At 55.2% G+C, this 135,207-nt stretch overlaps 9 protein-coding genes across 13 annotated transcripts; 8 read left to right on the plus strand and 1 right to left on the minus strand.

Moving 5' to 3' along the window:
• Window positions 1–17,813: 17,813 nt before the first annotated feature.
• Window positions 17,814–33,213, plus strand: TACC1 (transforming acidic coiled-coil containing protein 1). 3 transcript variants are annotated; one of them, XM_061349689.1, is made up of 14 exons: window positions 17,814–17,983; window positions 18,558–18,655; window positions 22,479–23,376; window positions 25,029–25,064; window positions 27,163–27,223; window positions 27,613–27,805; window positions 28,898–28,944; window positions 30,578–30,703; window positions 30,801–30,877; window positions 31,112–31,155; window positions 31,253–31,413; window positions 31,502–31,608; window positions 32,055–32,175; window positions 32,951–33,213. In XM_061349689.1, the coding sequence occupies exons 1-14, from the start codon at window positions 17,847–17,849 to the stop codon at window positions 33,017–33,019; spliced, it is 2,175 nt and encodes a 724-aa protein (XP_061205673.1). In that variant the 5' UTR covers window positions 17,814–17,846; the 3' UTR covers window positions 33,020–33,213. The 3 variants fall into 3 exon arrangements, with proteins under 3 accessions (XP_061205673.1, XP_061205674.1, XP_061205675.1); XM_061349690.1 differs by lacking the exon at window positions 25,029–25,064 and having other exon boundaries at window positions 17,816–17,983; XM_061349691.1 differs by lacking the exons at window positions 18,558–18,655; window positions 22,479–23,376; window positions 25,029–25,064 and having other exon boundaries at window positions 17,820–17,983.
• Window positions 33,214–41,146: 7,933 nt separating this feature from the next.
• Window positions 41,147–52,509, plus strand: PLEKHA2 (pleckstrin homology domain containing A2). Of its 2 annotated transcripts, none has more exons than XM_061349699.1 (12): window positions 41,147–41,168; window positions 43,985–44,148; window positions 44,485–44,541; window positions 45,156–45,204; window positions 45,779–45,876; window positions 47,161–47,307; window positions 49,036–49,182; window positions 49,667–49,735; window positions 49,813–49,883; window positions 50,099–50,162; window positions 50,781–50,858; window positions 51,214–52,509. In XM_061349699.1, exons 2-12 carry the CDS (start codon window positions 44,008–44,010, stop codon window positions 51,529–51,531), a joined length of 1,239 nt encoding a protein of 412 aa, XP_061205683.1. In that variant the 5' UTR covers window positions 41,147–41,168; window positions 43,985–44,007; the 3' UTR covers window positions 51,532–52,509. The 2 variants fall into 2 exon arrangements, with proteins under 2 accessions (XP_061205683.1, XP_061205682.1); XM_061349698.1 differs by lacking the exon at window positions 41,147–41,168 and adding an exon at window positions 41,837–41,899.
• A 2,662-nt stretch (window positions 52,510–55,171) lies between these two features.
• TM2D2 (TM2 domain containing 2) lies at window positions 55,172–56,351 on the minus strand. Its single transcript, XM_061349713.1, has 4 exons — window positions 56,121–56,351; window positions 55,937–56,024; window positions 55,749–55,864; window positions 55,172–55,612 (listed from the first exon to the last, which is right to left on the minus strand). Exons 1-4 carry the CDS (start codon window positions 56,312–56,314, stop codon window positions 55,399–55,401), a joined length of 612 nt encoding a protein of 203 aa, XP_061205697.1. The 5' UTR covers window positions 56,315–56,351; the 3' UTR covers window positions 55,172–55,398.
• Window positions 56,352–58,853: 2,502 nt separating this feature from the next.
• Window positions 58,854–79,306, plus strand: ADAM9 (ADAM metallopeptidase domain 9). 2 transcript variants are annotated; one of them, XM_061349694.1, is made up of 22 exons: window positions 58,854–58,980; window positions 65,272–65,369; window positions 66,224–66,288; window positions 67,533–67,611; window positions 67,715–67,791; window positions 68,253–68,442; window positions 69,211–69,276; window positions 69,908–69,979; window positions 70,294–70,463; window positions 71,323–71,404; window positions 71,706–71,839; window positions 72,035–72,206; window positions 72,316–72,408; window positions 72,570–72,765; window positions 73,251–73,356; window positions 74,012–74,195; window positions 74,770–74,850; window positions 75,658–75,763; window positions 76,876–77,008; window positions 77,457–77,562; window positions 77,691–77,818; window positions 78,503–79,306. In XM_061349694.1, the coding sequence occupies exons 1-22, from the start codon at window positions 58,869–58,871 to the stop codon at window positions 78,615–78,617; spliced, it is 2,565 nt and encodes an 854-aa protein (XP_061205678.1). In that variant the 5' UTR covers window positions 58,854–58,868; the 3' UTR covers window positions 78,618–79,306. The 2 variants fall into 2 exon arrangements, with proteins under 2 accessions (XP_061205678.1, XP_061205677.1); XM_061349693.1 differs by lacking the exons at window positions 77,457–77,562; window positions 77,691–77,818; window positions 78,503–79,306 and having other exon boundaries at window positions 75,658–75,773; window positions 76,876–77,005.
• Window positions 79,307–80,120: 814 nt separating this feature from the next.
• Window positions 80,121–86,420, plus strand: LOC133210346 (disintegrin and metalloproteinase domain-containing protein 2-like). The gene is made up of 19 exons (XM_061349628.1): window positions 80,121–80,312; window positions 80,507–80,574; window positions 80,672–80,750; window positions 80,861–80,937; window positions 81,116–81,350; window positions 81,611–81,718; window positions 81,953–82,024; window positions 82,196–82,362; window positions 82,628–82,709; window positions 82,846–82,982; window positions 83,080–83,266; window positions 83,397–83,486; window positions 83,720–83,918; window positions 84,480–84,588; window positions 84,859–85,042; window positions 85,131–85,211; window positions 85,563–85,680; window positions 85,760–85,913; window positions 86,294–86,420. Exons 1-19 carry the CDS (start codon window positions 80,121–80,123, stop codon window positions 86,418–86,420), a joined length of 2,466 nt encoding a protein of 821 aa, XP_061205612.1.
• Window positions 86,421–86,513: 93 nt separating this feature from the next.
• LOC133210379 (disintegrin and metalloproteinase domain-containing protein 32-like) lies at window positions 86,514–94,853 on the plus strand. The gene is made up of 20 exons (XM_061349695.1): window positions 86,514–86,541; window positions 87,261–87,325; window positions 87,746–87,807; window positions 87,976–88,054; window positions 88,389–88,465; window positions 88,748–88,940; window positions 89,431–89,481; window positions 89,674–89,745; window positions 90,507–90,673; window positions 90,841–90,922; window positions 91,056–91,192; window positions 91,410–91,590; window positions 91,777–91,866; window positions 92,264–92,462; window positions 92,713–92,821; window positions 93,203–93,386; window positions 93,607–93,687; window positions 94,100–94,208; window positions 94,310–94,457; window positions 94,681–94,853. The coding sequence occupies exons 1-19, from the start codon at window positions 86,514–86,516 to the stop codon at window positions 94,417–94,419; spliced, it is 2,076 nt and encodes a 691-aa protein (XP_061205679.1). The 3' UTR covers window positions 94,420–94,457; window positions 94,681–94,853.
• LOC133210347 (disintegrin and metalloproteinase domain-containing protein 32-like) lies at window positions 94,628–101,246 on the plus strand. Its single transcript, XM_061349629.1, has 19 exons — window positions 94,628–94,966; window positions 95,090–95,151; window positions 95,295–95,364; window positions 95,782–95,858; window positions 95,948–96,125; window positions 96,674–96,739; window positions 96,822–96,893; window positions 97,032–97,198; window positions 97,290–97,371; window positions 97,563–97,699; window positions 97,870–98,050; window positions 98,472–98,561; window positions 98,701–98,899; window positions 99,256–99,361; window positions 99,626–99,809; window positions 100,050–100,124; window positions 100,354–100,462; window positions 100,616–100,760; window positions 101,054–101,246. Exons 1-19 carry the CDS (start codon window positions 94,628–94,630, stop codon window positions 101,145–101,147), a joined length of 2,433 nt encoding a protein of 810 aa, XP_061205613.1. The 3' UTR covers window positions 101,148–101,246.
• Window positions 101,247–102,799: 1,553 nt separating this feature from the next.
• Window positions 102,800–108,711, plus strand: IDO2 (indoleamine 2,3-dioxygenase 2). Its single transcript, XM_061349718.1, has 10 exons — window positions 102,800–103,078; window positions 103,616–103,711; window positions 104,379–104,498; window positions 104,639–104,757; window positions 104,992–105,006; window positions 105,432–105,531; window positions 105,698–105,815; window positions 106,243–106,294; window positions 107,435–107,583; window positions 108,089–108,711. The coding sequence occupies exons 1-10, from the start codon at window positions 102,980–102,982 to the stop codon at window positions 108,457–108,459; spliced, it is 1,239 nt and encodes a 412-aa protein (XP_061205702.1). The 5' UTR covers window positions 102,800–102,979; the 3' UTR covers window positions 108,460–108,711.
• A 14,231-nt stretch (window positions 108,712–122,942) lies between these two features.
• TCIM (transcriptional and immune response regulator) lies at window positions 122,943–124,017 on the plus strand. Its single transcript, XM_061349717.1, has one exon. It carries the CDS (start codon window positions 123,012–123,014, stop codon window positions 123,330–123,332), a length of 321 nt encoding a protein of 106 aa, XP_061205701.1. The 5' UTR covers window positions 122,943–123,011; the 3' UTR covers window positions 123,333–124,017.
• The last annotated feature ends 11,190 nt before the right edge of the window (window positions 124,018–135,207 follow it).

The raw sequence follows: 135,207 nt of genomic DNA on the forward strand, positions 1-135,207 counted from the left end.
TGGTTCCCTGCAGCTGCGGGGGCTCTCCTGGAATTCCTACATTCTTACACCTCTCCCTGCCTTTATCTCTTGCAATCTTAATGGAGCAGATGATGTGTGAAGGGCCATAAGGCAGAATGGCTCTGGCTGGATTTGCAGCCAGTTTAATCAGCCACCTGAGCCCCATTCCTCCTTTTGGCACCGGACTCCCACTTTAATTAATCATCTCGTTTTATATAGAGGGAGAACACGCTCTCTGCCTTTGCCCTGCCCGCTCCATGGAGCTCCGGGCTCTGCTCCAGCTCCTGGCTCCTGCTTTCCTGCTGGAAATAGACCTTGTGGAAGCGATTTGCTGCAGTCAGCAAAAGGGAGGGACCTTGCCAGGAGTAAAAAGGCCAGATAGGGGCCTCCCCTATAGGGAAGAATGGCGTTGGAGAGGGTTCGCTCAGGCTCCCGTAGACCTTTGCGGGGGAGAGGGGAGGAATTACACGGAATATCGGGAGTGAGCAGAGAGAGAAAGGCAAGGCCTGCATAAAGATGATTATAAAACCATAACCCGCTCCATATGTGAGCGCCTGAACAGGCTCACACTGATGGGTCTGCCACAGGCAGCAGTGCAGGAGCAGGACACGCTGCTCCCCATCACACCGAGCCACTGGTACCCAAGCACAGCACCGAGGGTCCATGCCCCCCGCCTGGCCCCCGCCTTCCAGCTCCATGGAAAAGATGGGATTTTGGGAGTAAAGCAGGGAGGAGAAGCAGGAGGAAGGCTGCGGCGTGGACCGGTGGCCATGGCTTGCACAAGTCACCCACCCTTACGCCATTGACTCCCTCCATGGCACTGGGAACGCAGGGGGGATGTGGAGCAGCAGGAAGCGATGGGAGCCCCTGCATCACCTGCTAACGAGCCCTTGGCATGCAAGGGGCAATTATTTCAGCCATAAAAGTCTAAAATCAGTTCTTTTATTGAGCTGGCCTGTAACTGGATCCAGCAAACAGAAACGCGCCTGTTCCTGCAGCCCTCCTACCCCTCCAGCCTTCCCAAGCTGCCTTTGCTCCCCCTGGGAGCCCTTTGGGATCCCTGGCCCCTCCAAGTGCGTTGCCTGCAGTGGGGCTGGGATGCCTCAATCCTCTGAGCAGAGCTGGTTGGGTTTTCAGGTGCCTTTTGGGGTCAGATCCTGTGCCAGGCCTTCCAGCAATGGATATTCTGTTGTAATCCATCATTTCTCCATGGTTTCCACAAGGCACTTGTTATTTCTGGGTTCCATGTCCATTTATCTCCCCTTCTCTGCTGCTTCCCATCTCCCTGCAAGGTAAGGAACAAGGCCCTGCCTCACCTCGAGTGGTACCCAGAGATGCTCTGAGGAGATAGAACTTGGTGATGCTGGGCTGGGATGCTTGTCCCTCTGCAGAGATGCTTCCCAATGCGACTCTGCTGCTCCAGAGGCAGCAGGAGTGGAAGTGCCCAGTGGTAACCCCCCTTTCCCACAGGAAAAGCACTGGGTTTCCAGCTCTTCTCATGGTTTATTATTGCCTGGTAGAGCCCCAGGCCTGCTGCCTTTGCCAAATTGCTCGTAAAGCAGTGATTGAGGAATAACTAATGCTGAAACTATTCCATAGCAGAAAGGACCAAGTGTTCCTGCCCTGCCAGAAACACACCGTGGTGACTGCGCTCCTGAGACCTGGTGAGCTATAGGAAGCACAGGATGGGTAATTCAATGGAAAGGAATCCCATTCCCAGTGGGAAAGGTGCTGAGGGCTGCGGGGCTTTGGGTTGGGAGAGTGTTTAAACCCAACTGGGGTTCAGCTCCTGGAAGCGTCTTGGAGAAGACCCCACTGGCAGCACTGTGTGCAGTGATGGTGTCCTCAACCCATGAGGACATGGAGCTGGTGGAGCAAGTGCAGAGGAGGCCATGAGGATGCTCAGGGGCTGGAGCAGGTTCTGAATGGAGCCAGGGTGAAAACACTGGGGCTCAGAGCAGCTTCCAGTGTCTGAAGGGGGCTACAGGGATGCTGGAGAGGGGCTCTTCATCAAGGACTGTAGGGATAGGACAAGGAATGATGGATTCAGACTGAAACAGGGGAGGTTCAGGTTGGAGATAAGGGAGAAGCTCTTTATGTGAGGGTGCTGAGGCGCTGGCACAGAGAAGTGAATGCCCCATCCCTGGCAGTGTTCAAGACCAAGTTGGATGGGGTTTGGAACAACCTGCTCTAGTGGAAGGTGCCCCTGCCCATGCAGGGGTTGGAACTGGATGACCCCAAGGTCCTTTCCAACCCAAACCATTCCATGATTCTATGCGTCCCCATGGGGCTACCCAGCATGGAGCTGGTGGCTGTCAGAGGCTGAACCAAATCCCCACCGCTGAGCTCAGCCCCATCCCTCTTCCCAACGAGGAGCCAGCATCACACAGTGCCCTTCCCGGGATGGGCTGCGCACCCATCCGGATGCTCCTGGTGCTCCATGGGCTGGGGGAGGCGGGTTTCGGGTTCTCCTCTCTGCGGTGCCGTATCTCCTTGAAGCGTGACAGCTGTGATTGCTTCCAGATGTGCTCCTCCTCCCTCCAGCCGGCCGGGGGGATGTGGTGAGCTCGGCGATGGAAACCAAAACCCGCACCAGATGTGCCGTGTCAGCCCCAGCAACGCGCACATCTGGCCCCAAGGCGCTTGGCACCGCCGCAGCTAAAGGCTGGTATTCCCTCAGTGCATCCCAACCGGGCTCATGGCGCTTCCCATGGGATCCTACAGCCCGTGGGCACCAGAGAGTGTTTTGGGGGACCGGTGCCCCATGTTTGCCAACCGCTCCTTAACTCCATGGAGGGCAATGGGATAGAGCAGTGTCCCAATGGGGACACAGGGAAGGACTCGTGATGTCACCGGTGATGTCAGGAAGGACTGGGATTGGTGACATCATGGGATAAATAGGGAAGGAGGAGGGACCTCTGCCTGCACACGAGGCTCTTGGAAGGCAGCAGGGATTAGGGAAGAGCAGTGGGGAAACCATAAGCTCAGTGCTCACCCAAGGGAGGATGCTCGGAGGTGAGGGATGCTGCGCACCAGGCTCTGCCTTTCCCTGTGGAATACCCATTGGAGACGGAGCCCAGCGTGCTCCCTGCAGCTCCTTGGCCTCCTGCACCTGTATCCTGCACAATCCAACCCTCTCCCAGCTCAGGTCCCTGCTTTTACCTTGGAGCCTGCTTCTTACCTCACACCCAGCACTTATAACAATTACCCCATGTACCTCCTTCACAGAGGACTTGGGAGAAGCGATTAATCTCAGTAACAGGCTTTGAAGAGAAGAAGTGCTGTCTAAGCACTGCGCTCTTATCCTTTTGATGGGGTTAGCTGTGTTGGAATATGAGCAGGCACATTTGGAGTAAATTAATAGAGAGTTTAATGACATCCAAAAGTGAAGGGAGATGAAGCATTTGAAAGGAGTTTAGAGCTTTATGGGGAGGGAACAGCAATGCAAAGGGCATGTTTTCTTCATCAAGCCTGCTCTTCGGGCTCCAGCATGACTAAGTCTTTGTACCTTTACCAGGGAGCATCCGTTCACAATGGGTCAGCCCCTGTTCCCTTGTCCCTTATGGCAGATCCCAGTCAATGCCCTCATGCACAGCCTCCTCCAGGCAGGATGGAGCAGAGCATCCTAAGGAGCAGGATCTCCCCCTCTGCACACCCCATCAGTGATGATGGTCCCCAATTAAAGCCCCCCTGTCCATAGAGCTGGGATGGGAAGGTCAAGGTGGCTGCAGGGCAGCTATTTAAATCTCAGCCTCCCTATAGGTGATGCAGAAGGATCATTAAGATGCAGCAGGTGCCTTGGACCGTTTTGCTCTGCAATCTAAATGGTCCTAAAGCACTGCAGAGATAATGCATTTTCCTGCTGGTGTATTTATGACAGTCAAGATAGGAGCACTTGGCCCAGCTCCCAGCATGAGCGGCCGATGCTCTGCCCCCCAGAGATGGTGGTTTTCGTGTTGTTTTTATCCTTTCATCCTGATTAATACCCTTGTGGTGGCTGGAGTGTGAAGAGCTCTTCACCTACCACCAGCAGGACCTAAAGCTGAGGTGATGGACCCATTACAGGTAGTGTTACATATACAGGGAGAAGTGATGGAGCGGGGAGCAGAGGTGCCTCCATCCCCTCAATGCCTCCCCAGGGGAAGTCTAACACCCAGGATTTGCAGGGCAAGAGGGGCAGAGGAGCTGGGATGCTGCTGGGATGCTGCGGGGATGCTGCGGGGATGCTGCGGGGATGCTGCTGGGATGCTGCGGGGATGCTGCTGGGATGCTGCTGGGATGCTGCTGGGATGCTGCTGGGATGCTCCTGATGTCAGCCCCAGCGCACCAGCATCAGCAATCCTCCTCCAGGCCTCAGCACAGGGCTAAATCAACCTCACATGCTTAGAGAGTGACCACATTAGCTTCTGCGATGGTGCTAATTGCTCTGAGTTAATTGGCAATCAGGTACCTGCAGGCTATAAAAGCCCTCAGTGAAGACACAAAGCCAGAAGGCTCTGAGGAGGGTGGGAATGGGGTTTTGTGTGGTTGCTTTTCTGCTCTTCTTTGCCCTGTTGGGGAAATGGGAAGGCAAAGAGGGGTTCTAAGGACTTAACGTGACCCCAGCTGCAACCAGGCAAGTGAGTAGCGAGGAGGAATGCTGCCATAGTGAGCTTAAGGGATGCTGGCTGCAGGCAGGACACGATATTGCTTCCTGGAGAGCAGAGCCAGCTCCCAGCGGTGGGGTTAAGAGGAAGCAGCCTCAGGAGGAGCCATAGGGATGTGAGTGATTGGTGATGGCTCCGGTAGCTGCTGGGGAAAGGTCCTGCTCCCGGCTCAGCCTTTCATGAAGGATGCTCGGGAGCAGGAGGAGCTGCATCTCCTGCAGTGTGGATGTGACTGGGTGGGGATGGGGGAACTGGGGGGCTGTGATTGCGGCTGGTGCTCCTAACCATGGCTGTAAGGGGTGCGTTTGGGGTCACCACCTCTATGAGGCTCGTGCATCCTCCAAGGTGGTGGCAGAAGCAGCTTTTGTGTGCCTTGTGCCAGCAAAGGGCAGCCTTTGAGGTGGTTTCCCAGCAGGCAGTGAATGGAGCTGGATGTGTTTGTGCTGTACGTGGTGGCAGGAGCCCCTCGGGAGCTGGTTTGCTGCTCCCCCACACATCCAGGACCTGCAGCACCGTGTTCCCTTGGCTCTGTGTCACCGTTGGCACCCTGACACGGTGATGGATGCTGCTGGGGGCACGTATGTGTGCAGCGCACATCACTTTTTCCAGTGCCTCAGCATCTCCAGCCAGAGGAACTGGGATGCTTTCCAAAGCGGCCAAGCTGTCTGCAGCAGAGCTCCATGCTGTGCCCAAGGGCCCTGTGATGCCTGCTTGTGGGACAGGTCCTTAAAATCCAAGTGGGAATACATAAAAGGCACATGAGCCTTTGTATATCTGTCTATAAACAGAGATGTGCCTGTGTGTGTGTCTCTGTTACATCCCTATCATGGCTTTTGCAGCAGAGACATCTGTCTCTGCTTGGGCTGGATCACTACCATGTTCCACACTGCTCCTGCCCTGATGTTAGCAGCACGTCCTCTCCCACCCCAGCCCTGGCTCTGGTGCAGCTTCCTCTGGCTTTGGGAGTGCTTGGACCTGGCTCCCAGTGCCAGGGACGTGGAAACGCATCCCTGCCTGCGCGGCTGCTTCGCCTTCGCATGGATGCAAACTCGGTTCCTGGTTTTCCAGCTTCACAGGGATGTTAATGGCTTAATCCAAAAGGGGATCTGGATCCGCTGGGATACAGGCTCTGCTGGAGCCTTGCCTTGGGCTCCAATGTGCTTCAGGGCAGCGGTTGGAGAACAGAGACACAACTGCAGCCAGAATGCACTGTCCTGCCCTTTCCATGGGGCTGACGTGTTGCGTTACAGACCTGCAGTGATTCCCTCATTCCAAGCCGTGACTGCGCAATCAAGCTCTCCAGTGCAATAACTCCAACCCCTTTCTTGAGTCCTGTATTAAATAGAGTGCATTTACAGAGTATATGAATTCCAGATCCAGCCCGGGACTCCAGGGATGCATATTCCTCTCCTGGAACTTGTATATCCGGCCTGAGGATGAAACCCCCCCCCAAAGCCCTGAGCATAACAAGCATTGCTTGTGTTTTTTCTGTCTCCATCACATCGGGCATGTACTATGTGCTCTAGTTGATAAACAGCATCTGGTTGGAGTCAGGTAAGGACCTCTCTGGGGAGGAGGTTTGTGGTCAGCTGCCAGCCTTTCTCTCCCTCCTTAATGTGCTTTTGCAGATGGATGTAAACTGCAGCCAGTGGAGGGTCTGCATTCGGGTAGCACTGGGGATGGAGGGGAAAAGCTCATTGCAGCCTCCATCCTGTCGTGGCATCCACTTCCAGCTTGATGCAAGGCACACACTGAGCCCCTTTGTCCCCTTACACCGAGTTCAAGGTGAGGATGCGGGGACACCGCAAAGCCCGGTCCAGGGGGGAGGTGGTACCCAGGATGCTGTGCCCATGGAGCAGGAAGGCCCCGAGCATCCGCAGCGCTTTCGAGGAACAGTGTGCTGGTCCATTGGTTTTTGTTGGAGACTGGGAAGTCCTTCCTCATGGGAAGTCCTGCTGCCAGGCTCTGCAGCACTGCCCCGCTTTATCCTCCTTACAAGCCTGAAGGAGGAGGAGGAAATTCTTGTGTATAAATGGAAACACCCCCTTTCTGCCAAGCCATCAACTCTGCTTCCTATGGAAACCCTGCCTCGACTCCTGCACTGCACTTCCAAGTTTATTCCTATGCCCACATTTGGCAAAGCATTGGAGCCCGAGCACTGCATCCTGCGTGAGCTCAACCCCATCCCCATGCGAGGGTGTCTCAAACACACACAGACCCGTGCTCCAACCAGCACCATCACCATCACCATCACCCCCCCTCCGGGCTGGATTTGCTCCTTTCTGTTTTGGTCCTTGCCAAGTCCTCCTTTGCTGTAATGAGTTTTGCACAGCGAGCCTGGGAGCCGAGTGGTGCTTTCAAGGCTCTAGGAGAGCCGGGGAAAACCAATTTAATTAGCTCAAGTGAGCCAAAGTTACTTAAGCGATTTGTAATGAGTTCCAGGCTCTCCCACACCAAAGGGGTTGCAGCCGAGGACAGAAACTTCCTGAGCCTGGTTGATGGGGATGGGGCTCTTGGTGCCGCATCCGATGAACACTTGTGCAGGGGCATTGGGGGGGTGCTGCATCCCTGATGACAGGGCTGTGTTTCTGGGTGTGGATTCCCCTCTGTGACCCACAAGCGCTGTGCAAACACAGCAGTTTCTTGTTTGGGGGTGCGTTGTTTCCCTCTGCTCTCTGTCCCGCAGCGAGGGAATGGATCGGGAGCAATGGTTAAGGTCTGCCCTCTCCATCAGCTTTTGGCTGTGTGTATTGGTGTTGTTAAAGCTCTGACCAAACCACTGTTTTCCCTCTTTCCCTGCTTGCTGGGAACGCTGTGTGGGTGTGGAAATCTGTGTGCTGCTTGCTTTTGCAGGCAGGCAGACAGCACGGATGTATCCTGGTGTCACTGCTGCGGGATGCTCCTGTATCCCAGTCCTCTTCCTGCTTTGGAGCTAGGATCCCTTGAGCCTCACTGCGATGGCTCAGCCCAGCTGATGCCCTGAGGATATGGCAGGTAGGCTGCAGCGTGTCCCACACGTGCTGCATTCACTCTGTGACATCCGGCCCAGGCAAAACCACCACAAGACCAGATGCTGTTCCTGGGGTTTTCCTTCATCTCCCATCCCATTCCTGGGGCTGCTGCCTGCTCTTCACATGGCAGCCAAGGGGATGAGCTGAATCCCATTCCCTGTGCTGGGCTCTGCATGGATCAAAATGCCTTTCTTCCAAGGGAAGGGCAGGGATGCGTTCCCCATCCCCAGTGACCGGGCTGAGACTGCGGCAGCACAGGGCAAGTGCCTGGTGGGGACTGGCAGCCCCCGGAGCAGCCGTTGGGATTGCTCCCATCTGCGGGATGGGGATACTGGCATGAAGAGCACCGCAGCTGCTGGCCAGCATGGCAGCAACTCTTTGCTGGCACATGGTCCCCATAGCTCACTCTCCGGTGAAGCATCTCCAGCTGTTTGGCTGCAATGGGGAAAACAACAGCCCCTGGCTCTGCCATCGGGACAAAGCCCTGGAAAACAGGGAAAAGAGGTGGGAAACAGGGGTGCTTCCTCACTGGGCCGCTCTTTGGAGCAATCCCAACCACCCTGGCGACCTTTCCTTGGGGAAGGAGCCAAAGCAACCTCTGCGGAGCGCTCCTGCGGGCAGCTGCAGCCCTGCGGCTGCTCCATGTCTTTGCCTCTTCCTGAACACCGGCTTTAGGGACATATTTGGCCTCCCTGCAGAAACCACCGGTAACGTGGCCAACGGCAGCAGCGGGTTTGTGTCCCTGGCGCCGCTCGGGAAGGATGGAGAGGGGCCAGGCAGCGCGTTCCGCACCGGGGAGATGCCAGCCCTGCTCTGGGCATGGGCAGCCTGAAGCCTCCTTGAGCTCCTGCTCGTTGCTTTTCCATCTGCAGTGAGCCTGTGGTGCTGCAGCATCGGTTGGGATCTCTGTGCTGGAGCCTGCCTATAGCCCTTGTGGGACATGCAGTGCCCAGGCCCCTGCATCCTCCCTGCAAGCCCATCCATGCTTGGATCCAGACACCCACCCAAAGGCCACGTTCCTGCATAGGGAAGGCTGGAAGGGAGCCGAGCTGAAACCCACACAAAAATCAACGTAATTACCAGGGAATAAAGATCCCATTATTCCCTCCGCCCCGAGGCAAGAAAAAGCAATTCCTCTCCTTTCCTTCCGAAACTCAAACTGAGGTTTATAGGGAAGGTGTGCCTGGCACAGGAGCAAGGGTGAAGCAGCCAGCACGGAGCCAGGAGGGGATGGGGATGGGGATGCGGTACCCACCCTGATTCCAGCCCCCTGGCACTGCTACAACTCAACTGCACACCTTGGGGGGAAGGTGGCACCAGGATGAAGCTCCTTTGGCTCCAGGTATTGCTGATTACACCCTAACCTGCACAGACAGCTCAGGGACCTCATTGCACTGTCTATGATGCGCCAAAGGCACTGCAGTGGTCCCCAAAGTCGGGTGCCTCCGGGGTGCCCCATAGATCATCTTTGTGGCCTTGCTTTTAAGTGATGCTTGTCCCATAGATGCCCACGGCAAGGGGTTGGAACTGGATGACCTTTAGGTCCTTTCCAACCCAAACCGTTCTATGTGAAAGCTCCCATTCTAAGCAAGCCCAGCCTGCAGATAAGTGGTAACCCACGGGGCAAGCACCCACTTGGGGTGACAGCAACCATCAAGTGGGCAAAACCAGTGCTTTGGGAGGGGGAAAACCCATCTGAAACTGCAGTTTTCTGGCAGCACAACAACTGCATCTGAACCAAGCTGTTTCAAGCAGGCGCCGGGAGCCAAAGGCAGCTGTAATTTGAACGCGGAGCATGGCACATTCCTCAGAAATGGATCATAAAGTTCTGCTAAAACCCAGGCACGGCCAGAGTAAAACAAATATTTTTGCTTCCAGAGCAGGGAAAGGTCTGGCCAAGGCTCCACTTGGAATATTTTTAGCAGGTGATTCATCCAAGAGAGGGGAAAAATCCACCCAGGGCAGCTGAAGCCAGCAATGGCTCTTTGTCTCAGCAGGGCCATCGCATCCAAGCGTGTTGGGAGCTGCCTATGGGGAAGGTCCCCCCCTTTGATCCCCCAGGACCTGCTGCCTATGGGGCACCTTGCTCCTGGATGGAGCCCGTTGCTCCTGGATGCTTTGAGGATGCGGTTGTCACCAGTGGTGGTACCCATCGGTCCGGCAATGGCACATGGTGGTACCACCGGTGGTACCCATCAGTTTGCCAAGGCTCCATCCAATGGGGATGTGCTGGTAATGGGTTCCTTCCTCCCGGAGCAGGAGATGGGATGGGCAAGGACAGAGGAGCCTTTTGAGGCAGGAGCTGTGGTTTTGGATAGGATCCCTTGCCCGGGTTCCGCTCACCGCATTGCTGTGCTCTGGGGATGGAAAACAAACCCTTTGGCCTTTCCTATGCTCGGCTCCAGCAGCAGATGTTTCCCTTTCCCTCCCCTCCTCTCTCCTTAGCTTGCTGTGGTCTGGATGTGTGGGCACCCTCTCCTTGTGCATGCCCTCCTTTGTGCCTGGGAGCAGGAATTGGGGGAAATACAGGCAAAAAAAAAGGGATTTCTCCACAGCCCGGTGCCTCTATTCTTCATTCTATGCAATACAGGTCAGGATGTGAAGCCTATGGGAGCTGTGCATCCCTGCACGGCTGCAGGTCACAGCTCTGGCCCTGTGTCCCTTGCTGGGGGTGCTGGATGATGCTGTGGCTGCACAAGGAGCTCTTCCTGCTGGCCCAGTGAGCATCAGGCGATGAGACTGTGGACCACGGTTCCATGGGGCATCCAAAGGGTGTTGTTGGAGCTGATGGTTATCCTCTGCCTTTGGGCTTCTCCAGTGCTTGGAATGAGCTGCTTGTGATGCACAAGGCACCTGCTCCCAGCTATAGAAGTGGATTAGCTGCGTTGCATCTGGAGCCCATCCAGGCAGCATCCCATTTGGCACGCAGAACCCCCGGAGGGGAGCAAAGGGACAAGACACGGAGTTAAAAGGAAGGTCTGGAAGCTGTGATCCTCTCTAGGTGGAGACCCAGGGAGCTCTGAGCAGCCCCAGATGCGGCGCTGTCTCCAGGGCCAGGAGCCTGCCCCTCGCCCGGCCCCTCTCCATGCCTTCCCATTGTTCTTTGTATTGGAGCCTGGACCCAGCATGCTCCCAGCTGGCTGGGCTTCCAGCCTGGATACAAACTCCAGAGCAACAGATACTAACTCATTGTATTCCGAGTGCTGGAAGGGCTCCATGGGCCAATGTGAATTGAGTGCTCACGGACTAAATAGGAAAAGACCCCTCCTGTAAGGAGGAGCATCCAGGATGCACAGCACTGAAGGTGCTGCCTCTAACCCTGCCCTGGGAACCTGCATCCAAGCCCATCCCTCTGTGCTCCAGGGATATCCCCTGGGACCGGTGTGCTCCTGATGTCCCAGAGGATCCTGCTGCCTTCAGTGCTCACCCAGCTCCGTGCCAGGGCAGGCAGCTGGGCACAGCTTGGTAGCAGCATCTCCTGCTCTCAGTGCAACAAGGAGCAGCCGCTTCCCTTCTCTGGTGTCCACAGATATCCCAAAGCAAGAGTTCCTGGAAAATCTGATTCCCCTGCTCGGGATCTGCCATCACCCAGCCCCACGGTGTGAGCTTTATTATGCTCCGAATCCCAATTATTCAGGTGCTCGTGCAGCAATCTCTGCCCTGAATGATGCAATGAGGGAACTGGAGCCAAGCCGAGGCTACATTTGGGCAATGGCTATAAATCTGGTTTTATTATAAGCTCCCTGGTCAGCGTGCCACTCGCTCCTCACTGCTCCGGCTTTGACACCCTCCATGACCCTTCCAGCTCCGTGCAAGGCCGGGTGCTTGGGACCAGCTCTTGGAAAACAACTGGCAAAGTCCTGGCTGTACTGGGGGCTCGGGTTTCTTACTGGTTTTCAATGCCTGGAGTTGCAACACATGGAATTGAAGGTGGGACATTGAAATGCACTGGGGTTGGAGCACCTTGGTGAAGAGCCAAGGATGGAGAGCAGCACGAACCAAGGGTCCTCTGCCTGCAGCCCTGCGTGGTGCTGGGCACCAGGGACCGGTCTTGCCCATGGCAGCAATTCTGCTCCAGGGCTCTTGGACCTGAACACAAGCAGCATCCTTGGGGAGGGCAGATAAGCAAGGAGCGGATGGGAGAGGACGGCACAAGGCTGCGCCGTGCGCAGGGGATGCAGCGAGGGTCGGTTCCGCTGCCGCCTCGCAGGGCAGATCAAGGGCCAGCTTTCTGCTGACGAGGTGAAGGAGCAGAACGGCAACAACAGGAAGTGTGTGCGGAGAAAGAGCAAGTGGGGAGATGGGAGCGTGGGGCTGGACGGGGGCCAGCGATGGGACAAGCGGGGAGTGCTGCTGCCCTCTGCCGAAGCGAGCCCAGCGCGGGTCCTACACCGATAGGATGCTCCGGGCATCCAAGCAGTGGAACCTCTGCTCCTTGGGCAAGGAACCCATGCTCTGTGCTGGCTAGAAAGGGTACTTGGACAAAGAGCACCCCAGAGAAGTGATGGGGGCTCCTGGACTGTCACCCCCGTCCTGCCCGTGTGTCCTTCTCCTTCCCAATCGCTGCCCTCCTCCTCCTTTCGCAGCGATGGGGATGCAGGAGCTGGGTTTATTCCCTCTGTGCGGGTCCTGCAGGTGCCAGGGCACGGATCAGACCCTGGCTAAAGGAGCGGGACTTGTTTAGGAGGGGAAGTTCCCCTTCTGAGCACTTTTCTCCTCCCTTTGGGTAGCAACTCCCCTGCCTGATGCTTTCAGAGGATGAAATGGCCGCGGCGCAGGGCTCCATCCCGCTCCTTGTGCTCCCTCTGCAGGAGCCGAACTGGGTGATCTTGAGCTCCTTTCCAACCCAAACCGTTCCGTGGTTCTCTGGGGAGCTCGGTGGCTCCGTCCATCCCTGTCCTCACGTCTTGCACGGGGGAAAGCAGCCTCCTCGGGCACATCCATTGCCCCAGCTCACTGCTCCCTATCTCCTCTCCCTCTGTAAGCTCAGAGCTTCCCTTTCCCCCCTCCCCTTCAGAGGCCAGGCTGCCAAATTCCAGCCAAGAGCACATTTTTCCAGCATGACACCAGTGGGGCCCCGGCAGGACGGGATTCAGGCGCTCCCCCCTTAACAGCTCCGGTACCGGCATCGCGGGTGCGTGGATGCTCGCCCCGCTCCCTCAACCCCATCGGTTCCTCTTTCTGCCCATGGAAGTGCTGCCAAACACCACAAACCCTCCTCCGTGCTCTGGGACACCGGCCACGGCCCTCCCCACGCTGCCCAGCCCCTTCCTTCCTCCCTGCTTGCTCCTTGTGCGGGCAGTTGCGCAAGCGGCTTTCCAAGGAGCCACCGGGAAAGGTAGCGGAGATTGAGGGAGCCCGGGGCAAGTCTGCGTCGGCAAAGGTAGGAAGGAGAAGGGAGCTGAGGGTTGGGATGCTGAGCCTGCACCAGGCGGGAGGTGCTGTGTTGGAAAGGGAGCTCCCAAAGCACGCCCCAAGCCTGTTTAGGGAGGAGGCGTTTATCCCATGCGCAGGGCTCGGTTGGGGCATCGCCACAGCTCAAGCGCCCCTACCAGGATCCTTCATCCACCAAAGCTCCACCTAACGAATCCAATAATCCCGCCTCCCTCATGCATATTCATTGTGCGGAAGGAGCCGGGTTCCCTGCGCCTGCGCCCGAATGTGCTGAGCAAGCAATGTCTTGCGTGCGGGGTCTCGGAGGGTTGTTTGGGGGAGAATACCCCAACAGAGGAGGACATTGAGGACAGTCCTGCTTTATCTTGCCAACCTCTTGACCTCCTCGGTCTAAGGATGCTCTCTTCCTCCTCCTCCTCCTCTGGGGCACTTTGGCCTTGGTTCAGTCCCTGAAAACAAGGCGGTTCTAAACCTCGACAGATATTTACATCGTTTCTTATGGGTTAGATTTTGACCTTCGTGCTGTAAATCAACATCATCCCCCCCTTTGAGACTTGTTTTAATGAACCCTACCTTTTCATAACCTATGATTCGGTTCCAACATTGAAGAATCACACAAACACGATAACTACTACGACTAACAACTTCTTGACCCATACCCCTTTCAGATCACTTCTTCCTGTTCAATAGTCTGTAAAACAATCGTGTTCAGGTTCTGTTTTCCCCGGTATGAGCTGGATTGAAAGCGTTTGTAAGGATTAATTCTATAGCATCTTGTTCTAGCAGCACCACTTGGTGCTTCATCATCCTGCTGGGGGACACCGGTGTCCTGCGTGTGGTACCTTTGCTACCATCTTCTGTCCCCAGATCAGTCTTCAGGCCCCTTGCATAAGGAGAACAGGAGGCAAACCATCCTTTTCTAATTGGATCCCACCTTTTGGGCCAGAACTCCTAAAGCAACCTGTTGCCTTTCATGCATAAAAGGTCCAAAAGGCTCATCCAAGTGAGCAAGTCCCGAAGCTGGCGCTGGCATTAAAACGTGTTGTAACTGCGAGGGAGCCGTTCGACATCCTGAAGCCCATCCCAATGAATCCTCCTTCCCTTTGCCCGCCTCATTCCCGGGTATAGCGCTGAAGTCTGGAATTAACGATCCACAAGCGACACCACCCGGCCGTTCCTAGAAGAGCTCAAGTCTGGCTTTGGCTCTGGGAGCTGCCAAATCGTGTTTCAGTGCTTAAACTCCATTGTCCTTGAGTAATCCCGAGTCCCAAATGAGTTTCCCCAGGCTTGGCGTGTCCAGGGAATGTCCTGGGATGCTGTTGGGCCTGGGAGATGCTTTGGGATGCTGCCGTGCCCACAAGGTGCTTTGGGATGCTGTCCCAGGTACATGGATGCAGAGCTGCTATCCCTGGATACAGAGCCATTATCCCTGGATACAGAGCCATTATCCCTAGATACAGAACCATTATCCCTGGATACAGAGTTGCTATCCCTAGATACAGAACCATTATCCCTGGATGCAGAGCTGATATCCCTACCTACAGAACTATTACCCCTGTATGCAGAGCTCCTATCCCTACGTACAGAACTATTACCCCTGGATGCAGAGCTCCTATCCCTAGGTACAGAACTATTACCTCTGGATGCAGAGCTCCTATCCCAGCTATAGAACTATTACCCCTGCATGCAGAGTTGATATCCCTACGTACAGAACTATTACCCCTGGATGCAGAGCTCCTACCCCTGGATGCAGCTGGCTTCCTGCAAGGATCAGCATAAGAAGTGTGAGGAGGATTTTGCATCCTTTTGCAGCCTCCATGATAACCATGAGCTGTTCCAGCTCCAGATCCTTTGGGGCTCCACTTGCTTGCCTGGAGGCAGAGCGCTGCTGCATTCCCCTTCCCTGGAAAGCCATCATCCAGCGATGCTGCACTGCCTGCTCCTGGCTCTCCTTCCCAGAGCAATGTGGTGGCCCTTGGCCATCACCCAGGCCGGTGATCCACAGGGAAAGGGCTGCAGGAACCCCAACAATCCCTTCTTGGGGCATCTCCCCTTGTGCTTCAGGGCTGATGGAGGATGTCACTTAGGTAACCCATGGTATTTGCTTAAACAGAGGCAAAGCCAGGACACATAGTGACTAAGCAAGACTTGCCCATGGTTAGAGCCTCCCAGGGCTGAGGACCACTGTGCTGCCACAGCAGCATCTCCTGTATCCATGGATTGGCCTTTGCATGGATCCCAATGGGAGAGACTGGGTGCTGGGACAGGGTGGTGAGAGGCAGTACATCAATACTTAGGCTGTACTTTGGTAACTTAGGAAGTAGATTGGTAGCTTGGGCTGTACATCAATATTTAGGCTGTACATTGGTAACTTAGGATGAGCATTGGTACCTTAGACTTTACGTTGATATTAGGCTGTACACTGGTAGCTTGGGCTGTACACTGGTAATTAATTTGGGCTGTTCATCAATATTTAGGCTGTACATTGATACTCAGGCTGTACATGGTAACTTCGGCTGTACATTGGTAATTCGGGCTGTACACTGGTAATTTGGGCTGTACATCAATATTTAGGCTGTATATCGATATTTAGGCTGTACATTGGTAACTTGGGCTATACATTGGTAAGGGGCTATACATTGGTAATTTGGGCTGTACATTGGTAATTCAGGCTGTACACTGGTAATTTGGGCTGTACATTGGTGATTTGGGCTGTACATTGGTAATTTGGGCTGTACCTTGATAACTTGGGCTGTACATTGGTAATTCAGGCTGTACATTGATAACTTGAGCTGTACCTTGGTAATTCAGGCTGTACATTGATAACCTGGGCTGTACATTGGTAACTTGGGCTGTACCTTGGTAATTCAGGCTGTACATCATTGCCTACCCCTGAGCCCCCCAGGCTGGGGCAGGAGGTGACCCCAAAGCTGCAGCTCACCCCATGCATGGGAACCGCTGCAGGTCTCAATGTGAGCAGCTCAGGGTCCTCTCTGTGTCTGCTGGCTGTGCTGGGCAGCACTTGGCAGCCAGTGCCAGCGGTGCCACTGATGCAGTGAGGTTATCTGCTCATGCCTGCTGTGCTGGTGCCAAGCTGGAAAACAGCACTGGAGGCATTTCCTTAATTGCTCATCAAGTGGAAGCAGGATCTGCCTTTGAGTTCCTCCTGTATCTTCCCACCCCAGCGCCCTGCAGGGCAGGAGCTCTGCTGCCGCCGCTGTGTGCTTCAATCCTGCTGATCCCGTTCCTGCTGCCGCTCAATCCCATTCCTGCAGGCATCAGCCGCTGCTCCAGCCAGTTTCCGCGGGCGGGAGGGATTTGGGCTCCCGTTCCTGGTGGGAATGGGGAGCGGGAGCGGATGCTGCAGTGTGCGGAGCTGCCCTTATGTAAAATTCATCTGCAGAAAGCAGCTCTGCAGATGGCAGGAAGCCGCTGCTCATTTCTGCTCGCAGCAGATGGAGGCGGCAGGATGCGGAGCTTCTGCTTTTGCTTCAGCCTCTGGGGTTCCCCTTTGCCCCCTCTTGCGCAGCATCCTCAGCAGCCGAGGGGTGACTGGGGAGGTGGTGGTGCCTTTGCAAGCGTTGTGTAAGGGGACAAGGGCTCTTCTTTGGCAGAAGGGCAGCGAGAGGGTGCAGCAATGACGCACGTGTTTAATAAGGACACCAACAGATGGAAGCTCGCAGGAAAGGCTCCCTGTAGGGGATGAGGAATGAGCCCTTTGAAGCATCTGCTGGAGGCTGGTGCTGGAGGTGGCCGGACCAGCTGGACGGGTCCGGTTTGACCCTCAGGCCTCTCTGCCCATGCGAATGCATTCCTGGGCTGGGAGCTGGTGGATGATTCACTAGGAAGCGGTCTGAGCCTGCCATGGGAGTACACGGGGCGGTTACCGACGGCCAACAGCGCCTCTGCACAACGGGACAGGCTGGTTTGGCAGCACAGCAGCCATGGGATGAGGTGGGAGGGCTGCGGGGAGCTGCAGCTCCGTTGCCAAAGCCCTGGACATTCCTTTGGATGCATCAGGAACGTTCTGCTGCGCTCTGTGGGAGATAACGAATGTGGGAGCCGTCCTTAAGGGGAAGATTCCCATGGGAGGCCCTCAGGGGTGTTCGTTCCTGCAGGGAACGCCGATAGTTAAATACAGAAAGAAACCTGCATCAGCCAGGGCTGCCGAGGCCGGCATTTCCTTGGAAAATGGAAGGAAGGGGCAGGTGTTTCCCTGAATCCTAGGGAAGGATCCGCTGCGCCCGGCTCGGCCCCCTCGGGGGGCCACTGGCACATCCCGAATGGAAGGAATCTGTGCTAGAGCACAGGTGCAGCCCCATAAACGTGGGATAAATCGGGGCCGATCCGGTTTCACAGCCCCCTGTCCTCTTGGTGGTGGTGCTGTGTGTGTGTGTGGGGGGGGGGTGTTCCTTCACCGCTGCGGAGGGGGTGGGGTTGGGGCTGGTGATGGGCAGGGCGTGCGCTTATTTTGGGGCAGAAAGAGGTGAATTTGGGCGTTTGCGTGGGGAGGGAAGGGAGGAGAAGGAGGAGGAGCTGCTCCTCAACACCCACCCGCGGTGGGGGTGCCCGCATCCTGCCCCGCATCCCCTTCGCTGGGCGCTGCTGCTGCGGAGGGGGGGGGGTTCCCCCCCGTCCGGTCCCTCCCGCCGGGCGGTGCCGGGGGGCGGCCTCTCCTTCTCCCTCCCCGCAGCCCGGGGGAGGCGCTGGGGGCGGTGCGGCCGCAGCGAGCCCGGCGGGGAGCGGAGAGGAGCGGAGCGGGGCTGGGCTGGGAGCGGGGGCTCGGAGCGGGCCGATGGCGTTCAGCGCCTGGCAGATCCTCTCGCCGGTGCAGTGGGCCCGCTGGACCTGGTCCGCGGTGCGGGGCGGGGGCAGCCCCGACGGGGAGGAAGAGGAGGAAGAGGAGGAGGAGGACCCGGCCCTCGGCTTCAGGCAAGTGACCCGCGGCCACGCGTGGTGTCGGGGCTGCGACCGCGCCCGTATCCATTCCCCCCCCCTCCCCGCTGCCTGCTCGCTGCCCGCTCGCTGCCTGGCACCAGCTCCGCTGCCCGATGGGGGGGCCTGGGGGGATCGGGATGGGGGGGGGACGACGACACCGGAGGGGAACCGGTCGCTGCTGCCGCGGGTTGATGCTGTGTGGGGGGGCACAACCGAGGACCGCCCCTCCATGGGGGAGATGCTGAGCGTGCAGCTGTATCCTTGTGGCCCGCGGTGGATGCCCAAGGGGAAGGCCTGATGGAAGGAGTCGTGGATGCTCGGCCGAGAGCAGGGTTGGGGGCACACACGGAGTGTATGTGGGGGGGGCACTCACGATGTCGTTTCACCTGCTCTCCCTTTTCCGTTTGCCAGCGTGTGCCGCTGGACATGGACGGAGCGGCTGCCGCAGGATGCCCGCGGCCGGTCGGCCGGGAGCTGGCCCTGCCCGGCGGCGCGGGCAGCGAGGAGGATTGCGGAGCTAAGCCTTGCAAGCGGTAATTCCTCCCTCTTTTCCCCCCCTCCTCGGCAGCTCGGACTCCAAAGATAGTTTTGAGACCCCTGAAGCAGGAACGCCGACCAGCGCGCTGCCAAAGGAGCCGCCGCTGGAGCCCGAGGCCGGCACCCGAGGTAAGGAGCCGTCATCGCCTTCTGCTTTTGGGCTCCGGATGAATAGAGCCGGGTGGGGGCAAGCAGAAGTGGCTTGTTCTGAATAATGCCTGCCACGCTGTGGTTGAGGGCTTGCGTGGCTCAGATGCCACTCGGCAAAGGGCTGTGCTCTCATTCCCCTGCAGTGAGCATCCTTTGCTGATGTTAAAGGTGCTGCTGAGCCCTGTTTGTGGAGGAACTGTGCTTTTTGCTGCTGGGAGCACAGGGGTCCTCGGTGCTGTTGGTGGTTTGTCCCTGTGGCTTGTACCATTGTGGCTCCCTGTTTATCCTTGGCCTTTTGGGGACCAGCTCACTCCCACCATCACACCTTCTCCCACGGGGGAATTGTGGTTGGGGTCTGTGTGAGCTCAAATGGGACCAGGAGCCAAGTGCTGCGTGGCCTTGGCAGTAACAGGGTGCTGTGGGCTGCCACCTCCTGCGCTGTTGTTCTGCTGTTGGGATGGATCTGGGTGCCTGTGGAAAGCACGGGTCTGTTTTCCTTGAGAGGCAGCACTGGGTCCATGCTTCCCATAGGCACAGCTCTTGGAATCATCCTTGTAAGAAGGGATGATAGAGGCATTTTTACCTCGAGGGATAATGTCTGGGGAGGGGAAAAGGGGAGATAAAGGCTTTCCTGGCAGGTCTGAGGATCATTCCTGCCTTAGGGAAGCACATTGCTTGGTTTGTGCCTGTATCCTGGGATGAGCAGTTCCATGATGCCAGCCCGGCACAGAGCATGGGAGCCAGCACACAAAGGTCGCAGTGTTAGGGGCTGATCTCTGGCACAAGCTGTTTATCTGGGGTGGCTGATGGAGAGCAGGCTGTTGGAAACAGCAGGGCCCCAGCACCCAGCTCCATCCCTTCCCTGCATCTCCTCAGTGTCTGGAATAGAGGGAAGGGATCACCCAGGTGTGGGTGTGCGCTTGGGGTGCTGAATCCATCGGTGCAGCCCTCACCTTGGCAGCGCAGCTCTGCAGCAGCGTGCGCCCTTCGCCTGGCTGCAGATCAGGAGCAGTGGTGATGGGGAGGTGATCCCATGAAATGGCTGCATGTCAGGAATGCACCAGCTGATGGGGAATCGCTGCTGCAGGAGGAGCAGCAGGCACACGGGCGGATGCAGCATCTCCTTGCTCAGCCAGGCTGGGGAACAGGCACTGCAGCCTCAGCCTTGCTTGGGAATAGGCTATAGGGGTAGGGAATGGGTGAGACAGGAGCTGTGACACAGGGGATGGATGCTCTGTGTGCAGCTGATGGCTGCATTAACCCTGCTCTGAAGGACAGCCTGTCAGGCTCCGTGCCGCTTCAGAACCCATTGGTGGAGCCGTTCAGTGCCATCCTTGCTGAGCTTCTCTCAGGCCATCTCCCAGAGCAAGGCATCCTCTGTGCAAGGAAACAAGCAGAGGCAGCCAACATGGACCTATTGGTGCTGGTGGGCTGCTCCTGCTGTTACCCTGATGCAGGGCACGTGCTTTCCGTTGCGTTAGCAGCAGCATCGCTCTGCCAGGATGCTCGTTCTAACAGAATAGGTTTAAAAATAGACCAACGGCCTCAAACAAAGCGGAAAGGCAACAGGGGAACGGAGCCGTTGGCTACGTCAGCCCCGGCTGAAAGCACCGGCCTCATATCCTGTGCTCTGGAGAGCAGAGGGGGTGTTCTCACTGCCTTTGGCATTGAGGGCAGTGCGGGAGCGGTGCTGCTTCGCTCGGGTGCTGGATGTGGGATGAGAAGGGCACTGCTGCAGCCAAGTTGCTCTGTTTCATGCGAGGGAAGCTGCTGGGTTGGTCCGTGCTTGTGTTTCAATGCAGCCTAAGGAGGACGGGCCCAAGCATTAAAATGCACAGCACAAAGTGCCCATTACAGCGGTGCCAGCCTGTCCTGCGTGTGTGTTTGTGCTTGGAGAGGATAAATCCCTGTTTTCAATGTGTAATATCCCCTGGCTGGACCAGGAGCCTGTTTGTACTCCATGCACAGCCACTACAAGTGCTGTTTGCAGGGATCTTCCATTGGATCTGTGTTTGGGATGGATGCAGCACTGAGCCTTGCTGCTGTGCTCTTCTTCCTTATCTCCAACCTGACCCTCCCCTGTTTCAATTTGAACCCATCACCCCTTGTCCCATCGCTACCATCCCTGATGAAGGTCCCTCTCTAGCATCCTTATACCCCCCTTCAGACACTGGAAGCCCCATCACCTTTGGGCTGCTTCACAGGGGGGTTTGTCCTGCTCTCCTTGAGAACACATAAAGGGATTTATATGGGTTTCATGGGTATCTCCCCCTGATAAGGGGAGAAAACCCCACTGAGCCTGCAGGAGGGATGCTCCTCCTTTACCCACACCCTCTGTGTCCCAGTCCATCCCAGTCCCTCCGCTCTGGGATGCAGGTCGGAAGGAGGGGATGAGCTGAGCTATCCCGGGTGCAGAACACGCATGGGTTGCTCCGCTGGGAAAAGCAATGATTCCCATGGTGGCTCTGAGCACCCCAGCGCTCCTGCTCTCCCTGCCCTGCAGCCATCCCAGCCGGGAGAGGTGGTTTGCGTGCCGCCTGCTTGTTATTCCAGCAGCAAGGACTCCCTGCTCGGGTTGGGAACCGGGATGGGGCTCACGTCTGTGAGAACAGCGGCTGCAGAGCCGGCCGGTGGGAATGGGAAACGCATTCAAAAGGTGCCTTTTGGCCCTCCCTTTGAAGTCTGCTCCCTCCTCAGCGCTGGCTCCGTTCAAACCACCCCAGCTCCAAGTTGGGATCTGTTTAAGGACGTTCTCCCCGTTCCCAGGCGCTGCCTCGGACCGTCTCCTGGCTGCACTCCCAGTACACATCCATTGGGTTGTGTTTACTGGTGCGTTTCCTGGGGCAGCAAAGCGATGGCTGCTTGGAAAGAGCCTTTTTGGAGGTGGAGGGAGGGTTTCCTGCACCCACACAGCCCCTCATGGTTCATTTGCATGGCTTTTAGCATCCTGGAGACCAATTATGCCACCCGCAAGCCGTCAGCTGAGTCAGGGCTCTTGGCTCCCTGTCCTGGGTTAGCCCTGATTCACTTTTCCTTCTGCCAGCCTCCCTCACCAGTGAACGTGAGCTGGGTGTGAATGCCCCATCATAGGAACAGGGATGTGCTGGGGGAGCTTGTGAGCATCCCGCATCCAAAGCTCCTGCGCATCGATGCGCTCCATGGCTGCAGCAGTGCAATGGGACAGGTTTCCCCAGCACAAGCCCTGCTGCTGTTCCCAGTAAGAGCCTATGTGTTCCCTGATGGTGCTGAGCATCACAGCATCCCCTCCTGCCTTATCCCAGGAGCCCCTGGTTGAGATGGAGGAGAGGAGGTGACAGCAGCACCGAGGTCCTGGCTCTAGGTGCTTTGTGGGTGTAGCTTTCAGGATACCCCCGTAGATAAGGAGCTTCCCCATCCCTTTGACAGCAAAGAACAGATGAAGCAGTAAAAGGATTTAGGGGCAGGGATTGGAGTAGCAGGGATTAAGTCATGGATCAGGATTCGTGATTAAGGATCTCTGACAGCCCTGCTGAGCCTTGATGCTCTGCAGCAACAGGCTGTGGGGGAGAGCATCAGCTGCATGCGGGTGCTGTGTCTGAGCCCCCCGCCCCTATTTACAGGGGACCCCCCCATTTACAGGCTATCTTTTCACCACGGTCTCCAGGGCTTCAAATCTTACTGCAAGTGCTTGATGCCAGGGCTGCACAGGTCAGGAATCCCCCCCCAATTATAACCCTGGAGCACATAAGGAGGGGAGAAAACCCCTTCTGGAAATGGGGTGTGCAGCAGGCAGGGGTTTAACTGCCTCCTTTTGTCTTTGCAGAGCCAAGTGGCCATGGTGACCTGCTGGTAGGGGAGGCCCATGGGGACAGCTCGCCAGGGAAGCATCCCAAAGATGAGGCTCAAGCGGAGATAGCAGCCCCTAAATCCAGTTTGGATGCGAAAGGGGAAAATGACCCCGAAGATGCATCCCTGAGGCAGCCTCAGGCCCACATCCAGCCCCAAGGAGCACCGGGCAGTGGGGCCGACCAAGAACGGGTCATGCTGGGAGAGGATGCGGCGGATGCCAGCATGGGGATGATGGAGCCGAAGGGGGATGCTCTGGTCCAGGATGGGAAAGGGATAACAGAAGGATCCATAGAGGAGACCCTGGGGATGCACGATGGGAGTGTGGACCCCACTGTAGCATCGGCCCCACACTGCCCCCCCCACCCCAGCACTGGGGAGCAGGGGGGGGACCAGGAGCACAAAGAGCAGCTCCCAAAGCCTGAGGTTGATGCGATGGAGGGAGGAGAGAGCCCGGAGACGAGGAGAGCAGCGCCCAGGAGGGGCAGCAGGATCCCGGCCAGCAAAGTGACACCGAAGAGGCACCGAGAGCCCCCCAAGAAACCAGTTGAGGATGCAGAGAGGGGCCCCATGGATCTGCCCCCCCCTGGCTCCCCCAGGCTGGGTCCTGCACCCCGGATAGGCGCCTTGGGTGGCAGCTCAGCGCTGCAGGACTTGCCGGCTCTCCCCAAAGGGTCCTACCAGTTTGACCCCAATCACTTCGAGGCAATGGATCCGTTTAAGCCCACCAAGACCCTCGGCAGCTCCACCAGCGACTCCTGCCCTGCTGCTGACAACAGCCTCAATGAGATCCTGGAGTCTCAGGTGCTGGAGGTGCAGGATGAGCCCGGCAGAGGCAGCGGCTCCCCCAAGAAGCCCAAGTCCCGCCTGATAACGTGAGTGATGGAGCGGGCAGCAGCGGCCCCTCCGTTCCCTTGCGGGCAGAGCAGTGGTGGTGGTGGTGATGCTGATGATGCCCTCGTGGTTTCTAAGTGAGCCTGAAACACCGATGTGCACCTCGGGTTCGGCTGCCCTGCTTTTATCCACCCCTTGTCCCAGCTCCTGCATCCCTGTTGGCATCCTGGAGCATCAGGAGCGGATGGGAGGAGAGGGACGGGGGTCCTGGAGTGGTGCTGGGGTCCCACGTAGAATGGGGAGGGCTGGATCAGGACCCGCTTTGCAGGATCACCCCTTTGGAAAACCCTCAGGGCTCCGGCTCATGGAGCTGGTGTGGGCAGAGCAGAGGCTTTATCAAGCACAGATAAGGGTTTGGGGGCCTGTTGAAGCTTGTCTGATGGGTCAGATGCTGCTGGGACGTGGTGCGAGCTGCCCCTGGGTTGCTCTTTGCTAAGCAGGGGAAGGGGATAGTGGTGAAGAGGCAGATCTGTTGCTTCCATCACATCTGCACAGGCAGGAGGGAGCTGCTTGTGCCTTGCTGAGCTATTTCAGTGCCTTTTTAGCTCCTATTTAAACCCCGCTGTGGAGATGGTGATGTTGCATGGTGCCTCCTGGGAATGCAGGCAGTTCCTGCTGGGAATGCTCCTCTGGAGCAGGTTTCATGGCCAAACCTTCCCATTTCCTTGCTGTTTCACCCGTGGCATCACCAATGTCCTCCAAGCCGTGTGTGGGCAGTGCCTGATGCTGGGGATGGGAGCTGCTGAGCCAGGCTTGGCTCTACCTGCCCAGGCAATTTTGGGTCCTTCCTCTATAACTTGGGGTTGTGGGATTGGAACCGCTTGAAAGCAAAAGGGCTCAAAAGGGGGGGAATTTTGGGAGCGTGGAGCTGGCAGCAAAACCAACGCACCATTGCCCTGCTGATGGGCAGACGGGAGCAGGGTTATACAGGGAGCACAGACAAGAGCCAGCAGGTAAACCTAAGGGTGTGTTGGGTGCTCTGCTCATAGGAACGCTTTGCAGGGAGGGGATGTTCCCCTGTGTGACCGAGCTGGGGCTGTTCAGCAGGGAGAAGTGAGGAGCTTCCAGTGTGTGAAGGGGGCTACAAGGATGCTGGAGAGGGGCTCTTCATTAGGGGCTGTAGAGATGGGACAAGGGGTGATGGGTTCAGACTGAAACAGGGGGAGTTCAGGTTGGAGATAAGGGAAGTTCTTTATGTGAGGGTGCTGAGGCGCTGGCACAGGGTGCCCATAGAAGTGAATGCCCCATCCCTGGCAGTGCTCAAGGCCACGTTGGGTGCCATGGTTTAGTGTGAGATGTCCCTGCCCATGGCAGGGGGTTGGAACTGGACGATCTTAAAGTCCTTTCCAACCCAAACCATTCCATGATTCCATAAGTCCTCAGGGTCCCTCTCCTGGGAGCAGCATGGGCTGCTCCATTCACTCACCTCCCTGTCAGTGGGATGCATGGTGGAATGGCACCATCAATCTCACATCCGTGAATAGGAGATGCCCAACCAGAGCATCCTTTATCCACGTGTTCCTCCCCAAAAGGCAGAGCTGGGCCCAGCGAGAGTTAATACCCAGGTCTTTTCACACGCTCTTCTTCTCTCCATCTGTCTGTCTGTCTCCCTGTCCATGCTTTGGTGCATCAGGACCACTGAACAAGTGAAATTTCTCTGTTTTCTGTTGTAAGTACTCTCTTCTCTATTGCTTTCCTCTTCTCCTTGGCTGGTTTTTGTCCTCTTTCTCTGGGTGGGTGCTGGCCCCACACGTCTCCACGGCATGCAGGCTCCTTGTGCCCTTTGTCTCATGCTCTGCGCTCTCTGGTCCATGGCCTGCAGCTCTCGGGGTGGCTCGGCCCGGTGAGGTGAGGATGCTGTGCTTGCTCCCGCAGCATGCGGCCCGCAATGCCTTCAGAGGGTTCAAGCCCTCAAACCCAGTGCGTTGGCTAACGGAGGGGAGCAGCTCTGTGTGCAAGTCCTGAAGGTGAGGGCATCTCCTACCCCTTCCCAAAGACACCTCTATAGAGGGGTAGGGGAAAGCATCATCCAGGAGGTGATGGAGTCAGTGCCCGTCTCCTCTGATTGATTGAGGAGATGGTCCCAAAGGAGCTTTGAGACACTGAGATGGTCCCAAAGGAGCTTTGAGACATTGAGATGGTCCCAAAGGAGCTTTGAGACATTGAGATGGTCCCAAAGGAGCTTTGGGACATTGAGATGGTCCCAAAGGAGCTTTGGGACATTGAGATGGTCCCAAAGGAGCTTTGCCCTCACAGCCAGCTCCAAACAGGGCTCCCATGAGCTCTTTGGTGCCTGCCAGAGCCGATTTGCTCATGGCTCTCCATCAGAGCATCCTTACTGTGAACAAGGCTGGGATGGAGCTGGGCTCTACATGGGCTGGAAAGTGAACCCCAGTGCAACCCCCAGTACCCATTCTGTGCCCCCAGGGCTTGCAGCTCCCATCCCATAGGATGGGCACACAGCAGGGTCCTGCCTCACCCCCATGGGTGATGCTCAGCGTTGTCAGTCATCCCCTCCCAGGCCCTCTGGGCTCTGCTGTGGTGCAAGGGAGAATGCTGGGCTCAGCTCCCATCTTCTGTCATCATCCCAATGCCCTTCTTGTGTGCTCAGTGCTGCTGCCATATGCACGACCAGCATTGGAGCCGGGCTCCAGCGCTGACATCTGTGTCTTGGCCAAGACCCCATCTGCCTTTCCACTGGCTCACAGTGGGTGTCTGTGTCACCACGGGCCCTGCAGCACGATGGGGCTGCCTGTGCCCCAGGCATTGCAGGGCATCAGCCTGGGCTCCCTGCTCCCCGTTGCCCCCGTCCCCTTGAATTCCAGTTATCTCAGTGCTGGGGAGGGGGGTCATTTGGCGCACGTGTGTGATGGGATGGGGAGCGATGGGTGGGGGAGATGCTTTATAGCAAGGAATGGCTCAATGCAATCCTGGCAGAGATCCCTCCTCAGGTACCCGCAGTGGGATGCTACATGAGCTGTGTCCAGCTTGGCCAGTATCTCCCTTCTGGGGGTTTGGATATGGGAGATAATGGACATGGAGTGAGAGGGCGGTGAGATGCAGGGTTGCTCATGCTGGGACCATCCCTGTGCTGCCCCCGGCTGATTCAGGATGCTGATGCCCGGTGTGTCGGGATGTGGCTGTGCTGCACTCCTGCACTGATGGACTCTGCAATGGCACGCCTTGAGGAACATGGGATGAACAGCCAGGGAGAGCTTCCTCACTGAAGAGCATCCAGCCACCCAAGATCAGCCTGAGCTCAGCCTTCACCTATCTGCAAGGCTCTTTTCCCTTTGCATGTGGTGGAGGAAGCATCCGAGTTGCCCTGCAAGCAAAGCAGAGCTCAAACCAGCAATCCAGCCGTGTGGGTCCAACTTGCACATGGAGATATCCCAGGCAAACCTGCAGGGAATGAGCATGAGACAGCCTGGAGAAGCTTCCATCCCGCAGGAGATCCGTGTGCCCTTTGCGATGCATCGAGGATGCAGAGAGGGGCATCTCAGTGGCAATGGCCTCTCGCGTTGTCAGCATCTCTGCTGCTTCCCTTCAGCAGGAATAAACTGCTCAGACACAAACCCCGTTGCTCTGTAGTCCTGTCTTTTGTTCACTTGCTCCTCTGCCCGCCCCAGAGCTTGCTCTGCCTCCGTGTCCCACTGGGGAGTGCGGTGCTGCCGGGTGCGAACGCTGCTGCTGGGGCTGCTTCCCCCCTGCTCTGCTCTCACTCGCGGCCCCTGCCGATGCCTGAGCTGCTGCTTCTCTCCCTGCAGGAGCGGCTGCAAGGTGAAGCCATACGAGGCACAGCCCCTGGTCCTGGATGCTGGCGCTCAGGTAGGGGGGGATCCCACCAGGGATGCTCGGCTGGGGGCATGGGGAGAGGTGGGGGTCAGGATGGGGTGTCCCTGGATGCAGTCAATGCGAGAGCATCTTCCCTATGGGAAGGGTGGGAGGAGGGTGCTGCTTGGTGCTCAGCCCTGTCCCTGGCCAGGCATGGTCCCTGTGGTTCATTCAGGTCCATGTGCATGTGGTATCATCCCTGTCCCCATCATCTCTGCAGCTGGGTTAATGGGGTTTGTGTGTTCATTGCTTCTGCCCCCAAACCCCACTGAGGAGCTGCTGGGTTGCACTTGGTGGTGGATGCGAAGCTTCCCATGCAACCCGGCTGCCTGATCCCCATGGATTAGCTCAGTCCTGCTTAACGGCGTGCCTTGACCCTGCAGGATGAAGGAGCGCCGATCCCAGTAATCCCAGATATCGCCAATCGGGATGGACGAGCCACTGATGAGGAGAAGCTGGCCTGCACCACTGCACAGAAACCTGGCCTGGAGAAGAAGGCTGAGCCTGAAGATGACCTGGAGTACTTTGAGTGCTCCAATGTCCCCGTGCCGGCCGGGAAGCACAGCACGGAGCCAGGTAAGGAGCATCCCTGTATCCTCTGGGATGTGCTGTGCATGGAGCTCTGGCCATGAATTGAGGCAGCTTCTATTCACAGTGCCAGGGCTCAAGGCCCTATAATGAAACCTCTGTTGCTTACGGCACGATTTCCATCATGGAAAACCAATGTCATGGACTTGTGTTTGCTTGGATGCTGTGAGTACAGAGCATCCCCATGGTGCTGTGGTGGTTACAGGGTGCCCTGCTCGAAGCTGAGCTCCCAGCCCTCAGTATCCCAGCACCAGGTCAGTGACTGATGGAGATCTCAGCATCACTGCAGACCCCTGCTGATGCTCCTGCTGGCCCTTTGCTGTCAGTCTCCTATGGGATTAGCCTTGCTGACCAACCCATTACAGCAGAATCAGACCCAGGCGTTAGAACAGGACATTTAATCAATAGCAAAGCTAAAGGTGCAAGAGGAGGAATCACTGCAGGGGGGTTCTGCAGCTCTGCCCTGTGCCCATTCATCATTGCCCCTGGATGCTGTCCAGGCTGCAGGTTCTGGGGAGGGGAAATGAGCCCTTTGGCTCCAAATTGGGGGGGAAAAGCAGGAAATCAGCGCTGTTTCCTCCTTCCCTTTATGCTTTTCTCTGCCTGGCCAGTGCTGGCTGCAGCTGAGGTCCATAAATCACCTCCTGCTCTATGCCAGAGGGCAGGTTGCAGACAGGAGGGGTTTATCTCCTCTCTGATGCTGTTAAGAATAGCTGGGGCCATGTGGCAGCTCCTTTGGGCCCCGTTGGTGCGGGCTGAGGCTTGTGCTATGCGGAGCGGCCCAAGCAGCTGGGCTTCACAGCAGGGATGCATCCCACGGCGTTCCCATGCAGCTCCAATGCTGCTCTGGGCACCACAGGGCTGAGCTGCCACCAGGGGGAAGTGTTGGCTTCCACTGCAGGGTTTGAGGCTGGCAGGGTGCGGGATGCATCCAGGCTGCAAGGGCACAAGCATGGGGCAAAGAAGCCTTTTGGGAAGGGATGCTCGGAGGATGCCGATGCCCTTCTGCATCCCAGCGAATCCAGATGTGCAGCAGGGTCTTGGTCACAAGGGGTTAAAACCTTGTGTTTCCTTCTTTAGGCTTTGAAAAGGAGATCTCCAAGCAGGTGGAAAAGGACATCTTCCCTGTGAGTGCCTCTTGCTTCCTCTTTGCTCCCTATGGGGAGGCTTGGGGCTGCGGGAGGGTGACCCCATTGTGCCTACGTTGTGCCACCCAAACCTCTCTGAACTGGGTTTCTTTGGGAGATAAAGGCCATGCAAAGCCCACACAAGGGCTTGGTAAAGCCAGGGGTGATGTCCCACAGGATGGCTCCCTCCAGATGGGCACTGCGGGAGGGAGATGCTGGGAATGATGGGGATCCAGGGCTGCACCATGGATGCTCAGCAAGAGCACCCACTCTATGTGGAGTGGCTGCAGGACAGGGAGAGGGAAGAGGAGGTCCCAAGGAAGGGATGAGCTGCAGGACATGGGCTGTGCATCACATTGAGGTGTTCATGAGCATTATAAGGGGCACCCCCAATGCACCCCAAAGGAGCCATTGGGTGACCCCAAGACCCTCAGCTGCAGGGAACCCTGTGCCAGCTCATCCAACCCTGGGCAAAGCTGCTCGGGTGCAAGCAGATGACGATGAGATTACCAACATCAGCAAAACGAGCTCCTCTGAGACAGATTGACCCACGCTAAGCCCCACAAGGACAACGTGAACCCAGTGCTTGGGGCTGGGCAGGCTCTGAGCCGCCAGCATCCCAGAGCCGCTGTATGGGGCTCCCATGGGATGGGTTTGGGGCTCTTGGGTGATGCTGCCTGGACCCAAACGTGCTTGAGCCCGAGCTGCAGTGAAGGAGGAGGGGAGGGAGGGAAGTGCTTTAGTGCTCTGGTTTCCAAAACAGAGCCGAGGCACGGAGCCTGCTCCAAAGCTCTTCTCTATTTATGGCCTGGCAGCCGGTTCCCAAGGAGATGCCTGCATGGGGCTGTCATTTAGAGGGATACAAGGAGGAACAGGCGGTGGTGGCAGCCCTTGCTTGGGAGGAATGCTGTTCTGGAGGCTGCAGCACCCCCCGAGGGAAGGGATGGGGCAGCATCCAGGCGGGATTCAGCCTCGCAGCGCTGAGCTCGTCCCTAGTTTGGTCCCCTGGTGCGGAGGAGCTGGGGAGCAGTGAGGAATGGGGGTGCAACCACCTCAGATCATGTAAAAGCACCTATAATAGGAACAGGGGGGTGATGGGGCTCTGTGTGAGCATCTCCCAGGCTGGGGCACAGTGGGATGAGCGGGGCCGCCCATTGGGAAGGGCTCAGGTGGAGCCGTGCTCTGCAGGGAAGTGATGCCTGTTCCCCCCTTGTGCATTTGGGGTGATCAATGAGGCCCTGCTGCTGCTGGCAGCAGTTTGAGTGCATCAGCTGCACCCACGTCTCCATCTGATGGAGGTGATGGAGAAGGGGGACCTGGTCCCTTGCCTGTGGCTCCCATTTAAACCAATCATGGGGAAAGTGAAGGGATGTCCGATGTGAGCACAGCTCTGCTTCTGAAATGGGCCCTTCCTGGGTCTCTCCTTTGGGATGATGCTTCCCTGGGTGTCCTATGGCACAGCCCCAGCTCCCAGCAGGAGACTGGGCATCAAGTGTAATAAATCCCCATATGGGCTCTGAGCTGTTGGTGTGTGCAGGATGTTCAACGCCTGCATAGAGGTTGGTGCATTGGGGAGAGCATCCCAAAAGGGAGCTGAAACCCCTGCAGCATCCCGAATGGCTGCTCCCCGCAGGGCAATCCCGGGCTGTGCTCCATGGACAAGCCCCCCTCAGCCATCACCAGGAGCGAGAGTCCCTTGGACAGCATCTGCCTCAGTGAATGCGAGAAGACGGCCGTGCTCACGCTCATCCGAGAGGAGGTAACGTGGGGACCGGGGCGGTGCACCCCTCGAGCATCGCAGCACAGGGAATCCACCCAGAACCCATCCCAAGGCTCCTGTGTCTGCTGCAACCTAGATAATCACCAAGGAGATCGAGGCAAGCGAGTGGAAGAAGAAGTATGAGGAGAGCCGCCAGGAAGTGCTGGAGATGCGGTAGGACCCTTCCCATTGGGAGGCGATGGGATTCCTCAGGGTGGGATGCGGTAGGAGATGCGTTTGTGCTGCATTGAGCTGCTGGGTTCTCAGTCCCAGGCTCAGAATCCCATTCACTGCCATGGGCATCACCAGGGCCTTGCTTGGGCTGTGTTTGCGGTGTGGGGAAGGGGCAGCAGGGCTGTAGGTGCGTGCCTGCCTCTTCCCTGCGTTATCCTTCTCCCTTCCTCCTAGGAAAATCGTGGCTGAGTACGAGAAGACCATTGCCCAGATGATAGGTAAGGTGCCATCCCCTGGCGGGGTGCATGGAGCCATGAGGGAGCTGCCATCCCCACTCAGTCCCTGTGTCCCCTTGCTGCTTGTTCTCCATCCCAGAGGACGAGCAGAGGACGAACATGACCTCCCAGAAGAACCTGCAGCAGCTCACCATGGAAAAGGAGCAGGCGCTGGCAGACCTGAACTCGGTGGAGAGGTCCCTATCGGATCTCTTTAGGAGATACGAGAACCTAAAGGGCGTCCTGGAAGGCTTCAAGAAGGTCCTTACCTTGCTTCCCCCTTTCTCCCTGCTCTCAGAGGTCCCATGGCATTGCCCTCACTTTGTCCCCTGCGTTTTCCCCTTCCCAGAATGAAGAAGCTCTGAAGAAGTGTGCTCAAGATTATTTAACCCGGGTCAAGCAGGAGGAGCAGCGGTACCAGGCCCTCAAAGTCCATGCGGAGGAGAAGCTGGACAAGTAAGGGCATGCGTGGGGTTGATGGGTGCTCAGAGACCCCATAGGGCAGTGTCTCCATGGTTGGAGCTTACTGATGTGGAAAGCTGCCTTTTACAACCTCAGGCTCGAGTGGCTTTAAATGGTTGTGAGTGAAGCCAGCATGAATCCCTCAATGGATTCTCCAGTCTCTGCTTAGGTTTCCTAATGGAGAAACTGAGGTTTATGGTCTACTTACAGCCACTTAACCAGTTCCTGTGCTCCAGGAGGGCTCGTGTGTGTGTTGTGCTGGACACACAGCATCCCTGAGTGAAGTGGGTGAGGACCTGGTTGAGCTTCACCCCACAGAGCTTGCAGGAGCAGAATTAACCCCAGTCCACGCAGGTTTTCCATATGGGGCACGCAGGAGCCGGGCTCTGTGATGCTTTGTCCCAGTGACCATTGTCCCCTTGTGTCCAAACCCATCATAGAGCCAACGAGGAGATCGCCCAAGTGCGTGCCAAGGCCAAGGCAGAGAGCACAGCCCTGCACGCGGGGCTGCGCAAGGAGCAGATGAAGGTTGAGTCCTTGGAGAGAGCCCTGCAGCAGAAGGTAACACCAGGTTCCCTTTGCTGCCCTGAGCATCCTCTTGGTGCTGCAGGCATCCTTTGGGTTTTGGGCCTAGAGAGTGCTCTGTGGGTCTGGGTTTTGGGGGTATTTCTTCACTTGCTTGCTTGGTTCATGTCTTGGGGTTGGGTTTGGTTGTTGAGATGTACAGCTGCATCCTCTCCATGGAGGGCATTGAGCTCTGCATGGGTGTAAGCACGGCTATGGGCAGTGCTGGGGTTGCCAGTTCAGATTGGGTTCGGTTGTTGAGATGTACAACTGCATCCTCTCCATGGAGGGCATTGAGCTCTGCATGGGTGTAAGCACGGCTATGGGCAGTGCTGGGGTTGCCAGTTCAGATTGGGTTCGGTTGTTGAGATGTACAACTGCATCCTCTCCATGGAGGGCATTGAGCTCTGCATGGGTGCAAGCATGGCTATGGGCAGTGCTGGGGTTGCCAGTTCAGATTGGGTTCGGTTGTTAAGATGTACAACTGCATCCTGTCCATGGAGGGCATTGAGGTCTGCATGGGTGTAAGCACGGCTATGGGCAGTGCTGGGGTTACCAGTTCAGGTTGACTCCAGTTTGGCTGTTAGAGCCACCAGCACACCCATGGACAGCATCAGGATGCGTTTGGGGTGAGGATGGGTGCGCTCCGGGTCCCCACAGCCCATGGATGCTGCACAGAGGAGGTTGGGCAGGAGCATCACCTATACCCATAGGGGGGTTATCTCCCATCCATGCCACCACGGGGGCTCTTCATGATCCATTTTCCTTCCAGAACCAGGAGATCGAGGAGCTGACCAAGATCTGCGACGAGCTGATAGCGAAGCTGGGCAAGACGGACTGAGCCCCACCACCCATCGCCCAGCACTTGGCCGCTTTCCTCCTCACGTGCAGCACTTTGCCTTACCCCAGGCCCCCGGCACAGAGCACAGCATCCTGCTGCCTGCTCCCTGCATCCCAGGGCTCCGGGACCGCGATCCCTGCAGTCAGGCTGCGTGTCCCTCTGCGCTGATGCCACCTCTCCACTGGGAGGTGGGACACCCCCCCCCCCCCTCAACCCCAGGCTCTGTCTCCTTTGTCTGGGTCTGGTTGTGCCCCTACACACTCTTGTCACTTACTGTCCCCTCCTGCTCCAGGTTGACCCCATGAGGCCCTGCCATGGGATGTGGGTGATGCCGATGCTGGAGCCGCTGGTCCTTGCACTAGGGAAGGGACCATGCACATGGGTGGGGAGAGGCAGCAAAGGGGAGCCTTTAGGTTTTGGGGCCACCAGTGTGATCCTTTGGCCAAAGCAGCCTCCTATGAGGTCGATTGGTTTTGGGAGAGGTGTTGGGGTTCAGGGGACTGGTCCCAGTCTCTGGTCCATGGGTGGAAGGCAGCACAGAGCATCCTCATCCCTGGCTGTGCCAATGGAACCCAATGTCTCTGCATTCGTGCACTTTATTAGCATTTATGAGCACTGAGGCTCTCTGCTCACTTCTTCCAGCAGGCACGGTCCTGTCACCATCTCCTTCCCTTGGGAGCACCGATACGGCTGCTTCACCTGCAGTAACCTGAGTCCCCTCAAAGCAGAGCCCTGCCAAAGGGAGGGCAGGAGGCTCCTGCACTGGGGGTGTTTGAGCTATGGGGAGATGCTGGTTCTGCAGAGCTGGGGCTTCTCCATTTGCCTGCCCCACGGTCAGTGCCCTTCACAGTGCTAAAGCCAAGCCCTGTCCCTTGGCTCCCCACGCCACAGCCACACTAGGATGGATGTTACAGGGGGAAATTGCTTCATGATCCTGCTGACTTAAGGCTCTTTCCCCATCAGTGCAGAACAGAGCAGCCCTGCCCGGCTCTTTGCTGCTCCCACAAATGCCCTTGCAGCACTGAAGGTGAAGGGAACCAGACAAAAGCCAGCCTCGACAGGCACAGGCAGGCCCGGGCAGCAGGGAAGTACCCTTTGGAATCTATGGATGCAACCCAAGATCTGCTTTTCCATGCAGGCAGGGCGCCTGCTCCGCCTCGGAGTCCATGTCCATGGGCATGCAAACCACCGAGGCTGCCTTTGGATGTGCTAGGAAGAGGGGGGCTCCTCAAGATCTGGGGTTCCATGGGGTGCTGTGGGTCAGTGCAGAAGCATCCCTGCAGAAGCAGATGGATGGGATCAGGCAATAGCTGCAGTGGTAAAGGGAGGACCCTATCGCCTTGAGCAGGGAGTCGTAAAGCATCACATAAGGGAAGTATTTGCTCTTTGGACTGTTTCCTACCCAGCCTATTGAAGACTTTCACAAACCTTTTTGCTGCTACCTTTTTGTAAGAGATTTGAGCTGGTTTCCTTCTATTTTCTAACCCCAGTGGTGCGCATGCAGTGTTTAACCCAGAGCCATACCCTTGGGTATATTTTAGTAGCTATATGATGGATAGAGAGAGTTTATCACGCACTTAAGCAGATGAAGATGCCAGCAGCCTGCCCTAGCACGCAGAGTCCAGGCCTGCTCCCTGCGCTCCCAGTTATCCCAGTGACTGGGAAGCTGATGGCTGACACCATCCATGGCTTTGTGCTGAATGTTTGCCCCTTTGCACAGCAAGGAAACCCCCTTTTTCTGCTCTTTCCCCCCCTCTTTGTCCTCCCCACACATCCATGGGCTGGCAGGAAGGCCTCTGGCAGAGGATGGGCAAGGATGATTCCTGTTTGGGAAGTCAAAGTGCCCGCCTCAGCCCACTGGAGCATCACCCCCCTTCCCTCTGTACCATCACCATTAGGGGTATGCAGACTACAGCACTGCTCTCCCACTCCAGAACAACATTCCTGCCTGGATGGGTAACCCTTTGGACCTCTTGGGGGTCTGTGCAGGTGAATTGACCCCCTTGAGACCAGGAATTCCTTAGGGAGCTGGGTTTTGTTCTTTGCAGCATCCTCCTCCCCATCTGCTTCCCAGCCTCTCCCAGTCCCACTCACTGCCTCTGTCACCCCAGTGCTGCTGCATCCCTGCGCCTGCCAGCATGCACTCCCAGTCTGGGCAAAAGAAGATTCCTAAGGAATGATTTATTAACTATAATATGGTTATAGTTACATATATATATATATGTATAATGGTTATAGTTCTATATAATAGGAGGCGTGTGTTTGTAGCTGCAAGCAGGCAGGACTGTTGCATCCCGGATGCTGCTCTCAGGAGCCAGCTGTGGATGGGGCTGGCTTAGCCCTGGAGCTAACATCCCCTTTGGATGCTACGTTCCAGTGAGGACGCATCCCGGTTAGGGGAGCACTGTGGGTACCCGTGTTTGGGGTCACAGCATCGTGGTGTTTGTCATCATCTGCTTGCGGTAGAGGTGAAATCCCTGCATCCAGCAAAGTGCCAATGAGGAACTGCCCTGACTTTAGATGGCTCCCCCCAAGGCAGGCGCTTCCCTGCACTGACCCCAGTCGCTTCCCACCACGTGTGTAAGTGCCATTGCCATCGGTTTTGTATGTCCCATGAGTTCCCTTTTCTATGTCAGGTAAATATTTGTAAGAGTTATACTCACACAAATGAGATTATTCTAACAATTACTAATATATTTTTGTTGCCATGTTTCATTGCCTGAATAAAACCCGTGTTTAGCACTCTTGAAACCTTTCCTGCTGTGTGCAAGGGTGGAGAAGCTGGGTTTAGGTTCTATGCGTCAGGGAGAGGGACTCTGCTTAATCCCCCCTGATCACCTTCATGGCCATAGGGGAATCCTCTCCTGGGATGGAGACTGCCTTGCACAGCCCATGTGAAGCGGGGACGGCTCCTGATGTGTCCAGAGCATCTCCAGATGTTCTCTTTGGAGGGTTCATGCCCAGCTTGGCTGCTGCAAATGGCAGGAGAGGGCTTATCCTGAATGACCACGGTCTATGAAAGGCACCAGTGTTGGAGATGGAGCCGGTCCCCAAAGCAGAGCCCAGCCACCAAGCACCTCCAATGCTCTGCCCATGTCCTTGGCATCCGTGTCCCGTCCTCCCTGGCTAAGATGGCATTAGGCAGGGGCTGCAGTAAGTGCGTTATCCCCAGCCCGGTGATCCCATAGCCCAAGCAGATTAGCTCTAAGACCTTAAGACAAAACAGACGCTGAGCACCCTGTGCTGCGCACAGCCGGGATGTCCGCCCTGAAGACCCTCCTGGCCCTGGCCCTTGTCACATCCTTGGCTGGATACAGTAAGTGTCCAAGGCAGCGCTGGGATGGGAGGGAATCGCTGTGGAAACGCTGCTCTTCTGCTTGCTGGGTGCCCCCATCCCTGCAGAGAACCGGCAGTCCATGGGGATGTTGGTACCCAAAAGAGCATCCTGCTTTTCACATTGCCAGCCGAGGCTGTGGAGCCTCCTGATCCCCATCTCTGGTGGAGCAAGGAGGTACCTGAGCCAAGGAGCAGCAGCTTCTGGTGCTGCTGGACCAAAACGCAGCTCCTCAAAGGTGGAATCACCAAAAGGCATCTCAAAGGGCAGGAGGGCGGCGATGCTGTGCCATGAGCAATGTCGGGATGGTTGGGACAAGAAAAGATGAACCGTGGCGGTGTTTTGGGCTACAAGCGATGCCGCTGGGGAAGCCGGGGGTCAATGTGGGTTAACGGCATCTGAAATCCCAGTTTTCCATCGGTTTTCCCAGCGGATGGAGGTGGGAGCTCCGGCCTCCCGCAAGCCGCTCTTGCCACGAGAGGGCTCTGCTCAGCCGGCAAAGCGCGGCCAGGTTTGAGTCCCAGCATCAGTGGGAATATCCATCAAAACCGACAATTCCTCGTTTCAGGCAGGGGCAGGATCTTCAGATCTAGGGTTGGGGGGGCTTTGCCTGCAGGAATTTAACGCTTATGCTATTGAAAGTCGTTAAATGACACCATTAAATGATACCATCACTTTCACATCTGCTCCACCGGTTCCTAAACGGAGCAGGGACCTCTTCCTGCTGTGTGCTTCCCTCTCCTAAAGCATCCAAGAGCTCTCACCCCTGTCATCAGCTCTGGCTCACACAGCACTGCAAGACCAGGGGCTGGCTATTGTCTAACACGCCTGGGGAGCATCCAGAGATGGGTCGGATACAGGGGCTCTGGGATGCCGCTGCTGCTGCTCTCACTCCTCATCCTCCTCTTCCTCCTCCCCATCTTCACACAGGTCAAGCACTGAGATGCCACAGATGTGTCGCATCCAACGAGAACGACTGCAACAAGCAGGGCTCCCACAGCTGCCCCCAGTACGCTGATGCCTGCTCCACAATCACTGCGCCCAGTAAGTGCCTGGGCCGGGGGGACTGGGTGTGCTGGGGAAGGACCAGAGGGCAAAGAGAAGCAGGGGATGGGAGGGAGCCTGTTTCCTCTTGTCCCTGTGAAGCAGGGATGAGCCATTTGTGTTTCCCACCTTTTTAGCCCTCAGGAGCATCCTTTTGGTCCGAGGGCACCCACAGCCCTTTGCTGGTGTAAGGAAAGTCCTTTGTGGCAGGCAGCTCCCATTCAGAACAGCGTTCCATTAGTTTTCCATGTGGGAACAGACAGGGACTGTTCCCAAACCCAGCCTCCCTCCTTGGGTTCACTCCACAGCCTGGGCTATTCATATTCTCACCCATATCAGGTCCCTATTTCACATCAGGGCTGTGTGATGATGAGCTGGGTGACCACAGGGGCATCCCTTGGCCACTGGACCACTCCTTGGCTCCCACAGCAGTGCTATGGGTGCTTTGATTCCACATCACTATCACAGCCTTGCTGGGATGCAGCTCTTCCTTCCCTCCCCTGCCCCAGCACAACAATTAGGGTTGGAAAGGGCCTTAAGACCATGTAGCAGGGCCTGACCCCATGTCCCCTGTTCCTCTCCTTGCAGACAGCATCATCAAGTCCTGCTCCTACAAAGCCTTCTGTGACCAGGCTCGTGGTGGCGGCTCCAGCGGGGCCACCGTGCGCTGCTGCTTCAGTGATGACTGCAATGGGCAGCGGGGCTCCAAGAATGGGGCCGGGACCCCTTCCAAGCCCCTCCATGGGCTGCTGGTGGCTGCACTGGCCGGGATGCTGCTGCTGAGCTGGGTCTGAGTGGACACAATGGGGTAGCTGCTTGTTGCCATAGCCTAGGGCCGCGGGTCGGGGTTTGCTGTGTGTGAAGGATGGAGAGGCTGAGCTGCCATCGCACCAATAAAAGCTGCAGTTGAAAACCCTGTTTGCAGCCCCTGCTCCTCATTGACAGGGATCATGGGATGGGGTGGGTTGGAAGGGACCTTAAAGCTCATCCAGTTCCACGCCTTCCATTAGGCCAGGTTGCTCCAAGCCCCATCCGACCTGGCCACAATGGGATCAAAGCGACAGCCCCAGGAGATTCCCATTCTCTCTTTTCATCAGGCTTTGCCTGGGTGTGCTCCACAGCTGCCCATCATCATTACCTCCTAAAGTGATCCCATATAGAAGCCCTCCTCCAGCCCAGAGCCCTCCTAGGGCTGGTCTGATGCAGGCAAAGGGGCCTGGCATGGGAGGTCTTGCAGTTTAAGGTGAAGAAAGGCAGTGCTGGTTTGGGTATGGAGGAGATGAAGCGCTGGGGAGGGTGCAGGATGCTGGGGATTCCCACTGGGATAAGAACAAAGCTCCCAGTGCTCACAGAGAGTAAAAGAGAATGAAAGCGAGGGGACAAGACTGAGGGGGAAAGGAAGGGGGATGATGAAGGGGCAGGATGCTTGGGAGCATGGAGAGGGATGTGAGTGCAGGGAATGCAGCTCGGTGCGGGCAGCAAAGCTCTGCCTGGAAGCCCAGCCAACCTGTGGGAGTTTCCCTTAGTCATGAGACGAGCAAAAAGGGAACAGGTACTGAAACCAAGCAGGGGCAAGTCCGAACAGAGGAGCAGGGATCCGGCTCGGCTCCAGGCACGGAGCTCCCTGCTGCAGGATGCTGCCGGGACAGAGCCCTGGGTGAGTGCTGCAGGGTGGGAAGCCCTGGAGAGCACGGCTATGGGGTCCTGGGGGGGTTAACCCCACGCAGGGGGGATAACACAAGAGGGGAGGGCAAAGCTGCTCTGTGCCTGCTTCTTCCACTGGGAACAAGAAGGATGCTGGTGGGATGCGAAGGCTGTGGTGTAGGGGCATGCTCTGCTCTTTCTGTGTGCTAATGGGGTGTCCTTGTGAGTTCAAGGGGGTTCTTGCACCCCTCTACAGGCTCCAGCAGCAAACCCCATAGGGAAAGGTGGGATGTGAACGGGAAGGCTCCTGGGATGAAGGAGGAGCAGCAGTGTGACTAGCTGCCGTGTGACTGGGTAGGACACGGTGCCAGTCACAAGGGCTGTGAGAGATGCCCTGGTATAAAAATACCCCATGGAACAGTTTAGTGTCTGCAAAGCAGGCAGGGATGAGGAGGGGGGAGACTGGGCAAGGCCGGGGAGCTCATTCCAGTGTGGAACACTGGGAGCAGCGGGAAGGGGAAGAGGAAGATGCGCTCGGGGTGGGTGATGTTATCTAAGTGTGACCCAGGTGCTGTGGCCTGTGCTTCCTTAACGGGTGGCTCTTCATGCTTCAGGTTTTGCTGCCCTTAGAGCAGCTTCAAGAGCTCTATAGGAGCTCTCCGTGCTTTCAGGCTCCAGCGCCATCAGTGTGTGCAGCTGGGTGAGGATGGGCTTTAGGGTATGGATGGGGAGTGCAAGGAGCAATGCCCAGCTGCATTGAGGGGTGATCCTTCCCTTAGGAGGTACACGAGTGGCAAGGCCAAATCCTGCCATCACACACAGCAAAGGGCACCCAGGATGGAGTGTCTCAGCTCGGGTTATGTGTGGTCCATTGGGGCTCTTTGGGAGGAGAGGCAGAGGGAGCTCGGGGCTGCTTTTCTCCTGATGTAATTGAGAAATGATGCTCATTCATTTTGGGTGTGGGGCTGGGCTGAGGGAGTGATGCAGCTCTGCCAGCATCCCGCTGGGAATTCCTAGGGAAAAATAACCCCTTGTGAACAATGGGAACCACAGAATGGAAGGGACCTTAAAGCTCCTCCTGCTGCAACCCCTGCCACGGGCAGGGACACCTTCCACTAGAGCAGGGTGCTCTCTGCAGCACCATGATTGGTTTCACCCCTGCTGGGAGAAAGCACTTTGGGGCCAGAGGCAGCTCCAAAGAGAAAGCTGGGCCTTTCCCATGCATGTAAATGGGGGTTTCCTGCTCCCCAAATCCACCCTGAGCTCCAGCAGCAAGCGATGCTCGTGCAGGGCCCCACATGGAGCTGCTCATCCCCATGCAGTGCGCACTGAGAGCCTCTCACAGCAGAGCCCCTGGGCCTGTGATGGGCAGGAGGCTGTGGTTTTGTGTCACACAGTTGGGCATCTCATGTGCCATGGGAAGGGAGGGAGGAAAGCTCTGCTCTAAAAGTGACCCAGGCCATAGGAAATGCTGGGGATTGAGGCAATGTGTTGATAGAAGGTGATGTGCAGTGAGTGCTCAATGCTCAGGGGGGAAAACAACCTTCAAATGCATAGAATCTGGTCTTGACATGGGAGAAAAGAGAGACACCCTGCGGGGCACAGAGCTGGGTGCTGGGGTCACTTGTGCTGCATGGAGAGGAGCAAAGCTGGTGACAGTCTCTAGATGGGGACTCTGCAGAGCTGGTACCCGGAGGGGCATCACTAACGCTCTGTGATCGGGATCTTTGGGGTGTGGGTGATGGAATTAGATGGTTGACTGACAGTGATGGAACTGGATGAGCTTGAAGGTCCCTTCCCACCCCAAGCACTCTATGAAAACTGGTGGTGATCACCCACAGCCCATGGCACTTGTTCCCCTGCCCCTATTACCCCCTATTACCCCTATTGCTGCTGTGTTTGATGTCCATAAAGCAGTGGCCTTTGTAAACCCATAACGATGCCCCAGAGGCTTTGGGGGCTCTGTGTCACGGTGAGGACTGACTTAGCCAGGACCCCAGCGCTGCTCCTGCATGGGAATGCTCTCGGTGCTGCTCACTGGGGCTGGCTCCTGCCCTCAAGGGCTCGGCCGGGGGCGCATCCCGGTGCGTTTGGAGCGCGTTGATTTACGGAGCGGTTTTCGGTCGGGTTGGGGGGGGATTTGTATGGGGGGGAACTGGGCTGGCCCCATCCCCGCTCCGCAGCGGGTACCGGGTGGTGGAGGGGGGGCTGGACCGAACCGGTGCCTCCGCAGGTGCGGTGAGGGGCGGACGGGACGCGGGCACGGAGCCGCCCCGCGCCCCGCACTCACATCCGGGGCCGGGTTTGCTCATGGCAGACGTAATTAACCCGGAAAGAAGCGGAGCCGGCCCCGCAGCGCAGGGAGCCGCGGGGTGAGTGTGGGCTCCCCCCCGTCCCCGTCCCCGTCCCCACCGGCCCCATCCGCACCACAAGGGGCTTCCGAAGGGCGGCGGCGGAGGGAGCGGGCGGGGATGCGGCCCCGAGTCGGGCTGGTCCATGGGTGCGGGAATGCGGCCGGAGCTCCGGTCCCGGTGCTGGCTGCATCCCGGTTGTCGGAGTGTATGGGGGGGGTTCGGAGGCGCTTGGGGATGGCAAGAACGGGAGGTGGCGAGTTTGGGAGCGGGGTCGTTGCTGCTCCCCGCTTTGGGTGTGCGGGGTCGGCAGCAAGCACAGGGAGGATGCGGGAGCTGCAGTTATCGGGAGCGTGTTCCCCGGGCTGTGTCTCTGTGGTGGGACGAGGAAGCGCATCCCGGCTGCTCCCAGCCTGCCTTCAACAGGTTCGTTACTTCGGTAAGGCTCCGTCTGCCGGTGTCAGCCGCCCGATAGACGTCGGCAGGGCGAGCTCTTTGCAAGACCAGGTAAAAGGAAGTTGTGGTGCAACCGCTGCGGCTCGCAGGCATCGCCCTGCACGGTTGGGGCCGGCTGGGAGCTGTGTAGGGGCAACCAGGAGCCCCCCATGTACCGGAGGGGGGGTCCTGCACAGGTCTGGGAGAGGAGGATGCGGATGCTTGCAGTGCTGTGGATGCGGTGCTGGCATCTCAATGTCGGGTCTCCGGTTCCATTGCTGCTGCAGGGTGTCCCTGGGTCATGCTGCCATGGCTGTGCTGGGAATGCTGGGAGCAGGGGTGATGGATTGGGGAAGCTTCCTGGAAAGTCTGGCTGTGTGGCTGCACATGAGGTCTTTGAGCCAGCTGGGAAGCTCTTCCCTATATCTCGAGAGGCAGCTAAGAGGGTGTTTCTGCCTTCTTCTGTAGCCCTATTTCTCCCGTCACTCCATTAACAGAGCCTGAAAAGGGTTGTGCTTTTTGGTGGGACAAAGCTGGGAAGTCAATTGTTCCGAGTCCTGGAAGATCCCATTGAATCAGGCATGGGCATCATCCATAAATCACTGCTGCCGGTGCAGTGTCCGCCGTGTCTCACAGGGGATGAAGCTGGTTCATGGGCTGACCCCTGTTAGTGAAGGGAAGAGGGGAAGGTTGGGACACTCAGGAGGTGTCCTATGGATCCAGCACTGCTGCCCCAAGAGGCTGGGGGCTCCTCGCTCTTCCTTATCCCTCTCAATAGCAGGAACCCATGGATTCTTCTTAGCAGCAGGAAGAGAGAATTTGAGGCATTGGGGAATCTGCTTCTGCAAACTCCCACCCCCAAATAATCCCCCCCAAAAGCAGTGAAATGGGAAGTGCCCCAATAACCCTTTGCATCGGGACAAACGGGTTGCTTCGGAGCAGTCTCCTCCACTGCAGCAGCACCATTTCCCTCTTTGCAAAGCCCTGATACCCATCTCTGCCAGCCTGGTGATAAAGGCTGATCCTGCCACCAGGTCGCCTTGTTTGCTGCCACCTCTACCTTAGAGCTGCACCGCAGCTCTTGCACAACACTCGCCTCTCAGGGCCCCTCTCCACTGCAGCTCAACAACGCTATTTCCTCCTTTTTCTGCATGACATCTTCTGTTTGTGCAGCTTCTGCTCCGGGCACCTGCATGAGCCCCCCCTCTTCTATCAGAGACACCACACTGGGGTTGGCTCGCTCTTGGTCACCGCTGCCTCCATCCCCACCCATTCCTATGGCAGGATGCTGTGCCCAGGGGCTCCCATCCCTCTGGGCAGCATCGGTGCACAGAGCCGGTGGCACAGCCCCATGGCGATGGGGATTGTTTTCCTGCTGACTCAGCATCCCGCCTGCATGGATTTGCTGCTCGGAGCTGCAGATTGCTCCCCATTTCCTGGGCTCTCTCTGGCACCGCATCCACTTTGGGATTCCTTTCTGGTACGGTTCCCAGGGACCTGGTGCCGTGCATCCAACCCTTTGTGGGTGCTTTGTGGGGTGCCCCATGCTGCTGAGCAATGCGGTGGGATGCGGACATTGCTGTGATGGGGCTGTAAGCTGTCCTTGCCCTGGCACATCACAGCGGCTGTGGTGCTGTGATTGAGTCCATCTGCACCTCCCGGTATTCCCAAGGCCTGGAGCTCCTGGCTGGGCTGTTCTGGTCCTGCTCCATGCCCTGGGGCTGGAACGCTGCACCCTCCTTGTCACACTGGGTGACGCTTGTGCTTGGCAGCGTCCCCATGGAGCAAGGTGCAGCGGTAGCAGTTTGGCTTTGCTTCCCATGTATTAATCCAGGAGGATGGGGAGAGGCAGCCGGAGGTTTGGGCAAGGCTGGGAATGGGACCTGTGAGGCAGAGGAGGGAAACCTCAGCTCCTCCTTTAAGCCATGTGTGGGGCTGGGGCTGATGCTCATTTCTATGGGGAAGGGATGGCTATGGAGATGCTTTGGTTTTCAGCAAGGGCAGGCAAGTAAGGATAACCCTTGGCAGGTTATCCCTGCCCTCTCCCTCTTGTTAGCTTGGCTGCATCCATCCCATTGCCATCCCAATTGGCGTTGATGCATTGGGATGGCTCCCTGTGGAGCAGAGCACCCACCTCTCGCTGTCCTTGCTCCGCAGGGTGATGTGAGAAGGAGCCCGGAATGCCGTACCTGGACCGGCAGAACCGTATCTGCGGCTTCCTGGACATTGAAGAAAATGAGACCTGTGGCAAGTTCCTGCGCAGGTATTTCATCCTGGACACCCAGGCCAACTGCCTCCTGTGGTACATGGACAACCCCCAGGTACGCACCGGCGCTGCTCCCGGCTCCGCATCCATGGATGCTGCGGTTACAAGAGAGAGAAGGGGTTTTCCTCGTCGCCTATGGAAGCGGTGTGGTGCTGCAGGCATCAGACTGGGAGCTGGGTGCTTGGTGGGGATGGAATCAGTGCTGCTTGTGCCCAGCATCTGGAGCTGCCCCAGTTGAGCTCAAAAGAGCCGGGGTTGGCAGCAGCGTTCCTGAGGAGCATCACGCAGTGGGTTCCTCACTAAAGGGAAGGGGAGATGCCTGCAGGGATGCTGATGGGTAGCCCGGACCCTTGTACCGTCTCCCTGTCATTTAACTCCTGTTGCCTTGCAGAACCTGGCCATCGGTGCGGGAGCTGTCGGCTCCCTGCAGCTCACCTACATCTCCAAGGTAATGTCCCTTTTGTCCCTGTATCCGTGCGGCTTTCCCGGGAGAGGCAGCGGCTCATCCTGCTCCTGCAATGGGAGCCTGAGTGCTAAAGGGCAGCACCCTGAAGGATGAGTCCTTTGGGAAGCTGTTTGAGTGTCTTAATGGCATTATCCAGCTTCCACGGGGGGGCAGATGAAGTGCAATAGGTAAGAACCTATTGGTGACTGAGATGCGTGGATGCCGGCTCAGCTCCCTCTGGAGCCGGATGGAGCATGGGGCAGATCTCCCTGCTCCTGCTGAATCATGACTTATAAATTAAGCACAGATGAAGCAACGCCAGAGCTGAACCTTCCCCATTTCGCTCACAAATTCCATGTGTTTTGGGCTAAATGGAAGTTGCTGCAGGACGAGGTTTCGGGCACAAACTCAGGGCTGGGTTGTGCTTTAGCTGCCCCAGCTCCTCATTGCCCTTCCCTTGGCTCCATGCTCATTGCTGGGGGAATGGGAAGCATGGCCTGGCTTGGAGCTCGGGGACCAGCGGCTTCCCCTCCATCCCAGGGATGTGGATGGAGGCACCCGGCTCTCCCATCGCATTCCATCACCTTCAGTGTTTTCCTCCCTGTGCTCTGCTGCAGGTCAGCATCGCCACCCCGAAACAGAAGCCCAAAACCCCGTTCTGCTTTGGTGAGTGAGGGGACCCCGGTGGGTGCTGTGTTATGGGTGCCCCCCCCCCACCAGGAGCCCTCCCTATGCTTATGGGACCTGCCAGCAGTGGTCAGGAAGGGAGGGGGATGCTCCTGTTTGGTCCTGTCACTGTGACCCCCCTGTTCAGTGGGGAGGCAGGACCCTGGGGGTCCCCTTTGTGGTGCTTCCCTGCCTCTGCTGTGCTTCCCAATCCCTCCCATGTGTCCCATGCGCAGTACAGGGGTCTTCTCCTTTCTAATGCCTGCATAAGCTCCTGTCCTTGTTGGTGCATTGGCGTGGTGCATCCCATCCAACCCTGTGCTTCGTGTATGAGCCATGACCTTGGGTTTTAAGCACCAGCAACGACAGCACAAGCACATACTTGTCCCAAGGGAACGGCGTTGCCTTTGCATCACTTCCCCACAAGGGATATAGCCCGAGATGAAGAGTCCCATGCGAGAGGTTGGGACTGATACCTGCAAATGGGGTCGGGGCTGGGAGGAGCTCTTTGGTTCGCTCTTTATTGTATTCAATGATGCAAAAGCTCTGGATTCCCTGGCTCCTCTCTCCGCAGTTATCAACGCCTTATCCCAGCGCTACTTCCTGCAAGCCAGTGACCAGCAGGACCTGCAGGACTGGGTGGAGGCTCTGAACAGGGCCAGTAAGATCACGGTGCGTTGGGTTCTGCTCCAGCTGACACTGCTGGCTCCTGCCTTGATGGGCCTCAGAGCCTGCTGCGGTACCAGCCTCAAGCTGCACCAGGGCAGGGTTAGGTGCTAGGATCCTCATTGTGACCCCTCTCAAGTGTCTGCCTTCAGACAGGGGATGTTCCCCCCCTTCACCATCCCTAGGGATCCTCCTGGTTGGGGTTGACTTTGCTGCTGCTTGCTCCTGTGTTCACCCTCCCTGCCCCGCTGCTGGGATGGGATGGGACACACACAGTGGGTTGTTCCATGGGAGCCATCCCCATCCTCATCCCGCTTGCTCCAGGGCCGTTTCCCTCCTGTTGGAGGGACTGTAACCCACTCCAAGGGCATCTTCCTTGTGCTCCACTCATTTAGTTACTCCCTCTTCACTCTTTGTGGGTCACGGGGGTTTGTGATGAGCTGCAGCCAATGCCCTGTGCTGCCGTGCATCACGGTGCCTGCATCCGCAGGAACTCATCCTCAGTCTCCTCTCATTTACTGCTGTGTTCATATAACCATGAATTCATGGTCACTGACCCAGTACCAGTGCTCCTCAGCCACCCGCAGCTCCTGGCGATGGGGATCCCATTCCCATGCAGCGGGAGCAGCTCCATCTGAGTGTGATGCTCAGCTATGGACACTGGGGTATGGGGGGAAAGATTGGGGTGCTGCAGGCATCTGTGTGACTGCAGTTAGCAGTATTGCCATGCTCAATGCTAGCAGGGGTTTATGAGACCATGCACTGAAATGTGGCTTGTAAACTGTAAGGGAAAATCATGGCAAACCATTGGGGATCGGGCCCTATCCAATAACTTCTTAGTTTAAAATCACTGCGGTGCAGTCGCTGTGGGGAAACCAATGTGCAAGAGCAGGCCTGGCTTCTCTTTGCTTCTTAGGTCTACAAAGAGCATTAAATGCCACAACCTCAGCACCGAGCTGAGTGCATGGGCTCAGGACACATGGGATTGAGTGTGTGAACCCCCTGCAGGCGCTGCAGCTCAGCCACACATGGGGCTCATCATTAAACCAGGTTGTAATTAGAGCAGGGCAATTAAAGGAGTAAGTCCCACAAAGGCGCTGAGCTGCACTCACAGGCTCATGTGAGGTGATGCTCCATGGTTCTCACACCTCGTCTCCCATCTTTGCCTCCTGCAGACCACACCTGCCCTAACCGGGGTGGCTTGCTCATCGGGTGGGTTTCACTGCTTCAATGGGGAGGATGGAGGTGATGGTCACAGCGGAGCCTTTCACCCCTTCCCTTCTCCAATAGGTGCCAAAGGGTGGTAGCATCCCAGCGGCCACAGAGATCAGGAAGCCTCCCGTGGTGCTGCAGGCGCAGGAGAGGAAGCCCCAGGTCGCCTACAAAACTGAGATCATCGGGGGGGTGGTGGTCCACACACCCATCTCCATCAACCAGGTGAGCAGCCAGGATCCCCATCCCAGGGCTGAAATCCCTGCGATGCCAGTGCCCTGCTTTGGTCTCTTTGTTCTTTAAGAGCCCCACTGCTAAGGGAATGAGCATCAAAGGATGCTGGAGAGGGGCTCTTCATCAGGGACTGGAGTGATGGGACAAGGTTGATGGGTTCAAACTGAAACAGGGGGAGTTCAGGTTGGATATGAGGATATAAGCTCTTCCCTGTTACAGGGTGCCCAGAGAAGCTGTGAATGCTCCATCCCTGACAGTGTTCAAGGCCAGATTGGGTGACACGGTCTAGTGTGAGGCATCCCTGCCCATGGCAGGGGGCTGGAACTGGATGATCTCAAGGTCCTTTCCAACCCAGACCATTCCGTGATGCTGGTTTGGGCTCTTGGTTTGTGCTTTCATTTCTGGCAACCAGCTCGGTGCCTGCAAACCCTTCCCCACTGTTCAGGGCTGTATAAATAGCTGCACTTAGCACCCTTTGTCCTGCTCTGAAGCGTGAGGAGATGAGGAAGTGTGAGGATGAGGAGGCTACAAATCATCCTGACCCATCCGCATCCCTCATCGAGGCACCTGGGGCAGAGGGACCCCAAAGCCAAAGGGACCGATCCATCCCCTCTGTGCCCCCTTCCTTTCGTGGCTCTCGGTGTCTCCCACCTTTGGGCACCCATCTGGTGTTGGGCCTCGCTTCATCTCTTATCAGCACTAAAAATAGAGCAGAGGAGGAGGTGGTGGCAGTGGTTTTCTGCTGTCTGCAGGCGGTTGGCAGCAGCTCTGGGACTTTTCCTCTTTGTCTCCGTGGGTTAAAGCTGCTCTTTCCTCCTGCCTTGGCTCTGCACACACCCCCCCAGCAGCCCCAGCTCCATCCTCACACAATTCCTCTCTTTCCCAAGGGGTTTTAGAGTGGGATCACTGCTGGACCCGCCAGCAGCATCCCTCCATTGCACCAGATCTGCCTTTGGACACGTGCTTCGTCTCAACCATCCTCTGCACTGCCAAAGGGAAAGGGAGGGCGCTACCAGGGACAGCATGGAGGAGCCAGGGGTGATGCTGAGAGCAGGATCTGGCCCTTGGGATGTGCAGGGAAGTGCTGGGGGTGAGCCCAGGGATGGGCGCTGGGTACATGGCCGTGTGTCCCCCTGCACAGACAGCTTGCAGGTAGGGGAAGGTCAGCTTTTCTGCCTGAGCTCCGGCCACCTCAGGCTCCTCCGGGAGGATTTGGCTGTGGAATTGTGGAGACCTCACCACTTTCCTGAGTGTATTCCCATGACACATCCCCTTGTCCGGCTGGAAAGCATCCCTCCTTCCTAACCTGGGTTTGTCCAGCTCCAGCTTCCTTTGCTCTGCCTCCCATTGCCGGATGAAGGAGCTCCTTGGGCCCTGTATCCCCCAGAAGGTCTGTGCTGCAGTGGATTGACCTCTCAGTGTGGGATAAGCTGGGCAGGGAAGGGATATCCTTTAACCCCACTGCTGCAAGGGGTTTTCTCAGCCCTCAAATCACTTCTCTATCACCTTTGCAACTTCTTCACGTTGCTTTTAACATGTGGGCACCAAAAGGGTGAACAGCTCTCGGCCAGCAGCCTGCATGCAGTGAGGCATCAGCTCTGCTTCATCACCCAGGCATTGCAACCAGGCCATGGCTCAGTGCTCGCTGCTGCTCTTCCCTCCATCCTAGCAGGGACCCCCCATCCCTGCTGTCCCCATTGACTGTGTGCTCTGTTCCAGAACGGGGGGGATGCAGGGGACGGTGGTGATGTGGCTGCGCATCCGCTGCTGCGGCGCTCGCAGAGCTACGTCCCCCCCTCGGCCACCAAGGCACCGGCCGGGCCCCCCCCACTCAAGAGTGGGTACTGCGTGAAGCAGGGGAACGTGGTGAGTGCTGGGGGGCAGCTCAAGGTGGGGCTGTGGGCTTCCTGCACCCCTTTAGGCTGGGGATGCTGCGGGGATGCTGCGGGGATGCTGTAGGGATGCTGCGAGGATGCTGCGGGGATGCTGCGGGGAAGCTGCGGGGATGCAGCTGCGGGGACGCTGCGGGGACGCTGCTGGGATGCAGCGGGGATGCTGCGGGGATGCTGCAGGGATGCAGCAGGGATGCAGCGGGGATGCTGCGGGAATGCAGCGGGGATGCTGCGGGGAAGCTGCGGGGACGCTGCGGGGATGCTGTGGGGATGCTGCGGGGACGCTGCGGGGATGCTGCGGGGATGCTGCGGGGGTGCTGCAGGGGTGCTGCGGGGATGCTGCGGGGATGCTGCGGGGATGCTGCGGGGATGCAGCGGGGATGCTGCGGGGATGCTCCAGATGCAGGAGCAGGCACCCCAGAGCCCAGCACTGAGCAGTTTCCACCTCTTTTATCCAGAGGAAGAGCTGGAAGCGCCGTTACTTCGTTCTGGATGAGTTTTCCATCAGTTACTACAAGTGTGAGCAGGTGAGCAGCCCGGGATGCTCCACAGGGGCACGTCCCAGGCCAGGCAAGCCCATCAGCATCTCCTCTTGTCGCCACAGGACAAGGAGCCCCTGCGTTCCATTCTCCTGAAGGATGTCTGCAAGACCCATGAGTGCCTGGTCAAGTCCGGGTAATGCTCTGTCCGTGTTGCCCTGCTGTAGCCCTGGGTCTGGAGGGAGGTTACCTGCAGGCAGCAGAAGTTGCAGTGTGTGTGTAGCTGAAGGTCTGTGGGGAGCTGGAGTCTTCCCAAAACCCCAATGAGATCCAAGGTTTCCCCTTGGATAAACCCAATCACTTTCCATCCACAATGGTTTCTGGGCAGTGACTGTCTCCTTTTGTCCCTAGCGACCTCCTGATGCGGGACAACCTCTTTGAAATCATCACAACCTCCAGGACCTTCTACATCCAGGTGAGCACCGGGGCCAGTTGTGTCTCTGGGCATTAAGCTATGCTCTCCCCAGCCTGTGCTGCTGCAGAGGGGCTGTTCCCCAGCAGCCTCTTACCCCCAAACACCAGATGAGGCTGTGGCATCTTCACCCAGAGCTGCGTGGTTTCACTTCTCCCCTTGGGCTTATTTATACCAGCAGCGATTTGTGTGAGCAGGAAAAGCAGAGCCCAGCACAGGGAGATCCAAGGAGCAGGTTTTGCCCACTCTCTTCCATTGCTGGAGGCAGCAGCACGCTGGGGATGCTGCGTGCTTGGTACCCAAAGAGCAGCCAATGTGCGATGCTGAGGATGCAGGTCCCCATGCGCACAGGGCTCATGGCAGATACAGACCCATTGGTAACACCCCAATTCTTGTCCTTTAACTGCTTTATCTATTCCTGATATGAAAATGCTGCGATGTGGAGAGTGGCCCATGTTCTACAGGGGAAGATGGGGTGTTGTGGTGATGTTTAAGCAGGGATGTTAGTACCAAGCCTAGCGCAGCCTGCCCATCTGTGGGTCCACGTGGTGGGGATCAGGCCCCGTGGCAGTGGGGGCTTGCAAGGAGGCAAAGCCTCACTGGGGCTGGTGTGTTTTGCAGGCAGACAGCCCTGAGGACATGCACAGCTGGATCCGAGCCATCACAGGGGCAGTCCAGGCCCTGAAAACCCGCCCCAGGGTAGGTCACATCCCTTGTGCTTCGTGTGTAGTGCCAAATGAGGATCATGCCAATGTAAGAGACACCTGTTTAGTGGATGGTGATAGCGCTGGGTACCCGCTTCCAGGAGGAGATCCCTGCCCTCTCTGTGTTCATTTCCTTGGAAAAGTGAATATCTCCCATTGAACAGGACTGGCACAATCCCTGCTCTGCACTGAGGCACGAGCAAGAGCCCGACTGATGGCAAAGAGCTGTTTAATTCAGACTCCCAGCTTGCTTAGGGCTATGTTATCCCCTTTCAGCGTGTAAAGGGCCTGGTGCTGGTCCCCAGACAGCTCCCAGCACCGCATGCCCAAACCCACCCCTGTCCTTGCAGGAGATGTCCTTCATGCGATCCACATCCATGGGGAGACCCGGGGGCTCCTCATCCCAGCCCCAGCAGAGGCCGGTGGCGGAGGAGCGGAGGGCGCTGTGCCGGGTCCCTGCCACCTCCTCCTGGCAGCCCTGGACACCGGTGCCAGGGAAGCAGCCGGAGGTGCTCCGGGACTCTCTCTTCACACCGGTCCTCACGGAGCGCGATGCCGGCACCGCACCGGGCACCCGCGTGCGGCACAAGTCGGAGCCGCAGCAGCTCAAGGAGAAGCCTTTTGCCTTCGACCTGGATGATGAAAGCATCCGGACCTCCGATGTGTGAGCGGGGCCATCCCCAGCTGCTGGGGGGGGGTCGGGGTGTGCAGCGTGCCCAGGATGCTCCATGCGTGCGCTCAGGACCGAGCTCACTCCCATCCTCTCAGCGGGGTGAAGTGGCCCCATCCCTCCATCACTTGTGATGCAGGATCCGGCTGGACCCGCATCCCAGCACCCTGGGGAGCCAGATCCTGCCTGCTCCCCACCCAGTGCCTCCCTGTTTCAGAAGCTGCCTCCGTGCTGGTCCCCAGCATGGCCTGGATGAGAAGGGGGCATCTTCTGCATCCTCATAATTCTCCCTCCAAACCCAAGCGTGGAGGAAGCATCAGGAGGTCTCGGAGGTGGGAAGGGGAGCGTGGCCTTTCTTCTGTTTGGGACAAAACCCATTTTTTCTCCCCTTTTGTGCTGCTCATCCTTCCTTGGGCAGCTGGACAGAGCTGCCTGTGGATGGACAACTGCAGCTTCCCTAGGAGAGCAGCTCTGCGTGCTCTGCTGCATCAACATCCTTGTTGGCTCTGAATGATGTCCTTTGATACCTGTGGCTGCTGTTAAACCCCAGCCCCGGCTCAGCTCCTCCAAAAGGCTTCTTGGTACCTGTGGAGCAGCGGTGGCTCTGGGGATGCTCAGGGATGGGGTTGGTTTTGCTCTGGGCACCCCTGCCTGGGGGTGAAGTGCTTTGAGGAAGCAGCGATGAAACAGGAGTGTTTAATGGCACCGGGAGGCCTCATTGCTGCAGCCTTGATGTGAGAATGAGCAGAAGTCCTCTGTTCAATGTGAACTTGTCATCTCCATACCCAAACCAGCTCCTGTAGCAGGTGTGATAAATAGGGTATGGATTCAGGCATTCCTTGGGCAATGAGATTGTTATCCTCATCCTGAAATGCATGTGCAGTACTTGGGTACCAGTGAGGAAGCAGCTCCCCATCCCTGCTGTCAGCATCAGGTTGTGTTGGTGTGACCTAAGGCCCTCAGTGCCTTGGGTTAGTGGTGGGGTGATGATCTTGGTCATGTCCTTGCACTGTGGAAAGCAGCACATGTAGGGATGGGAAAGCTTTCCTCTTTTGTTTTCCTTTCTTTTTCCTTGTCACAACACGTTCTCAGCTCATAGATCCGGTGTGTCCTTGCCCTTCCCAGGGCTCCAGCTCAGCCTGGGATGGGGCAAAGCTTTAGCAATTGAGCTCTGAGGAGCCTGACTGAGCTTAACAAGGTTAAAACTGCATCTGCCTGCATCAGGGGGGCTGCTTCAGGCAGGCAGCCTGCGGGGAGGCAGTGACAGGACCCCCCTGAAGTCAGGGGTACACTCAGGGGGGTGCATGGAGATGCTGGAGAACACTGAAACTATGAAACCAAGCAGGAATCAATGCAAACGGTACAGGGTGAGTGTTTGTTATTTAATTGTAGAACCCTAGATCATGCTCTTCCTTCTTTTGGCTTTATTTGCACCAGTGTTTGAGATATTTAGGCTGGCTTGGCTCCTGATGTGGTGGTTCGGGAATGGTTTAGGGATTGGGTCAATCACAGTCGCAGCACTTGGCACTGGTGCTCTGGCCTCGTTTCTGGATGCACCAAATGCAGAGGGATGGGGGTTATTTCGTGTGAGGCTTCAACCCCATGCAGTACCAAGTGCTGGTGTTGCTTGATAATTGCAGATTCCCGGGGCCTGGGATGGGAAAGCAGCAGCTTGTTGCACAATTAGGGTTAATTATGCAGGAGGAGAAACTACCAGCGGCTCCAGCGCTGTTGCAACATCCCCGTTTCTCATTCCCACCCTCCCCACATCCCCAGGACAACGTGAAGGCTGAATGTGAGACAAACGTGTCCAAAGCCGAGCCAGGCTCCAGCCTCATTGTAATATGGGTGGTGTTATAGGGAGGAATTTCTCTCCCATCCCAAAAGACCAAGCAAGTGGAGACGGACCTCGATGGAGCTTTGTGGTGATGTCTGAAGCAAAACTGCCGCCCCCCATCTCTGTGTGTGCTGTGGGTTTCCTGCTTTCCTAGGGATGTGTGCAAGGTTTGAGGTGTCTGGTGTGGGAAGAGGGGTGTGAAGATGCGTTTGCTCTTTCCTATGGGAACGCCAGGGTGGTTTCAGCTGTGGATTCAAGTGCTCTTAGTGCCGTGGGCCTCGCGTGAGCGATGCTGCATGGTGCCGGTACCCACCTCCCATCCCTCACCTGTAACTCCTGCAGGAGATGGACCCCCCCCCCCCTTTTTCCCTGTGTTTTTGAATAAAGAAGGAAATCCCAGTTGCTTTTCCAGGCTGTTTGCATTGTGTCTGGTGGGTGATGTTTGCCAGGAGGGTCTGAGCACCAGCGTCAGTGGGGAAAGCACTGAGTGGAGGGCAAAGGAGCATCACGGCTGCTGCTGTTAAAGAGGTTTTGATGTCGTTTCTCACTGCTAGAAAATGAGGGGACAGAGACTAATCCCATCCCTTGCTCCCCAGTGTGGTCCACAGCAGCCTCGTGCACAAGAGGAACGTGATGTCCTGCTGTTGGCTGGGCTGAGGACATGGGGGATGCTCATAACAATGGGCTTTTGCACATGGGATTGTTGGGATTCCTCTCCCTGGCTCGCTGTAGAATTCTTTCCCCACCGTGGGCTTTTCAGCACCGTTGTTCCAGTGGCCTGAGGAATGTGGAAGCTTCCCAATGGAGCCTCCCCCCCCCACCCCACACTGCTCTGAGACCTATTGAAAGCTGCCAAACGCAGATTACTCGTGACCTAAATGGGATCTGATCCCCATTCCCTAAAGAGGAGGCGTTGCTGCAAGAAACCACAAACCAAAACTGGAACGGGCAGAATTCCCAGCCCTGCTGCAGCTCCATTGGAGGCAGCAACAGGAGTAACAGAGGCAGAAATGAGACAATGGGAGGGTGCTCAGTTTGCAGAACCATGTGAGAACAGCGTGTGTGCATCTGCAGAGGTTTACATCAAACGGGACAGGATTTGTGCACGTATGGATTTTGTGTGTGGTTCTGGTTGTGACTTAACTGTAGCTTCCTCTTCCTGTTCTTAGTCAGCTCAGTAGCTTTCAGCCTGCATCTGGTGGGGCTTCTTCCTCTTTTGGCTGTCAGGCTGCTTGAAGCTCCTGCTCCTTTTGGTACCAGCACCCTGTGCACTGGGCTGGAGCTGGAAGGGGCACACAGATGGGAGCTCCAGCCCTTCCCTGCAGCTCTGGGTGCCTAAGGAGGCAAAGCTGGGATTTAACAGGTTTGTAAAACACAAATGGTCACCGCTGCAGGGTCATGGGATTTAAAGAACATGAGGCAGGGGAGGAGGAGGTCATTTAAATAAGCCCTGCACCACTCTACAGTGGTCACAGTGTCCTGTGGCTGATGTTTCTGTAGTATGAGCATGGAGTTACATCAACAAGTGTTGCTTTTGAGAAGCCTGGGCAGTGACTGTGATAGCTGCACCGTGGCTTTGCTTGCCTGCAAGAGAGCAGAAAGTGATTCTCCTGCTCACTCTACCCCACGAAACATGGGTTTAAACCAATAATGTAGAACTAATCCCTCCAGCAGAGCCTTTATAACATTGTGTTACTCAACCTGAAGGGCTTGCAAAGCCCAGGACCACAAACCTACACACCAGTGGCTGTGTCTTGGGTGGCTGGATGGACCCTGCCAAGACTGAAGGGACGTGGACCCCGCTCCTTCCAGGTTTTATTAAGGATTTGTTTGACCACCTTCAGATCCAGATTACTTCAAACAAGCAAAATAAGATCCTGAGCAAATCCGTGTCCAAGGTTTGTACATTAAGAGGAGTAATTGCTCTGCATGCCATGATATGGCTTCGGTGTGTGGCCACCGTCTGTCCTGATGCAGTGGGGTCCATCTGCAGCCCCCCTGAGCACCGCCGGGGTCCGCACAGCTCTCTCAATACACCGTGCACCAGTTGCTGCCGTCGCTGGGCATCAGCCCGCCGGTGATGAGCAGAATCAGATCCACGAACCACCAGATCCCCAGCCCGCCCAGGGTCAGCAGCTTCCCCACGGCGGTCCCGGTGTGGCCGAGGCAGAACCGATCCACTCCGAAGCAGCCCAGGAAGAAGGAGTAGAGCAGAGTGGTGATGAAGTAGTGGCCGGTGTACCTGCAGCGAGAGCTCGTTGCTTACCGCGGGGCTCCCTCCGGCGGGGGGCCGGCAGCGGTGCAACCGGAGAGGGGGGGGGGGAAGAACAAGGGGAACCGGAGATGGGAAGGGGGACACGGGGGGGACCGCATCCTACTTGACGCAGGGCCGGCTGCCCCGCAGGAAGCTCCTTGGCTCGGCGCACTCGATGCCGTCCAGCGCCCTGCACTGCACCCGCGTGTGATCCACCTCGCCGTAGGCCTGCCCGCCGAACTGCGGCAGCAACGGGCGCTCAGCTCGGGGCCTTCCTCCCTCCCTCCCTCCCTCCTTCCCGCCGCCCTTCACCTTCACGCAGCCGTGGCCCAGCTCCTGCTGCGCCGTCGCGTTCCCGCCGTGGTCCACCGGCTCCTCGCACTCCACGAACTCCTCGGGGCTGCGGGGAAGGCGGCCGGTGAGGAGGAGGAGGAGGAAGAGGAGGAGGAAGGCGAAGCAGCCGCTTCCCCCCGCCTCATCCCACCCCGGTGCTCACAGGTAGGTGCACAGCACCAGCGGCGCCTGCGGGTCGGTGTAGGCCCACGAAGGCGGTGCGGGCGGGTCGGGCTCGGTGCCGTTGTGCGGGAGCCCCCGGGACGCGCCGTGCAGCAGCAGCAGGTTACCGAGCAGCAGCAGGGCCTGCCCGCACAGCAGCGCGTACCCCACGGGCCCGCCGCGCCGCGGCGCCATGGCGGCGCCCGCTGCTAGGAAACGCTCCTCCGCCACCCCGCGCCGCTGCCGCCGCGATGGCCAATGGGAGCACGCCGTTTCGCACAGGGGGCGGGGAATAGGCGCTCGCAGCCAATCAACTAGAAGGAGGAAGAGGCTGCTAGAGAGTCTGCGGTGAGGTAAGGAGGAAGTGAGCTTTAAGCGAAGAGGTGATTGGCTGCTTGGGAGGGACGGACAGCCTATAAGCAAGGGTGGGGGCGTGGTCTCGGGACTGGCGGGGTCCGTCCTCTGCTCGCCGTGCTGGGAGGGGGCTCCCGGTCTCGGATCCCGGTCTCGGATCCCGGCTCCCGGATCCCGGCTCCCTGCTCCGGGTCCCGGTCCCGGTCCCGGTCCCGGATCTCAGCCTCGGCTCTCCGGACGCGCTCTCCCGCTCCGTGTGAGTTGCTGGGGCGCAGTGGGAGCCGTGCGGGACGCGGGTCGGAGCGGCCCAATGCCGGTGCTGGCGGAGCGAGGCTCCGCTGCTGCCCCGTGCTGCTCGCCCCGGTACTCGCGGTTCTCCACCTGCATTAGGGCGCACACCGTGTCCTCCTTCCTCCTCCCCCGGAGAGCCGCTGCCTGCACCGGGAAGGCGTCGTCGCAGCTCTCCCGTGTGGTGCCTGTTACGGGCAGTGGGTTCATCCGGGCGGGTAGCGCTCACCGGGGGTACCGAGAGCTGTTTCTCGGTGTTAATACCAACACACCCCCCGTCCTCGTGCCCCGGGCTGGAGGCTTCGGCTCGTTCGCTGCGGTGAACGAGGCCGCCGGGTGGGGGAGCTGCTGGAGCCGGGTTGTGTCCCGGTGCCTGGGGCAGCACCTTCGGTAGCGATTGAGAGGCAGCCGAGTGGCTTTGGGAAGAGCTTAACGGCTGCGGTGACGAGATACGAGCCAAGGCAGGAGCAGGCCATGGGCTGGAGGAGGCTGCGAGCCAGGGGCGGGGAAACAGCCTCTGTCCCCTTGAGCTCCTTTGGAAACAAATGGGAATCGCTCCCTTGAGCAAAATTCCTGTTGATGGGAAGACAGGGAATGGTTTCCAGGATTGGCCAGACCATCTCCCAGCCCCGAGGAGGAGCTAAACCAGCTTGGATGGTCAGGGAGCAGGTTGGTTTTATCGCAGCTGCTTTCCTCCTTGTACAAACCCATTGGCATAGGGAGACCCCCTTGTCTTGGCTGTTTGTTGTGCCTGGAGAGCTGTGAGTGAGGAGAAGGGCACGCTCTGCTCTTTAAGAGCAGGCTGAGGTCTGTTCTTGACCCTTTACATCGGAACAAGCTGTAGATCCTAGGAACTACATCCGATACAGGATTTAAGAGCTGGGATCCTGTCCTTAACTCTCTGCATCTGGATGAGCTGTAGATCCTAGGAGCTACATCTGATACAGTGTCTAACTGGAGGATCTAAGAGCTGGGATCCTGTTCTTGGCCCTCTGCATCTGGATGAGCTGTAGATCCTAGGAGCTACATCCAATACAGGGTCTAAGAACTGGGATCCTCTTCTTGACCCTCTACATCTGGACAACCCATAGATCCTAGGAACCACATCCAATACAGGGTCTAAGAACTGGGATCCTGTTCTTGGCCCTCTACATTTGGATGAGCTGTAGATCCTAGAAGCTACATGCAATACAGGATCCAACTACAGGATCTAGGAACTGGGATCCTGTCCTTGACCCTCGACATCCGGACAAGCTGCAGCCTGTTTCCAGCAGTCTTCCTCTGGCTCATTTTCTCTTCCCTCCTTTAATCCCTCTCCCTCGGTGCCTTGTGGTCGCTACACTGGAAATGCCAAGCACGGTTCTGGACAGGTACGTGGCTCAGCTGGAAGCCAAGCACATCACTTGATAACAGTGTGTTTGGGGAAGTGCCATTGCCCCTCTTTGGAGGTGCTGCTGTGCTCCCAGTGCCAGCTGGACCCTTCCCGCACATGGAAGGGTCCTGACTGCATCCAAACCCCTTCCTCTGTCTTATTTATGGTGCTTGTCAGCAAGCCCCATACACGTGGTAGGTGGAGAGGATGCAGGTTGGGGTTGGAGGGGGAACGTGACCCTTGGCTGTTTAAAACCACCCTTCCCCAGTACAGTTGGAGCCCAAGGCGCTTGTTCAGCATCCCTTGGGGAAGGGAGTGGAGCAAATAACCCCATGCTCCCAATGTAACGTGGGGTTTGGGGGAGGAAAGGCCAAAGAAGGAGGCGTTGTGTCCGCGTCCCCGTTCAGCTGGGCTGTTGCTGGGAGGTGTTCTGTAGTTCGAATGAGTTTTAAGCAGTCGCTGTGGGGTATATCGCTTGTTTACCTTCAATAACGGGGGGTTACGGACGCCTTTCCGCAGGCTCCATCCCTCGGCCGCTCTTTGCACCGCAGTCGCTGGGGCCGACGCGCTTCGGCTCGGCCACCGGCGCAGCCCCTTCCCCGGGCGGAGCGGAGCGGTCCGGCCCCGCCCCGGGGCGGTGCGGCGCAGGCCCCGGCCCGGCTCCATAAGGCCGCGGGCCGCCGGCCGGACCCAGCGCCCCAGCCGGGGGTGTGGGGAGGGACGGGGGCTGCGGTGATGCGGACGCGGAGCTCCATGGCTTGGGCCTGGGTTAGGACCTGGGCCCGGGCGGCGCGGAGCTGCCTCTGCCTCCTGCTGCTGGTCGCGCCCGGGCAGCCGGCCCGTGAGGGTGAGTGCGGCGGGGCCTGCTCCGACACCTCCCAACCTCCCCTCGGCCCTTCCGCGCCGGCCTTCGGGCCTCTCCTTCTCCCCTTCCCCTTGGGGCCCCGCCGGCGGGATCCGGTTGCCCCCGGCCCTTCGTCGGGGCTGGTAACTGCGGTCCCGGGGGGGGATCCTCCCCTTGAGTCCGGCACGGGGGTCCGGAGGGCCGCGGTGCTGTGCTGCGGGGCGGGGGGCGAGAGAAGGGGCAGCGGGGCCCTATAGCCGTGGGTCTGGGTCGTTGTGGAGCCAGGGCAGTGCCAGCGAGCAGTGAAGGGACAGCCGGCTCTGTCTGTGGGCTCCTAAGTTGGTGCCGTGCTCTCGGTATGGGCTGTTTATGTATTGAAAGTGTTCCGTTTATGGGCTTTTCTGGTGCCAAATCTGCTGTTATAGCTATGCCATAGGCAGAAACGTCTCCTCTGGTTGTTTTCCCCCTCCTGAAGGGATGTGTTAAACTTGCGTGCTCATCATTAATGCATAGTTTTAGATCAGGCATCCTAAGGGAGGGATCTCGGGATGCATCGCTTATGCTTTATGCTGAGCAACGGTGCTCTTGCATTGGGTATCCCTCCCATGCTGGTGGAGCAGGACAGCGCATTGGGAACTGCCTTGATGGAGCTCTGAGGAGGGAAGGCTTCAATGACCCATCTGCAGCATGCTGGATGCTCATGCTCCTGCTGCTTTGGTCAGTGTTTTGAGGGGTAATGTTCTAGTTCCTACCTGTGAGTGGGAGGAAATGCAGGTCCTTGAGGATGGGCAGTGGTTTTGCTGCCTTTGGAAGTCTCTGACCCAGCTAATTCTGCAGTGAGATCCCTTGGTCTCAGCATGAAGGAGAAGGGGAGAGGAACGAGTCGCCTGCCTCAGTTTATGCAGGGACTCCCAACTTTTGGGTTGGAATGGGAGTGCTTGGGATGCTCCTCACTAAACAGGGATATGAGACAGAAATGGGGTGTGCCCCACAACTATTAATGGAGAATTCCTGCATGAGCATAATCATCCAGGGATGCGTAGCCGCAAGGGATTTGTGTGGTGGAGATCTCCTTTGTGTCCATAGGAGGCTGGATAAACTCATCCAGAAACCGCCTGGCATTGCCCTAGGTAAGGACTGTGGCTTTGCTGCTCATCTCTTCCTTGCTGTTGGGTACCACACACCACCAGGATGGCCTCACTGTGCTTTACAGTTCTTAGTGTCTGTACCCTTGGTTTCAGTGTTTGACTGAGTCCTTGGTTCAGATCATGAAGAGCACAGCTCTGCTTCACCCAACCTGGGATGCTCATTCAGCAGGGTTTGTGGTTGTTTCCTCCAAGTGAAGACTAAAGAGAAGGGAGCTGATGCCGCCCCTTGTAGCGCTCTGCTTTCAGGAGGAAGTTGTAGTTTTTGCTTGTCTTGATTGTTCTCGTTTCTCAGGCTAAAATGAATGATGATAACAAAGAAGCTGATTTGCTCTGTTCTGTGGCTGGGTTTGGGTTGGGTGCTTTCCTTTGGTGGCTGAAGAGCAGCGTTCCCATAACCTCTGCTGCGTGATTCCAGCTGAGACCCACACAGCCCATGGGATGCGGAGGAAATGAGTGGGCTCTGAGGGCAAGGGGCTGCTCTCCATGGGCCAGGCTGTCACGGGTGTGAGATCCACTGGCCTGGGGTGGGGGGGGAGATGAATTGTCTTGCACCACAGAGGGTAACGTGGCTTTGCTCTGTGTCTCCATGAAGAAGGTTCCAAGGTGGTGAGGATGCTGAGACCCACCAGAGCGCAGGAGCCGTAGCTCAGTGTGGAACAGGAGTAGCTGCTGTCTCACAGACACATTAGGCTGGCTTTAGAAGGGGTAGAAGGAATAGAGTCTAGACAGGAAACTCTGACAGCATGGGTCAGGATTCCAGCAGGAGGGAGGTAAGGATTTTCTAGGCAGTATTGCTGTGGAAGAGCACGGTATCCTCATTAACCAAGAGAAACTGCATGACCTGCTCTTGCCAGCTGTAACGTTAAACCAGTATTCCAGGTGAGCACTAAATCAAAGTAGGTGAGTTTGCTTCTCTTGCTGTGACATTTGCTCACCTTTTCCTACCTTCAAAAAGGCCCTGTGACACAAGGAGACCCACTTGATCTGAAGCCTTAACCAGTCCCAGTTGTGTGGGCACACGAGAGAAGGATGTGATAGAAGGACGTAGCTTTGGAAGGACTGGTACAAAGTGTTCTGCTGAGGTGGATTAATCGTCTAAGGGTGAAATAATTGCAAGAGGGGTGCAGGAGCCTGTTAGGAGAGGAAATGAGTGTTAGAGTAGGTTAAACAACAAGTGAATCAGCCCTGCTGTCTGCTAGGGAAGAAAGATTAACCTGGGGAGATGCATGAGCACACAGCACACGTAAACCTTGGTACTGGTGAGGTCTCCCTGCACTGCCCTGTCTTGGTTTGAATCCCCTTTCTGTCTAACTGGGAAGTAGAGCCCAATGTGAATGTCAAAGAAATGGGTTCCATAAGGAAATACCAAGCACTGGTTTTTACTTAAAGCACCAGGGCAATCCATTGGACATCAGGATACTTGTTGGAGATCCTGGGACCCAAGGGTGGCTGTGTAAAGCCTTTGGCAGCTCTTCCAGTGAGCAGCCTGCTGCCTAAATGTCAAATGACTGGTGAGCTGACCTCAGCTATTAATTGTAGCTGATTATAACAGTGGTTAATTTAATGAGTTGGTGTATTTAATGCTTTAGCAACGTGCATCTTTGACTCAGATGCATGTGGCTAATGAGAGGTTAAAATCACTGCTGCTCACTGGGAGGTGAATTGGGGCAGCATCAGAGCGTTTGCTTGTTGTACAGGGTGATGCTCTCCAGTATCACATGTGGGGGATCCAATGGGGTGGTCAGAGCATAGGTGGAGCTGCACAGGCACTGCCTTGTCTCCATGAATCCAACCCTGCTCCGTGTGGGAAGGGCTTTTTGCCCTTCTGCAGCTGAGCCAACGATCTGCTGATGTGTATGGAGATGGGAGATGCAGCTTGACCTCTGCTGCATGTAAACCTTACCTGTGGTGGAATGAATCCTTATCTCAGCATTGGGAGAGCTGGAATGGCCTTGACATGTTCCAGTGGTTTTCAAGCTCATGCATGCCATGGAACATGCACCAAATTCCTGCTGTGGATTTGGGGCGGGAAGGGAAGGTGAGTCACATCTTCCCTGCTGCCTCCAATACTTGGTAATTAAAGTCAGTCTTTAATGGGACAAGATAAATATAGTGGATGTAATTGTGTTTTGCTCCTTGGAAGTACAGTCTCCAGTATTGTTAGACCCAGGAATGAATGATAAGAAGCACATTCATGGTGGGGATGTGAAGTGCAGCTCAGATCAGTTTTGGCCAGTGGCAGGAAGCGCCCAAGTACAAGTCCTGCAGAATCTGTTGCAGACTGCTGTGTTTGAGGACCATGCTTATGGTATTGCTGTGAAGCTTCTCCAAAGAGGTGAAAAAGAAGCCACAAAAAACTGTATAGGAAAAGAGAATGTGAGCATCTTCAGAGCTCTTATGTGGACAGCAGCTGAGTATCCATCCAGGTTGGCTTTTTGCTGTCACTTCTGCCTTTCCTCCTTTAATTCACTGCTGTGAATTAAACCACCTCTACTTTGGCTTGAAATATCCATATGAATTCTTATGGGTAATAAGTCCTGCCTGGCAGGTAGCATTGTTAACAGGGATGTGGTTGCAGGAACGCATCTGCTGATGCCTTCCCATCACACTAGAGCCCAGCGTTTCCCTACAGTGCTGTGGTAGCAGCAAATGGCCTTGTCCTGGTGGGAATTTCGCCTGTGCTAATTGGGTCAGGTCGAATGTGTCTCAATTCCCAGGGTGAGGGAAGGTCTGAATGTGTCAGCCACTGACAGGAGCATTGGGTGCGAGCTGGGACCGGGCTGCTGGCTTAGGGCCTTATCTCTGTGGGTGTTTCTTGGTAGGAGAAAGGCCTGTCCCTTCCTAACCAACCTGTGTGGGGGTGAAGCTTTACAGGGTTGTCTTTTGCATGTTCTCATTTCTGCTTTGTTGCACTTGTCCCTTTCACTGGATTTCTGATTAATGAGCCCAGTGCCCTCTTTGAGGGCTGCTGGTGATGCATGAAACATTGTGTGGGGCAGTCAGCATGGAAAGTGAGGGCTGGTGTGTGTTGATGCCTGCAGGAACGGTGCTGCTGTCCTGGGGGTGCTGCGCTTCCAGCCTGCGAGAACCCCACAGAACAAACCCCTTTGTGCATCAGGGGCTGGGGATCAGTTTGATTGTGTCCTGGAGCATGAGGGAAGGAAGGATGCCAGGAGAGGGAAGGGGTCTGGCAGTTAAAAGCAGAGCTCTTTGCAGTTAAGTCTGAACTTGTAATGTGTGGCTGCTCCTCTCCTGTTGGTTCCATTGGGAAGTGAGGTGGTGCCTTCCTACCCTTACAGTTTAGTTTGTTCATCAAGACCAACACATCCTCCTCCTCCAAGTTGTGCCCACAATGAAGGCCACAATTCCCTACACACTGAGGGTAGTGCAGGGAAGGTGAGACAGCAGCAAACAGGGGCTATTCCATGGTTGAAAGCTGCACTCTTGCCTCCAAGAGGAAGCCTCGCAGTGTTGCACCCTTCCCAGAACTCCCTCCCAGTCCTGCTCATTCCATGGGATGATTCACTCCTTTGTCTCATGCTTCCAAGCTGCTTTCTTGGGAAGCGTGCTCCTTTCCAAGCACCTCAATGGAGCCACCCCTGCTCCTGCAGCCTGTGTCCTGAGAGCCTCCCCAATTCCAGCGTCGCATCCCTGCTCACTGAAGTGCTTCTTGTTGGGAACAAGTGTGGAGCAGCGACGTGCGAGGAGCTCGGGGCTGGCTGTGAGTGGAACGTGTCATTGGGAGTGAGGAATGACAAGGGGCTGTTTGCCTAGTCTGTGCTTCTCACCCAGGGCAGGAAGCAGCCCTTCCCACCATGGTTTTCAGGCCAAGGAGGTGTTGCCATGGGCTTTCTGTAGCCTCTGACCTGTTTTCAGGAAGTTTATCTCGGCTTTAATACCTTTTTCTTCCCAGCAATCACTGTAATGAATGGAGCTTCTGCAGTGATGCTGCTGTGTGACCCCTGAGAAACAGCCTGTGCCTGTGTGGCAAAACTGTTGTGTTCAAAGCAGGCGCACTGCGATGCATCCGTGATCCCCAAATGGATGTGTATGTGATGGGGGAGATGTTGAGAGCCATCTGACTGCTTGGGGGATATCAGTGGGGAGGTGGCTGGTTTTACTAATGCAGGATCTCAGTGCATCAGTATCTCTGAGAGCTTTTGGAGGCTCTCAGCGAGCCCTAATGCATGGTGCTTGTTTCTGGAGGGTGACAAGGAGGATAACTGTTCCATTCCCCCTCCCTCCAGGTCAGAAGCTCAGGCTGCTGTGATGAGCTCACTGATTCCATCGCCAGGAGCTATTAAAACCATTGCTCTCAATGCCGCCTGCAATCCCTGAACCAAGCTCCTGCTTCCCAGGAAGCCAGGCAGTGGCCACAGATGAGAAAAGTCATTGACATGTGCAGTTTATTATGGGTTACACATTGAGACAGTTTCTTGCAGAAACTGCTGCCTTATAAAGGAAACTTGGACCAAACCTGTGTTTGCTTCGGAGCATCTTTCTGGTGGTGCACATGCAAAACATTTAGAAAGTGATCTGCAAATGCTGTGTGGGGCTTGCTTGTTTTAATAAGGTCCTGAAGAGCTCTCTAAGAACATAATGAGTAGCACTGGCCTCATGTCAGGCTTTGGCTATGATGGACAAGGGTGGGCTGGTTCTGCAGCCTCCCAGCACAGGATGCCTGGTTTGACAGCATCTTTCTGTGTGTCCTTGAGCAAGTTCTCTGTGCTGACCTGCTTTGGTAAATGCTCTGATTCCTGCTGATGGCAAGTGATGGTGGGTGCTAGGGACACTTGGGAGACAGTAACTGGAATGTGAGGCTTTCACTTTGAAAAGTGAATTTACAAGGCAGTCTGAGCATCCTTTGCTCTGAGGTTTGCTCTGCGAGCATCAAGGTCTGTGGCTTTTTCTGTTTGGGTCTGAATCCCAGACTGGTTTGGGTTGAAAGGAGCTTAAAGCTCCTCCAGCTCCACCCCCTGCCATGGGCAGGGACCCCTTCCACTGGAGCAGCTTGCTCCAAGCCCCTGTGTCCAACCTGGCCTTGAGCACTGCCAGGGATGGGGCAGCCACAGCTTCTCTGGTCATTTTCTTCCTTGTGCCTTGCCCTCCTTGTTTCTGCAGCCAGTGTTTCCCTTCTGCTTTCCAGGTTTCCAGCAGGTTTCTCTGTTGTCTTCCTATGAAGTTGTAATCCCACAGAGGTTAGGAAGAGAACGGCGAGAGGCTTTCAACGTCTCCTCTGTACAGGTACCTTAAAAATGCCTTCAGTTTAGCATCTACATCCTCACGTGTGTCCCCCCCAAAAAAACTGATCTGAATTCCCACAAAACCCTGTTGGGCTCATCTAGCAGCAAACAAGTCTATCCTTACAAAAGGACACGTCAGGACCCTGGTTGCTGTGTGCAGCTTTTGGCTAACACAAGCCTGTGGGGGTCCTGGCTCACTGCAAATGTTCAGCAATAGAACTGTGCTGTCCTTTTCCAGCTGTAACTAAGAGGTTTTTCTATGGAAGTCTTAAAAACAAGGAGTGAGAAAACCACAAAGCTATTTTGGAACAGCTTCTTCCTTCATGTGACTTTTCCCCAGTTACACAGGAAGCGATGCCAGGTTCCAGAGGTAGGGATAATAAAATAGGTTTCAGGCTCACCCACATGTGGCTTTTCCGTGTTTGGGTGCAATTAACTCAGTACCTAGCAGTCCTAGTGTATGGTCCTTTTGTGTGCTGGATATCAGGAGAGACAAGGGACCAGCACTGTGGTGACAGCAGGAGCCAGGGATTTATAATGATGTCTCTTCCTTGCACCTTTTTCTCCTTGGAAGCCCACTTCAAATGGGAGACCTGAACCTGCATGTTCTTGACTGAGATATTTGAAAGGAGTCTCTATAACCCTGAATTTAATAGCTGCATCTCCAGCAACTGCAGCTGTATTTAAGATCAGCATCACAGCCTGGCCTTGAGCTACAGAAGGTGACAGTGGTGCTCTGAATGCTGTGGTGGTGGTAATGGAGCTCACAGGGTGTTTTCTGCCAAGCTTTTTCTGATCTCAAAGAACATTTTCCTCATTAACATGAGTAAAATGCAACTGTTGTTTTCTACACAGGACAAGGTGTCCTATGCTGTTGAGATAGAGGGCAAAGAATACACGCTTCATCTAGAAAAGAACAAGTAAGTGATGAGTTCCTTTTCTGCAGGTATTAAACTCCATCTGTGTGTCTGCGTTTCGAGCTGGCAGGTAGCACGCCCTGACCCTTGAGGCTCTTTGAGGAGTACAGTTCCACACCAGCTCTGTGAAAGCAGATTGAGTCCCACAGCCTCGGCTCTCAGCCAGGAACTGTGTGGAACTCCTGAGCCCTGGTGATCCCATTCGCTGGAGGAAGCTGCCGTTTACTCAGAGGGATGTGGGGAATGGGGGGGGATGGACTCTCCATTCACATCTAAAGAGAAACAAACAGAGCTGGATTGCAAGTCAATATTTTCACTTTCTTATGGGGTTTGTTTATTGTTTCAGGGCTCTCATTTTTCCTGTCTCAGTAGCACACGGATACTACATGAGGAAGCTGACTGTATCTGAGGCCACAATACCCGTAACTCACAGACAATATAGATGTTGTCTGCCTTGAGTTTAGTTTACTAGGGCTACTTGCAGCACTGGCAAGTTAGAATCATAGAATCAGAATAGTTAGGGTTGGAAAGGACCTTAAGATCATCCAGTTCCAACCCCCTGCCGTGGGCAGGGACACCTCACACTAAACCATGGCACCCAAGGCTTCGTCCAGCCTGGCCCTGAACCCTGCCAGGGATGGAGCATTCACAACCTCCCTGGGCAACCCGTTCCAGTGCCTCAGCACCCTAACAGGAAAGAATTTCCTCCTTAGATCCAATCTAAGTTCCCTTTTATCAGGCTCTTAAAGAGCTCTGTCTTCAAACTGTCAAAAGACACGGAACTGTTTCACTGCACAAGCCCTTGGGGATCTGCAGCTGCCACTTGCCAAGCCCCTGACCTCAGAGACATGGGAATTCAGTGGGTTCACCACTACAGACCAGCACACTTCATCGTGGGAGACTTTCCCAATGCACTTCCTTCCGGAAGTGGGGAGGAGAAGTCAGACACAGGATGCTGAGGGCTGTGAATATTTCTTTTCCTGTATGAAATTAGCACAGTTTAATGGGTTCTGATGCTTGTTTTGCACAGCTGGAGTGAGGTGGTTGATTGGATTTCATTAAGGGTTCCAGCATTCTGATAGCTTGCATTTTGCTGTGGAAATTCCCGTTTTCTTTGTTATTTTTGGAGGGGTTTCCTTTTCAATGTCTCCTTATTTAACTGCTATTTGGGATGCTTTTGACAGGATCATCTTGCTAGAGTCATTCCATGCAATTCCTCCAGTATTCCTTCTCCCCTTTCCTTACAGAGAACTGCTGCCCAAAGATTTCACCGTTTATACCTATAACAAGGAGGGAAAGTTGCAATCTGAGCATCCAGATGTCCAGGTAGGGTTTCTTTCTTTTTGTACCCTTACCAAAGGTGACTTGAACCAACCTGGAATCATGTATTACAAGATGAAATATATGTTTTCCTTGTTTTCCCTTGTAGGATCACTGCCATTATCAGGGATACGTGGAGGGGAGCCTGGATTCTATGGTCGCTCTCAGCACTTGCTCGGGGCTCAGGTAGCACAACTCCTGTTTTGTGTCTCAGCTGCCACCTGAGTCTTGTATCTGCTGAGCTTGAAACAAAGCTCTTGCTCTGTTTTGAGCTGGGGTTCAGCAGTGGGTGCCTTTGGGCAGCTTCTCTGCCCCAACACCATTTCAACTGGTATTTGCAATGCCATTGAGTAAGTTGGTTGATGGCAGTTGAATCAGTTGCTCTGTGACACAAAGTTGGCTTGTTCTGATCTGTGTAGATGATCACTTCAAAGAGCTGTGCACAGTGCAGGACTGGAGCAGGGAACACCAGTGTGTTCCCATTTGACTGCTCTCAGGCCTGAAATGAAGCCTACTGGTTTGCCAGGACTGAGATATAGACATGCCTTTAGATACCAAAGAATAACTGTTCTTGTGTTTTACTGTAAGAATCTGGGTGAATAGCCTCTGTGCTTAACGAGGATTTCTCATCCACTGTTACATTTTAGGGGCATGGTGATGATGGGGAACATCACCTATGGGATTGAGCCCATGGATTCCTCTTCTGGCTCTGAGCATATTTTATATCGATTGGATAACGTGAAGAAAGAGCCCACAATGTGTGGAGTAACTGCTGAAGACCACGACAGTGAGCACAGGGAGGAAGATCACCATCCCAGCATGACTCAGCTGCTGCGAGTAAGTGCTGCACTGTTTTCTCCACAGTAATGAGTTCTGGAGTGTTCACCTCAGAGTATGGAAGCAGCTTATCGGATTTCCTGGGGCTTAGCACATACCTAAAGGCTTCTGATTGAGGCCTTCCTACGCTGCTGGGAAACTCAGTTGCTTCAACAAAGCAGTTGCAGTTTCTTTCTCCATCTGCCTACAGCAGCGAGAGGCGAGTGGCTGCTTGCATTATTCACAGGCAGAGCTTTGTGGGGCTTTTAAGGGCAGGAACACTGCCCTCATTGGAGAGGCTCATTAACAAAGTATTGCATCGGGAGCCAGGAGAATATTATGGTGTTTATTCCATTCTCCTAATCATCAGGAGAACAGTTTGGTGTGGAGGTCCCTGTGTTGTTTAAAGCCTGCCTGCACAGGAACACGATTGTGGTAGAAGGTTGAGTATGAAAACCATCACGTTTCACTTCAAGGTTGTTGGCATTTGCTTGTTAGTGTCTTCCAGCTGCTTTCTTCCCAAAGAAACCTGTGTGGAAAGGAAAAAGATCCCTTGCTTTTGAGACAGGAAATCTTTGTGCTGCTAAAGTTGAAGGTGAAACACTTGCAGAGAAGCTGTCATTGTGTTGGCTTCCACCTCATGGCTCTGGTTACAGTCTTGGCACGCTGTGCTTTGGGTGTGCCTCAAGCCACCCTCTGGATCACGTGAAGTTTGATGATGTCAGGGTTATGTTTTTGGTTTGCACTTGAATTCCTAACACTGAAGCTGTTGCAAACTCTTCTCCCCAGACAAAGAGAGCAGTCCTACATCAAACCAGATACGTGGAGCTCTTCATAGTTGTGGATAAAGAAAAGGTAAAGCTCATGTGTTGTTCCCCCTTCCTTCTTCCCAAGGGCTGGCTTGAAAACCCCTCAGTCTTCATTACTGCCAAATGGATCGTGGAAAGACACTGACACTGTAGCCAAGGTTATGCACATGCACTAACCTAAATCTTGAGTATCAGCGTGCTCCCTGCAGTAGTCTTCAGGAAAAGAGTGAACTGTCAGACATGGAGAGCTTCTATCAGCAAGGAATTTCAGAGTGTAAGGAAAACACGTGGCAGCACCTGCCTTTGCTGCCTTCTCTTCCCTATTGACATGTTGAGCAATAGCAATGAAGATGCTGCTGTCTTGATTAGCATAGAAGCACAGAATACTTAGGGTTGGAAAGGACCTTAAGGTCATCCAGTTCCAACCCCCTGCCATGGGCAGGGACACTGCACACTAAACCATGTTGCCCAAGCCTCTGTCCAACCTGGCCTTAAACACTGCCAGGGATGGAACATTCACTTCTTTGGGCAACCTGTGCCAGTGCCTCACCACCCTTGGCAGGATGTTTGAGCAAGGCCAGGGTGGTTTCCATGTTAACTAGTCTTTAAATGCTTCGTTCCATTCCAACTTCTGTCTTTATCTCTTCTCTTCATGACCAAGTTTCTTTGTCTTGCAGTTTGAAGACTTTGGGAAGAGTGAAACAGAAGTAAGAGAACACATGGTGCAACTGGCAAACTTCCTTGACAGTGTAAGTTAAAGCTGGGTTAAGTGATGCTGTGTGCGGTAGCCCTGCACTTCTGCTTCCTTCTGTCAGCTTTGACCTTAGAGTGTTCTGATACTGCTTTGGTGAGGATGAAAGAGGGGGTTTTGTCAAGCCAGGAGCTAGAGCTGTTCCCTCAGCTGTGATGTTGGAGCCTGAGTGTGGTGCTAAAGCAGCACCACAGTGGAAACCCAACCATGGTGTTCCAAACCAGCAAACCCAACCAGAAGAAGACGATTCTTGCAGTAAGCGATAGAACACCAGACACTGCTCTTACATTTCTCCGTGTCTCCCTTCCCCAGATGTACATCATGCTGAACATCCGTGTTGTACTGGTGGGTTTAGAGATCTGGAAGTATGAAAACATCATCAGCACGGATGGAGGAGCTGGTGATGTGCTGGCAAACTTTGTGCAGTGGCGAGAGAAGAACCTTGTTTTGCGCCGGAGACATGACAGTGCCCAGTTTGTCCTGTGAGTGGCAGTTCCTTCCCTCTCACTCCCAAGAAGCTCCTTCTCTTCCTGCCTGCTCAGCTGTAGTGTGCTAGCAAAAGTAGCTGCTGTATTTCAGCAGAGAATCAGTGTAGTCTGCTGTGGTGTAGCTACTTGGTAAAGCTTCCCAAATCAGTGTTAAGTGCTTTTCAGAAGGCTTCTGTGGTCCTTGAATTCAATGTCCTCCCTGAGTGTTATCTTTTTGGCTTGTCTCAAATGGCCTGCAGTGTTGTGTGTTGCATTGTGTAAAGCTTCCGCTCAGATAATCCTTTATTAGGTTGTACACTGGTTTGTCTTGTCATCTAGGGCTGCTTCCACTTGAAAATGGGCAGAAACCTGATGCAGAGCACTGCATTTTAATGGAGAGAAGGTTGTTCCTGCAGCTGGTGCCCAGAAGCTGGCTGCATGGTTTGAGCTTTGAGAACATTGATCTGTCTGTACTGCCTTAAGCTAGCACAGGGCTTCCTATCCTGTTGTCTCTGCTCTTCCAGGGCATGTGCCCCTGTGCACTTCCTGCTCTGTAGATAGCGTGGCCTTTAGGAAGTCACTGCTCAAAGCAGGCAAAGGGCAGAGGGAAGATGCTTCCCCCCGTGTAGAAACAAGTTAAGAGAGTAATGAGGAGGAAGCTGACAAGGAAAGGAATCAGTGGAGTTTGGCAGTAATAGAAAGGCAGGGAACAGCCAAGGAAAACAAATGATTTTAAGGGTGGACCATTCAGCTCTTCATATTTCGAGGGAAGATGCCAACTTTTTCTGCAAACTGTTGTCTGAATTCAAAAGCATAAAGAGCCATGAAGCTGAACTGGCACATTCATGCCCCTTTTCTCTCCCCGTTCCTGCAGGAAGAAGGGGTTCGGTGGCACAGCTGGAATGGCCTACGTGGGAACAGTGTGCTCCAAGAGCCACGCAGGAGGCATTAACGTGGTGAGACATCTGTAGTGACATGTGAATGTGATTGTGATAAGAGTTTTGCACTTCAGAGTCTTTTAACAACAAAGCTGAAGTGGTTACTGGGGAGTTTTATGTAGTCCTCAGCTGTTTCTGGCACTTTCCTGTTATCTTTTGCATCCTTTGCTCAGCTTTCCTTCTCAGTGTGCAGCACTCACGAATGTAGGACAGGGCTTCTCTGCTGATATAGACCGAATGACACAAGTGTCTTTTTTGGCACACAAGTAATCTCCGTACAAGCTGCCTGCTCATTTCCTTCTGCTTTACTGTTGTGCAGTTTGGAAGGATCAGTATACAGATGTTTGCATCAATTATGGCTCATGAGCTGGGACATAACCTGGGGATGAACCACGATGATGAACGCGTCTGTCACTGTGGAGCAAGCAGTTGCATCATGAACTCTGGAGCATCGTAAGTACCTGATGGAAACACCCCTCCCCATGTGCTGAGTTCTTGCAGGTTGCTTTTGACTTCAAAGTACTCTTGCAAAGAGTCACATTGTGCTTGCAGCTCATGGGGAAAGCCAATGTTACCCTTGTTCTACAGAGCAAGGGAGCACTTATGGGTTGGCTCAGTGTAGAGATAAGTGCATGTGCCCTGTTGCAGGGGATCGAGGAACTTCAGCAGCTGCAGTGCAGAAGACTTTGAGAAGCTGACTCTCAACAAAGGGGGAAGCTGCCTGCTCAACGTTCCCAAGCCTGATGAAACCTACAGTGTCCCGTACTGTGGGAACAAGCTGGTGGATGCTGGGGAGGAGTGTGATTGTGGCTCACCAAAGGTTGGTAACCTGTGCCTCCTACAGATACTGCCAGGGCTTCCCTTGCTGGAAAGGGGCTCTGTGTGGTGGAGGATGATGTTTCCTGATGCTCACTGCACTTTGCTCTCAGGAATGTGAAAGTGATCCTTGCTGTGAGCCGGGCACTTGCAGGCTCCGATCCGGTGCCGTGTGTGCTTATGGTGACTGCTGTAAGAACTGCCAGGTAAGAGGCTCAGCCGTGGTCCTGGGAAGTGCTCAGTGCTTGGGAAGAGGAGAGCATTGGCCTCACTGGGGCATCCAAGAGGGAATTGTTGTGTGGGTGCACAGCACTGAGCTAAGATTTCTGTTTTCTGATGCCGTTTCCTCTTCCTCCTTTCTCTTTAGCTCCTTCCTGGAGGAACCGAGTGTCGGGCGAGTAGCAACGAGTGTGACCTCCCAGAGTACTGCAATGGCACGTCCCAGTTCTGCCAGCCAGACTTCACTGTGCAGAACGGGCACCCCTGCCACAATGAGGAAGCTTATTGCTACAACGGGGTCTGCCAGTACTATGATGCACAGTGCCAGGATATCTTTGGCTCCAGTAAGGAAGAACACAGTGTTACAGGAGATGTAGCTAAAAGAATACACTAAGTTGATTAAACTACTTGTTTTCCTTGAAGACCAGCTAGCTTTGGCAAAGGGTTTGAAATAGTGGCATTTATGGCTTAGTCTTCATACATGATTCCTTTGTTACGTTTAACACCGTGCTGGTGATTGAAGTAGTAGTTTTCTTGCTCTAATCCCTCCTAGAGCAATGTATAGGGCTGTAAAGAAGACAAAGTACCTAAGTTTGATATTTTGGTAAAGAACTATCAAATGGTATAATTGACTCAATGTTAAGTGACTGTTTGTCTCTTGGAGCCTTGTAGTGCTGACATTTTCACCTCTTTATTGTCTTGATCAGGTTCTTAAGCTGTCTGCTGTGTGGAAATCACATGTAGCAGCATAATTACTTTGGGTAAAAGAGACATGATGATAGGAGATGTTCCTGTCCCTGTGTAACTTGGTTCCTCTCTCTGCTTGCAGAAGCCAAAGCAGCCCCCAACATCTGTTTTGCTGAAGTGAACTCCAAGGGTGACAGATTTGGCAACTGTGGTTTCCATGGTCATGACTACAAGAAATGTTCCAGCTGGTGAGTTGAGCCCAGTGCATCAACAGGTTCCTCACTGCATCACTGAGAACCCTTATTTGCGTGCTGCAGTATCAGTTTGAGGTGTTCTAGCAGGTGCACTGGGGAGAGACGTGTTACCCCATCATCTAACCTTGCAGACATGTGTGCATCGATCTGAAACCACAGTGAGAGAGCTCAGACGTGCGTTACCCTCATTTCTGAAGCTGTTATTAGCACTTCAGAGCCTCCACACTTTGGCTTTGCTCACCTCTGGTTTAAATTGTCTACCCTTGACTCTTGCACGTAGGAGTTGCAGGGAGTTTGCTCTGTTTGCTCTGTAGCTGGGTTTGAAGCTTTTGGGCTGGTGCTGTGGTTTCCCGTGTGTGTGTTCTGTAGCCTCAGGGGATCCATGCATCAGATGTGGGGCTTCACATCTCCTGTATGATTGTTCTTACCCAAAGCTGTTCATGTACAGAGAAAGGATCCCATCAGCAAGAAGGGATAAACCCATACTCCTGCAGCCCTGAAACGAGGCCCAGCTCAGTTGTGTTTGGCCTCAATGTGATTTTCAAGTAGTGTCTTCCAGTAGGAAGAAAACATCATCTCAACTGCTTGATGCTCTTCCTCTAGGCCCAGATTGAAGTGTTACTGCACTATTGCTGTGTTGATGTTGTAGGAATGCCATGTGTGGGAAGCTGCAATGTGAAAACGTGAAAACCATGCCTGTGTTTGGAATCAAGCCTGCCATTATCCAGACTCCCATTCGAGACACCACGTGCTGGGGTGTGGATTTCCAGCTAGGCTCCGACGTCCCGGACCCAGGAATGGTGAATGAAGGCACCAAATGTGGTAATGGGAAGGTAAATGAACAGTGAAAAAGGGGTTTCTTACTGTAGTCATTCAGGGGGTTTCATGTGAATGCAGTTTTCAACTGTGTTGGTTTGGGAGTATTCCTGGCCCTTAACTTCTTGATGCTTGGACTCAATGCAAAGCTGAGTGAGCCCCTCGCTTCCCAGCACTGCACTGTGTGTGCATGGGGAATGGAATGAGCAGAAATGAAGTCTGAGAGCCAAAATCTTTGCTCTGTGAGAGGGAAGAGCAAGTGCACACAAATGCCTTCAGGAGGACTTTCAATTCAAATCCGACTGCTCTGAAAAGCCTTGAGGCTTAGCCCCAGCACAGGAATGTGCATTCCACATCTCACTGAGCACAACTTAATTGCTGTTCCTTTACATTCAGGCCAGAGACAAAAGACCCCAGCGGCAGCTCAAACCCCATGCTGAGAAGCCTTTTGTAGTACAGGGCTGTTTGTGGAGTTGGGCTTTAGCAGGGAGTAGCCTGAGGCTGAGCACAGGGTGGTTGATGGAGCACGGAGAGGGGGGATGATGAGGGGCAGGTCAGTGAGATGCTGCCTTGCTTCATCTGTGCACACAGATCTGCAGACACTTCCAGTGTGTGAGTGCCTCTGTTCTCAACTACGACTGTGACGTGGAGAAGCAGTGCCATGGACATGGGGTAAGTAGAGCAGGAGCCTCTGTGCCTGTTGGAATCCACTGGTGAAGGTAAAGCCTGTGGCTTTTCCTGTTACTGACTGGGTCTCCCCATGAGGGTCTCATGTTACAAGAACACGAGGTTCTTGATCAATAGTGTCCATATCCTGGTCTTTTTTGGCCCTTGGAAGTCTTGCTGTTCTCTCTTTAAGGCTGCAACTGATGTGAGAGAAAGTAATTGTGATGATACATGCAGGGGTTCTTGAGGGTGGGTTTTGCTGTCAAAAGCTGCTTTTTGGTACTGTTCATGGCAAAAGTGCCTTTTAACAGCAAAAGTTGGACCAAACTGGGGTAAGCTGAGCCAGGTTTTAAATGGTGGATGGGAACTCGAGTGTTCTGGTTTGTTTCCCTATAAAACACTCTATAAAATGTCTCTGGGGGAGAGAACCTGTAACAGTAATGAAAAAACCCGTGACAAAAGCTCTTCAGATGGCATTTTTCTGCCAGGCAAGATTTCCCAGTTCCAGTGTTAGGAATGTGACTTGGAACTCTGCATCTCCCCAACAAAAGAACACAAAAAGGGAAAGCCAAGGTCTTTAAGCCATTGGGATGCAGCTCATCTTTGGAAGCTCATCCTGCCCAATGCAGTCATGTGCAAGCATGAGATGTCTGGCCAAGGGGCTGTGTGGGGTTGATGTGGGTTAACGTTCTCCAGCCTGAGCGCTGTGGGATGGGTAGAGCAGATGGTTGTGGTTCCTGCATGCTCTTTAACCAGGTGGAAAATGGGCTTCCTCCATAGCCTTACTGTGGTGTTTGTGCTGTTTGAATGCAGGTGTGCAATAACAACAGGAACTGTCACTGTGAACCAGGCTGGGCCCCTCCTTACTGCGACGTGAAAGGCTACGGTGGGAGCGTGGACAGTGGGCCGCCCTACAGTGGCAAGTGAAGGTCGTGGCTGCTCTGGGGCCGTGGCCCTGCCTGCTGTGGGGCTGAGCACAGGGCTCCCCACGGCTCCAGAGCGATGCCTCGGTGGTTGCCTCTTCCCTGGGTGTCACCTGCAAACGGTTCTAGTTGAGGTGGTGGGCTCAAGGGCTTGTGCTTCTGCTCTAGGATGCTGGGGGTGTGGAAAGGAACCAGGCTGGTTTCATTGCCCCTGGGTGATTTCGGACACATTGGAATCAAGGTCCTCTTGGACTTCCCTGTTTCCAAGCAGGAAATTGTAGCCCTTTCCATTCTTAGATCCAAACAAAAGTTGAGATTTCACTGGGGATATGGGTTCCAAATGCATGGCTTTGACTCTGCATCTCCATAAGGATGCGCTGCTTCTAGCAGTGGTGGCAGAGATGAGTAGCTGCCCTGTTCTGGTGCCTGCAGATGGTTGCATGTGCACTCATGTGGCAGAGGTGGGCTGGGGCAATGCTGGTTGGGAAGTCACTGTTTTACTAGTGTTTGTTATTTGAGTGCAGACAGCATGCTTACAACATGTAGTAAATACATACATAGTCCCTGCCCCAACCAGCTTAAGGTATTGAAGAGAGGTGGAGGGAAAAGACACTGTGGTGGTGCAATAACAGGCTGGAGAATCACAGTGGAGCAAGGACAGATGCCTCGAGACATCAGACAACAAAAGGGAAAGGTCTTTTAGTACAGCCTTGTTAAGAACCTGACTTCTTTGCCTATGGCAAGCAATAGTAGGAGAAGAGGAAGATTTAGGATCAGCCCAAAAGGCAGAAGTTCTCTTTCTCTCAGTTGATCTTCACAGTAATGTAGTGGAAGAAAAATGAGGTATTGATCTAGTAATTCAATGTGCTGGGCTAGCCCAGGGTAGTGGAGCATGTAGAGTTCTATCACCTCTGACCAGATGTGAGGAGATAATCAGAAACTAATACACTTGGGCATAGATCTTGCAGTGTTCTTAGAGTCTTTAGCTTTTGCTTCTATGACAAATGGGAGTTGGAGAACAAATGGGACCAAATGCAGCCGCAGCGGGCCCAGCTACGATGCTGTGTAATTCTTTATCCCTCTGTTGCTTTGTCCCCTCCCCACAAAGACTCCTCGCTGAGGAATGGGCTCCTGGTGTTTTTCTTCCTGGTCCTCCCACTCCTTGTGGCTGCTGCTCTGGCGTTTGTGAAGCGAGACAGGCTGAAGCGGTGGTGTCGAGGAGCGATGTCGCGCTGCCACGTGTACGTACATCTCCCTCTCTCCTTCTCCTCTGCCCTGTTGCAGTAGTCCGTGGGTGCTTGCTCCAGGCATGTTCCAGTCCTGGGATGTCAGGCAGAGGCCCCCACATCAAATGATGCCTGTAGTCCTGGACAGTGACAGAAGAGACAATCCATCTTAAATTGAGGGAGCAGAGAACTTTCTTTTTGCCTTTAAGTTACCCATTGGTGATGGGGTTTGTATTGTTGGGTCCCATCTTTAATAGAAGGTGGGCAAATGACTCTGTAATGGTCCTAAACAGAGAAAGGGCTATGTTGTTCATCAGATTTGCTGCAAGTATCTTCCTGACATCTGATACGTGCTGACATGGTATAAACCCATCCAGCAGGTTCACTGTGCTTGGCTTCATGGACTTCAGAGTCATTCTGTCAGGGTTACATGCTCACACACTCCACACTGGTTGGGTTTTAGGTCACGTCCATCACCACCTCCTAGGACAGAAGCTGAGCCAAGAGGGCACCAGCACCACCAAGGCTTCTCGCATGGCATGCCCTATGCACCGAGGGGTGCCCCTATGGTAGGAACAATCTCCTCTTTGTCACTTTTCCCCCCATAGGAAGTGTCTTAAATGTCCCTTAACTGATGGAACAAGTGTTTCAATTCCCTATGCGCAGGTTTGTGAATGTTCTTGTGTTTTCTTCATAGGCTATGGAGCCAAACACCTTTCCTGTCCCATCTTACCCAGTTAACCAGCACCCTCAACAGGCTTACCACCAGTCTTACTACCCACCTCTGCAGTACCAGGCCCCACAGGCACAGAAGCTGCCGACAAGGTTGGCTGAGTTATTGCACATAACTACTGCTGTTTGCACTGATGTGTATATACTGTCATTGTCTTCATCTCTGTAAGCACTGGGGTGTTTCATCACGTTCTGTACACACACAGGACTGACCTTTGATTGCAAGAAGCTTCTCCTTCATTTCACACTGTGGAGCTACAGTGCTATTACCCACAGCATTCATTTCACACCCTGTCACAGCTACATTTTGATTAACAGGATTCAGAATGCTTTTGTGGGGCCAGATGAGCCCCGTGTACAGGGGAATAAAACACCTCTCAAAATACCTGGTTTAAAAAGGGATCGCTCAGGAATCTGTCGTTCTGCTGATGGGGGAGTGTTATTGCTCAGTCCAGGATCATTGCTCAGGAACTTTGAGCAGAAAGTTTTCCTTTCCTTCTCATTTTACTTCTAAGATGTAATGCCTGTGCTGGAAACCATGCGTATCCAGAAGGGGCAGGGGATGGAGCTTGTGTTGGGGGGAAACTTGTGGGGTCTGTGGGAAGGATGCTGTGTTCAACCCTGGGTTCAGGCACTGGAAAGCAGCATCTGACCGCAGCCCGTTTGAGATGGGGCTTCAGCTGGAAGCTGAGGTTGTGGCCGTGCAGTGCAGTGCAGGCAGGGGTGAGTGATGGGGCAGTCAGTGGGGCTCACCATGGCTCCTGTGTCCTCTTGCAGGCCCCCACCTCCGCAGCAGCAGTGTGCACCTCAGGGACCGCCTCCATCACAGCACCGGTGCTTACCTCAGGGACAGTACTTCCCTTCTCGACCTGCACCTTTGCCTCCCAAATAGCTTTTGGCTTCTGTGGGGCCTTGACAAGAGCTGACCTGGTCACTGAGAGCTCAGATTGCAGTTAACCCTTCGGGCATGGAAGTGGCCCTCGAGCCTCCCCGCTGCGGCCTGGGATGAGGCGGATGAGATACAGCACCGAGGAATGTAACACTTTAAATACCTCTACCAAAGCTCCAGGGACTGACAACACCGAGCCCCCATTCCCAGCTTTGGGAATGGTGTTGGGCTGGAAGCTCGGGCACTGCTGGAGCTCAGCACTTGGGAGCTGCTTTGGGATCCCCAGGATGCGCCCGGATGCGGGAGTGGTGTGGGATGTGCAGTGAGGAGCTGAAGTGACCCCGTTACCCTGCTCAAAGCAAGGAGGATCAGGCCAGTTAACTGCAAATCACTTTGCAAGGACTGGAAGGCATTGTCCACTCACACAACGACGGCACAGGGGGTAATAAGGTGTCAGTGTACTCTTTCAGAGGAAGATAAATGTATTGTGCACATGTTTATGCATGTATATATGTGTATTGATGTGTAATAATGCACTTAAATCCTTTCATGCTGACTGACACTAAGCTGTGCTGTAGGAGCACTAAATTTAACGGTTTAAAATGAGGAATGATGAGTTGCTAAATGAGAATCCTGTACTAACGTCCACTAACACCCCCCTATTGGGGTAGTGAAAATCAAGGTACGAAAAGGCACGGCCCCATTGTGGTTGGAGGAAGTGGGGTGCTCTCAGCTTTGAAGGAGAGATCAGGTCAGGGTGATGCTGCTGTGCATGGGTCACAATGGGACCGGGGTGCCCAAACTTGCTAGAATTAAGTACTGAAAAGAGCTTGGCTTTTTCCCTTTGTGCTGGCCACTGAGTGCAAACTCGGCCTTTAAATTCCCCCTAATATTGCCAAAAATGAAACCTGTTCCTCTGTATATACATCCATGTATACAATAACAATGTGTATATAGTGTTTGCAGTAATAAAATACTTGAACTCCTGTGGTTTCCCATAAACATAGACTAAGGTTTATAACGCTATTACAATCTGTAGACCATTACCTAGGCTAGCACCGGATGGGGGTCCTCTGTTCCATGTACTCACTTCCCACTTTTCTGCTGTATCCTGCTCCCTGGGGGCTGTCTGTCCAAACCGGCTTCAGGATGGGGACAGGAGAAGGGAATCCAGGATGGACAGAGATGTATGGACTGTATCCGAAGCTGCATCCACTCCAACTGTGCTGAAAACGGTGCCTTTTAACCCATGAGGAGTTTTTATACTGGCCGCAGCATGGGGCAGGGTGATGCAAGGGCAAGGAACCGGCTCCCGTGGGATGCTGCTGCTGACTCCTGTTGTGTGCCTGTCCCCTGCGCATCCCGGTACCCAAGGGCTGCTCCCGCCCCGCGTTGTAAGCAACAAAGAGCAATAAAGACGCCGGTTTTTGTACAAGGCGCTCGCTCGTCTCCGCCTCTGCTTTCGGGGCTGGGCGGGGACGAACGGCAGCGGGGCAGCCGTTACCGATGGCGATGGGGCCGCGCCGGGCGCTGCTGCTGCTGCTGCTCCTCGTGGGGCCGCTGCGTGAGTCCGAGACCGCCCCTCCGCGGCTGATGCTGGCTCCGGGATGGGTTCAGCATCACCCGGGTCTCTCTTCCCCCCCTCCTCCAGGCTCCCAGGTCACGGTGCCGCTGCGGCTGCCCCGCAACGCGACCGAGGCACGTTGGTCTCCAGCTGCAGGGGTTGGGATGCTGCAGATGTGCTGCAGCTGGAATGGGGGGGATATACCCATCCTTGCTCCTTAATGGGGCAATGAGCTGCTTGGGCTTGCCCTGAGTGCTCCCAGGTGCCCTCAGCACAGGCTTTTCCACAGCCAGTGGTGCTAACTCCCCCTTTCTCTGCTCTCCTGCACGCCAAGGATGCAGTGTCCTACGTCCTCAGCATCGAGGGGAGGCCGTACACCATCCGCCTGCACCCGCAGTGAGTGGGCCCTGACGCCGCTGATGGCAAGGAGCTCAAGGAGGCAGGTAAGGGGTGTTATTGTAGGTGCTTCCCTTTTGATGCCTTTCTTTTGTAGTGTCTTTTTATCTGAGGATTTCAAGATCTTCGTGTCGAATGAGGTGGGAGCTGCGCTCGCTGGTTCAGTCCGGTTCAAGGTAACTTTGGGTTGCTTTGGGGATTTTGAACCATTAAGTGATGCAGCCCAGGACCGTGTCTACTATGTGTTGAGTGATGGGTGATGGGATTGTCCTCTATCCTGATGCAGGGAAGCTGCTACTACCAGGGCTACATCGATGGCTTCCCCAGCTCAGCAGTGACCCTCAGCACATGCTCAGGGCTCAGGTAAGGAAGCAGCGCATGGGTACCCAGGGATGCTGCAGCGCATCGGTACCCAGGGATGCTGCAGCGCATGGGTACCCAGGGGTGCTGCAGCGCATCGGTACCCAGGGGTGCTGCAGCGCATCGGTACCCAGGGGTGCTGCAGCACCCCGGTGTCAGCATCCGGCGCTGTCCCCTGCAGGGGCTTGCTGCAGTTCGACAACGTCAGCTACGGCATCGAGCCCCTGGGCTATTCCCCTGCGTTTGAGCACCTTGTGTACCGTGTGAGGGACGGGCAGGCCGCGGGTTCCCTCCTCACCAGCAGCCGCCCCGAGGCAGGGCACGATGGGCTGACAGCGATGGAGGCAGCGAGCAGAGCACAGGGACGGGATGAAGTGAGCTCCGAGTGCCGGTTGTTGCCGTGTCACACAAAGGGGGTCTTATCCCATGGGAAGCGTTGTTGGGTGCTGTCTGCATGGACAGGGATGGGGGGGATGTTTAGAAGCACCAGTGACCTGGCATCACCTGGGTTGTTGCCTGATGAGAAGCATCACCAAGGTAAAATGGCTTTGAAAACAGTCAGAAATGGCAAAGTTAGAACAGCTTCTGCCCTTGGGCTCGTTTGAAGGCATCAAAGAGTTGCATTTGAATGGGTACTTGAGCAGCGGGGCAAACCTTGGGCACAAGGTGATTATAGGGTGTAGGAATAAGTAGCATTAGAGGCTCTTTTGTTTTCCAGCCACTATCAGCTGCAGCACGATCTCCCAAATACCTGCAGGTGTATGTCATTTTGGACAAGGCTTTGGTAAGCCTGGGCCACTCATTGTGCCCTTGTGTTTGCCTGATTTTGAGCACAAAATGATGCCATTTCCCACCTTTTGCATGGGTTTCTTTTCCCTTTGAAAACTGTTATGTACTGTGGATTTATAGGGAAGAAAGGGTGAAATCCATGTTTTACATTTACACGATGGCATGTTGGCAATCATCGTTATAGTGGTGAATGATGCCTGCTCTTATGTGCCCTTGGGTTATCTTGCAGTATGACCACATGGGTTCGGACACGAAGGCGGCGACACAGATGGTAATCCAGGTCTTCAATCTGGTCAACAGTGTAAGTCTGAAAGCCTGTGGTAAGGTGATGGAGGGGTTGGTGTTGGTAAGGGCCACCTGAGTGCTTTGGTTTGGGGAGGAGGGTGCAGATGGCACCCAGTGGCTGACAATAGCAATGGGTGATTGAATGGGTGTGGAGAGGGACCCGAGCAGGCGGTTGCTGTGCTTGCAGGTGTTTCATGCTCTCAATGTCACCATCGTGCTGGCCTCCCTGGAGCTGTGGACACAGGGCAATAAAGTCTCGACAGTGGGGGAAGCAGAGGACCTTCTGCAGCGCTTTTTGCTATGGGCAAAGACCCACCTCGCTCTGCAGCCCTACGACACCGCTTACCTCTTGGTGTAAGAGAGAGGTTTTGGTACTCGTTAAAGGTCACTTGGTAGGGATTCTAATTCATTTATATCCTGGCAGTATTTCTCTCAAGTCCATACCTTCTAACCAGGCTTTCAGTGCTAATGTGGTGGATGTGATTGTGCCCGTGGCCCCTGGCCAGGGCATGGTGCAGCCCTGGTTTCTGGGGGCTATGGAGCATCCCAGTGGGACTCAGGCCATCCAAACCCATGACCCCCAAATTACCCCTAGTGATGGGGTCTCCCTGTGTTTCAGGTACAGGGACCAAGCAGCGTTTGTGGGCACAACAGCTCCAGGAAAAGCGTGTCAGAGGGATGCTGCCGGCATCGTGGCTGTGGTACGGTGCTGCCTGTCCCTATCAGCCCCATGTCCCTGAGCCATAGGGATGGACGGGAGCATCCGCAGCCGGAGCTGGGATCCGATGGGAAGGATGCGCAGGGAAGATGCTGCAGCCCCGCTCTCTCCTCCTCTAGTACCAGGAGGCCACAACGTTGGAGTCCTTCTCTGCCCTCCTGGCTCAGCTGCTGGGCCGCAGCCTGGGCATCGGCTATGATGAGTCCCCGCAGTGCCACTGCCCCGGGCACGTCTGCATCATGAGCCCTGAGGCGCTGTGAGTTGGTGGTTGGGTACCAGGAGGTGGGAGGATGGAGGTTTGGAGGCTGGCAATGGATGTGTTATCATATGAATGAATGATTGCTGTGCTTCAGACACTTCAGTGGGGTAAAAGCCTTCAGCACCTGCAGCATCAGGGACTTTGAGGCCTTCCTGAAGCACGGTGGAGGCGCGTGCCTGTTCAGCAGACCCCCCCTGACCGGTCCATCCTCCCAGAGAGCTGCCACCTGCGGCAATGGCATCGTGGAGCCCGGCGAGCAGTGTGACTGCGGGCCGGCCAAGGTGGGCGATCAGGGCTGGATGTGGGCATTGGTACCAGGTCTGATCCCTGGAGCTGGAGCCAGCCCAAGGTGCATTATGTGGGGTTTGAGATTGTCTCTCAAACAATGTGGGGTTTGTGATGCCCCCACAGGCCTGCTTGAAGGACAAATGCTGTACTGCAGGGTGTCAGTTCAAGCCAGGAGTGCAGTGTTCCTCTGGACCATGTTGTGATGGCTGTCAGGTAAAGCAGAGCTTTATACATTTGTTCTTGGAGAAATAGAGTGTCCCCATGATGAAGGATGGAGACAAACCTTGTGCTGTGCAGAGAGGTTCCAGCACTGGGGATGCTCTTAGGGCAGTGTGTGATCAGAGTGCCCCAGCGGGCATCGTGAGAGCAGCGGGGATGCTGTGATGGGGGTACCCCAGTGGTGCCTGTGTGTGGATGAAGGCTCCTTCCTGCCTCCTCCTCCTCAGTTCAAGCGCAAGCACTGGCAGTGCCGCCCCGCCGCCGATGAGCAGTGTGACCTGGCCGAGTTCTGCACCGGGGCCTCGGCCTCCTGCCCCCCCGACCTGTACGTGCAGGACGGGCACGGCTGCGGGCTGGGCACCGGGTACTGCTACAAGGGCCGCTGCCAGTCCCCGGACCTGCAGTGCCAGCGCATCTATGGGAAAGGTAAGGGATGCTCTGGTTGCACCGGGGCTGCCATGGCGGGGCTGGGTTTGTGCCTTTGCTCTTCAATGCACTGGAGGGGCAGTGGGTGGAGAGGGAGGCACTGGAGGAGGAAGGATGCAGCTTTAGGAGGAAGGATGCAAGCTCAGCTCTGTCTCTGGTTAAGAGGCACTTCATTAGCGCGTGGTTCTCCTGGTTCCTCAGAGGTAACAATGAAAGCAATAACATCAAATGCACGTTGTTACCTGTGAGCAGGCTTAATCAGGAACTGACCTCCTGTTTGCTAATAGCTGGGGCTGGCACTTTAGGGACAGGTACTACGTTTGCTTCAATTAGCAAAGAGCATCTCTGTTCTGCTGCAAGCAGCACGTAGCAAAGAGCATCTCTGTTCTGCTGCAAGCAGCACGTAGCAAAGAGCATCTCTGTTCTGCTGCAAGCAGCACGTAGCAAAGAGCATCTCTGTTCTGCTGTGAGCAGCACGAATAGCAAAGATGTGGTTGGACACCCAAAGACCTCCCTTTGGGTTCCTTTAAATGCGAGCGAATCCTATTGCTAAACTTGTAGGTTCAAGGAACGCTCCTGTGGCTTGTTATGAGGAACTCAACAGCCAGCAGGACAGGTTTGGCCACTGCGGGTTGCAGCCCAGCCGAGGCTTTAAGTCCTGCTCTTGGAGGTAAGCTTGGGGAAGGGCACATTTAAACAGGGCTTTCCAGCCCAAGAAAGCATCCAGGCTCCAGCTGATAGAGGACTGGCAATGCAATCAATAGGTGTGTGTCCTTGTTAGCAGGGCCACGTCTCTCCTTGGGTACCCAGTTTGCCTTCCCAGTCCCGCTCATCCTTTCTCATGCAGCTTTGCATCGCGCTGCGTAAGGTTTCTAGTGCTCCATCGGGTAGCACCACACGTGTGTGTGAGGTACACAGCCCCTGCACGTGGATTTTGTAGGGACCTGAGGTGTGGGAAGCTCATCTGCACGTACCCGTACAGAAAACCCTTCCCGACGGATGTGGCTGCCGTTGCCTACGTCCACGTGCGCGGGCGGTTGTGTGTGTCTCTGAATTACCTGCATGCAGGAGCAAGGCTGGATCCTACCCTGGTTCCACCAGGAGCAAAGTGTGGCTCTGGGAAGGTGAGAAAGGGTTTGGTAACCCCCTAAAGCGATGGGACACGGGGTGGGCGCTGTGATGGCCAAGCTGAAGCCATTGTGGTGTTTCTAGGTGTGCATAAACGACACTTGCCAGCCACGTTCGGTCCTGGGCTATGGCTGCGATAGCAAAGTGAAGTGCCACGGCCACGGCGTAAGAGGATGCGATGGTTGGCTTGGTTGATGGAAGGGGGGAAAGAAGGAAGCAGGAATGAAGGGAGAAAGAACTGAGGGCAGCGGAGCTGGGGGAGATGCAGGTGTTGGGTGGTTGGGGTGGGGTTTGCAGGAGGATGATGTGTGATGCTTGCTCAGTGTCTCAGAGTCATGATCCTGCACTTTAGAGTGTGTTCCTTGCATGATTCCCTTCCTAAATGACCTTGGAGTGCTGCTAAGTGCCCATGGCCTTGTCCCAACCATGGGGCAGAGGCTGGTGGTGGCTGGGGCAGGAGGGGCCCTGGTCCCTTGCATGGCTTCATCGCTCAGCACCCATCCCCTGGCTTTCCAGGTGTGCAACAACAAGGGGCAGTGCCACTGCCACCCCGGCTGGAAGCCCCCGGATTGCCTGCAGAGGGGATCCCGCCTTGGGGGCAGCACCGACAGCGGCCTCCCGCTGCCCGATGGGGGTCAGTACCGAGGGGAGGTGATGGGCGCTGGGACGGGGTGCAGGAGGAGAGCGCTGGTCCCATTCTGCTGCCCCAGCAGGTCTGTCCCTGGCGCGGGCGATGGAGGATGTGGCAACGGCGTGGCCGGTGCTGGGCTCCTGCCTGCTCCTGCTCCTCCTGGCCGGGGCCATCTGCCTCCTGATCCGGTGGTGGGCGCTGGGCTTGTGCGGAGCACGGCCCCCGAGCACCAATAGGTGAGATGCCAGGAGGGGATGGGGCATGGAGCTCCCTGGGGGGGGGTGAGGGGATCCCTGGGGCTGGGGGATTCCCTCCGGAGCTGTGGATAGGAGGAGGTTCCCCTGGGGCTGAGGGGACCCGGGGATGGGGAGACCCCAGGGATGAAGGGATTGGGGATGGAGACACCCCAGGGATGAAGGGATCGGGGATGGGGAGACCCCAGGGATGAAGGGATTGGGGATGGGGAGACCCCAGTGATGAAGGGGTGCAGGGCTGAGGGGATCCAGGGACTTGGAGACCCCAGGGATGAAGGGATCTGGGCCTGAGTGGACCCGGGCATGGGGAGACCCCATGGACGAAGGGCTCCGTAGCTGAGGCGCTGCCCCGCACCTCCCAGCAGCGCCGTCACCGCGGAGAGCAGCGAGGTCTCGGAGTGGAGCTCGGTGACGGGGCTGGACACGGACCCAGACACGGACGCGGACACGGAGCCAGAGCCGAGCGCGGGGTCCAGCCGCGGGCGTTAATAAAGGCGTTGGGTGGAGCCGCGCGTCCGCGCTGTGCGCGGGGCGGGGGGGGGGGACGGACCCTGCGGGGCCGTTACCGGCAGCCGGGGCGCGATGGGCGCCGCGGTGGTGACCGCGCTGCGTGAGTGAGAGCCCCGCGTCCCTGCCCGCGTCCCTGCCCTCATCCCTGCCCGCATCCCTGCCCACATCCCTCCCTGCATCCCTGCCCACATCCCTACCCACATCCCTGCCCTCATCCCTGCCCACATCCCTGCCCTCATCCCTGCCCACATCCCTCCCTGCATCCCTACCCGCATCCCTACCCGCATCCCTGCCCGCATCCCTGCCCGCATCCCTGCCCGGGATGGGTTCGTGCTCCCATCGCGGTGCCGAACGAGGATGGGTTTGATCCCTGCTCATTGACAAGCGTTGAACCCCTTGTGCTGGTCATGTGGCAGAGCTGCATGGGGATGGTGACACCGGGGATGGAGCTGGCAGCGTGGTCCCTTCCCAATGGGACGTTCCTTGAGTGGCTGTGGATGGGAGGGGGTGATTGGCATCTCTGCATCCCATTTCGTTTCCTGGTGCGAGGTGGGTTTGTTCAGCTGGGCTTGGTCTCATCCGGGCTCTGATCCAGCACTAGGCACGCACAGAGCTTTGTTTTACCCATGCAAGTGCCTAGATACCGCAGGGTACAGTGTGGCTGGATGATAGCAGGGTAGAAACTAGAGTTGGAAGAACCTCTGCAGGTAGCAACCGCATCTGTCCACGGGCTATAAGGGTGCCTGTACAGGTATATGCAGTCCTGACATGGTGGTAACCATCTGGGATTGTAACTAGGAAAACCAATGCTTTCCCTAGGGTCCCAAATGCTGCTGCACATCACGGTTCCCCAGAAGCTGCTCTCAGAAAGAGCTGGAGAGACGGTACTGAAGCAATCATAGAATGGGTTGGGTTGGAAAGGACCTTAACATCATCCAGTTCCAACCCCCTGCCATGGGCAGGGACACCTCACACTAAACCATGGCACACGAGGCCACATCCAACCTGGCCTTGAGCACTGCCAGGGATGGAGCATTCACAACCTCCCTGGGCAACCCATTCCAGTGCCTCACCACCCTCACAGGAAAGAATTTCCTCCTTATATCCAATCTAAACTTCCCATGTTTCAGTTTGAACCCATCACCCCTTGTCCTATCACTACAGTCCCTAATGAAGAGTCCATCCCCAGCATCCCTATAGCTCCAAGTTCCTTGGAGCTCTCGTGCTCACCCCTTGGGTTTGCAGCTGCCCTCAGTGCCTTTCCACAGCCAATTCTCCCTTTCTCTGCTCTCCTGCACACCAAGGATGCCGTGTCCTACATCCTCAAGATAGAGGGGAGGCCGTACACCATCCACCTGCAGCCACAGTGAGTTGGTCCTGATGCTGCCTCATCCAGCCACTGCTGCTCCAGCAGGGTCTGGCTGTGCCAGGGCATCCATCACCTACAGCTACGGGACCCTCAATGACCTCTATGAGCTCTGGATCAGAGCATCACAGAGCGTTTTCAGAGGGTTTCATTGCTTTTCTGCTCTAGATTCTTTCTATCGGATGATTTCAGGATTTACACGTACAATGAGCAGGGATCTCTGCGCTCCGCCTCGCCCCCTATCAAGGTACCAACAGCTCAGTGCTGCTGTTATTGCCCTTCTCCACATTTTTGCTTCCTAAGCACAGCATGAGGACAAACCAAGTTTTCCTTGCATGGTCAGATTCATGTTTGGGAAGGGTTTTGGAGGCACTGAGATTGTTTGGTTTAAAGGTGATGATTCTGGCCATGGCCACTGTTCCTTGTGGGGGGGACCATGAGAAGAGCCAGCATCGGGCCTTATTGTGTGGGTGCCACATCCCCACATTAGGATTTCTCCTTAATTCCTTGAGAGGTTGTCCATGCAACCCTTGATGGGGCTGCCTTTCAGAAGGGGCTCCTTGTGCTCTATCCTGATGCAGGGAAGCTGCTACTACCGGGGCTACATCGACGGCTTCCCCAGCTCAGCAGTGACCCTCAGCACGTGCTCAGGGCTCAGGTAAGGGAGCAGCGCATGGGTACCCAGGGATGCTGCAGCGCATGGGTACCCAGGGATGCTGCAGCGCATGGGTACCCAGGGATGCTGCAGCGCATCGGTACCCAGGGATGCTGCAGCGCATGGGTACCCAGGGATGCTGCAGCGCATGGGTACCCAGGGATGCTGCAGCGCATGGATACCCAGGGATGCTGCAGCGCATTGGTACCCAGGGATGCTGCAGTGCATTGGTACCCAGGGATGCTGCAGCACCCCGATGTCAGCATCCAGCGCTGTCCCCTGCAGGGGCTTGCTGCAGTTCGACAACGTCAGCTACGGCATCGAGCCCCTGGGCTATTCCCCTGCGTTCGAGCACCTTGTGTACCGCGTGAGGGACGGGCAGGCCGCGGGTTCCCTCCTCACCAGCAGCCGCCCCGAGGCAGGGCCCGATGGGCTGACAGCGATGGAGGCAGCAAGCAGAGCACAGGGATGGGATGAAGTGAGCTCCGAGTGTTGGTTGTCGCCGTGCTGCTGCTGTCCCCATCACACAAAGGGGGTCTTATCCCGTGGGAAGCGTTGTTGGGTGCTGTCGGCATGGACAGGGATGCTTGTTGTGTGGGTCATTCCCCATCTAGTGCCTAATGAGAGGTGTCCCCAAGGGCCACAAGGTTTGATGATGGGTTTGGAAAAGGGGAGTATTTCTCCCTCTGGTTTGCAGATGGTTGGCAGCGATGTGCTGGCTGCTTCAGCCATGGGATTCATGTGAGCATCCCAGGGCTCACCTTAACCCAGAGCCAATGCCATGAGCAAAAGCCTTCAGTCTTGTCCCAAGTGTTAGTGCAAGGCTTTTGCTTTCTGTCCTAACAATAGCATCAGCAGATGGCAGTGCCTTGGGGAGGGTTTAGTGTCTCAGATGAGCCAGCATTCCTTATGCCTCGTGACTGAGCCGGTGCAATGAATGATTAACAGTGAAGAACCCTGTTTTCCAGCTCGGGCACGAGAGGAAGATCGCGCTGCACCTCATTTTGGAGAGGGCTTTGGTAAGTGTGGGTCACTTGGTTCCTGTCCTCTGTTTCCATTCTTCCCCTGGATCAGTGCTACATCACTGTGGTTGTCCCCATGGTCCTGCCCAGCACGTTTCAGTGTGCAGAAACCCCTCTGAGAATGACTGTGATACCCCACGTGCTTCTGCATGGTAAATAACCTACAACCAACCTCATGTCCTGTTTCAGTACGACTACCTGGGTGCAGATGACTACGTTGTGGTCCAGAAGATGGTTCAGGTCGCCAGCCTGCTCAGCATTGTGAGTTTTGTGTGATTTGGATGTACTGAGATGGAGAATGAGATGGTTCATTTCAGCACACTGATACCCATCACACTGATGGGTAGGATTGGACCGATTTTGGAGAAGATAACAACTAAAAGTGCTTTCTGATGGTACCAACTCTCAGCTTTTGACTCTTTGGGTTAGGCTGGCAGAGCTTCAGGTTTGCCTAGGACTCATCCAGGCTGTGGAGGGGCTTTTGCCCCCCTTACTGGTGCTGTAAACCAGTGCTGCTCTGCAGTCCATCAGTGCCTGATCCTCAACCCCCTACATCAAACACTGTCCCATGGTACGTGCTCCCCAAGGGGTATTGATGCTCATAGGCAGGAGCCGGCAGCCTCCGCTGCTCCTTTCCATCTGCCTCTTAGGGAGTGATTGGGGCTTTTCCCTGTGTGTGTAATCACAGCATAGGCATCTATGCGAGCGTTTGGCTTGAAATCCAAGGGGCTAGAGTGTCTCCTCCTGGAAACAGGCAAAAATGCAGACAAGAAGCACTTTGTGTATTCAATACCTCTGCTCAAGCCCAGGTTGTCTGTATTAGATCCCACTCACTGAACTGAATTTGGGGGTTCCCTTTCGGACACGCTTCCATGTCCATTTCCTGCACCATTCCCATCACACACACAGAGCAGCAGAGCAGTTGCCAGCTGCTCCATTTGTTTGCCTGAAGGAGCAACCATTCAAGCAGCGCCTGAAACGGAGCATATGGGAAGCAGCCACTTCTCTCATTGACCTTTCAGGTGTTCAGGTCTCTCAACCTAACGGTCACACTGTCCTCCGTGGAGGTCTGGATGGATAGCAGCATGCTGAAGACAACAGGGAATGCAGAAGCAGTGCTGATGCAGCTCATGCAGTGGAAGAAGAGCAGCCACGTCCTGCAGCCCCCTGAAGTGCCCTATCTGCTGCTGTAAGAACCTGTTGTCATTAAGGGCAGATAGCGACCTGCTGAACGCCCGTGCTTGTGAAGGGCAGACATTGCTTTGATGGGATGCCTCTTGTATAAGCTAAGAGGCTTTGCAAGCATAAAGCCTGGCAGGACCATTGGCTCTGCCTGTGGATGCGCCTGTGTTTCAGGTACAGGGACCAAGCAGCTTTTGTGGGCACAACAGCTCCAGGAAAAGCGTGTCAGAGGGATGCTGCCGGCATCGTGGCTGTGGTACGGTGCTGCCTGTCCCTATCTGCCCCATGTCCCTGAGCCATAGGGATGGACGGGAGCATCCGCAGCCGGAGCTGGGATCCGATGGGAAGGATGCGCAGGGAAGATGCTGCAGCCCCGCTCTCTCTTCTAGTTCCAGAAGGGTGTAACACTGGAGTCCTTCGCTGCCCTCCTGGCTCAGCTGCTGGGCCGCAGCCTGGGTATCAGCTATGATGAGTCCCCGCAGTGCCGCTGCCCCGGGCACGTCTGCATCATGAGCCCCGAGGCGCTGTGAGTTGGTGGCTGGGGATGCTCCCATCATAGGTGTCCTGGGTGTGCTGTGCTTGGGCAAGACCCATCCCTGCTCTGAGTTTGACAAGAGAACCGAAAGACACCCAGGGTACCCAGGGTACCACTGCGCCTTCTGCCCGCATCCGAGCTGCACAGAGCTCCGGAGCACGCGAGCAGGGTGGATGTGTTAACACACAGATGGATAACTTCCTTTTAGGAGTTTCAATGGGGCAAAAGCCTTCAGCAGCTGCAGCATCAGGGACTTTGAGACCTTCCTGAAGCAGAACAGGGACTGCCCCATCATGAGGCAAGCTCAGCCCCAGCCTTCCCACCATAAGGGCTCATGCGGCAACGGCGTGGTGGAGGCTGGCGAGCAGTGCGACTGTGGGTCGATGGAGGTGGGTGCTGAGAGCGGGTGTAAACTGGGCTCAGGGGGTGGAGAAAGCATTTCTAGGGTAAGGCACACAAGGGCAGCGTTCCTGCTGATCCCTTGGCCCCACTGAGGGAACTGTGGGGTCAGGGGAAGCGGTCACCCAGCCCATAGGGAAATCCGCAGCGGATAAGGATCCCTGATGTGTTTGCAGGACTGTGCCTCAGACAAATGCTGTACTCCCCAGTGTCTCCTCAAGCCAGGAGTGCAGTGCTCCTCGGGATTATGCTGTCAGAATTGCCAGGTGAGTTGTGCCCAGCGTTATCAGAAGTTAATCCCATATTTCAACCTTGGAGCAAGTGGGCTCTATAGGAGCGCTGTCAACCAGCCCTCTGGTTTTGCTTGGATGGGTATGTCCAAAAACCTTAATGATATTTGTGCTGCATTTTGTCTCTTTTGGATCATGTTGTGATGGCTGTCAGGTAAAGCAGAGCTTTATTCATTCTTGGAGAAATAGAGTGTCCCCATGATGAAGGATGGAGACAAACCTTGTGCTGTGCAGAGAGGTTCCAGCACTGGGGATGCTCTTAGGGCAGTGTGTGACCAGAGGGCATCCTGAGAGCAGCGGGGATGCTGTGATGGGGGTACCCCAGTGGTGCCTGTGTGCGGATGAAGGCTCCTTCCTGCCTCCTCCTCCTCAGTTCAAGCGCAAGCACTGGCAGTGCCGCCCCGCCGCCGATGAGCAGTGTGACCTGGCCGAGTTCTGCACCGGGGCCTCGGCCTCCTGCCCCCCCGACCTGTACGTGCAGGACGGGCACGGCTGCGGGCAGGGCACCGGGTACTGCTACAAGGGCCGCTGCCAGTCCCCGGACCTGCAGTGCCAGCGCATCTATGGGAAAGGTAAGGGATGCTCTGGCATCACTGGTGCTAACAGTGAGCTCCAGGGGTGGTCCAGGGGGGAAGGATCCAAGGGGGATGGATGCACATGCTCTCTCTTGCGTGAAATAAGGGAATCTGGGGTGTGTGGTGTAGGGAAGAGTGGGGGGGACCATGGGAAAGGAATGGGCCATCCAAAGGGGGGGTTTCAGGCTGAACGTGGATGCAACAGAGCTGTCCTGGTCTATACTCAGCTTTACTTCTACCCTTTCAGGTGCCAAGAATGCTCCTTTGGCCTGTTATGAAGAAGTCAACAGCCATCAGGACAGGTTTGGGCACTGTGGCAACCACCCGATGGATGGCTACCAGCCCTGCTCCTGGCCGTAGGTTGCGAGGGGATGCAGGGTGTTGAACTGGGGGCATTCAGCTAATCCGTGCTTCCTTTTACTGCCCATGCAAAGCAATAACCTGGGAGGAGGTTGCCTTCAGGTGTTTTTGCAGTGTTAGCTCTGGGTGTTCCATAGGGAAACGATGGTGGAGAGAAACCAGAGGCAAGTGCAGTGCAGACCTAATGGTGCTGCAGTTAATGCTCTGGTCCACATGACGGCTCTTCCTTTGCTGTCACAGATTCAACTCTTGTGGAGCATCACATCCATGTGGTTTTATGTTGTGTAATTCCCCCTCCCCGCTCTGTGCACCTCAACATTCCCAGCACTGGGATCAATCGGATGCTGTGCCCTGATTCATTGTGCTGATTGTCTTAGGAATCTGGGATGTGGGAAGTTGGTGTGCGTGTACCCCAATCGCCTTCCCTTCACAAAGATGAAGGGGGCCATCATTTATGCTCATGTGCAAGAGCATCTCTGCGTGTCTTTTGACTTCATGAACGGACCCACAAAGTTTGATCCTCTCATGGTGAAGGAAGGAACAAAATGTGGTCCTGGAAAGGTGAGAAATCCTATGGGATCACCTGGAAATGGCACAGGAGTAGTGGTAGAAATAGCTTCATTTCACAGTGTGAGTTAAAGGGGCTCTTTCAGTAGTCACTGCCTGTGCTGTTGCCCTTTGGTCATACTTTAGGGCTCAGAATGCTTCTTAGATTGATGGCAAACAATGGTGAAAGGATGTAAAAGCGCCCAGCAGGGTTCTTCTCCTTTTGGTCCTGCAGGTTTGTTTGAATGGCACTTGCCAGCCACATTCAGTGCTGAAATACGACTGCAACGTGCAGGAGAAATGCCACGGGCACGGGGTAAGTCACAGCAGCACCGTTACCTTGATGGGGTTGAATTGATGCTGCTGAAGAGGAATGAGTGGTTCTGGTAAAACGGCCCCTTGTGAATGGGCCAGAGGTGTGTTTTGGGTTGCTGTGGGAGAAATGGAGTGAGATTGCCCCAATTCCTTTGCATCCCAAGTGAAAAACAAAGGGGGTAAAGGAGTGTGGAGTCTTTGCTTGTCTAGATTAATGGAAAACTGGGAGGGGAGGGGGAAAGCAAGAGTATTTACTGGGGATTTAATGGCACATCATGGAAATGGTGATGGAAAGGATGAGCGTAGCTGTGCAGGGCAGGGTGCTGTGTCCGGAGCAGGATGCATGGATGAGTGAATCAGGCTCCTCAGGCTGTACAAGGAGGGATGCTTTCTGCCCACCCTGGTGCATGCAGGTGTGCAACAACAACAGGAACTGCCACTGCCATCGGGGCTGGAGCCCGCCCGACTGCGAGACCACAGGACCCTTTGTTGGTGGCAGCATTGAGAACCCATGGGAGGCCGGTGGGTACCCCATGGGTGCAACAGCAGCTCCTATGACCCCACAAACTGTGGAGCTGAGCCCATGGCATCACCCAGAGCTGCACCTTTGCTTTGCTCCCCAGTTGGAAGTGTCCAAAGCTCTGCCCCCCTGATACACGGGCTGCTGCTGGGCTTCGGCGTCCTCCTCTCCCTCCTCTGCAGCATCACTGTGTTTGTGAGGTGGAGGCGGTAGAACGGGTTCTTTACAAGGAGGTGGTCGCGAACCCAGGGGTGAGTTGGTGGTGAAGCAAAACAAAACTTCCCGATGTCAAGGGGGCCTCCGTGTGGGGGAGCCAGGGAAACAGAGCTTTCCAGTTGGGAATTCCCGGGGGAAAGGAGAAAGTGAAGGAGGAGCTGCAGTCCCCAGGGAAAAGGGAGAGCCGGGGGGGCTCGCACGTGTGATGGGGAAGGGGAAAGGGACAGGGAGCAGCGCTGAGGCCGGGTGTTCCCGCAGCCCCGACGGCGGCCGGGACACGGACACGAAGACGGAGTCGAGCACGGACGTGGAGGAGAGCGCGGAGCCGGAGCCGGAGCCGGAGCCGGGCGGGGCCGCAGGGGCAGGCGCGGGCCCCCCCGCAGTCGTTAATAAAGGCGTTGGGCTCAGCCGCGTGTCCGCGCTGTGTGCGGGGGGGGGCAGCGGGGCCGTTACCGGCCATAGGGGCGATGCGGGCAGCGCCGGGGCTGGGGCTATGGGTATGGGTATGGGTATGGCTATGGCTATGGCTGGGATTCGGGCCGGGGTCGGTGGCAGCGGGAGGTGCCCCGCAGGTAGGTGCGGAGCCCCCGGCCCCGCCGCTCTTCGTCCCCCTCCCCTTACTCCCGTTGGCCCCGCTGGTCCCTAACGCTGCTCTCATCGCGGGCAGCGCGCCCGGAGCTTCATCATCCCCATCGAGGGCACCCTGCGCACCGTGCGGCTGCGGCAGCAGTGAGTGGGGCAGAGCGGGACCCGCACCCTCCCTAACACCCACACCCACACACACACACATACACCCCCATCCATGGGCCTTGGGGAGGGCTCTGTCCCGCACGGTGCCTGCTGCAGGGGCCGCATCTCTGTTGTGTGCACAGAGCGTTTCTGACGGAGGATTTCCACGTCTACAGCGATGGCCACGGAGAACCCGAGCCGGCACCCGTGGAGGTGACAGAGGTACCCTGTGCTCTGTGCACCCCCGTGCCTCTGAATGGGGTGGCTGCAGGAGAGGGGCTTCCCCTGCTCTGCCCCAACACGGTGCCATAGAATCACGCAATGGTTTGGGTTGGAAGAGACCTCAAAGCTCACCCAGTTCCAACCCTCCCGCTAGAGCAGCTTGCTCCCAGCCCCATCCAGCCTGGCCTTGAGCACTGCCAGGGATGGGGCAGCCCGTTCCCAGGGAGCACAGGTAACAGTGCCAGCGGTGCTCATGGTTGGTGCCGTGTGGCTGGGGAAGGTGGGTTCCCAGAGGTGTTGTGCTTCTCCCTGTCGTGCATCCTTTCCCTATGGGATCAGGGAGCGTGGCGCTACCCAGGTCTCAGTGGAGAGGGCACTGAGCCATTGATGTGGCTTCGCTGCTTCCAGCGGGATTGCTTCTATGAAGGCGACATCAAGGGTTTCCCTATTTCCCTTGTGGCACTCAGCACCTGCTCCGGCCTCAGGTAAAGCCATTGCTGTTCCATAGGGATGTTGATGTCATCACTCAGTGGTGGCAGAGCCATTCCTGCCACTCTGCTCCTTTGCTTCCCAGCGGGATCCTGCAGCTCGCCAATGCCAGCTACGGGATCAAGCCTCTGGAAGCTGCAGCCAGGAATCAGCATCTCTTGTACCCGGTGTGGAATGAAAATGCAGAGGCTCATCTGTTAGCAGAGAAGAGTTCCCTTGTCTGGCCTAAGGAGGTGCCACCGGAGCCAGAGGATGCAGTAGCGGTGAGTGGGATGTTGCTGTGGGCATGGGAAACGTGCAGTTGAAGGATGCTCTTTGTGCTGTAATGTGTTGTTTCTGAGTGTATTCAGTGCAGCAGATGCTAAAGGGCTTTGTAACTTACCCGTGCTAAGGATGAGGCCTCCACTTGTGCTGGGAGGGAGCTGTGAGGGTGGCCCGATGCTGAGTGAGCAGACTGGAGGTTTATTTGCATCCAGTGGTTTTGTGGCACCAGGAGGGCATGGGGCTGCAGGGATACAGAGTGGTTGGGAATAAGGAATCCCTGCTTGCCTCTGCTCTGCTCTGCTGTGGGTGCCCTTCTTCAGCCTTTCCAAGATGCTCCTTTGTTGTAAGCACTGATGGAATCTGGTTGAGGGTATCATGTTGTGCATGATGGAAACTGCACCTTGGGATGCTCAGGGCTGTTTGACCGCTCCAATTGGTTCTGCAGTGCAGGAGCTGACCATGGACTATGAACCGCAGCAGCTCTGCACTAACACGTGCAATGGGGGATGTTGTGTGTGTTTTGCTTTGTTATTTGGTCTTCCTATAGGATAAGGAAGCTGTCAGCAGACCCCCTCTGTACCTGGAAATGCATGTCATTTTGGACAAGGCTCTGGTAAGCATCTAGAGCTACCTCCCTTGGGATGACCACAGGGAGCACAGTACCCTGATGTGCTCTTATGTTTGCCACCTTTCAGTATGACTACATGGGGGCAGACAAGGACATTGTGGTGGCCAAGATAGTGCAGCTTTTCAGCTATGTGAACAGTGTAAGCTGCTTTCGGTCGCATCCTGAGCATGTATGGGATGTGTGGGTGATGATAAGGCTCCATACGTAGAGCAAGCTGGATGCTGTGGCTCAGCAGGGCTCTGTGGACCAGCCGTGGTGTCTGTCTGCCTCCTTCCAGATGTTTGCTCCCCTCAATCTGACCATGGTGCTGTCTTCCCTGGAGTTCTGGGTTGAAAGGAACAGGATCCCAACCACAGGGGATGCCGAGGAGCTGCTGCAGAGCTTTCTGCAGTGGAAAAACGAGCATCGCATGTCGTGGCTGCAGGATGTAATGTTCCTATTTGTGTAAGATAAGGGTGGCTGTGGGAGCGTGGGTCGAAAGGGGAGGAAGATGCCGTTACACCATGCGTCAGACTGACTCTGGTCTGTTCCCCAGTTACAGGGAGCAGTCCCGTTATGTGGGTGCATCTTCTGCAAGGAAGCTGTGCCTCAAACCCCACGCTGGAGGCGTTGCCTTGGTACGGTACCTCTGTCTGTCTGCCCCATCACCTCCCATCCCTATAGGGGATGTGATGGTGCCGCAGCATCCAAGCCCTGGCTGAGGACCCCGCTCCGGGTGGGAGCAGAGCTGTGCAGCCAGGCCACAGGACCCCTCACACCTTCCCACCCCACAGCGCTGTGGGGCTGAGCCCGGTCCCTGTCCCCGCAGTACCGCAGGGCTATGACACTGGAGGCGTTCGCAGTCGCCGTGGCCCAGCTGCTGGGGCTCAGCTTGGGGATGGAGCTGGAGGAGCCTGGGAGCTGTCAATGCGCAGGAGCCGCCTGCATCATGCAGCCCAACTCAGTGTAAGGCTGCCCCTGGGCACGCAGGGGGGGTTGGTGTGGTACCCGAGTGATGCCACCCATGAGGGCAGAGCAGGGGGTGCATCCATGAGCAGGGGCAGAGGGCATGGGTTGCCCCTGTGTTACTGATGTCTTCTCAGAGCAGGGTACCACAGCCCTGTCCCCACCTGCAGGCACTTGCCTGGTGTGAAAGCCTTCAGCACCTGCAGCATAAGAGACTTCCAGCGTTTCCTTGCCACTGGGGAAGGGCAGTGCCTGATGAAGAGGCCAGCCATGGATGTGGCCTATAAAGCTCCCAAATGTGGGAACAAAGTGGTGGAGCCGGGAGAGGCTTGCGACTGCGGTACAGCAGAGGTGAGCTGCGGAGCATTGGTACAGCGGGGCAGAGCCAAGGCATGTGGGAATTGCTCCTGCATCCTCCAGTCCTCTCTGCAGGCTTTATGAGACCCTGAAGCCATGCAGACACTTGGCTGTCATAGAGGACTTGTGTGGTGTTGGTGATGGATGGATGGATGGATGGATGGATGGATGGATGGATGGATGGATGATGGATGGATGGATGGATGGATGGATGGATGGAGCCTGTAGGTGTTGTGTGGATGGACAATGCGGACTTGCTATGGGAGCATGGGTGGCTGGTGGCAGCCAGCATGGCCTGTGGACCCTGGGTACCACCATCCACAGCAGAGCCTGGGAGATGGGAAAGGCCAAGCTTAATCCCTTATCCCTGGGAGGAGCAGAACCTTTCCTAACTGTCCCCACCGGTCACCTCCAGGAATGCAGGCGTGACCCATGCTGCACCATTGGCTGCAAGCTGAGGCGAGGGGTGCAGTGCCTGACGGGACCCTGCTGCCAGAAGTGCCGGGTGAGCAGTGTGATGGGATGGGAACACTGCATTCCTATGGGATACCGCCTGCACCAGCATCGCTTGCTGGTATATCCCCCTGGGTTGGCCATCCCAGCCAGCTGACTGTTGTGGTTCTCCTCTCATCCCTCTTCTTTAGTTTAGGAGGAAAGGCGCAGTTTGTAGGCGCAGCTCCGAGGATGAGTGTGAATTGAAGGAATATTGCAACGGCACCTCTGCGCAGTGCTCACCCGACCTCTGGGTCATGGACGGGCATCCCTGCAGCAGGAATACCGCCTTCTGCTACCGGGGCCTCTGCCAGACAGCCGACAAGCAGTGTCAGAGCATCTTCGGCTCAGGTAAGGGTGATGGATTCCGGGAGGGGGAAACCCCGGCACCCCAACCTATGTGTGTGTATGAAATGGGGTGGGTGATGTGGAGCAAAGGGAGGAAACGTGTTGGACTGAGTGCCCATCAGTGTGCTGTCTGGGCATGGGGTAGTTTGGGGTGTTTATAAGGTGTCAGTGAGAGCAGAGACCTCATGGGAGTTGATCCAAGCTGGAGCATCCCACCATGGCGGGTTGGAGGGACCAGGCTGGGTCTGACGCCGATGGCCATGGGCATCACTGAGGAGCAGGGTGGCCTGTGGAGATGCTCATTCCCAAGGTGGAGAGAGGCTGTGGGATAGACACTGAGCATCGTTCTGTGTTTGCAGTGGCCAAGAATGGGCCCTTGGCTTGCTATGAAGAAATTAACAGCCAGATGGACAGAATGGGGCACTGCGGCTCCAACCAACGCGGTTACCAGCGGTGTGCATGGAAGTAAGTGCTGCAGCGGGGTCTGCCATGGAGCGGGAGAGGTGGGACCCCAAAACGTGCAGGGGAAACGCAGCTGAGCACTGAATGAGTCCATGTGGAGCTGGGAGGGGATATGCTTCCCAGGCCTGTGTGAAGGTAAGGGTGCCATGTCCATGTGCTAGGAACAGGGTGCTTGGGGTCCATGCTCCCGGTGATGATGGCAACAGAGCTGCGATGGAAGGCTGAAGGTGGCTGTGGCCAAGTGCTTTGCTTGTGCTGCCCTTGCAGGGATCTCCGATGTGGGAAGCTTGTGTGTGAATATTCGAGCTCCAGGCCCTTCACCACGGAGAAGGCTGCGGTGATGTACGCTCTGGTGCAGAACAAGCTGTGTGTAACGCTTGACTACATGAAGCCTCCCATGGAGAGGGACCCCATGCTGGTGAATGATGGCACTGTCTGTGGTGATGGCAAGGTAAGCGATGCCCTGATGGTAGCAGCTCCTTTGGGAGAGGAAGGACTTGTACAAAGCATTGCAAAGCATCAGGACCACAAAGGCAGTGGTTTGTCTTCAGCTCCATCCCAAAAGAGTGAGGATGGATGCATGGGAACCCCTTCAGATGGGTCCATCACGAAGCCTGATGCTCCCTTGTGAGCTCCCTGATGGAGCTGGGTGTGTAACTGAGCCAGGGCTGCCTGTGTGCTTGTGCTATAGATCTGCCTGAACCAGACGTGCGTGTCTGTCGCTGTCCTGAACTACACGTGTGGGATGAAGTGCCACAATCACGGTGTAAGTCATGGATGTGCTGGGGACACAGCTTTGCTAAAGCAGCCATTGGGTCCTATCAGTGGGGGAGAGCAGCAGAGGTGAGATTGGTGGTGGGAGTGCCAGAGCATCTCTCAAGGCTGCTCAAGTGTCACCAGTAGAGCCCCATGCCCGGTGTCTGGTGGGTGAGGATGTGTGGGCATCACCTTCTGTGGGGGGTGATAGATCCCATCCCTGCCTGTCTGTCACACAGGTCTGCAATAACCTAGGGGCCTGCCATTGCTATCCCGGCTGGAAACCACCAACTTGCTGGGAGAGAGTAGGGGCAATGAGCGTGAGTGGCAGCAGTCCCACCGGGCAGGGTGAGTGGTGAAGGCAGCAGGGTCAGGGAGATGATGGATTCCTGCTCTGGTAGTGGCTTGCCAGAGCCACTGGGGCTAGGTTGTGGGTCCCATGTTGTGTCCCTGGATGAGCTCAAGGAGGTTGTTTTGTTTCCTTGTGCCTCAATGGAGCAGATGTGGAGAGCATGGGCTCGATGGAGCTGTGTCTGTTTCTCATCTTCTGCTTCTTTCTGCCCATCACCCTGGTGCTCCTCCTCCTGTTGCTAAAGAGAAGCAGCTCAAGTTGCTGTCACACCATGGCGTTGTTGGATGATGACAAGTGAGTTTGTGCTCTGCACCAAAGGGTGTTGGGGTGATGGTGGCCATAGGCAACAGGAAAGCTGGAGCCTGGACAAGGACTCTCACTGTGCAGCATACCCAAGGTGGGAAGAGGTATTGAACCTCTTAGATGTGGCACTTGGGGACCTGGTTAGTGGTAGACTTGGCTGTGCTGCATTAATGGTTGGACACAATGTTCCCGTGGCTTGTGGTGGGCCTGGCCCCCCAAATGAGCTCCATGTGGGTCCATGTGGCTGGAGGTGGGTGCTGCCCATAACGATGCTTCCTCTCCAGCCTCAGGTTTCAGAGCTCCATCCATGGATACCAGGGCACGAGGGATGCTGCAGTGCAGCACGATGGAGGGAGACACATGCAGCATCAGTCTTGACAGCCACGTAACTGTATCCTGTACAGTAACCGCTGTAAGCGGGTGTAGTGTGTCCGGTTGTTGTGTTTTCAGTTGTTCAGCAAAAGGTGTTCACAATCAGTGAGGAGTTGTGTGGTTCCTGAGCGGCACCATGTACCAGAGCAATGCCTGCACTGGGACCCTTCCAACCCATGGCATCTCCATCCCTTCCCACCCGTCCATGGTGTCTCCATCCCTTCCCACCCATCCATGACATCTCCATCCCTTCCCACCCATCCATGGCGTCTCCATCCCTTCCCCCCCATCCATGTTGTCTCCATCCCTTCCCACCCATCCATGGCATCTCCATCCCTTCCCACCCGTCCATGGTGTCTCCATCCCTTCCCACCCATCCATGACATCTCCATCCCTTCCCACCCATCCATGGTGTCTCCATCCCTTCCCACCCATCCATGGTGTCTCCATCCCTTTCCACCCATCCATGGTGTCTCCATCCCTTCCCACCCATCCATGGTGTCTCCATCCCTTCCTACCCATCCATGGTGTCTCCATCCCTTCCCACCCATCCATGGTGTCTCCATCCCTTCCCACCCATCCATGGCATCTCCATTCCTTCCCACCCATCCATGGCACCTGCAGCCCGGGCATGGGAAGCGTTCAATGCAGGCACCACTCCCGGTGCTCCTTTTCCCCCAGGAAACCCCTGTTTGGCCAGGCCCTGCTCACAGCATCCCACCAAGCCCCCCTTGTATGGGGGGGACCCACCAGGCTGCCCCAGTGACCCCCGGCTGCAGGGCCCCTGCCTGGCGCCGACCCACAGGAAGAGGCTGGGGTGGATGCACCGGTCCCTGCCATGGGGCAGGCTCCTTCCTGCTGGCGTGGGGCTGGGTGGAGGAGGAAGCCTGAGTCATTGGAGCAGGAAATCCCCTCTCTTGTCCCTTCGCTGCAGCCACAGCCCCTGGACAAGCACCCCATAGCCCTCAGCATCACACTGGGATGTGTGGGGTCGGGATGCCCACAGCACGGCACCAGTGTGCCATTGACCACTGGCAGTTAAAAGCATCATTATGGACTTTGATTTGTATTTGATGACGAATTTGATGCCAACTCAGCTCCTGTTAAGGCAGCTCACTCAAAATGCTGATAAACCCTTGAAAGACAAGAAATGTGGATTAGGGAGTTTCACTCCTTGCCACACAGGGCTTTGGATGTGCAGCATCCATCCCATCAATTTATTTTGGCTATGCCAGGCATAGTGTTAGTGTGAGCATCAGCACCAGGATGAGGGTACAGGGAGGGCCTCCTGTATCACTCCTGTGGTGCTTGGCACCTGGGGATGTCCCATGGCAGGTCCTAGAGCCACCAACACAGGTCTGCCCTGCTCTGCCATGCCTGGTGCTGCGCTGACTGCAGATCTGTGCTGCACTGGTGCTGTGCCCGGGTTCTGCATCCCCCAGCACCATGTGGATGGTCTCTGCGTCTTGCCTGCCTCCTGCACACAGAACATGAGTTTGGCATTGCCAGGATGCAGGGGGTACAATGCAGCATCGCTGAGCACCCCAGGTCACCTTGATAAAGCCTCCCATGAGAGCCTGGAGCATCCCTGCTGCTCCAAGGGGAGGTGCTGGGGAGAGCCAGCTCCCATCCCCAAGCCTTCCCCATAGGTGGATGCCCACGGGGCTGGAGATCAGTGTTTGCTCTATGGCAGCCCCTTATCAGCAACCTTTAACCGTGTTTGCTCGGCCCCTTCGGCCATTGGGCTCTGGCTCCCGCCGGGACAAGGAGCGCTGGCTCAGCACATACCGGGAACGGGGCAGGCACCGGGAGCCAGGTCTCATCCTGACCCTGCAGTGATGGAGCCCGGTGAAGGCTCGGAGGAGCCCCCGTTGCCTCTGGCGCTGGCGAGGTTTCAGCTCTCCGAGGAATACGGTTCCCTGCTTCCCGAGCCTCTGGTAGGACGCGGCACAGGGACAGAGGGGCTGCGGGGTGGCTTTCGGGTTGGGTTCCAGTTTGATGCTGCTCTAACCCACTTGGTAAACAGCAATGGGGAAGGCACGTGCTATGGAGGCACAGTTACACAGGACAAGGCTCTCCATTTACAAGGGATTAGCAAGAGGCACAGGGGAGAGGAGAAGGGGGTTTGCAACCCACTTTGGCCCTGGCTTTGCAGGATTCCGGGATGAAGAGAGTGCTCAGCCCCTGGGGAAAGCCATTTTCCAGCACGTTTTCCCTAGGGAAAGCCATTTTCCAGCACGTTTTCCATGCTGAAAGCGATGCCATTTATCACTGGGTTTACTTCACAGCAGGGAGCGCTCAGGGACAGGCAGATGCTTGTTTATCATCCATTAACGCGGTCACAAGGGCTGCTGTTACAAGCAGGGGAAGCAGACACAAACCATTAACTGCAATGGGTGAGGCTGGATGGATGCTGGGGGGTGGAGGCAGGCACATGGTGCAGTAAGTGTCCTCCTTCTCCCCTCTCTACCAAGACAGAGCTGCCGGCGCCCTATGGTCCATGGATGGAGATTGCCCATGACCTGCCTCAGCTCATCACGAGCCACCAGCTCCGCTCACGAGTTCACCAGGTGCCTTTATCCTTCCCATCCCTGAAGCTCTCTCAAGCCTTGCTCTGACACAGCAGTATCTGCACTGCAAAAGTGCATGGAAAAGCAAAGCCGTGTCCTTAGCAAGGGCACAGCCAGACAAGGACTAATGCCACCCAAAGGCAACGCATCAGCATCGGTGGTGGATCCTTGGGCTCATCCCAGCCAAGGAGCCCAAGGTTTTATGGTCCATGGTGCAGCAGGACCCATGCAAAAGGAGAGGGATGCCTTTATAAGTGAAATGCTGTGATTTATTGTCCGTGTTTGCAGACCAGCAGCAGGGAATCAGCAGCAACCCTGGCAAGGGAGGTTGAGGAGCCCAAGGCTCAAGGGTCCATGGTCCAGCAGGGCCCATGTAAAAGGAAAGGGATGCCTTTATAAGTGAAATGCTGTGATTTATTGTTCTTGTTTGCACACCAGCAGTAGGGAATCGGCAGCAACCCTGGCCAGGGAGGTTGAGGAGCCCAAGGCTCAAGGGTCCATGGTCCAGCCAGACCCATGCAAAAGGAGAGGGATGCCTTTATAAGTGAAATGCTGTGATTTATTGTCCGTGTTCGCAGACCAGCAACAGGGAATCAATAGCATCCTGGGCAAGGGAGGTGGGATGCAAGCTGGCTGCATTGGCACTAGCAGGGTCTGTCCTTGGCAGATGCCACAGCTGAGCACCCAGCACCTCCATGGGCACAAGGAGCTGCACTTGGCACATCTGGTGCTCAGCTTCATCACCATGGGCTACCTCTGGCAGGAGGGCGAGGAGGGCACCGTGAAGGTAAAAACATCATGGAGCAAGTTCAGCAGCTCCCCTGGGACTCATCCTATGGGAGCAAAGCCCCTTTCCTGAGCGTGACCCCATAGACTGGCACCATTCACCTGACAGTGACTTCTTCTCCTGTGTTTTATGCCCTTCAGGTCCTGCCCCAGAACCTTGCTGTCCCCTTCTGGGAGGTCTCACAGGCTCTGGGCCTCCCACCCATCCTCAGCCACGCAGACATTGTGTTGGCCAACTGGAGGAGGAAGAACCCCAATGGGTAAACAGGCAACAGTGGTGACCCTGAGCAAGCCCCATCCAGCACAATAGGGACAAACGGATCCCACACTGCTCCTGTTCCATCAGACCCCACTAAAACCCACCACTGTGGGGCCTGCCTTGGACCAGTGAGCCCCTTTGTCCCCCCAAGAGCACAGCCCATTGCTGATTCTAACATCTCTCTTTCTCTCTCCTTCCCTTGTACGTTTGCTGGCAATAACAAAAATGCCTTCAGGCCTCTGGAAATGGAGTAAGTATTTAAGATGCTTATTTATTTTCAGGCAGTATTGGTTTTGTTTGCCTTGGCTTGGCTCTCCAGCACTGCAGGGCTCTGCTTAGGTTGAACCTCTCTCTTGATGTATGAGCACAACAAAACCAGCTCAGCCTCATTGGCACGCAAATGCTACTGCAACAACAGCAAAGTGCCATGGCTGCGGCTGAGCCTCGCTGTCCTGGGCCAGCCTCATAGCCCATAGCATGGAGAGGGTCCTGCATCCCTTAGAACCACAGCAGCCCCTTTCCTCTTGTGCTCTGGGCCAGCTCTGCTCTGCCCAAGGTGCACACAAGAGGCTCTGTGGATGGGGAAGGTTTGGTTCCAAGGCTCAATGGGTTTTGGGGTGTGCAAGGAACCCCTGAGAAGCATCTTCTTGACCCCCGCATCCTTGGCTGCTGCAGCAACCTGGACACCATCATTGCATTGCCTGGGGGAGAGAGCCTGCGAGGCTTCATCCTCGTCACCCTCCTGGTTGAGAAGGCGGCTGTGCCGGGGTTTAAGGTACGGGATCATTGTCCCTCACAGTGCTTTGTTGGGGTCACCATCCCCTGCACCCCTGCTCTTGGGCTGTGGGCATGGGCAGAGCCGGTAGCGGGTACCCAGAGCCGCTATGCGCAGACATCCCAACCCCTCATCACTTTGTGTTCTCCTTTCTCTCCCCTCCAAGGCAATTGTGGAGGCTGTTCATGCTGTGCTGCAGCTGGATGAGGAGACTCTGCACAGAGCACTGCAGGAGATGGCAGGGGCCATCCGGGACATGAGCAAGGCTTTGAAACGGATGCATGGTAACAGCATCGCTGGGTGGAGGGCAGCTCATGTCCCACAGTGAGGTGGGACCCATCAGGTGGTGGATTGGAGCTAGTGCTTGGTCCATAAAGCATCTCTGGAGGGATGGAGTGGGTAGAGGTAGGAACAACCTGGTGCAGCTCAGTGATCCCAGTGTGATGCAGTCCCTGAGCACCCAAACTGCTCCTGGGTAAAAGTGTGGGGTGTTTTGGGGCTCCTAGCACTGATGCTGTGCTGCACACTGTGGTACCCAAGGAGCCAGGGAAGCCACCAAGGGCAGCAGCACCACACCAGGTCCTTCTCTGAGCACAGATTCAGTTCACTTCGGCTGTGACAGGAGGGACACGGCCACACAGGAACCACTGGTGCATGGGGAATGAATGGCCTTTTGCTTGCACTAACATCTATGACCTGGTTTCCTCCTAGACCATGTGGATCCAGCAGTGTTCTACTCCGTGATCCGCATCTTTCTCTCCGGGTAAGTCAAATAATCCCCCTCAAACACTAGGAAAGGCCGTTTGGGCAAGGCAGAACCATGGTGGTGAGCCCAGGGCCGCACATTTGTCATCCCTCCTCTTCCCTGCGGGGCTGCCAGCATCCTTCCCAAGGGGGTTTCTATTCTTATTTCTCTTCAGCATATCTCAGCATTCCTAAATCAAAAGGCTCCATGCATCCGGCTTAGGTTGCTCTCATATTTTATCCACGCTGACCTTGGCTTGATGGCCATCAGCCTGGAACAACATGCCTTTTAAATTCCCTTCTGCTTAGAAGAGCTTCCCACTAGTAAAGATTACTATAAATACAGCCCGGGGAGAGCTAAAAATACGCTGGTATTTGATAATGAATCTATTTTCTCTGCAGTTTGGGCAAAACCCGCTCCAGCACTCACACAGCCCTAGCAGCCAGCACCGAAAGCCTCATGAAACGGGTGCATTCTTCAGAAGGTCAAGAGATATTTTTGTGCCAGGCACGTTATCTCTGTGAAATCAGAACTCCCCTTTCCATCCGTGAGCAAGCGTTGGTCCATGCACGGAGCCGGGTGCAGGGGCTGTGGGTTGATGCGTGCACTGGTCTCTGAGCTTGCTGAGGATGAGCAGCTTGAGGAGAGGGAAGGAACCACGCTGCAGGCTGGTTCTGTGCTTTCTTTAAGGGCACCATCCCAAGAGTAACAAGGAATAACCCGAACTGCAGGGGGTCAGGAGAGCGTTTTGGGTGACTCTGATGCAGAGGCAACCAGCTTCTCCCAGTGGCCACTGGGATCTCAAGGCATTGATGTCAAGTGCCATTATTGCCCCTCTGCTCCCCCACACCCAGCTCTGCACATGGGTCAAAGCCCAAGGCTGCTCACCCATGCGTGGCATCCCATAGAACGATCCCTAGCTGCTATGCAAAGGATAATTGAGGATTCCTCCCTATACCCATGGCTTTATGGTGCACCTCAATAGTGTTTGCTTTCCAAGTGCATCTCCCATGTGAGGATGAGGTGAGTGAGGAGGAAGAGGAGATCCATGGCTGGGTTAGGAAGGTTTTGTTCCATGTTACCAGCTCAGGGTCTCTGCTTGCAGCCCCTCCATCCCATTCTCTGCTCCCTCACTCACTGCTGTGTCTTCCTGCCCAGCTGGAAGGATAACCCAGCCATGCCAGATGGGCTGATATATGAAGGGGTATCCGACGAGCCCATGGAGTACTCGGGAGGGAGCGCGGCGCAGAGCACCATCCTGCATGCCTTTGATGAGCTCTTGGGCATTCGCCACAGCGAGGAGAGTGGTAAGACACCCACTTTCCTAAGGGAATAAGGGGTGAGGGAAGAACCAAGGCAGAGCGGTTCCCATCTCACCCTCGCATCGCCTCGCTCTGCCCAGTTTGTTAGGGAGGAAGCCTATAAAGGAGGTCTTGGCATCATTTCCTTACTGATATAAATTCCCAGCTGCTTTCTGTTTGAGGTTATATATGGGTACGGAGATGAGGGAGCAGAGCATCCTGCCGGTACCTCAGCTCACCCATTCACCCCTCATCGCTTTAGTCCATCCCACAGAATACATTTATCAGAAGTTAGCAAACCCATTCTAACAGCAAAAAATGAACCCCCAAACAACCCAAACCCAAAGGCTGAGAGCAGGGCCTCAACTCTACCTTTTAGTCTTAAAACCAACCTTAACAGAGCGTTGGCCTGATATGGGTCATCTTTCTCAAGCAGTTGGCCATGCAGGCTGGGGGCTGAGTGTCAGGGTGCTTTAACCCACTGATTCCTCCCTTTGCCGGTGCCTTGCAGCCGCCTTCCTGCACAGGATGAGGGGGTACATGCCCCCTGCACACAGAGCCTTTGTGGAGGAGATCCACCGCGCCCCATCCCTGAAGCAGTGCGTGCTCTCCTCCGGAGACCCGCGGCTCCATGTGGCTTTCAACCAGTGCGTGTCCGCGCTGGCGGACTTCAGGTCCTACCACATCACCGTCGTCACCAAGTACATCAGCATCGCAGCGGCCAGGGCCAAGGCTGGGCGGGCAGAGCAGGGCACCAAGGCTGGCTCCTCCACAGGGAAGCCCCCATCCGCACTGGAGGCCAAAGGGACCGGTGGGTCCCACATCTTCAGCTTCCTCAAGAGCATCAGGGACACGACGAGGGAAGGGATGATAAGTGCTTGACTTGCCATAGGGTTTGCACTGTGCAGGAGGCCACGCGGTTCCTGTGTGTGTCTGCAACGTGTGTCCAACCACAGGGACCTTCACCCAAACCTCCTCCAGCAGCACCCTTCCTGCTCGTGCACGTCTGGGACATGTGGGACATGCTCTGGGCTGTTGAGGGAGGAAAGCACTGCAGCTGGGAACCCCCAGAAGGCACACAGTGAATGCAGCATCCTTCCAGGGCACCGGGATGGGCACAGCACTGGGATGGGCACCACAATAGGCACAGCATCCTTCCAGGGCACCGCAATGGGCACAGCATCCTTCCAGGGCACCGCAATGGGCACAGCACCAGGATTGGCACAGCATCCTTCCAGGGCACCGCAATGGGCACAGCATCCTTCCAGGGCACCGCAATGGGCACAGCATCCTTCCAGGGCACCGCAATGGGCACAGCATCCTTCCAGGGCACCGCAATGGGCACAGCATCCTTCCAGGGCACTGGGATGGGCACAGCACCGGGATGGGCACAGCATCCTTCCACAGCACCACGATGGGCACAGCATCCTTCTATGGCAAAGGCATGGGCACAGCATCCTTCCACAGCACCGGGATGGCACAGCACTCATCCCTGGCAATGGCATGGGCACAGCATCCCTTCAATGCACCAGGATCAGCCCAACACCCCCCCACAGCACCGGGAAGAGCCGTGTTCACCCAAGCCCTTCTTGCTGCACCGCTCCAGGCTCGCTCCCCAAGGAACCCCTGGGGTTACACGGACTAATAAATAAAGCAGCGCTTCCCCCCCCATAACCCCCTCCCCAAGCCGTGCTGCGGGCCCCGTGTCTGTCGCCAAGCCGCGGCCCATCGCGACATCCCAGCGCTTCCCCATCGCGAGGTGGCGGCAGAAACCCGCTTTTGGCTGTGTCGCAGCCGGGATGCTGGAGCAGGGGTGGGAGGGGGGGGGCAGATCCAACAGCGCACCCGTCGGGGTTTATGGGGGCTGAGGGGCCTCCCGCTGCCTTTGGCACCCAAACACGGCTCCTCTCCCCCCACCAACCGGCCTTGGCACTGCGACACCCGGACGTGATGCTATTGGGGTCCCAAACAACGGGGGCAGCCTCAAGGCATTCAGTTCCCATCGACCTGATCGCGATAGATGGGGCCGGTAGCGACAAGCGGTGCCGTCTGCATCCCGGCCTCTGGGTGGGAGCCGGCGTTTCACCGTCACTTGTGTCTGTACAAGGCAGTTCCGTCTGTTCCCATCTCGAACAAGAGGCAGAGATCTTGCATAGCTGCTGCGTCTGCTGCGGGAGCACAGGGAGATGCTGCTGCCAAACGCAGCTCCCCAGCCATGGGGGTGATGCTGAAGTCACTCAAACCCTGCAGTATTTGGGTGCTCCCAGGCTTTGCTTTCTCACATCCCAATGAGCAGCAGCAGGTTGTGGCAGGGGACATGGGGACGCATGGTTCCCCCAAGGGAATAAACCACCCATGGTCCTCACTAGGTATCTGCAGCAGCCCAACACCAGCCTGCTGCCTAATAGAGGGGCTGTTATGATACAGACACCATGAAGCCACAGCAGCAAAACCTCATGGCACTGGGATGGGTGTGCAGGTCTGCTCCAAGAACAGGGTTAAATCCTTTCCTATAATGCCAGGTGCCCTTTATAGTGTGAGCACGCCCCCAAATGCCTTGGAACCGGCGTGTTGAGGGAAACAAAGCCATATGCCACCGTGTTTTGCCTGCCTGGGTTTTGCTGGCGCGGCTGCCAGGGACTGGGTTTCACACCCAATCAGTGCCGCGGTGCAAAAATAGCTTTGGCAGTGCCAAAAGAGAGTCAAGGTCCTTTGAAATGAGACTTTGTTCCATTCAGGGCAGCAAAAAGCTCGGCTCTGAAGCATTGAAGCTCCTTGGTGAATTCTAGTCCGTGCCCTCTTTAGAGGTCCAGGCTTAAAGCTGGGGCTTAGGAGATGGTATCGTCAGTAAATGACCTATGGGAAGGTGTCAGCACCTTTAAATCTCAGCCTGGCAGCCCTCAGTGTGCTCGGATCTTGGTTTCTAACCAGCTGCTGCATGTTTGAGGTGGGCAATATTTCATTCTGATGCTTGGCTTGGTCTATTACACTTCAGCTTGGAAGGGAAAAGGGAAGAAACTGCTCCAGCTAAATGGAAACCATCGCTGGGGCTCACAGGGCCCTTCCCCTGCCCAATTCCAGCGATGCCCCAGCTCTGAGGGAAGGAAGGTGCCCCAAAAGCTGCCCAGCCCATGGTGTTCCCAGGTTGGGAAACTACACAACAACGCCTGAGCTCCCTTTCCCAAATGCTTCATCAGGGACAGCACATGCATCGATCACATTCAGCTCCTCTAAAATCAGGTTCCAGGAGGATCCTGCGGCACTCCTGCGCTAGGCAGGGATGCACAGACCCTTCCCGCAGGATGGGGCAGCTTTGCTTTCTCCCTGTTCCCAAATCACTGCCGTCTCATATCGATCACAGGACACAGAGAGCTGAGGTCTCGGGTGCTTCATGGCTGGCAGCACCTCGCATGGAGCTCATTGAAGCCTATACCTAAAAAGGCCACAACAGCAAGACCCCTGCAATGGGCTGAGCCCATTTCTGCACCTCTTTACTAAAGTGGGTGCTTTTGCAGCAAGGAGAAATCATCAAAAGAGCAGGACCCCCCCATCCCCGAGCACAGCAGGCAGGGAGCTGATGCAAGACCAAGCGGGATGTCACAACCAGCGGCCACAGAGCACAAGGAAACTCTTATCACTGCAAACAGAGGCCGGGCCCTGCAGCGCTGATGCCCACGTTTCCATTGTGAAGCTGCAGCTCGGGAGCCGCCCCGGGGACACGCTCAAGGTCTTGACTCCTCGTTACCCCTTTTGTTAAGCAGAGATCCCCCTGTGGTGTCTGCGAGCGGGCAGGAATCAGTGCTTGCCGTTCCTCAGATGCCATCCCGGCTCCGGCTCCGCTCCCCAGGCTCCTGCTTCCACTTTGGTCCCCGTGGCTGTTTGGGATCGAAGGAGAACACAAACATTTGGATTCCAGACACTTCCCAACCCCGACCTTATTTATCATACTTGGCTCCGCTCCTGGAACCAGGGCCAGAAGAGGCCCTGAACAATTTATGTTATTTAACAGGCTGTGCATAGATCAATCTTGCTCTTCCCCTCTAGCCACGGGTTTCCCTCGGTGGTTTGCTGCACACTTATTATGTCCATCAATATCCAAGTAATTAAAATCCCCCATTATCCAGGTCCTGGCTGCCTTATGAGCTCCTCATAAGCTATAAAAGGTTTGATCATCAACCTTCCTTAAGTGCCCGGGAGGTCTGGAGCCTCATCTCAGCATCCCCTGGCTGCTGTTACATCCCTGAAGGTCCCATTGAAGCTGCCGCCTGCCATTCCGCTCCTCGCCTTCCCATTCTGTGCCAGGATTGCTCATTTTCATTCCCATCTTTCTCTGTCTGCTGGCAACCGCCAGCTCCTGCCTTGCTCACAAGGTTGGGACCTGCTGCATTCCTGGGATGTCACATCCCAGATTCCACCCCATTGGCACGCCTGTGACGGATGCGTACCCGCGGTGACAGCATCCTTACAGATGTGTCTCCAAGCTGGGTCTCCCCTCCTGCACAGCTGGGCCACAGGTCTCAAAGCAGTGTATTAATAACAGCCAAGTTTGCTTTGCAGTTCCCCCTTGGGAGGGATGGGAGGGCACAGAAAATGCATCACCTTCTGGTGCTGCCCAAGACCTGATGCTGTGTCAGGTCCATGCCCTGAGCACTGTATCTCTGACCACAGCCTGGCTTTATCTCTGCCTGGGGAATTACTCACCTTGGCAGGACTGACTGCAGTCTAGATATGATTAAAGGACATGACTCAAGCCCCAAAGTGCTAATTACAGCACAGAAGGAGGAGGAGGAGAGGAGCTGCTAAATTACACCTAATATGGAAAGTGAATTAGGAACAGATTGAAAAGCCATCGCTGCGGGGATGATGAACCTGGGGCTGTCCCAGCCTGGGGACACACCAGATGCAGCACCCTGGAGCAGCCACAGGCCTCTTCCCATCCTTGTTGTGCACTTGGCATCACGCTGCTCTCCTCGCTCTGTCACTCCATTCTGCACCCTCTTTGCCCCAGCATCCCTGGGACCTGCCACCTGCATCCCAACAGCAGCCTGTGAGCAAGCCTCGGAGGAGCCTGGCCATGGAAGATGGGTTGGTTTATGCTCCCTGTGGGACCTCTGGGTTTCTGCTGTGCTTTAGCATCCCAGCCTCACCAGGCAGCAGCAATCTCTGCCCATCTGCTGAGGGCTCTGCTGCATCCCTGCAGGCTGCAGTCCCACTCCCCATCACCTCCCCTCGCTGAGCCCGGTGCCTGCACTGCAGCAGTGTGGTGATGCTGGGGTGAAGTGACACAAGGGACATGCCCGGGGCTGTCACACACGCTCAGCTCCATGTCCCAGCACCTCCCATTTCTGCCTGCTGATAGGACTAACCCAGCCCAAAGCCGGTGCCAGGCAAACTCTGCTCCTGTTTCCCCATGGAAATGGGAAACGGCATCGTGTTAAACACCAGATGGGAAGGATGCCCAGAGGTTGCTTTGGGCAAAGCGCTTTATTTCAAGCCCTGATGATGATTTCAAGCCAGTGCTGATACACCATTGCCCTCATGGGTTTAATTCCCCCTTTGGCCTGCAGTGAAGCAGGGGAGATTCAGGGTCTCTGTGTGCGTGGGGCTGGTCACATCCAGAGGGGAGGTGACAGAGCCCACAGGCTCCACTGGAAGCTCTGGGACCAGGGCTATCCCTTGGACACAGCACAGCAGGTTCCTGGTTTATGAGGATGCTTTGGAGTAATCTGAATAATAAATACAGTGAAGAAAGTGCATTATTGTGAAATAGAGGTTTTCCCAGTAAATAAATCCTGGCCATTGTCTGCGTGTGTAATACGTGCATCAGGAGCAATGGGTGCTGGCTGGGGGGCAATAAACCAAGATCACCTCCCTTTGGCTCACCTCTCACTCCAGCTCCATCGGGTTTCATAGCATCCCAGCCTGGTTTGGGTTGGAAAGGACCTTAAAGCTCATCCCAGGTCCACCCCCCTCCCATGGGCAGGGATACCTTCCCCTAGAGCAGGGTGCTCCAAGCCCGTCCTTCATCACTGCCAGGGATGGCGCATTTGAGGGCTCAGTGGGGTGGTGCCATCAGAGAAGGGATCACTGGTGCCACGCATCCACCCCAATGCCTGTTTGCAGAGTTACTCACTGCACTGGAGCCTGCTGCACCCAGCAAACAAGGACAAACCCCCACTGTGGCAATGGGGCAGGAGGCGATGCCTCAAGGGCTCTGTCAAACCCATTCCTTAGGGAAAGGGATTCAAAGGCAAGGCCCCGCTGTTATTGCAGTGAGAGGCTGCCTCACGCTGGGCTCTGCTGCTAAATATATTCCATGTTTACTGTAGGCAAGAGCAGTGGGAAGCCTTCCGAAACGGCACTGGGGTTGCTCCAATTCTTTTCAGCAATCAATCCCGCCCGGCTTGAGCCGTTTTTATCCTGACACGAATGGAAACTATTCCCCTGCTTTCATTTCTACTGATGAAAGACGTTTCCTCAACAGAGAGGAGCCCCACCGCCCTGGGAAGTCATCCCCAGAGGAAAGCATTCCGAGGGGATGCAGGGCACAGCTCGCAGTGGGGTGCCCCGCAAGCACACGGGGCCAGTCAGGACACGGCCCCATGGGGTCAGGAGCCCTTCACAAGGCTGTTATAATGCTTTTGCTGAACAAGAGCCTTGGAATTTACCCTCCTGCTGGCCAAACGCAGCCAGGCTCGAGGCTGTTGTTGCTGGATGCAGGCAGTGATTTGTCGGTGGGGATGAGACCCTGGAGCAATGGGGATGGTGGTGAGCATAAGGGTTCAGGTCCCTCCGCTCCTCTCTTCATCAGCTGCTGCCATGATGAGAGGGGCCTGTGGAGGGGCTGGTTTTGGGGTCAGATCTGCTGGGTTTTGTTTAGTTTTCCCTAAACAGCAGTTGGGAAACGCTCCTTCCATGAACTTCATCGGGGCCGGAACTGACTCAGCTTTGTGCACGGAGAGGGCTCTGGAGACAGCTCAGCAGCTCCGTAACTTAATGTCACACTCGTCACTGTTTACTGACTGACAGGCAACCCATTTCGTTTGCATTTGTGCCTCACGTCAGCATGGTGTGCCCAGAGCTCCCTCTGCATCCCTGCTGCATCCTTACTGCATCCCCGCTTCATCCCTGTAGCACCCCTACAGCATCCCCACTTCATCCCTGTAGCACCCCTACAGCATCCCTACTGCATCCCTGCTTCATCCCTGTAGCACCCCTACAGCATCCCTACTGCATCCCTGCTTCATCCCTGTAGCACCCCTACAGCATCCCTACTGCATCCCCGCTTCATCCCTACAGCATCCCTACTGCATCCCCACTTCATCCCTGTAGCACCCCTACAGCATCCCTACTGCATCCCCGCTTCATCCCTGTAGCACCCCTACAGCATCCCTACTGCATCCCCACTTCATCCCTGTAGCACCCCTACAGCATCCCTACTGCATCCCCACTTTCATCCCTGCAGCATCCCTACTGCATCCCTGCCGCATCCCTGCAGCATCCCTGCTGCATGAAGCTGCCTGAAGCAACAGCCACTCATGGGGTCAGCGGCACCATTCAAACAGCAGTTTGGCATTTCAAGAGCAGCAGTGACCACTGCCATGCACAATAACACCCAAACCTGGAAACCTGGAACCTCCTTTTCCCCTTTTCCCTGCGCACTGCAGGGACAGGACCTGCTGCTCCCAAAAACACAGGGCATTGCTCAGCTCTTCCTCACTGGTGCCTTCATGGAGCAAAAGGGAGCAGCTTGGAGCAATGCAGGCTCTGAAGTGCATTCAGACCCACAGCCCACAGGCCACACTAGGGCTGTTTTACCCAGTGTTCTCCATCTAAATGCTCCTTTCCTGTATGTGGTGTTGCAGCACACCAGTGTGCTGGTGAGGCCATGGAATGTCCTGTCACACAGGGAGGCTGAAAATGCTGTTTGTCTTTCAGGGCTCCTTATGCAAGACAGAAAAGAGGGAAAGGGGACACAGCTGGAAGCAGCAGCAGGGCTACCCACCACCTCTAAAGCACCTCATGCACTGACCGGGTGATCCGTGTGCTGATCCAGCCAACACTGATGCTGGGAAGCAGTGACTTGGAAGAACCAGAGAAGGGAACAGCAACCTACATGAGGAAGGGGATCTAAAAGGACAGATAAGACCCAATACATGGCTCGGAGGCTGAAAGGGTGGTTGGTACCAGTGCTGGTTCCTGCTTCACTCCAGTCTCAAACAGACCTCCTGAGGGGCAGATTTCTCCCATGGAGGCTGGAATAAAGACAAATCGGATTTACTTATCCCAAGCAGATGCCAACTTCTTCAGCAACAAGGCTGGTTTCTAGCCCAACACCCAGCCTCTGATGGATGAGAGCTGATGCTCTGATCCTGATGCTCTGGCAACACTTGTACCATTTCCTGCTCAGCCAGGTTTCTTCCCAAGGGGCTGCAAAGCACTTCTACCATACCTGCCTGCATCCACACAGCAGCATCTTTCTCCCCTGTCCTCCCCTCCTATGCAGAGCCCTTATAAACTGACAGCTCTAAACCGGTCCCTTTCTGTTTGAGCCGCCTGCATAAATAACCCCATGCAGACAGGGCGAAGCATCATAAACCAGCGCTGACACTTGACAGGGATTCAAGGGCACATCTCGAGAACAAAGGCAAGGCTCCCTTGTAAACAAGGCATCAGTCACTTAGATTACACCAATTAGGCAATGTGATGGCTGGAAGCATCTAGAAGGCATCACTGCAAGAGCTAAACATCCTCGGGGGCTTCCCACACTGCGGCCCTATGGAGGTCTGTGTCCTGGGGTGCTCTCATGGATACAGGGATGGTGGGAGCTGCCCTGGCTCTGCCTGGCACTGGCCTCGGCTGGGCTGGTGATGCCAGCCTGGTGCCCCAAGGTGCCTCTGTGCTGAGATAGGGTTTACAGCCCTGTTATTGCTCCGTGGAGCAGGAGCTGACGTGTGCTGGGCACAACCACCATGGGCAGGAGGACAGAAACCTGCATAACCCCACCAAGAGGCACAGCAGCCCTGGGAGCAGCCCCTGCTCACAAACCCATGCAACAACCATGCAACAACCATGCAACAACCATGCAGCACAACTCCCGTCCCCCCCAAGAGCAGCAGAACACATCAACCCCGACTGCACAACACTGGAGGGGTCTGCAGCAAGATCTCAGCAAAAACAACCCTAAAATCCCCTATGGAGTCCCCATCCCTGTGATTCTGATGCGGATGCTGCTATGGGCAGGGACCTGCACAGGTTTTGGGTTGGGGTGATAGGAGGAGGATGGCAGAAAGTGCTTTTCTAGCAGCCACAATGCAAGAGCTGCAGGGCCACAGGGGAGGGTGATGGGAGGCAAACACCATCTGTTTTCCCCAAGGAGCTCTTTGGTTGCTGGAGGAGTGAAGTACAAGACCAATAACGCTGCAGTTTTAGGCTAAGCTCCCACATGATTCACATCAGGGTTGAGTTCCCCATCAGCCTCCACAGTCCCAGGATGGGTGTTTCCCTCCTAACCCCAAACCTCGACCCAAACCTGCTCCCAAAGCCACGCTGCTCCTCCCCAAAACACCAGCCCCAGCTTTGTGCCCCATCGCCATCCCAGAATCTCCTCCGCACCATCACGGCCCTCACCAGGTAGGGCAGGTTGGCAGCTTAACACTCCCCTAGACCCCTTCATTGCCTGGCTGCTGCCCATTGCCTCCACTCTACCTCCAGCCTGGCTGCGGCAGCATCCCACTCCCTGCATTGCATCTCACACATCTGGCTCCCAGCATTGCCGTGCCATCTCACACATCTGGCTTTCAGCATTGCCATGCCATCTCACACATCTGGCTTCTGGCATTGCCATGCCATCTAACACATCTGGCTCCCAGCATTGCCGTGCCATCTCACACATCTGGCTTTCAGCATTACTATGCCATCTAACACATCTGGCTCCTGGCATTGCCGTGCCATCTCACACATCTGGCTTTCAGCATTACTATGCCATCTAACACATCTGGCTTTTAGCATTGCCATGCCATCCTGCACGTCTGGCTTTCAGCATTGCCATGCCATCTAACACATCTGGCTCCTGGCATTGCCATGCCATCTTGCACGTCTGGCTTTCAGCATTGCCATGCCAACTCGCACATCTGGCTCCTGGCATTGCCGTGCCATCTCGCACATCTGGCTTTCAGCATTGCCATGCCATCTCGCACATCTGGCTTTCGGCATTGCCGTGCCATCTCGCACATCTGGCTCCCAGCATTGCCATGCCATCTCGCACATCTGGCTCCTGGCATTGCCATGCCATCTCGCACATCTGGCTTTCGGCATTGCCATGCCATCTCGCACATATGGCTCCTGGCATTGCCATGCCCTCTCACACATCTGGCTCCTGGCATTGCTGTGCTATCTCACACATCTGGCTCCTGGCATTGCTGTGCCATTTCACACATCTGGCTCCCAGCATTGCCATGCCATCTCACACATCTGGCTCCTGCCATTGCCATGCCCTCTCACACATCTGGCTCTGGAGATGCAGCCCTGGGCTGCAGCCACGTCTCTGGAAGCACTGGGGGCACCCAGGGCCCCCCGAACCGGAGCAGTACAAAGCACACATCCTGTCTGCCACCCCTGCACAGCAGAGGAAGCGGCTCAGCAGAGATTAGAGCCTTAATGAGGGGGGCACTGAGCATGGGACGTGTGTCTGGTGCTGTCGCCCGTGGGCTGGGCTGTGACAATGGCCTGAGCCAGCGCCGCGTCCCAGCCCCAAGGCAGGATTTCCCGTGAGCCCGTCCCCTCGGCAGCAGACAATGCGGTGTCTGACAAGTGGAGACGGCTCTGCCTCGGCCCTGCTCTGCCCAGGGGGACCTGGGGAACCTCAGGAAGATCCAACAGGAAATTCAGGCCAGAAAGAAAGGGAGGGTTCGTGCTTGGGAGTCTAAACTGTCCTCGCCGCGCTCAGTCTTGCTGACACGGGAGGAAGATGCTGGAGTCAGGATATTAAAGTACTTTCCCTCGTAGCAGGGCATGGGGAGCTGGTCTGCAGACCAGTTCCATGCCAGAAGTCAACGTGTCCTCAGGCCAGCTTTGCTCAGTGCAGGGCTGCTTTAAAAGGGTTCAAAGTGCCAGAAGTTTCTGTTTCTCCGCAGGCATGATTTACTTACTGTAACTGGCTATTCATTATGTCCTGCACTGCATTATTAACTTGGTGATCGTGCATTTAGCAGAGGATTTATGAGAAATGAGGAGACATTCATTATCAGTAACACCACAAACTTTACTCTTATATGGTGTCCGTGCAGCGCTCGATGCTCCGCTCCTGCAGGGCTCACACATGGGCACAGCCAGCTCAAGCCAGCCCAACCTGCACCCCTGCACTGACACCATGGAAAGCTGTTATTCTGTGCATGGCACCAGTTTGTTGGAGCAGCTGGGCTGTTGCTGGTTTATCCCTTATGTCAGCAGAATGGATGCACAGGTTAGGGTGAAGGAGATGAATGCAGGGTGGAGGGAGCCCTATGACGAGTGTGGCTATCAGGAGGTGACAGAAGATGCTCTTGCTCGCAGGAGGCTGCAGCACAGGTTTATGCTGTGCAGAATACACCTGATAGATAGAACAATGCCTGTTTTAGCAGCCCAGAAGCCAGCATCTCATTTAGTTTTCATAGGCAGGATAAAGAACAGTATTCAACAGACACGGTGTACACTCTTTTTCCCTACTAGAAACTTTTCCGATGGAATTTAAGCAGCTGAATCATGTCTTCTGTTGTCTGGTTTTTAAGCAGGATCTTAAATCCACATGAGCAGGATGGTCTGAAAAATGCTTTTACTATCCAGCAACCGAGCTGCAGCAGAATTGCCCTTAAATCACATCCCCCTGTACAGCACATCCCCAGTGGGGGCCACAGCACAAGCCACAGGGAGCCCACACGTGGCTGAGTTAAGCTCTGGGGTTGTGTAAGCAAAGGGCACAGCTTCCTGCCATGGGATGGGGGACGAGGGCTCCCAGATGCTCTGTTAAACAACCAACAACCACAGAAAACCAAACCAGAAGCCGGGGGGGGTCTGTGCAGATGAGGCACAGGACACACAGTGGGCAGGATGGGGAGCTGGGGCCAGCACTGCCCATTCGCATGACCTGGGTGCACATGACAGGCTCCTGGGCATTTCAGAGCTAAAGAGCTAAACCATAATATATATATATAGGCAATATATATATATATGCAATAATTTAACTTCTTTTCCTGTTCCAAACCCTTCCAAAGACTCAGTTTTAGGCTCTTTCACACTCAGCTGGGTAGGTCTCTGTTAGCACCGATGCTCTCCTAGGGAGCTGCTGTATCTCCTGATGCCAATGTGGTATTACAAGCTGTGCAGGCTTCGGCAGGCTAGTGAAAGGAAAGCTATGCAAAACATGCCCCAGCAAAATGCAAAGACATCCCGAATTACCTTCTTTGGAGTGATTTTGGACAGTTACATGAATGCAGACTATGCTCTCTGCAAGAGTTTGCGGGAAAGGCACTGCCTGCCCCGGCCTTCCCTCCACCTCCTGCTTTCGGGAATGGGGGCTTCCAAAAGCCCCTCACATGGTGTTTGACCTGGTGAGGACCCTGCTTTACCTTCCCCTCTCCCATAATGGTGCAGCTGGGGTCCTGCAGTCCATAGCTCTGAGCCAGAGATGCCTCCAGGTCTATTTAACCACCCTTTGCATCACCAGCAAGGCACAGGCACCATCCTCCCTGGATCTTCCCCACAGCAACTGCAAGCTCTGACTGAGACCCTGAGGCTTGGCTTAGCCTACAGCCTACCATAAGTGCTTCAGCTTCAAAGCCTGGAGCGCCCCAAGCCCATCACATCATGAGAGGCAGAGCGCGGTTAGGGATGGGGCTGAGCTGCTCTGCAGAGACGGTTTGGGTAGGAATTAATCCTCCCATTAATGTGTGAAATGGAGCAATTGCGTTTCTCAAAGCAATTATGCACTAATAGCAGGAGAGCGGTGATAGCAATCGCATCTTCTCTGAAGTTTTGCTCCGTTCCAACACATGAATAATTCCTCCTGGGTATTACTGGAAAAGCAGCATTAAAAGATGGATATAAACAAAAATTACTGGAAAAAAAACCCAGATGAGGGATGCTTCATGCCTCAGTCAGAGCTGAGCACAACTAAATTTACACAAAGTGGGCACAGAAGCTTGAAGGGGCAAAGGCATTTGTCACTGCTCAGCGCGAGATGAGCTCACGGGAACACGCGTGCTTCATCTTGGCAGCTTTCTGATGCCTTGCTCCCAAAGCATCGGCTTTCGGCTCGGTTTCCATGGCAGATCCTCTCCTGAGTTCGTGCCTTCCACAAGTGTGGGTAATTTATGCTCTCAGCCGTGCCTCCCTCTGCAAATACCTGCAGAAGGATCCCATGTGCAGTGGGAGCGGTGGGAAGCAGGCGCGTGTTAACGTGCCTCAGCTCTGGGTTGCAACCAGGGCAGACAAAGAACTCATTTTCTGCAGCTACAGCATCACAGCTGATCTTAGAATCATCGAATCATGGAATGGTTTGGGTTGGAAAGGAGCAGGAGAGCATCCAGTTCCAACCCCCAGGGATGCATCGCACTAGACCACGTCACCAGGTCTGTCCAGCCTGGCCTTGAACACTGCCAGGGATGGAGCATTTAAGTAAAGAACTTCCTTACCTCCAACCTGAACTCCCCCTCTTTCAGTTTGAACCCATCACCCCTTATCCCATCCAGTCCCTGATGAAGAGCCCCTCTCCAGCATCCTTGTAGCCCCCTTTAGACACTGGAATGCTGGTATGAAGGCCATCTTCTGGCATTATTTTTTGCCCTAAATACCCAGAAACGGCATTATCTGCCCAGCAAAGCAAAGTACATCTAGCACTTGTTCAGCCACTTTTACAGGCAGGCCTTCCCTTCCCACAGTGCTCCAGGCAGCACTTTGCATCAGAGGACCACAATCCTTCCTTCCTGCTACTCTCCCTTATATTTCAGGTTAACCATGAGGCTCTTTCCCAGAGCCACATCGAAACGATCCCATTTTCCGGGTGGATTTACCAGGCCTGCCAATACTGAGCGAACAGCAACTGAGGTGTAATCCACACAAACTCAGCAAGACTACAGCAAACTGAGAGGCTTTAAAGCCTTTCTGGCAGGAGGAGAATCGCAGGGGGTTGCAATGGGGTTGTTTATACACTAAAGCACGTAAGAGGCAGCACAAACAGAAGGAATTCCATCGACTGGGTGATGTTACATAGGGTCTGCTCATCACTGCGGTCAGACATCACCCCACAGCTCCCTCTATAGAAGGGAACCCCCTGGGCTGTGGGGATGGAGGCTATTTCTGGAGTTCCTCGCTGAGGATGAGTAACAGGGTCACCACCACCACCAATAAACAAGCAGCCGGTTTCCAAACAGTGCCTCTGCAGCATCCGGCTGCTTTTAAGCCAACAGCCTTAATACACTTATCCCCGGATCCCTGGCTTCAAGTGGCTTTTGAGCCCACTGCTCTTTTGGGCCAGATTTAGTTGTGCTCGGTAATACCAGATTCCTAAGCCCAGCAGGAGGTGCACAGTCAGAGCCATCCCATCCACATCCTCAGGGAGAGGGCATCATGGAGATCCCGGGTTGGAAGGGACCCATAGGGACCATCAAGTCCAACCCCTAAAACTAATCCATATTAAGAGTGAGACCTCCCAGCCCTAAAGCTTAGCACTGGGTAAGGGTGGTGTGGAGAGCACTAACTATGGGAGCAGAGGAGCTGCATCGATGGGCTGAAAACTGAAGACAACGGATACCCAAGGCAGGAGTGGGACGTGGGGCAGAGATTTACCCCAGTGAGAGCATGGCCATGCGGGGTGCAACACCCCTGGAAGTCACCTCAGAGGACATTATGGATCCGCTGCCTTCAATACACCCCTTGCCAATTGGAAGATACAGCACTGAACAGGGGCTGCATCATCTGGGAAGCAGCAGAAAGCATCCCGTGCCTGGGCCTAAGCAGGTTTTGTTCTGCTGTGTAGACAGAGGCACAGACAAGCGCTCATCTGCATGCACTGGCTTGTAGCTGTTAGTGCTGCAAGAGTTTTAACTGTTGATGATGTACCCTGAAGGCACCACAGCAAAGGGCCAGGAGCTGAACACGTTCTTGAAGGAGTCCCTCAGTTTGAAGCTGCACAAACCCTGGTCAAAGGAAAACCATTCCCATTGCAGAACACTCCAGGAGTGTTCCCCCCTCGGCTGCGGGACAGCGGCAAGTTGGCAATTCAACTGTTAAACTCGCCTATGACCATCCGGTGTTGACATCAGCGTGAGCTCATCGCTGTAACTTGAGCCTCGGGCTTTCTCCTCCTGCCTGCCTTTAAATACAGGTCCTGGGAGCCAGCACGGCTCGGATCGACCGAGCGACCCAACCGGGAGCAAACCCGGCTGCACCCCACGTAGATGAAAGCGAAGAGAAGCTCCAGAGCCGCAGCCATGTCCACATCCCTGCGCGTGAGCCCCTCGGTGCACGGGTACCGCTTCGACACAGCCCTGCGCAAGAAAGCCGTGGCCAACATCTTCGAGAGCGTCAACCAAGAGTCCCTGCAGAAACTCTTCAGGAATTCCGGGGACAAGAAGGCGGAGGAAAGAGCCAAAATCATCCTCGCCACCGACCAGGACGTGGAGGAGAAAACGAGAGCGCTAATGGCGTTAAAGCAGAGGAGGAAAGACAAGCTGCTCCAGTTCCTGACGCTTCGGAAGTACTCCATTAAAGTCCACTGAGCAGAAATGGAGGAGAACGCTTCAGGACAGGACTGTTTGTGAGCTCCCATCCCACACGCGAGCTGCTGCGGGACAGGGGATGTGACAGCAGGGCTGCGGCCACCGCGCATGCAGCAGCAGCAGCAGCGGTGCCGATGGTGCTGCAGGCTCCATAGGGATGGCAGCTCCCGGCGGGAGGCGGCCGTGGGGCACTGCATGGTCCTGCACGATGGTCCTGACCCATCCTGCATGCTGGGTGCGACTCGAGACCTTCCCATGGACTCGGTGTGCACCAGCCTTTGCCTTTCCAGACTGGTTTCCATAAAGGCTGAGCCCTGGCAGGGCTGGGATGGAGGCTCTGGAGACCCATCATGGATCACCCAGTGCACTGGATGGGTGCAGCAGGGAACGCTCTGAACACACTGCGCATCTGATCCTTCTCTTTCTCCAGCAGTAGAAATGTTTGCACAGAAGCAATAATAATGACATGGTTTCCCTGAATTTACTGTGAAGTTCCTTAATATTTTGTTCACTTCCCATTAACACCGAGAATCTAAATAGCATACCTACAGTTCTTATGTGTGTAGATTACAGTATCTGTTAGGCGAGTGCTTCGTGGTAATGTTTTGTGACAACGTTATTATATTGACTATAATTTATTGCTTACAGCAATGTGAAATGTAATAAATTAAGAAGTAAATCTCAACTCGCTTGTCTGAAATGAATTCTGCTGGAGGAGTGGGGTTATATGGTTTTGGTCATTTCATACGGAGCAGATAACATGCACCTCTCCTTGATGCTCCTTGAGCCTGCAGCCCCCCCCAGCATCAATGAATACTGGGTGCAGCTCCATCAGCAGCACCAGAGTCTGACCCATGGTCCCATGAAAGACCCCACCGAATTTAGCTATAGATTTCATTCCCCCTGTGTAACCTACGACAATGCCATCCCTTTCAATAGGGTAACAGGAGGATCAGGTTAGAGAACAACCAGTCCTGAGCCACAGTGAGCGCTCCTCTGGGCTCTTAGTGTTCCTGCAGCACAGACTGAGAGCTCAGACTTGGCTCCAAAGAAACAGAAGTGAGTTATGAAAGCTTGGCAGCAGAACCGGACTCGGTTTTCCTGCAGATTATGCCATACTATCCTGATAGACTATGTTGAAAATACTTAAAAATAGCCAAGACTGGTTATTTATAAGCACGTCCTTTAATAACCCGCTGGGTTAGAATAAAACATTCCCATGACTCTGCTCGCAGCAACACAGATCAAACAACGCAGAAGAATGAGAGATCAGCCCTTGGTAGGAACTCCGAATCGCCTGTAAGTCAGGGGGACTGGAAGTAATCCTTTAATAGCATGGGTAATTGTCATTACCTATAGCACGGGGAGGGATACCCCAGCATCCCTGAAAGCACAAGGCCAGGGAATGCAACCCACATCACCTCTAGAGACCTCTCTGGGCATGGCTCCTGGGGTGATAAGAGCTTGGATCATGCCTGGTTTGGGATGGATGTTCTGGAAGTGCTTCCAAAGGCTTTCCAGAAGTATCCTTGCTCAGAGGAATCTGCTCCAGTGTGGGATTTGCTCCAGTTTTCTGGCATTCAACCTGTCCCATGCGGCTGTTTCACCGGCTCATGACACGTCCCTGCAGAGCCATCCTCAGTGACACAAACTGCCTCAAATGGGCTATTCCCAAAAAAGGCCAAATGAGCCTCCATGCAGCAGCCCCAGGCATTCGGGATGCAGCATCGTTCCTCCCACTCCAGCAGGTTTTCCCATTGGAGCCGTCTCTTGTGTGACAAACACTCAAAACCCAGCTGGGTGATGCAGCCACTGAATCCATCTGCCTCTGGGCTGTGTTATAGGTGGGATCCCAACACGCCTGCTGCAAGCGGATGCTCTCAGAGCCCCCTCCGTGGGTACCAAATTAGCTTTGTGCTGTCCCACTGCTTCCCACATCCCTGGCTCTGCTGATGGGGTTTTGCTCATCCCATCGCCTGCCCTGGACCATGGAGCTTTCCACAGGGAGAGTCTCCCAGTTTAGGGAGAGGGGCTGGTAATGGGACACACACAAGGATGCTGGTGCTGTGGGACATGGGCAGAGCGACTGCTGGGGCCTTTTTTGTATAGAAAATGAATCTAAATGAATCTAAAGGAAGCTTGCAGCAGGCTGAAAGCAGCTCTGATGGAAGCATGTCCTCTGATCACCCAGGCATTCCTGCTCCCAAGCATTTGCATAACATGATTGATAAGATCCTGTGACTTTAGAGTCCCTCTTGTCTCATTACATCAAAATCATTATTCCAAGTGGCATCCCTGATGAATAAAGGCCACTTACAAAAAAGATGTTACTGGGGTTTTTACAGTGGAAAAGGGCAGTTTGCCTTGTGCTTGGCATGTTTGTGTTGTGGGAACCACGCAATGGCTCCAGAGGAATCACAATTAATTGCTTTAAATTGCTATCAATGAGGTACAGGCACCCAGCCATCACCCATCACAGGTCCCTTTGCTGCTGCAACGGGTGGCTCCCAGCACCCTGCCCCGGTGACGCCGTGCTCACCGCATCCCGAGCGATGCTTCAGTGTGTGATCCTGACACGATCCATATGGGAACAGCGCAGGTCACCCCGTGGGGCTGGGCCTTTCCGGAGCACCAGACTCGGTGTCTGCCAGTGCGCGCGCGGCATTCCCGGGACAGCCCATTGTCAGCTTCACCACCAACAAACGGAGGAAAAAGGCTGTTCGAGGAATTTCCTCCCTTCAGGAGCCGGGCGTTTCCATTAATTCTTCTCTATGAGTCAAACTGGCTGTACTGGGTGTCCCCGTGTCCCGGCATCCTGAGGAACGTGTGTCTGAATAGCTAATTTTATCCCACTTCTCTAATGCTTTGCCATCAGCAGGAGCGCCATAGGGACAGTGGTTGCTCACTCCCAGCTTGTAGGACCTAGGGAGAACCTAAGCAAGCCAAGAGAGAAACCAAGCAGAAGCCTTTTCCACACAAGCAGAGGGGGGTCGGTTAGTGCAGACAGTGCAGAGGTCCTGCAATCTGTGCTCCCCATTAAACACCCGTCTCCATCTCCCCAAAAAGCCACATCCTGCTGATGGGAAGATGAGGCTGGAGCAAGTCCAGGGTCCCACTGTTCAGGGGGAGATGGGGATGCTCCCCAGTGCTGTGACCTTATGGTGAAATCAAACACAGACAACAAGAGCAGAGTCCAGAGCGGAGCCGGGCCAGCCCTCGCATGGCTGTTTGTGTGCTAAGGGATGGGGTGCTCCAGTCAGTGGCAACACCTCCAGGGCAAGTTTCCCTTCCACACCATTGAGCAATGGGGCAAGTTAAAAATTGACTCTTCAGCTGAACCATGGAGCTGTTTCACCCCCAGCTACAGGCGCTCAGCACCATGGGTGCACCCTGGATACTCCTGGATAAGCACAAGCACCCTCATGTTAAAAGGGACATAAGAGGCATATTTCATCTGGGGCTGCACAAGAAAAACCTCTGTTATGAGCTGTGTTAAATGGGAATGAAGAGCCATAAAGCGGTGAGATTTATGTGTGGCTTTCACAGAATAGAGCTGGTTTGGGGTTTCAAAGCAGGAAGATGATGCCACAGTGTCACTTTGCAGTGATGGACAGGCTATTCATTAGAAGGAAAGCCTCCAAAACACTGCAGCCAACAGGAGATGGCACAGTTGCCATATATCTGTGCTAAAACCCAGAATCACAACACACAGCCCAGAATAAACCCTTCTTTCCATTGAGCCTTACACCAAGCTGGTACCTGGGGCTCAGTGTGACAATGCTCTGCTGTGGCATGCCCCGGAGTCATCCCTATCCAACAGTAAGTACTTGCAAGTAAGGAAGAAGCCACCACTTGCAAGGGATGTCAAGGTACCGTGACACTTCCAAGGCATCAAAACCAAATGCCACCTATTGCAATGCCTTTATGATGCTCGTCTGCATCCCTGCTCTGCACAGGGGCTCACGGGGGCCCTCCAGAGGGGCTCGGAGCAGAAGGGATGTCTGGGAGGCTCCCTCGCATGCCAAGAGGGTTTTATGGTGTGTCAGGGCAGTGAATCAGAGCTGAGCCAGCGGCTGCGGCTCCTCCAGGCCCACGCACAGGGAGCATCGTCAGTAACTGGGAAACAGTTGGGACTCGGCCTCCTCCTCCGTGGAAAAGCCGCTTCCTGGGAATGACCGAGCGGGGCCAGGGCCAGGGGTGTCGCTGAGTCATCGGTTCCCAAAACACCCGGCTGCAAACTGCACTGGTCCTGCCTGCTTCCTGCCTCCTTCCCATGGGATTGTGCCGCTGGACCCCAGGGCCAGGACCCCGTAGCTCCATGGGGAAGGTATCCCCTATGGGAAAGCTGTGTGGGTGCTCGGGAAGGGCTGGGAGGATGCAGCAGTGAAGCTTTACAGGGGGAATGTGGGGTCTGAGAGGTGCTGGGGCACCCACCCAAGGCAAAGCCCTTTGCAGGACCAGGATGGGGGCTCAGTGGGCTCAGTGGCCAGTGTGTCCTGCTCCCAGATGTGTCCCATGTGCCTGCGGTAGCAGAGATGCACCCAACCCTTGCCCGCTCCATTCCTGCTGCTCTCCCCCAGCATCAGAGAACAATTCCAGCCTTTTAAGCATCCATGCAGAAAAAAATGTGCATTTCCATTGTTGTTGTCATGTAAAGGTGCTTTTAAGCCTCAAGGAAGCTGGCAACACCTGGCAAGCCAAACATCCCACAGTACCGTGACACAACTTTCCTCACCTCTGTAGTTGCTGCTTTGACACCGAAAGGGAAGAGAAAACGTCAAATTGAGCTCTCCAGACCCTGGGTTTCCACTTGGAATCCGCCTACCATCCGGAAGGGTAAACCAGTTCTGATCCAGACGTGGATTTCCCTTCCCCTCTCTCTTGATCTGTAAAGAATGAGACACAATTCACCCTTTCACAAGCATCTTTGGGGACCACCAGACCCTTTACCTCTGCCAGGCTTTTGGGGGGCTGTGATTGACTCCCCATACCCAGCCCTAGGATGTTTCCTGAGCCCATTTGCAGAGTGACAGCACAGAGGGGTCAAGGAGAAAACTACAGCTCAAAGGCACATCAGTATCTTGACCGAGTGGAGTGCATGGAAAACATCCAGGCAGCTTGAAGGCTTTTGTGCAGGGGGGGAAAACCTTGAGTATATTCTGCAGAAAGCGCTGCCAAACGTGTGCTGGTTTTATCCTGATCCCAACAATAAATAAGCCTGTTCCTAAATACTCTGTGACTTCGCTGCAATAAAAAGTATGCAGAAATGCTTTATGATGGTGGAGAGGCATTTGTCAAAGTCAAGGACCAGGTTTTCCCTGGTTAACTGGCCAAAACTGCTTTGCCTTTCCAAGGAAAGTGAATAAAACATTATCTGCCTCCCCAAGCCAATTACTTGCTGGTGAGATAGAGACAAACACCAATGGCCTGTGTTACCTTGAGCCAACTCCCCCAGGCACTTGCAGACAGAACAAGCCCATTATCACTTGCTGCAGCATCCTGGCCCGCTCCCTGTTCCACTGTTTGTTGCTGGTTCCACCCAGCAACAGCCATTCCCAGCCACGGGACCTGCATTTAATGGGACCTGTTCACTAAACCCAAGCCTCTTACGTTGTCCTCCCCCTTGTATTTTCCTTACAGCAACTCCCATGAGTCATACGTTCAGCCAGATCCCACGTCCTGCTGAGCCAAAAAGAGCAAGCAATGCAATGGGGGATGAAGCTCAAGACCATGCTGCCTTTTGGGTGCATGGCAAAGGCAGGAGCTGGTGTGTGATGGGATTGAGGGGCTGCACTGTGTTGGATCTCTGCAGTAGGTTTATAGCAGTTAATCCCTGCCTGTGCCCCTCTTAGACCCCAGCATCACCAGTGGGGAGGGTTGCAGGCACATCCCCTTGCTCCGGGGAGTGCTTGTGTTATAAAGCTCTACACGCCTCATTGCAGAGCTTATAGTTTGCCATAAGTAAATAAATTAGGCTTAATTTAATATTTGATTGTAAGATTTACTGTTCTGCTCCTTACAGCTTCTCAGGTGGGTGCCCTCTAATTGAGCCAAATGAAGAGCCCCATTAAGTCCATGCAGGGGCTGCGGCAGGCAGCACCGGCTTGGGAATCCTTCCACCACCTCCTGCCTGATCCCAGTGTCCGGAATGGGGCACAAGGAAGTGGCATTAAAGAGAGGGGGAGGAATTATTGCTCTTTGCTGTGATTAATGCACCCGCCCCATCGGAGGGCAGAGTCCAGAGGCACCTTACAGGAACCAGGGTTATCCTGGCACAAACCCCCAGGGCTATCCAAGGTCGGCTGTTACAGACTGAGATTTGCTTTGCTGTTCCTTCTGAGAACATCTCATTTTGAATCATTTAAACTCTCTTTTCTAACATAGTAAAGTTAACCACTTGAACCGGGGTCCTAATGGAGTTTAATGGCTTCCCGGTGCTGAATCACGTCACAGACCTGCAGAGGCTGGCTCATGGGATGGGTTTAATCCCCCTTCTGCTTTCAGCTGGGCAGGTTTTGCTTAGTGCAGGATTCAAATGTCATCCTTTTGTGTACTATTGCAGAGCAGCTCCCTAACAGCATTAATCTCTGTTGCAAAACGTTGTGTAACCACCGTGTCTGGGTCCTTCAGCCCCAGTTCAAGCACAGGCCTTTAAACCGGCTTCTCAAAGTCCACAGGTATCGATGCCAAGGAAAAGCTCATAAAACCATTCCAATGTTGTCCTTGTTTTGCCATAGTCTGGCAAGCTCAGCTTATTGAGTCCCAAATGCTGCCCCATATCACTTAAGGCCAATGCTCAGTTTAACCTTGATGGGCTGCAGCCCAGGTGCCCTGCAGACACCTCCTTCTCCCACTTGTTTCCATGTGGGTCCCGGGGTTGTGCTGTTCGCCCCATGTGATGGATATGGGACATAACCCCATGGGCATGGGGGGGGCCTTCACAGGCATCTGTCTCAGAACTACCCCATTTAAAGGAACCAAACAAGCCTTCTTGTGGGACAATGCCCTCCTGCTGTTGCTGACCGAGCTCAGGCTGAGCAAACCCAAGTTATCTTTAGCTGAGGCAAACACCAGTGTGTGCGTGCTGGCCTGGACTCACCCTTACACACCCCTCACACAGGCAAAGTCCCATTAAGCGGGTTAAACATCACCTGGGTGCTGAGAGCAGCAGAGCCACCTTTTCATATCGTTTATACCATGCATTGGAGCCAGGCTGAGAGAGATGCGAGTGTTCAGCTGGAGAAGAGAAGGCTCTGGGGACACTTTAGAGCAGCTCCAGTGCCTAAAGGGGCTACAGGAGACCTGGAGAGGGGCTTGGGAAAAGGGATGGAGGGACAGCACAAGGGGAATGGCTTTGACTTTATAGAAGGAAGACTGAGGTTAGACATTGGGAAGAACTCTATAAGGGGGGTGAGACACGGCACAGGCACTGAGTGCCCCAAGTGCCTTGCAGTAAACTTTGGTCATGGAAAGGTCCTGGAAAGAGCTGCTCCTAAATCCCATCGGCTTCCCAGACCCTTCAGAGGAAACAGCTCTGCCTTCAGCTAGAGCACTTCATGGAGCGTTCACCTTTTGAGACCCAAACCCCCATGTAGGGGGGTAAATCCTGGTTGGAAAACAGCTGTTTTCCCATAGATTCACACTCCTAAGGCAGCCCAGGGAGCTTGCAGAGGAGAGGGAGAGGAGGAGAGGAAGGCAGCTGAGCGTTGACTTGAGGCCGCATGTGCATCCTGCGTCCTGTGGCCAGGGATTGAGGATTCCCCCCTTTCCTCCTGTTAAAGCGCCTGCATTGTTTAACAAAACCCAGCTGGAAGCAGCGTTTCCCCAGCTCACTGCGGTGCCGCCCTCCTGTGGCTGGAGAACGGCTCCGGTTGGAATAAACCAGCTTCAAAACCGGCCGGGGCACAACCGGGTAACCAAACCGACGGGTACAGCCGTGCCTTTGGGATGGGGATGCTGAATGCTCCAGCGCGGCATCGGAAGCTGCAGCAGCCCGGGACTAACACGAGGAAGACGCTTTACAAGCCTCTAACTTCATCAAAAAGCATATCTGTAATAGCACTGACCATTGACACATTAAGCCATTGTAACTCCATATATAAACCAGATAACACCAAAGTAAGATGGGCACAATGAGCCTTGACACACTTACTGGTCCCACTCACTCCCACCAAAGGCTACAGGCTCTATAAAGCCAACAGGTTTCCAGGATTTGGGATAAATGCTTCACTCCAGTGACTCACCATCTTCCACAACATGTTCCAGGTTTCCTATATGTGCTATGGCAAAAGCAAATGCAACACATTTCTGTTGGGTGTTTCATACCATAACCCTTTGCTGAAGCAACTCAAGGTGCTGAAGAGATGGGAATGTCGCAGATAAAGCACCACAGACACAGGCTTTGGAACATCATCTGGCCACATCAGATGCTTTGCAAAGGACTGGCAAGATGCAGGTACAAACACTTGGACATGGATCCAAGGTGGTGGCACCGGTGAGGTGAAGGTGATGGAGCACACATGGATCCCAGCATAGGGAGAGCAGCAGTGGAGGAACAGGGAGCCGAGCTCCAAAACTGCTGCCAACAGCCTCTTGGGACCAAACCCCACATTTCACCCACTCATCTCCTCCGCATCTCACATAGGAGCCAAATAAAGCTCTGGCAAAGCGGGTGGCTGACGTGGCCGGTGACGCAGTTCAGTGTATTGTGAATGCAAACCCCCAAAATACATAGGAAAACGCTCAATCAATGATCAACAACCCAGCACAGGAGCTCTCTCTTTGCATTAAGGAAGGAGACACAGGTCTGTTCTTTCCTCATAACCCTTTACAATAGCTTCTGAGATACAATGATATCAATGAGACTGTATATCAGCAACACACCTCGAAAGGCAGCGACAGCGTCCCGATGCCCTTTGACAGCCTCACCCTATTGCTTTACCCCACCTTATTGCTGTTACATCAGAGTTTGCAGTCACCCGGAGCTGGTACCATCCTCTTACTTCTCCTACCTGCTTCCACTTTAGAAACAGCTTCCATCAGAGCAGCCAGCGTGAAAACTGGGAAGCCAAACGTAAGCTACCACAGCACCCAATGCAAACCAGAGAGAGCAACGATCAATTGACAGCAGCAAGTTAACCCACAGCTCTAGGAGGAGCAGAGACAAGCTACATTCAGTACATGCTGCCCTGGTCCATTGGGGCCTCCCAGCCATGTGCCATGGTGGTACCTGATGCGCAGCATGGTGTGGGCATGGTCACTCCTCACTAAGTGCTCCATTAGCTCCCCAGGATAAAGGCCTGTTGGCTCCTGTGCTGCTGGGAGCAACAGAAACCATGGAACCACTCCCCAGGAATGTGAGTTTTATGAGCATTATAAACTGCAAGGGACCCACGTTGCATCAACAAAGCCCTGTGCAGATCCGGAATTAAAGGCACCCTTGATTCACTTAAAGGGACATGTCAAAGCCTCCCTTAATTGTGATAAATCCCATTCTTTCATCTGAGAAGGTGACATTTCATGGCAAATAAGCCCAAGAAATTGAGTGGAACAAGGAAGAGCCTCCTGTTTTGTAAGTGATTTCCTATAATGAACAAAGCTCAGCGTGAAAACAGTAGGCTGCATGTCTGGTGCTCAGCTTTTTCAGGTCTCTGTTGATCCCAGGCAGGCAGATGGAATTCATCACAAGAAGCTAATCAGGGACACTGAGACCTCGTTGCGTTTACAGGGAGAAAGCCTCAGTTTGGGAATCATTAGAAACCTGCCTTTCACAAGCATATTGCCTGCAAGTTTACAGTCCATTTCCCAGCCAAACCATCCTGCTCGGGCTGGATAAGCCCCAGGGGAGAGCGATGGGAATGGAGAGCAGGGCTTGGTTCACCTGGGTCTGTCCCTCCTTCTCCCAGCATTCCGGAGGTCGGGAGCAGTCACTCATGACCTGGGGAGAGGAGAACAAGAGCAGCCAAGCAATGATTTCCCAAACCAGCCCATTTACTCCAATGCTGCTTCCAATTCATCCTGCACACAACCTCTGCCCCATCACTGCTCCGGTGGGATGAACAGAGCCTTCGGAAGAGCCTTTATTGAGCTCTGGTAGGTGGAATTGCAAACAGGGAAGTGCTGAGCCAGCTGTGAACAAGCTGCTCGCCTGCCCTCGGGTCTCCATCCCAGCAACAGCACAATTCCAGCTCCAAGTGCCAAAAGAAGGAGGATCTCCATCAGCCAAGCCAGGAGGAAGGCCACCTCCCTTCCTTCCCCTGCTTTATGCTCTTCCAGGACCCCATCCCTTGTGGTTTATCCAGAGAGAGGAAAACAAGCTCCCCCCATCATGCTTCGCCGTTCTCCTTCATTATCCCTGATGCGGTCCCCATCCAATGCTGTACCGAAAGCCGTTCCTGTCAAATTAAAAGGAAGCAGTGGGAAAACTGAAAGCTCCACATCTAATCCTGCCCCTTGGAAAATCGGCAGAGAAACCAAATTTCGTAGTCTTTCACACTGAATCAGATCCTGGCCTCTCTGCTGATGTGTTAATCCAGCGCTGAGTGGAATGGCTCTGCTCAACCATGACCGGGTTTGGGCACGTTCAATCCATGGCAAAGCAGTTCCAGTTCAGAGACGCTGCTTTTAATTGTGCTCTCACCCTGTTTCTTTTAATTCCCTAATGTGGCTCAACACTTCCCCATTCAGAAGCCATCAGAAGGTACCCAAGGACCCACTGGTGGCTCATGGTGTCTCTGTGTGTTTTGGGTGCCCTTTCCCTCCCCAGCCTCCTGCAGCTCCCATCATGGCAGCAGATCCCACACTGGTTTGGGATCTGTTTTGTCACAGACAGTAAAGCCCTGAGCCCATCACACACCTCAGTTCATCCCAATCCCAACCCCTATCCCCTCTCTGGAGCTGGATGTGGACACTGGAGCTTTATGACCATCTGCCCCCAGGTGGAGCTGGACTACATGGGTTGATGGGGACCTCAAGGCTGAACTGGGTTTGTGCCCTAGAGAGAACTGTTAAAAGAAGCGGCGTTCACTGCACTGATCTCCCTCCTCCCTGGCCAGTTTTAACCATTTCCCCCCAAAAAAATCAGGAAAAAACCCACATAAAAATAAATATTATCATAACAAAAAGAAAAGTAAAATCTTTTCCCAATCCTGGAGGAAAATCGGAGCAGTTTCAGCACTTCAGGAGCTGGTTTTGTTCCCTGTGACAGTGCAAATTAAACCCTTTATTGTTCTTCCTTTAAAAGGATGAGTGTGGTCACAACCCACACTTGAGCATCACACAGCCTGGGTACAAACTGATTCACCCATCACATGGGAAGCCAGACTCAAGTCCTGCTCTGCCTCACAACTGGCTTTTAGTGTGCTTCACCCCAAAGCCCAGCCTCAACTTAAGAACGTTTCAGAGACCCACCAGTGCAAAAGGGTTATTTTTACCTTTTTAACCTCATTTTTACATTCTTTTAGACAACAGCTGCCTCTTGCAAAGCAGAAATGAGATCATTCCTTCAAAGAAAAAGCCCCGACAAGGCTAAACTATAAATGAGGTTCATTCTGAGGAGCTTTTCTGGTATCAAGAGAAATGATCTTAGCACAATATGGTGTTTTGGTTCAGTTTCTGTTTTGTTGTCCTAATTTACAATGTGTTTTAGCATCTATGCAAAATACCCTCAGGCTGCCAATGGCAACAGGACCCAGAGCAGTGACTGAACAGAAGAGACCACGTTCTCCTACACCATTTATCCAAACTCTCCCATTTGTGCTGTGAGCTCATTAAACCACTTGAAGCTAAGTCCGGAGTTGTGATGGAGGAGATGTCCCCCCATTGCACACCAGCAGATTGCTGCTGTCATGTACTGGTATCTACTTGCTCCCTTCTT

Source organism: Neopsephotus bourkii, unplaced genomic scaffold, assembly GCF_033783945.1.
Source record: "Neopsephotus bourkii isolate Nb327-2 ecotype Australia unplaced genomic scaffold, CSIRO-AGI_Nbou_v1 NB_457, whole genome shotgun sequence".
NCBI classification, from domain to species: domain Eukaryota; kingdom Metazoa; phylum Chordata; class Aves; order Psittaciformes; family Psittacidae; genus Neopsephotus; species Neopsephotus bourkii.

What these genes read in the sequence shown, in the direction of transcription:
- TACC1 (XM_061349689.1), top strand. Translation starts at nt 17,847, where the DNA reads ATGGCGTTCAGCGCCTGGCAGATCCTCTCGCCGGTGCAGTGGGCCCGC. An exon ending in CCCAAGTCCCGCCTGATAAC is followed by an intron (nt 23,377 to 25,028) that starts GTGAGTGATGGA and finishes TTGGTGCATCAG; the next exon opens with GACCACTGAACAAGTGAAAT. An exon ending in AGAGAGCCCTGCAGCAGAAG is followed by an intron (nt 32,176 to 32,950) that starts GTAACACCAGGT and finishes TTTTCCTTCCAG; the next exon opens with AACCAGGAGATCGAGGAGCT.
- PLEKHA2 (XM_061349699.1), top strand. Translation starts at nt 44,008, where the DNA reads ATGCCGTACCTGGACCGGCAGAACCGTATCTGCGGCTTCCTGGACATT. An exon ending in CACCCATCTCCATCAACCAG is followed by an intron (nt 47,308 to 49,035) that starts GTGAGCAGCCAG and finishes GCTCTGTTCCAG; the next exon opens with AACGGGGGGGATGCAGGGGA. An exon ending in CCCTGAAAACCCGCCCCAGG is followed by an intron (nt 50,859 to 51,213) that starts GTAGGTCACATC and finishes CTGTCCTTGCAG; the next exon opens with GAGATGTCCTTCATGCGATC.
- TM2D2 (XM_061349713.1), bottom strand. Translation starts at nt 56,314, where the DNA reads ATGGCGCCGCGGCGCGGCGGGCCCGTGGGGTACGCGCTGCTGTGCGGG. An exon ending in TGGGCCACGGCTGCGTGAAG is followed by an intron (nt 55,865 to 55,936) that starts GTGAAGGGCGGC and finishes TTGCTGCCGCAG; the next exon opens with TTCGGCGGGCAGGCCTACGG. An exon ending in GGCAGCCGGCCCTGCGTCAA is followed by an intron (nt 55,613 to 55,748) that starts GTAGGATGCGGT and finishes CTCTCGCTGCAG; the next exon opens with GTACACCGGCCACTACTTCA.
- ADAM9 (XM_061349694.1), top strand. Translation starts at nt 58,869, where the DNA reads ATGCGGACGCGGAGCTCCATGGCTTGGGCCTGGGTTAGGACCTGGGCC. An exon ending in TGGCAAACTTCCTTGACAGT is followed by an intron (nt 69,980 to 70,293) that starts GTAAGTTAAAGC and finishes TCCCTTCCCCAG; the next exon opens with ATGTACATCATGCTGAACAT. An exon ending in CCAGGATATCTTTGGCTCCA is followed by an intron (nt 72,766 to 73,250) that starts GTAAGGAAGAAC and finishes CTCTGCTTGCAG; the next exon opens with AAGCCAAAGCAGCCCCCAAC.
- LOC133210346 (XM_061349628.1), top strand. Translation starts at nt 80,121, where the DNA reads ATGGCGATGGGGCCGCGCCGGGCGCTGCTGCTGCTGCTGCTCCTCGTG. An exon ending in CTGGTTCAGTCCGGTTCAAG is followed by an intron (nt 80,751 to 80,860) that starts GTAACTTTGGGT and finishes ATCCTGATGCAG; the next exon opens with GGAAGCTGCTACTACCAGGG. An exon ending in CGGCCCCCGAGCACCAATAG is followed by an intron (nt 85,914 to 86,293) that starts GTGAGATGCCAG and finishes CGCACCTCCCAG; the next exon opens with CAGCGCCGTCACCGCGGAGA.
- LOC133210379 (XM_061349695.1), top strand. Translation starts at nt 86,514, where the DNA reads ATGGGCGCCGCGGTGGTGACCGCGCTGC. An exon ending in CGCGGTGGTGACCGCGCTGC is followed by an intron (nt 86,542 to 87,260) that starts GTGAGTGAGAGC and finishes TGCTTTCCCTAG; the next exon opens with GGTCCCAAATGCTGCTGCAC. An exon ending in ATCATGAGCCCCGAGGCGCT is followed by an intron (nt 91,193 to 91,409) that starts GTGAGTTGGTGG and finishes ACTTCCTTTTAG; the next exon opens with GAGTTTCAATGGGGCAAAAG.
- LOC133210347 (XM_061349629.1), top strand. Translation starts at nt 94,628, where the DNA reads ATGGGGAAGGGGAAAGGGACAGGGAGCAGCGCTGAGGCCGGGTGTTCC. An exon ending in GATGTAATGTTCCTATTTGT is followed by an intron (nt 97,199 to 97,289) that starts GTAAGATAAGGG and finishes TCTGTTCCCCAG; the next exon opens with TTACAGGGAGCAGTCCCGTT. An exon ending in CTGTCTGTGGTGATGGCAAG is followed by an intron (nt 99,810 to 100,049) that starts GTAAGCGATGCC and finishes CTTGTGCTATAG; the next exon opens with ATCTGCCTGAACCAGACGTG.
- IDO2 (XM_061349718.1), top strand. Translation starts at nt 102,980, where the DNA reads ATGGAGCCCGGTGAAGGCTCGGAGGAGCCCCCGTTGCCTCTGGCGCTG. An exon ending in GCGAGGAGGGCACCGTGAAG is followed by an intron (nt 104,499 to 104,638) that starts GTAAAAACATCA and finishes TATGCCCTTCAG; the next exon opens with GTCCTGCCCCAGAACCTTGC. An exon ending in ATCCGCATCTTTCTCTCCGG is followed by an intron (nt 106,295 to 107,434) that starts GTAAGTCAAATA and finishes CTTCCTGCCCAG; the next exon opens with CTGGAAGGATAACCCAGCCA.
- TCIM (XM_061349717.1), top strand. Translation starts at nt 123,012, where the DNA reads ATGAAAGCGAAGAGAAGCTCCAGAGCCGCAGCCATGTCCACATCCCTG.